The 144,179-nt window shown below is 41.4% G+C and overlaps 1 protein-coding gene across 5 annotated transcripts; it reads left to right on the top strand.

The window, feature by feature from the left end:
* The first annotated feature begins 58,470 nt into the window (after positions 1 to 58,470).
* On the top strand, positions 58,471 to 137,777 carry Scamp1 (secretory carrier membrane protein 1). 5 transcript variants are annotated; one of them, XM_027401716.2, is made up of 9 exons: positions 58,471 to 58,541; positions 92,302 to 92,379; positions 113,756 to 113,854; positions 114,768 to 114,876; positions 116,084 to 116,212; positions 120,480 to 120,639; positions 128,589 to 128,690; positions 131,531 to 131,648; positions 135,018 to 137,777. In XM_027401716.2, the coding sequence occupies exons 3-9, from the start codon at positions 113,777 to 113,779 to the stop codon at positions 135,180 to 135,182; spliced, it is 861 nt and encodes a 286-aa protein (XP_027257517.1). In that variant the 5' UTR covers positions 58,471 to 58,541; positions 92,302 to 92,379; positions 113,756 to 113,776; the 3' UTR covers positions 135,183 to 137,777. The 5 variants fall into 5 exon arrangements, with proteins under 5 accessions (XP_027257517.1, XP_027257516.1, XP_027257515.1 ...); XM_027401713.2 differs by lacking the exon at positions 58,471 to 58,541 and adding an exon at positions 58,941 to 59,096; XM_035440499.1 differs by lacking the exon at positions 58,471 to 58,541 and adding an exon at positions 79,355 to 79,378.
* Positions 137,778 to 144,179: the final 6,402 nt, after the last annotated feature.

The following is a 144,179-nucleotide window of genomic DNA, read 5'->3' as shown; positions in this document are numbered from 1 at the left end:
GACACATGGGCAGGCACATTCTTTAGAGAAAACATGGGGAAAACATTCTTTTGATTGCCTCCAATGACTCCTACTGAAATGAGTGGCAGAAACATTTTAGAATGTGGGTGGAAATGTGCTTGCCACCCCTGGTGGTATCATAAGTTGTAACAGGGCCCCAAACCCAAGTAGGCACCTAAACCTTGGCACATCTGACTCCATGATGGAAGTGTCATTCAGGCCATAAAACTCAGCATGTAGACAGCACCACCTGCCAAAACTAAAGCAAAGACCTAATCCATCAAAGTCCACAGTTGTGGGAAAGTCTCTAAATGTACTAACCTTGCTTTTGGGCTTCTGTAATTCTGCTTCTGGCTAACTGTTCTTGTTAACTGTTGTCAACCCAAGACATGGTTTTTATGCTTAAAAGCTCACTCTGAGAAAGGCTTAGGGCTACACAGGTGTCCTGAACACCCAATGTAGTCACCAGCCAGCTAATAAAAGATTTTCTATTAGCTTGAACCCATGTCTTTCTGGTGTCTGTCTTCTCTGATGGATACCCCACAACATTATGTCACTGGTGACCCCTCCAGTCATCATAATCCATTTAGACAAACCATGAATACAACATTTGCAGTGCTTCTGAATGACATGTGCCTCGTTCTCTACTAGAAAGGAGTTCTAGACATGGCTATCTTCCTCACAAGCAGAAGTCATGAACAATGGCTGTAGAGGTTCTTTAGTTTATTGTTCATTGGTGGACATTTTGTTATTGCTGTTTTATTTTGCTTTGGTTTTGAACTGAGGTCTCCCTGTGTTGCCCAGGCTGACCTCAAGCTTCCAATCTTAAGTGATCCTCCCATCTAAGCCTCCCTACAGCTAGAACTACAGACACATGTGAACATGCCTGGCCAATGAAGAGCTTAAACATGTGAAATGCTGAACTTCTCATGCAATTTTGCTTTTACTCTGTAGTAGTAACTTGATTGCAATTAGGTGACAAAAATGGAAGCTGAACCCACATAGATCTGAGCTAGGTCTTTTTGTATCTGGAGTCAGAGTCTCTCTATGTAGCCCTGTCTGACCAGGAAATCATAGGAAATCCTCTTGTCTCTGCCTTCTGAGGCCTGAAGTTACAGATGTGTGCCATGTACCCAGTTGGTGCTGGGGCTTAAAATACAGAAAAGTTCACTTGTGCTTGTATCTGAGGAACATGTAGTCTTGTAGTCATGAGCAACCAGGAACATCTTCCACAGACATTAGGGCACTGGAGAAATCCTGTATCTGAAGTGAATATACAGGTCTGAAGGCTTCAAATTGAACAACATTATTTTGGAGTTTACTCGATAAAAGAGATCATAAAGCAGGTCCTACAAGAGTTAAGAATAAATCTTCATGGTAACATAAAACATTTCCTGAACCACTGACATAGTACGCTAATGCATTCAAATGTGCCCGTGCAGCTGGGGCAGATGCAGCCACAAGCATGCTATAATCACAGATGGAAGTGTTACAATGGATGTGTAAAAGCAAAACCGGATGGCCTTTTAAAATTAGGCAGTAAATCATCCCATTTTAAATCTTGCACTTCAAAATTCAAACCAAGGGCCCATTTTGAAGAAACTAATGGAAAATTTTGTAGGAGTCATTTAGAAGGCACTGAAAAAGAACACTGCTTTAACGGTAGAAAAAGACTTAAAATCATCTTAAAGTTCAAAGTTGTAAGAACACTTAAGAAAACCACAATGGAAGAAGTCAAGGAAACAGAAGTTAACAGATATGATAAATATGAATGCTATTTTATTAATCAATTCATAGCAAAGGCACCGCAGGCTAGGTGACCTCAGATGGTTGACTCTACAGAGTCAAATGTTACCTCCAGAATTTACTCTGCATCCCTTGGATCTGCATTCTGCTGTGTTGCCTTCATTTTCCTTCACTGGAAACAGAGTTATGACAGGGCTGCAGGGGGTTTAACCTTATGATACTGAATTTAGAAACCTAAATGCAATAGGGACATTTTTTCTAGCAAATTCCAAGGAGAAGGAGCTGGTTGTCCCAGCATGGCTCATGTACCTACCACCCAGAGTAAACATTGTGGCTTTGAAGGCAGCTTTTGAGCCCAGTTAGGCCTGTGTCACTTCCAACAGCATTGACAGAGGGCAATGCCTTCACATTATATTAGAGAAAACTAGACATAGGGGTTCCAAGAACAAAGAGGGTGTTGCTCCTGGAAAGGGGAACAGGGATACTTGGTTGACAAAAATAACAGATGTCTGAGTCTGTGAAGTAAGTCAGCTGGAGCCAGTACAGGCACTTGTTGCCAAGTCTGATGACCTGAGTTCAATCCCCAGGACCCACATGATGGAAGAAGAGAACCAAGTCTCCCAAGTAGTCCTGATCTCCACAGATATACTGTGTTGCTTTATCAAAAAAAGATAAAGAGGGGCATTTCATATACATCACAGGAAAAATCCATCAAGAGGAAATCTCAATTCTGAACTTCTATGCCCCAAATACAAGGGCTACTGCATTTATAAAAGAAACATTACTAGGCTGGGCGTTGGTGGCGCACCCCTTTAATCCCAGCACTCTGGAGGCAGAGGCAGGTGGATCTCTGTGAGTTAGAGACCAGCCTGGTCTACAAGAGCTAGTTCCAGGACAGCCTCCAAAGCCACAGAGAAACCCTGTCTTGAAAAACCAAAAAAAAAAAAAGAAAGAAAGAAACATTACTAAAGCTTAAATCACAAATCAAGCCCCACACATTAATAGTGAGAGACTTCAACACCCAACCCTCACCACTAGACAGATCTGCCAGACAGAAGCTTAACAGAGATACAAGGGAACTACCACAAGTTAAGACTCAATGGACTTAACAGACATCTAAAGAATATTCCACCCAAACACAAAAGAATATACATTCTTCTCAGCACCTGGTAGAACATTCTCAAAAATTGACCACATACTTGGTAACAAAACAAACCTCAACAGATACAAAAGAAAAATTGGAATAAACCCGAGTACCCTATCAGATCACCACAGCTTAAAGCTAGAATTCAACAGCAGCATTAATTTCAGAAAGCCCACAAACACATGGAAATTGAACAATGATCAACTGAACCACCACTGGGTCAAGAAAGAAAGAGAGAAAGAGAGAGAGAGAGAGAGAGAGAGAGAGAGAGAGAGAGAGAGAGAGAGAAGAGGCTTCCTAAAATTTAATGAAAATGACCTCACAACATACCCAAACTTATGGGACATAATGAAAATAGTGCTGAGAGGAAAGTCCATAGCACTAAATACCTGCATAAAAAAGCTGGAAAAATCTCACACTAATGAATTAACAGAACAATTGAAAGCACTAGAACAAAAAGAAGCAAACTCACCCAGAAGGAGTAGACAGCAAGAAATAGTCAAATTGAGAGCTGAAATCAATAAAACAAAAACAAAGAAAGCAGTGTTACATTCTTTCATGTTGCATTTGTTTAACTCTGTAAAGCTGTGTTACTTTCCCTGTCTAAAACACCTGATTAGTCTAACGAAGAGCTGAGCAGCCAATAGCTAGACAGGAGAGAGGGATAGTTGGAACTGCCAGGCAGAGAGAATAAATAGAAGAGAAGAAAGAGAAGGAGAATTGAGAAAAGGAGAAGAAGACCGGGATGCCAGGGGCCAACCATAGAACCACACAGCCAGCCACAGAGTAAGAAGAAAAGAAAGATATATAGAATTAAGAGAGGTAAAAGTCCCAGAGGAAAAGCATAGTTAAAGAGTAATGGGACAATTTAAGTTAGAAAAGCTGGCTAGAAACAAGCCAAGCTAAGGACAGGCATTCATAAGTAAGAAAACAAACAAAAAGAGTGTAAAAACGACCACACCTGATAGATGACTTCATGTACCTGAAACAGTCTCCTGGGCCTGGTTCTTCCTGACCTCACATTCTCCTCTGCCATTTGTATTTGTTGTTGTTGAAGAAATCAAACAACAGCAGAAATGAAAAGGCAAAAACAACAAAAGTGATAGAAAGTTATGGAAGGGAAGAAAAGGATCAGAGCTTTGTTTCTACACTCTCTGCACCAATTAACAGCCATTGTGACAATGACCTCAATAGTTAACTGTGTGACCTCAGCAGTAAACTGTGTGACCTCAGCAGTTAACTGTGTGACCTCAGCAGTAAACTGTGTGACCTCAGCAGTTACCTGTCACTGTGACCTCAGTGGTTAGCTACCAGTGTGACCTCATCAGTTAACTGTGTGACCTCAGCAGCTAACTATGTGACCTCAGCAGTTACTTGTGTGACCTCAGAAATTACATATCTTTGCCAGCTTCTCACTGATAATAAAATAAAAAAATCTTTCACTTAAGTGTTTCATCTTCCCACATTTCACTTTCTGGTGTTATAATTTATATCTCTTATGTATGATGTATGTATTCATAATTATGGCTTTGTTTTTGTTTTTTTGAGACAGGGTTTCTCCATATAGCTTTGGAGCCTGTCCTGTAGCTCTTGTAGACCAAGCTGGTCTCGAACTCACAAAGATCCGCCTGCTTCTGCCTCCTGAGTGCTGGGATCAAAGGCATGCGCCACCAACACTGGGCCATAATTATGGCTTTAACTATTTTATTTTCTAACATTACACAAAAGGTTTAAGTGGTTTATGTGCTACTATTACAGAAGTAGAACATTCTGTATTTACTATTTTTTACTTTTACTGTATTTTTAATGCTTTATTTTTATTTGTAAATTATATTTATATGTGGGGGGTGGTTGCCTTGTGAGTGCAATACCCATGGGATCCAGAAGAAAGCACTGGGTGTCCTAGAATTAGTGTGTATAGGTGGTTGAACTCCTGTCATGGATGCATGGATTCTGGGAACTTATAAGTCAGGTCTTCTGCAAAAAAGTATGGCTTCTTAACTGTGTAACCACTCCAGCCTACTTTTTTTTTTCCTTTCTTGATTTGTTTTGGAAGCCAGCCTGGTCTACAGAGGGAGTTCAGGACAGCCAGGGCTACACAGAAAATCCTTGTCTCAAAAAAATTTTTTTAAAAAAGGACAGAAAAATTCAACTTTTTCACTTGTGAGGCTGATATAAACCTCATCTGTGAGAAATTATTTATTTATTTATTTATTTATTTATTTATTTATTTATTTACAGAGTCTGTCTATATAGTCCTGGTTGTCTGGGGCTCACAATGTACACCAGGATGGCCTTGAACTCACAGAGGACCTCTTGCTTCAGCCTCCTGAGTGCTGGGATTAAAGGTGTACACTACCGCATCTGACTATTCATGAAAATTTCAGCACTATTTATTGTCCCGTTTAGTTGTGAAGGAGGAAGACAAGGCATGTGCTCTAGTGAAATGATATCAACTTTCTAAGTGAGACAGGATGTCTCTCAAGGGCATGGTGAACCTGTGCCTTATAGGAGCTACAGGAATACGTGACAGGTGGTGGAAAGTCCCACCACCTTTTAGTTGAAGACATGACACTTGAACTACTTCCCCACGTCAACCAAATGAAGAACTCAGAGAACTGGTGTTGTCTTCTCATAAGGAATCATATTCTCTCTGAAGGTGGTTAACACCATCTACCTTATCTTTAAAAATATGTGTAGATATCTTGGAAAGAAAGTATAGGTCACCTGAACATATATAACTCTTCATATGGTCACAGGATTGAATAAATTGTTTTGGACCAATTTTCACCAATGTATTTTTTTTTTTTTAATTTTGTGGTCAGATCCAATCTTTTGGTATAGTGAAAAAAGGTTGAAATTTATAAAGTTCCGATTCTAACGCTGCACAATTAAGTTACAAAACATGCAGAAAAAGTAACACTATTTTAAGAAAGTTTACATTTTGTCTTGGGATTCCTTCATAGCTGTTCTTGGCCTCATTTGGTCCATGGGCTATGGGTCAGTGTCTTTGTTACTTTTCTACTGATTTGGTCATGACCAAGACAACTTGAAGAAAAAAGAGTTTATTCAGGGCTCAAAGTTTCAGAGGGTTAGAGTCTGTGACCATCAAGGTTGGGGCCATGGCAACAAGCAGACATGGTGCTGGAGCAGCAACTAAAAGCTCACATCTTAAGACCCAACGGTGAGGCACGGAGAGAGACAATGGGAGTGATGCCAGTCATTTGAAACCTCAAAGGCCACCCTCTGTGACACACCTCCTTCAGCAAAGCCACACCTCCTAATCCTTCCCAAATAGTTCCACCAGCTGGGAACTGGTATTCACCATATGAGTCTACAGGGGCATTCTCATTCAATCCATCACAGTTGGACACACCTAAAACTAACTTAAAAGTCTCCATTTAGATTATAAATTCTCCGAGGGCAAGAACAATATCTTATGCATCTTTGTGCCTTGTATAATATCCTACAGATTTAATAAAAGATATTGTGAACGTATTTGCAATGATGATAATGCTGATGGTAATTTATTGGAATAAAAATATTAGAAACTGCAAGATCTGCCAACTGAACAGAATTTTTGGAAGATAATAAACTTATTTATAGCCTTTTGATATTGTCCAAGTAGATTCTGTTGTTTGAGCAGTTTAGCAGAGGTTATAACATTTAATTAATTCAGAAGGAATGAAGACTAATTGAGAAGATTTTATTTTCCCTTTGTAACTGCCATCAATATGATAAAATTGTCCTAAGGCTGTCATTCTGGCCATGTTAGCATATGCAGTTACAGTGAAGCCCATATAATGTAGTCCCCTATTATTTATGTTTCTTGACTGTTAGGATTAATGGAGAGGGCTTGTGTTCATTAGAATAAAATTGGACAGACCCCATTACTGTAAGAAACATCTCTTGTTGCTCTGTGCAGCAATTCCAGCTGTAGGCAGCAGAGGTAGTCGTTTTCACAGAAAACAGGAGATGCTAATAACTCATATTTTAGTTTCTTTCCTAATTTTAATTTCAAAGGTTGGAATCTTATAAATTATAGCTCTTTTGTATTGTCATTTCTTTCTTCTGTCCTCTCTTGAGTAAGTAAGTTTTTCTAGACAGGCCAACTCTATCAGTTATCTTTGTTTACTCCCTTGGTAACTAATTGATTCCTCTATTACCATGACAAACATAAATATCCCAGAGTTGACAGTATGACAATCACCTCACGTCATGAAATGACTGTTTCCTGTTGCTTCTGTAAGAGTTTAAATTCCATTTGTCAAATACTGAGTTAGCTACTGTGTACTGTGGAAGATGGCATGGGAAAAATGAAGATGGACAAGTATTTAAGAAATTTAAGCCAACGGTCTGTGGATAATGAATACAAATATTCACCCCTGCAGACAAATTGACTACCTAATGTGACTATCTCAGGTCCACAGTGTTCTGAGGTAAGACTCTAGAGTTAACGTACAAAAGGAAAAGCACCAAATCCATATTGACCTATTTGGTCCCTCCTTTCTCCTACCTCAAAGGTGGCTCCTGAAGCTGCTGGCTTTACTGACTGCATAATCAGAGGAATCTTGGGCACTCTACCCTCACTGCTCTCATTCTCAATTGCTCCAATAGGAATATAAAGCTGACCATACAAACTCTAGAATACTGTAGTGATGCCCAAGGGAAATGTGGGATGTGAAAGTGCGTCCACAATGTCTAGCACCTATGGGTGCTCAGTAAGTAGTAGTTCTTTTTCTATTTCGGAGGGTCTCCCAGCAGCATGCTCATTTGGAACAACATCTAGACTTTCTGAACCAAAAGAGAATATGAAAACGATAACTCTAAGTTACTGCCAGATGATTCAGGCTGTTCCTGAAATGCACTGACTTCAAAGCTTATAAAATATGCATTTACAAGTAAATATTATATACCATATGAAATTATTTAGAATATACATATGTACATATATGCACTTATGCATACACATAATTCTTTTTATTTGTATTCTTTTTTTCTTGACATCTCAATTTCTATTAGCTGAAAATCACCATACATGTTGCCCTTTTTCTTTAAGCTTGAGGACAATTTTGCTGGAGTTTAAAAGAAAAATGACGCAGCAGGCAAGTTATAAATCTTGGCAGCTGCCTGAAGGAGGGAGACTGAAGAGAAAGAGAAAAGGTCATGCTGTTCACATTAAGCCAGCAAGGAAGTCAACTACGTGGTGGAAAGGGGAATGTCAGAGGAAGAAGAAGGAAGCCCAGGGAACCAGGAAAAGCACACTTGAGCTCTGGCCAGTGTCTGAAAGGAAAAGACAAAAGAAAAGAAAAAGCTACGCTATGCCTTTTTTGAGTCAGGACTCAGAAAAACAGGCAAACCCAACAAAACCTCATGTGATTCTGAACTATGCTAGGGGTCAAGAATCCTGTGTAGGAAATATACATTATATACTAATCATTCCTCCCATCACTTTAGCAGGGTTTAAAGTGAACCCACCGTACTGAGCAGTATTCCCTTGGCCAAATGATAGGCCAGCCTGCTGGATTGACTTCTAAGGGAGGACACGATGGCATGTCTCCAGCATGGTAGATGCTATTCTTTTAGCTATAGGATTCTAATGGGCCTTCAATGGTACTGTAACATTCCCCCTCTAAAGAGGTAACCCTAAAATCATTTAGTAACTAGACGAGGGATCAGAGGCCCCAAATTCTTGCAGCACTTTAGTTTTGGCTTGTTGCCAAGGACATGGATTGAGGACCCCATGGCCCATTTCTAACTTGGATTCTCATCATTCTCCTCTCTTAAGAGACACAGTTAACTGCCATTTAGACGATGGGGGATGGCTGAATCTTGCTTCTTCCTGATGGGTGGGTTTCCAGGTGTGACAGTTAGAGTATCCCTCCAATAGCACTAGCTAGGAGACTTTGAAAATTCATCAGCAGTTCATTCATGTGACAGCCAGGCATAGGGAGACACGAAGCCTTGCCTAGAACATGAAAAGAGATGTGAGGGAGGAGATACAGCAAGTGCATTAACTTGACAATTCCAAGGCAGGGGACCAGAAACAGCTAGAAGAGGGGATAGTGTTTAAAAGTCCTCTGGAATCTCTTGACACACAACAGCATCCACCCATTATATTCCCCTTCATTGGTTTTCCTTTGGCTGCCAAGCCTGGACTTAAGAGTGATGAACCCAAGAGGGGTTCAGGTGGCTTCTAGAGATGGAGAGAGAAGAAATTTAACTATCATTCAATTTTTTAACCTAAATTTTTTTTTAATTTTTTAAACTAAAAATTGAATCATAGAATCATCACTCTTGGCTGCAAGTAGGCACTGCAGTGTTGAATTGAGCCAAGCTCATGGTGTCCTATATTTGAACAGCATTTTCCTTACAAAAAAGAAAACCATTGGTGAGGAATGATTGTCTAAATAACATCTCATAAGGATGCAATGTCTGAGGAGTGTGTTCCTTGGACAACTAAACAGAGAGATCATTTTCATCTTTGGTTACACTTTCTTGTTGAATTGTTAGGTCCATGCAGGTGACCAAAAATAACAATTTTCTTTTTTACTACCAAGGCCAGCTGAAAATCTGGTCCTCATGGGTCACCCGGGTTTGAGAGAAGTCCCAGGCCCTATTAGTGCTTCTTTTTACCAGCTGTTTCATTTGTAGAAAATACGTCAAAGACCTTGCTTGACCAAGGCTTTGCCTAAAGCATTGAGGACATTTCCCTCTGAGTCTGCCCCCTAGGATATAGTTAACTCAAAGTTTGTTTCCTGCTGAGGACCCTAAACTTATAAAATTCATCTGCTAACTGAACCCACTCAGGAGATATACCAGCTAGGAGCTATGTCACAAGACAAAGGACATAGCAAAACACACAACTATTGATAAAGGGATAATTTAGGTTGCGCCCTGAGAGAAGAGAAGGGAAAATAAATGTCATTTTAATATATTTCATTTTCTGATATACAAGAAATTTCCAAGAGAGAAAGAGTTTTCTCTTTAATCACCTTTATTATAGCCAATGACAGTCAAATAATTTTAAGACATTGCCAAAGAGATGGTGACTGAACTCTACTAAACTAAGAAGTGTTTATTTTTATCACATGCATAATAATCTGTATTGACTTATTATAGTGGAAGAGACACAGCATGTGCAATATATTTCAAAAAAATGATTGGATTACTCCATCATTTTATCCCTGAAATCAGAAGGAATTCGTACATGATTGAACCAAAACCATACCTTTTTTTAAAAATTTATTTATTAATTCTAGTTAGGGAACAAGCTTGTTTCACATGTAAGTCCCTTCTCCCTCTCCCTCCCCTCACCCCATCCCTCCTCCCCCACCCCCAGCCTACCCCCCACTCCATCCACCCACCACTCCCCAGGCAGGGTAGGGCCCTCAACGGGGGCTCTGGAAAGTCCACCGAATCTTCCTGTGCTGGGCCTGGGCCCTTCCCCATGTGTCCAGGGACAGAGTGTAACCCTTCACGTGGGATGGGTTCTCAAAGTCCCTTCTTGCACCAGGGAAAAATACTAACACACCATCAGAGGCTCCCTGGAGTGCAGAGGCCTCCTTATTGACATCCATGTTCAGGGGTCTGGATCACTCTTGTACTGGCCTCCCCGAGCATCTGGGGTCGATGTGCTCTCGCTTGTTCAGGCCAACTGTTCCTGTGGGTTTCTCCAACCTGGTACAGACCCCTTCACTCTTCATTCCTCCCTCTCTTCAACTAAATTCCCGATTGCAGCTCAGTGTATATCTGTGGATGTCTGTCTCTGCTTCCATCAGCCACTGGGTGAGGGCTCTAGGATGGCATAAAGAGAAGTCATCAATCTCATTTTAGGGGAAGAGCTTTTAGGTTATCCTCTCCACCATTGCCTGGATTGTCAGATCGTGTCGTCCTTGTGGTCTTTGGAGATCTCCCTGGTTCCAGATCTCTTCTCGGACCTATAGTGGTTCCCTCTGATATGGTATCTCTCATCCTGCTCTCTCTCCTCTATTCTTCCCCCAACTCAATATTTCTGCCCCTCCATTTCTTCTCCTCTACTCCTCTTCTCTTGCTCTTATTGTAGCAGCTCCCTCCCCCTACCCTCATGCTCCCAATTAGTTCAGGAGTTCATGCCACTTCCATTCCTGGGGACCATTTATCACTTAGAGTCCTTCATGTTTCCTAGTTTCTTTGGTGAAGAGGATTATAGGCTGGTAATCCTTTGCTCTATGTCTAAAATTCATATATGAGTGAGTACATACCATGTTTGTCTTTTTGTGACTGGGTTACCTCACTCAGGATGGTTTCTTCTAGTTCCATCCATTTGCCTGCGAATTTCAAGATTCCATTGCTTTTTTCTGCTGAGTAGTACTCCATTGTATAAATGTACCACATTTTCTCAATCCATTCTTCAGTTGAGGGGCATCTAGGTTGCTTCCAGGTTCTGGCTATTACAAACAATGCTGCTATGAACATGGTTGAACATATGTCCTTGTTGTATGAACATGCACTATTTGGGTATATACCCAAGAGAGGAATGGCTGGATCTTGAGGTAGACTGATTCCCATTTTTCTGAGCAACCGCCATACTGATTTCCAGAGTGGTCTTACAAGTTCGCACTCCCACCAGCAATGGAGGAGTGTTCCTTTTTCTCCACATCCTCTCCAGCATAGATTGTCATTGGTATTTTTGATTTTAGCCATTCTGACAGGTGTGAGGTGGTATCTCAGAGTTGTTTTGAGTTGCATTTCTCTGATGGCCAATGATTTTGAGCACTTTTTTAAGTGTCTTTCAGCCATTTCAGATTCCTCTGTTGAGAATTCTCTATTTAGTTCTGCACCCCACTTTTTAATTTCATTGTTTGGTGTTTTGGTGGCTAGCTTCTTGAGCTCCTTATATATTTTGGAAATCAGTCCTCTGTCAGATGTGGGATCGGTGAAGATCTTTTCCCATTCTGTGGGTGGTCGTTTTGTCCTACTGACTGTTTCCTTTGCCTTGCAGAAGCTTCTCAGTTTCAGGAGGTCCCATTTATTAATTGCAGACCTCAATGTCTGTGCTACTGGCGTAATGTTCAGGAAGCGGTCTCCTGTGCCAATTTGTTCAAGGGTAATTCCCACTTTCTCTTCTAGAAGATTCAGTGTGGCTGGATTTATGCTGAGATCTTTGATCCATTTACACTTAAGTTTTGTGCATGGTGACAGGTATGGATCTGTCTGCAATTTTCTGCATGTCTGAATCCAATTGTACCAGCACCATTTGTTGAAGATGCTATCTTTTTTCCATTGTATAGATTTAGCACCTTTGTCAAAAATAAGGTATTGCTAGGTGCGTGGGTCAATATCAGGGTTTTCAGTTCGATTCCATTGGTTTATCTGTCTATTTTTGTGCCAATACCAAGCTGTTTTCAGAACTATGGCTCTATAGTAGAGCTTGAAGTCGGGGATGGTGATGCCTCCAGAAGATCCTTTTTTGTAAAGAGTTGCTTTGGCTATCCTGGGTTTTTTATTTTTCCATATAAAGTTGAGTATTGTTCTTTCAATGTCTGTGAAAAACTGTGTTGGGATTTTGATGGGGATTGCATTGAATCTGTAGATTGCTTTTGGCAGGATTGCCATTTTTACTATGTTAATTCTACCTATCCAAGAGCATGGGAGATCTTTCCATTTTCTGGTATCTTCTTTAATTTCTTTCTTTAAAGTCTCAAAGTTCTTATTGTACAGACTTTCACTTTTTTGGTTAGTGTTACCCCAAGATATTTTATGTTGCTTGTGGATATTGTGAAAGGTGATGTTTCCCTGATTTCTTTCTCATTGGATTTATCATCTGTATATAGTAGGGCTACTGATTTTTTTGAGTTAATTTTGTATCCTGCTACCTTGCTGAAGGTGTTTATCAGCCGTAGGAGTTCCCTGGTAGAGTTTTTCGGGTCACTAATGTAGATTATCATGTTGTCTGCAAATAGTGAGAGTTTGACTTCATCCTTTCCAATTTGTATCCCTTTGATCCCCTTTTCTCATCTTATTGCTCTAGCCAGAACTTCAAGTACAATATTGAAGAGATATGGAGAGAGTGGACAACCTTGTCTTGTTCCTGATTTTAGAGGAAACGCTTTGAGTTTCTCTCCATTTAGTTTGATGTTGGCTATTGGTTTGGTGTATATTGTATTTATCATGTTTAGATATGTTCCTGTTATTCCTGTTCTCTACAAGATCTTTATCATGAAGGGATGTTGGATTTTGTCAAAGGCTTTTTCAGCGTCTAGTGAGATGATCATGTGGTTTTCTTTTTCAGTTTGTTTATATGGTGGATTACATTGATGGATTTTCATATGTTGAACCATCCTTCCATGCCCGGGATGAAGCCTACTTGATCATGGTGGATGATTTTTCTGATATGTTCTTGGATTTGGTTCGGCAATATTTTATTGAGTATTTTAGCATCGATGTTCATGAGGGATATCGTTCTGTAGTTCTCTTTCTTAGTCATATCTTTGTGTGGCTTGGGTATCAAAGTGATTGTATCCTCGTAGAAAGAGTTTGGCAATATCCCATCTACTTCTATTGTGCGGAACAGTTTGAGGAGTACTGGAATTAGCTCTTTTTGAATTTCTGGTAGAATTCTGCAGTGAAGCCATCTGGCCCTGGGCTTTTTTGGTTGGGAGGCTTTTGATGACTGCTTCTATTTCATTAGGGGTTATAGGTCGATTTAAACTGTTTATCTGATCTTGATTTAATTTTGGTAAGTGATATTTATCCAGAAAACTGTCCATTTACTTTAGATTTTCCAATTTTGTGGAGTACAGGTTTTCAAAGTATGACCTGAAGATTCTCTGGATTTCCTCAGTGTCCTTTGTTATATCCCCCTTTTCATTTCTGATTTTGTTAATTAGCATGCTCTCTCTCTGCCTTTTGGTTAGTTTGGCAGAGGTTTGTCTATCTTATTGAACTTCTCAAAGAACCAACTCTTTGTTTCATTGATTCTTTGTACTGTTTTCCTAGTTTCTACTTTGTTGATTTCAGCTCTCAGGTTGATTATTTCCTGGTGTCTACTCCTCCTTGGTGTGTTTGCTTGTTTTTGCTTTAAAGTTTTCAGTTGTTCTGTCAATTCTCTAATGTGACTTTTCTCCAGTTTCTTCATGTGGGCACTTAGTGCTATGAACTTTCCTCTTAGCACTGCTTTCAGAGTGTCCCATAAGTTTGGATATGTTGTGTCTACATTCTTATTAAATTCTAGGAAGTTGGGTAAGGGCAGAGACGAACTCACCTAGTTCCTGGGTTGGTCGGTGGAAAGGGATGGAAAAGTGGGGTGCTACCAGATTCAGGGAGCAGGGAGCTCCTCTCTGTCTGGGTGTGTCTACCCCAAGCTGGAAGGCGCAGGCGGGGTGGGGGGAGGGGGGGGGTGGTAGGGGTGAGTAATGTTTTGGGTTGGAGTTGGGTAAGGGCAGAGACTCACTCACCTAGTTCCTGGGTCGGTAGGCGGAAAGAGATGGAAGAGTGAGGTGCTACCAGATTCAGGGAGCAGGGAGCTCAAAACCATATCTTTTAGCTATACTGATTATGCATAGTTAAAAATAAATCTAATAGTGGCTGTGGCGGTCAATTTGTGTGTCAATTTGGAGGTCAGCCTGGACTATGGAGTGAGTTCTAGGCCAGTCTCAGAAACAGTGAGACTGTTTTGAAACACCAAACAGTGTACAATAAGGTATCTCAATTACAGTAGAATATCTGGCACACACAACACAAACTTTCTATAGGAGATACATAAAAGAAAACATTTATTTTACTTTTGTTGAAATAAAAGAATACTATAAAAATAAAATAGCAACTATCATCATAATTATACTATTTTGGAATATCTTTACCAAAAGTATAGTTCTCTGGAATGTTTTTATTAGTGAAATTTTGTTTAACAAGATAATATTTTACAGTGAAGATATATGACTTTTTTGGTTGTTCCTGCTGATCTCAATTTCTAGAACACAACAGTGAGTGCTAAAATAGCTAAGCTGAAAGCAATATTTTCACTTGTTCATGAAAATGTAATTTTCATGATAATTTGATTTTTTTGGCTCAGGTCTTACTTTCCTACTTAGGAAGTATCATTCCTAATTAGAACATCTTACCCCAAATACTTTTGTATTCTGATATGCAGTAACAAAAAGATTACTCTGAAGGGGCTGGAGGCAAAAGCTGAGCAACTCTCAGGGCCTAGGGAGATGTAAGATTTCAATCTCCCCTAATGAGAAGGGCAGCTATTCTCCACTGTTTTTGCTGTTTTCCCTGGCACCACAGTGAGGCACAGATATTGGAATATTGAGCACTTCAGGCAAGAGCCAAGTTAATTTAAATTTTTATTGCTACATTTAGTCCTTGGCTTTAAACAAACCAAAAAAGAACCCTCCGAAAAGTAATTTAGTAAATCATGATACCAATCAAATCATGGGCCAAATTGCAGTGCTTGGCTCTTCTTGGCTTCCTTTTGTTGTTGTCAAGACATAAGATAATTGAACTGACACACAATATTTTACAGAGATGGAGTTGAGAATGCTCTCCTGGCAAGGCTGACACTGGAGCAGAGACAGGCTCTCTTCCCACTTTTAGCTGGGATGACTTAGCAATGCTCCCTTCTTGCTCAGGTTGCCTGTGGGTTATTAGCGTTGGTTTGAAGCTCTGGGTCCATGAGCTGATCAATTTGGTGAGGCTCCAGTAAGCTCAGATCAATGGCTGTCAAAAATTCTATGATTCCTTGGATGAGCTATGAGTGAAATGAAATGTTGGTCATAATGAAAGAGAGAAATGAGCAGAGAGAGGGAGAGAGGGAGGGAGGAAAGAGGGGCCACTATTGTTATAAAGACTGAACAGGTTGATGCAAACAAAGAATTTAGCCTATTGTTTGCACTAGATTAACCACTCAGGAATTATTTTGCTATTTCTACTACTGTGAATATTCTCTGTATTCACTAGAGGAACACAGAGTAGAAGGCAAAATATTTTAGATAAATGGAAACGTAGTAGTTTATCTGTTAGATGCTCATTAAAGAGAGCTCAAGTTTAATATTTCATCTTAAGTTTAAAGACGGTTGCATTCTGTTTAAATAAATTGAAAAGTGCTGTTACAGAAGATGAGGTCATTAAAAGCTGTAGAAATAGAATCATGTTGCCCTGTGTTCACAGTGAAGGGCTATCCACTGGTCCATGGGAAACTTACTAGTGGCCCCACCCTTGAGGAAGAACTGACCTTTAGGCTCCTGTGCTGAGAATAGTTGCACCTCCTCCTTTTATGCTTCAGCCAACCTCTAAACTTCCATCAGGACATTCGTTATCTGCATCCACCCACAGGACCTCTCATGCTGCCTCTGCACCACCCCGCTTCACACCCAGATTTCTCACATCCCCCTCCAGGGTCTAGCCTGGCAAATGATCTGACCTCCGAATCCATGCATTTTCTGCCAACTAGATTTAGCTTGGATCCCATAGGCAGCACACCAGCCTAGTCTGGTCTTCCCTGCCTTCATTCCAGAAATGCTCTAGGTTTAAGCTAGTGTTCTTGATACCTATGGGCCAAACCTCAGGACTCCCATATCATATTCAACCTTCCCACTCAGGTTTATCCACCCCCACACTCCTGGCTTGGAACAGGAAGCACACCCTATACACCAGTGCAAATATCCATCTGACTTCATTCCACCCAAACCATTACCTACCTCGAGACCAGTGGCTCTCAACATGTGGTTGCGACCCTTTGACAAACTTCTATCTCCAAAAATATTAACATTACAATTTATAATAGTAGCAAAATTACAGTTATGAAGTAGCAAGAAAAATGATTTTATGGTTGGGGGGTCACCACAACATGAGGAACTATATTTAAGGGCCACAGCATTAGGATGGCTGAGAACCACTGCTCTAGACCCAAACTACCCCCTCATCTTCTCTCCTTCTCATCATGCTCCATCCATAGCATACTCAGAACTAGCAAAGGAAATACATGCAACTGGATCTCGTTGCAAGAATAGCAACAGTATGAAAGATCCAGTCAGTATCGCCTCTCCAAATCCTTCCAGTGCTGCAGAAATGTTTGCCAATGAGAATGACCTAGATGAACTCCAGGGCACAGGAACTAAAAGAATAATCATAAGCCTTCTCCAAGAATTCAAAGAGTTAAAAGAAAACACAAAGAAGCAACTCGGTGAAATCAAGGAGAAAGCTCAAGGAGAACAAACACCTGATGGAAATGACAAAGATGATCCAAGGTGTGAGAATAGAATTCAAGAAGGAGGTAGCAATACTGAAGAGGACTGAAGCTGAAATAAAGATGAGTTCATCTTTCAGCAGCCTAACTGGAAAACTCAAAGGGAAATCGTACAAGAAGAGTGAACCAAACAGAAGACAGAATATCAGTTCTCAAAGATGGAATAGAGGGCCTGGAATAGAGAGCATTCCATTCCAAAGATGGAATAGAGAGCAAGGAACGTGAAAAGAAAATTTAAACACAGGAAAGAAATGCACAGAAAATGTGGGACACCATGAAAAAAATTCGAACATTTGTATTATAGGCATAGATGAGGAAGACGAATCCTAAGTCATTGGCAAATACCATTGCCAGGATAGGGGAGTTGGGGGCAATAGCAAGGGGAATGGCAGGGTACAAGCAATCTGATCAGGGAAAAGGAAGGGATGTGTATCAGGGAGAGGGAGGGAGGTAAATACCAGGAAAAGGAGAGGGTGGGTAAAATAACAATATGGGTGTCTAAAATTTTATAGGTAACTTATTTTTTATAACTAAGGAAACCCGTAACTATTTGTCTTCAACTACATCAAAGACCCTAGAAGGATAATATATAAACTATAGAACTGACAGAGACATCTCAATGCTTGGACTGTCACCCAAAGTCCCTTTGTAATATTGGGGCATCCCTCTTCAGCCTATAAGCCATAGTGTCTGGCAGACGTTTTAATGAAGTAGGAAAACTGAAGATCTGTTCTGGCTTGTGTTGGCAAAGTTTGTCACTTGCTTTCTTCTGTAAAGCAGATACCCTGAAGGACCATCAGCACTTTCCTTTGTAACCTGCTTGACCAGTTTGGACAGCGTGCTTATTATTGTCAGCAGTTGAGGCAAGGGCAGTACTTTGCCGAATAGGCCAGTTTTGCCACATTGAAGGCAAAGTGAGTTTCTTTGATGCCCATCTTCCTCTCTGAAGTAATTGGTGTTTCCAGGAAGAGTTGTGCCTCATTGTCATGAAAAAAAAAAAAAAACTAATAAACCATTATAAATGTCATAGTGTGTAGGTCTTTGAAAGGTTTTGAAGAATACCTATTCATTTGAAAATATATCTCTGTATATCTAGAAAACCTAACTAATGTAAGTTTTTATTATTATAGGTGACTAATATGTGTTTAATTATACATTACATTTTTTAAAATAGCTGTATAAACACAATACCTAAACAAGAGCAGACATTTAGTAAAGGGCCTATGCACAACCACATTAGGGAGAGCAAGAGTGAGCCCATAAGGACAGTTGTACATAAGTATCTAAGAAGTCCCGATAAGAACATCTTAGCAGGGTCACAATAGAAAAAGAATGCACCCCAAAATAAAGCCACCCAGAATGTATTTGCAAAGAGGAGGTTGGGCTATAATCGCAGTATAGTACCACAACCCTGCATTTAGTTTTTCTTAGCCCAAAAGGGTATGAGGAGAAAGAGAAGAGGGGGGTGGAATAAGAACCTAGAAGAATTGAGATGCATGTAGAATAGAGATGAATGGTGATAGACCTAATGCCAGTAAAAATGAAGCAGTCAGCCTCAGACAAACTCAAAAGAGGAAGCCAGGGAAATGAATGTTCTGCCCTCATAGTCCTCTCTTCCTCCTTTTCCTTCCATGACTCCTTGTGTTGGGTAGTGTTATGTCATCTTGACACAAGCTGGAGTAATTTAGAAAGAGGTACTCTCAGTTAAGAAAAGTGCCTCTATAATATTGGCCTGTAGTATATTTTCTTAATTAGTGATTGATGGGGGAGGGTCTAACCCACTGTGGGTGGTTCTACCCTTCAGCTGTTGGGCCGGAATGCTATGAGAAAGCAGACCGGGCAAGCGAGCAGCCTCCATGGGCTCTGTTCCTGTTCTTGATTCCAGGTTCCCACCCTCGATTCCCTCAGGGATGGATTATAAACTATAAGACAAAATAAATCTTTTCCTCCCCAGGTTGCTTATGATCATGGTATTTTCAGCCAAGAAAGATACTCCTTAATAGGCAAACTCTACGGGAAGCCAGAGGGCACAAAAGTCAATACCTACCCTCTTCGGTCAGAGGAGTGATGAAGAGTGGGACTAGAGGCTAGTGGATGATATCACGCAGAATGACCTACACTGGAAAGCTCAGGCCAGTCCCGGGAAGCCCAATGGGTGGCCCGACGGATTGACCAATTAGAGACAGGGTTTTTAGACAGGAAGAGAGAGGGTTAACTATGAAAATCTGGCTGACAAGCAAATAAATTACCCAAATGAAGCTAAGTGTGTGGTTTGAAAGACAGTGGCCCCCAAAGGGAGTGTACTACTAGGAGGTGTGGTCTTGTTGGAGGAAGTGTCACTGTGGGGTCGGGCTTTGAGTTCTCTTTTGCTTAAGCTTCACTCAGTGTTACAGTCAACTTCCAGTTGGCTACAAGATGTAGCACTTTCAACTCCAGCATCACATCTGCCTGCACCGTGCTCCCTATCATGATCATAATGGACTGAACCTCTGAAACTGTAAATGAGCCACCTCAATTAAATGTTTTCTTTATAAGAGTTATCATGGTCATGGTGTCTCTTCACAGTAATAGAAACCCTAACTAAGACAACAAGTAATATAACTGCTCTATGATATGGATACCCAAAGCTCAGTGAGATACTGTATGCTAAGTGAAAGCAGCTAGGGGCCTGGTTATCTGTAAGTTCCTCAGAGAGAAGCTACTTGGAAAGTGAAGGGCTCTAAAGCAAAGGTTAGGAAAACAGGCACTACGCATCTTTAGTCGGGAGGTCTGGAGACCTTGAGTAATGAAACAAACTATCATGTCTTCAAAAATCTCTAAAGGCAGCTGGGTGGTGGTGGTGCATGCCTTTAATCCCAGCACTTGGGAGGAAGAAGCAGGCAGATCTCCATGAGTTCAAGGCCAGCCTGGTCTACAGAGGGAGTTCTCTATCTGGGGGTGGGGTGGGGTGCTAGGGACCAAAACAACAACAACAAAAAGAGATTTTAAAAGGATTCCTGGTAGAAAGGGAGCCTTTTGTGTGTTATACATTAGGGAGCCTTAGATTTAGCAATGAACTTTCTAATCCTCAATGAACAAAAGGCTCATCACAGCAAGTGTCTTAGGGCTTGTGTGGTCCTGAGCAAAGAAAGAGGATGAGCAGGAGCTGGGTGAATAATCACCTGGAGATGGTTTTCTGCTTCAGAAGGACAGCTAGACTTTACAATATCTGAATTTACTTTAGTGTAGAGAATCTAAGATTAATTCTTCCCTTAATAAAAACCACCATGATAGTCATCACAACATGGGAGAGAAAATTAAATCTGGCTTATGATAAGTTAAATCTAATAATAATAAAAAACACAGATTTTGTCATTGCTTTAACATTCCTTTTTTTTCTCCTGTCCCCTTTCATTTTCAGAAATGAATTCATATGATCAAATCTATAAAGGGGAGCTGTGGCAGCACAGACGCCAAGGAAAAGGTGCAGCTTGACTGGTTCACCAAGGGGAGACAGGTGTGAAAACTCATTACAACTGGGATTTCTCACAGGGCCTGGTTTCTCCTCTCCTAAACTTCTAATAGAAAAAGTTGAATGTGCTTTGTTGGCAACCCCACACTTCCATCAAATAAAGAGGTAAATTAGAGAGATGTCTTTCCCTCACATTTATTTTAATCTAAAATGCTGTGATCTCTTGGGATTTATTGTATGGTTTCTCAAAAGATTACATCTTGGAAATCTCATTCTTAAACCCTTGGGTAACAGGAATGTCTACTTGGACAGCTAAGGTGAAAGGGACTAGAGTTTGATTCAAAACCTGTTCATATCTGCAGATTATGTGCTCCACATGTTGCTGAAAAATAAATACTAAAATAAACCGCTCTTCATTTTGTATTGCAAGATAACATTGCAGATGTAAGATCCCCGGAAGCTCAGGCCCCCAGGATCTCAGCCGAGGACCTCGGCCACCCCAATCACCAAGCAGAGGTGAAAGCTTGACACAAACTGCACGAGGCTTTAATGTAGTTGTTTAACGAGCTAACCCCATGTTAGCTCAGGCCTTTCATCCACCCGCTGTGTCGGATGGCTAGAAAGATGGCTAGAAAGATGGCTCGAAGTGTCTGCAAAGAGATCTTATAGGGCAGCGTAAGGGGAGTGTCTAGGGGTACGCACAGGCTCAGGATTGGTGTGCCTCTAGGATTGGAGGGTTTGCCCTGTGTTGATTGGTCAACTGGTTGTTATGGTCCATAGATCCTCCCAGGGTGGTTGCTATGCTCTGTGTGTCATTGCTGTGCACTTGTCCGTAAAGCACATCCAGAGCTGTAAAGTATAGCACCACCAGCTAACTTCTGATTGGTTCCTTGCCACGAGGCAGGCATCTGACCTCCTAGTGACCAAGACAAGGTCAGGCAAGCACGTGTTTGGCTGTTATGGCTGCCAAAATGGGGAGCTGGTCCCTTCACAGACATTTGTGCTAGTTTTATATTAATGAAGTTGAAAGAACAATGAGTTTGTAATTTTGTTAGCTCTTATCAGAGCTATATTTTTCTTTCTCTAATACAATAGGTGTTGTACCCAGATTGCAGAACCCCAAAAGAACCTGCCAGCAAGAACTCACCAAATGCAAGAACAAAAGTTTCTTTATTGACTTGAGGATATGAGCTGCAGCAAGGACCCCATTAGTTCGGGAACAAATGGAGTACCCACTTTCAACTGAGGGGTGTTTTTATAAGGGAAAATTGTAGGGCTGGAAGCCCCAAGATAACAAAACTTCCGTGGTTACACAGGACAGGACAATGATTGTATGCTTCAGGCAAAGTGCAATTAAGCAGGATACTGCAGAGGAAATGAGTTTGTTAATTGTCTCCTAGGCTGGGGACTTTTACAATTGATAACTATCTGATCCTCTTTGGACCAGAGGAATGTGGACACCATTCTAGGGTGTGATATCTGGTCTAAGGGCTTGAGTCCTTTGGACCTTTGTTTAACCTTGTCTTCTGGGCTGCCTTTTGGGAACTCAGAGTTTTCTATTTGGGCTTTGGAGTCTGGGTTTCAGACTTTTATTAATTTTCCTGAAGTCTGGGCACAACATAGGTTAAAAACTCCTTTGAGGGCTAGAAAGATGGCTCAGCAGTTAAGAGCACCCAGGTTCAATTCCCAGCATGGACATGATGGCTCACATCCACCTATAACTCCAGTCCCCAGGGATCTGATATCCTCTTTTGGCCTCTGAGGATACTACACACATGGTATACTGACATACATGCAGGCAATATACCTATACACATAAAAAATGAATTAAAAAAATTCTTTCAAGAAATAGAAAATACTTTTGTTTTTTGTTTTTTTTTAATCACTAAATTCGAGGAGATTGCTTAACCATGAGGACCTGAGTTTGAATCCTCAGCACCAGTGTAAAATGCACACATAGCTGCAAGTGCATGTAACCCCAGCATTCTGCAATGGAGACAGACAAATCTCAGAAGTTTCCTGGCTAGCTAGAATGGCAGTCAGGTTCAGGAAGCTGATTTCTTAACGCAATAAGTCAGAGAGAGGTAGAGGAGAGGGAGGGAGAGAGGAAGAGTAAGAAAGGAGGAGAGAGAAAGACATATGATGTCCTCTGGATTCCATGCATTCTGGTACAAACACATGTACAACACACACACACACACACACACACACACACACACACACACACACACAGAGGAGTTATTAAATAACAAATCACAAGAAAAGTGACAGTGATGCCCTGAAAACCTCTACCATGTTAGGCTCTTTACATACACTTTAACTTATTAATGAAACCTTTTTCTATTTAGATGAATATTGATGCCTAAAAAGTGTTTCAATATTTTCCCAAAGCCTCGTGATTAATAAATTGTAGGACTCAATCCCAAGTCTTGCTTCTGTTGCTACATCCAGTTCTTATACATGTAATACCACACTTCCTAATATGAGAGTTTAACAAAACCTATTTTTTTTCCTATCAAACCCCTATTCTCTCCTTCCTTATTGTAACAGAACGCTGAATTTTAGCTAATTTCACTGCAAGGCTGATGCTACTTTTCAGCTTCTCTTGCAGCTAAGGATGAGCACATGACTAGGAAGTGAGTAATATAATATGAGATGGAAGTAATGTTATAGCTCTACCAGACACTTTGGATAGCAGATGGCCTTGAGGGTAGATGCCAAACAGGAGGTGGAAGGGCACATTTTGATGTTCTCTGTTGACATGACAGAGACACCACATTAATTCTGATCTTCCTATTCCAGGACCTCTGTTATATACGTATGAAACAAACTACCATTTCTTTGAGCCCCCTGTTTGCCAGAGTGTATTATGCTCAATATTTTTGTGTAATTCAAATTGATCCCCACTCTCTAACACTCTAAAGTTTCTTTGATGTCTATTATTTAAATTTTTAGCTTAAATTCTAGCTTGTCTCTACAGCATTCCCTAGCCACAACTTTATCTCACTCCACAGTTAATTTCAAACAAGTTACTGGATATTTATAATTACCTATATAGTTATTTTTTTAAAAGACTTCTAGTTGTGGACTGTCAAGATAGATCAACAAGTAAAGAGACTTGTTGCAGAGCCTGAGGGTCTAAGTTTATTCCTTGGGACCCACATGATGAAAGGGTAGAACTGACTCGCATAAATTGTTCTTTGACCTCACATGAACTGTCTGTCTGTCTGTCTTTCTGTCTGTCTGTGTGTGTGTGTGTCTGTCTGTCTCTCTCTCCCTGTCTCACACACACACACACACACACACACACACACACACACACACACACAAATAAGTAAATAAACATAGTTTAACATTTCTTAAGTTTCTAAGTATAGATGAATTTCAAACACACACAGGAATCACATAATTTTTCAAAGGCTGTTTCTCTGAGTCATAAAGGTTGAAATGATTTTCCAGCATGGTTCCCATGCTCACTCCACCATGCATATACTCATCTCAGTTACTTTTCTATTTCGTGATGAGACAACATAACCAAGACAATTAATAGAAGGAAGAGTTTGTGAGGTGTTTACAGTATAAAGGGCTGGAGTCTATAACCATCATGAGGGGCAACATGGCAGCAGGCAGGAAGGCATGGCTCTAGAGCAGTATCTGAGTGCTTACATCTGGTCCACAAGCAGTGTCAGGGGCAATTGTTATTGACTCTGTTCCATCTTGACTTAAGGTCAAAGAGTTCGAACCTATTCTTGCTCCTCAAGGACAAACTACAGGAGGTTTGGCCTAAGGTGTGGCTACTGGATGTCTTGCTTATCAAGACCAAATCACAGGATGTTTAACTTAGGGTGTGGTGACCAGATGTTTTGGGTATTGGGAAGGTAATTACATTTGTTTGTTTCTTATATCATGGTAAGGGAGTCTTTTGCCCTCCCCTTTTGTTTGTGGTATATAAGGGCTTTGAATAATAAACTTGGGGCATCTGCATTATTCACTGAGAACCCTCCTGACTCTATCTTCTTTCTTTTCTCAATCTTCACTCCCCTTTTCAGTCACATTTGAACTCATTGGCTGAACCCAACAAGCAGAAAGCAGAAAGAAAGTGACTGGGCCTGGAGTAGCGGTTTGAAAACTCAAAGCCCATCCTCAGTGACATACCTCTTTCAACCAGGCCATACCTCTAATCCTTCCCAAGTAGTTCTACCACCTGAAGACCAAGCATTCAAACATATGAGCTTGGGTGGGGGGCAGGGGGCATATTCATTAAACCATCACAATACAGTGGTACATGCTTTTAATTCCAGCACATGGGATGCAGAGGCAGGTGGATCTTTGTGAGTTCAAGGCTAGCCTGGTCTACAGAGCAAGTTCTAGGACAGCCAAGGCTATATACAGAAACCCTGACTCAGAAAAACAAACAAAAACCAAAAACAAACAAAACAACCAAAAAACAAAACAACAAAAAAAATACACCACAGTGTGGTGATAAATTATTCATGATTTATTAAAGCTTGCTTGAGGATTCCAAAAGCAAAATCAACCACAAGCCATAGAAGCCAGGCACACACCTTTACCCCTGCAGCCAGAAGCTCGAAGATGATGTTACACACCTTTAATCCTAGGACTCGGGAATAAGAGGTAGACAGATCTCTGTGAGTCCAAGGCCACCTAGATCTACACAAGATCAATCCAGACCTAAAGAGCTCACTCAAAGATTATCCCAGCACCTGGGATCACATGCCTTTAATCCCAGGATTAGGAAGTCATATAAGATAGGAGCGGTTCATTCTCCAGCTACATTGAGGATAGGAAGACATTCAGTCTCAGGGTTGTACAGCCACCCTGAGAAGAGGCAGCAGGGTCAGCCCATTCAGCCAAAGGTAGTGGTAAGAGCTAGTAGCTTGCAGCTTTGCTTTTCTGATCTTCAGCTTGAATTTTGCACCCCAATATCAGTTTCTAGATCTTTTATTTTTGTGTGCTACATCACAGTATTTCTGCAGCTCTCAACTCAGATTAAGAGGAAGCTTCTAGATGCTTACAAATAGCCAGTTGTAAAATATTTTGGAATTGTTATTTTCAAATACTACATATTGTATACATATATGCTATATAGTTTCTGTTATCTAGAATAATACTACAAAAAGCCCCACATTTGTTTGTTAAGACATAATGAACATTGGTCCCAGTAATATCAGCTGATGGTGGACCAATCAAGTCTGAAGCCTGAGAGGTAATGCTATGGAAAAGCTCCTGTTGATGGCTAACTAGAGGCAGCATGATAGTGTGGAGATCAGGGAGGTCAAAATCAAAAGAAACACTTTCAAGTCTTCACCTGAACAGTCTGTTTTCCTCAATTTTCAGTCAAAGTCATATGCTTAAGAAGAATAATTAGCCATTGGGGTTCTCTCATTGAAGAGTTTCAGATCAACAATTAATAAATGGGACCTCCTGAAACTGAGAAGCAAAGAATATAGTCAACAAGACAAAACGGCAGCCCACAGAATGGGAAAAGAGCTTCATCAACCCCACATCTGACAGAAGGCTGATTTCCAAAATACACAAAGAACTCAAGAAGCTAGTCACCAAAACACCAAATAATCCAATTAAAAGGTGGGGTAGAGAACTAAATAGACAATTCTCAATAGAGGAATCTAAAATGGCTGAAAAACACTTAAGAATGTGTTCAACATCCTTAGTCATCAGGGAAATGCAAACCAAAACAACTCTGAGATACCATCTTGCTCCTGTCAGAATGGCTAAAATCAAAAACACCAATGACAGTTTGTGCTGGAGAGGATGTGGAGAAAGGGGAACACTTCTCCACTGCTGGTGGGAGTGCCAACCCCTACAGTCACTTTGGAAATCAGTATGGCGATTCCTCAGGAAAATGGGAATCAGTCTACCACAAGATCTAGCAATTCCACTCTTAGGCATATACCCAGAACATGCACATTCATACAACAAGGGCATCTGTTCAACTATGTTCATAGCAGCATTATTTATAATAGCCAGAACATGGAAGCAACCTAGATGCCCCTCAACTGAAGAATGGATAATATGGTACATTTACACAATGGAGTACTACTTAGCAGAAAAAAACAATGGAATCCTTAAATTCACAGGCAAATGGATGGAACTAGAAGAAACCATTCTGAGCGAGGTAACCCAGTCACAAAAAGATAAACATGGTATGTACTCATTCATATATGAATATTAGACACAGAGCAAAGGATTACCAGCTTACAATTCACACCTCCAGAGAAGCTAGGAAACAAAGAGGACTCTAAGAGAGACATACAATGTCCCACAGAGAAGGGGAAAGGCTCAAGATCTCCTGAGCAAATTGGGAGCATGGGGTAGGGGGCAGCAGAGAGGAGATGGAGTTAGGAGGAAGAGAAGGAGAGAAGAGGAAGGGAGAGGAGGACATGAGGGAGCAGGAAGATTGAGTCGGGGGAAGAATAGAGGAGAGCAAAAAAAAAGAGATACCATAATATAGGGAGCCATTATAGGTTTAAAGAGAAATCTGGCACTGGGGAAATGTCCAGAGATCTACAAAGTTAACCCCAACTAACAATCTAAGCAATAGTGGAGAGGCTACCTTAAATGCCCTACCCCTATAATCAGATTGATGACTACCTTATATACAATCCTAGAGCCTTCATCCAGTAGCTGATGGAAGCAGAGGCAGACACCCACAGCTAAACACTGAGCTGAACTCCTGGAATCCAGTTGCAGAGAGGGAGGAGTGATAAGCAAAGCGGTCAAGACCAGGCTGGTAAAAACCCACAGAAACAGCTGATCTGAACAAGGGAGAGCTCACAGACCCCAGACTGATAGCTGGGAAACCAGCATAGGACCGACCAGACCCCCTGAATGTGGGTGTCAGTTAGGAGGCCTGGAAAATCTATGGAGCCTCTGATAGCAGATCAGTATTTATCCCTAGTATACGAATGGACTTTGGGAACCCATTCCACATAGAGGGATGCTCTCTCAGCCTAGACACCCTGGGGAGGGCCTAGGCCCTGCTCCAAATGACATGACAGACTTTGAAGATCCCATGTGGAAGGCCTCACCTCCAGGGGAGCAGAAAGGCAATGGGATAGGGGGTCGGCAGGGCAGGCAGGGGAGGAGGGGAGAGTGAGGGAACTGGGATTGACATGTAAAACAAGGTTGTTTCTAATTTAATAAAAAAAAAAAGAAATTAAGAAAAGAAAAGTTTCAGGAAATAAGGCCAGGTGGTGGTTGCACACACCTTTAATCTCAGCACTTAGGAGGCAGAGGCAGTCAGATCTTTGTGAGTTTGAGGCCAACCTACAGAGTGAGTTACAGGACAGCCAGGGCTGTTAAACAGAGAAAAGAGAAGAGATTCAGGAACAATGTAAATTAAGCTCCTTGAGTATTACCTGTTGATTTATTGTTTTAATGTTTTATTAGCATTTATTTGTTTGCTTTTTACAGTGCTAGGGATTGAATTTAGGTCTTAGCATGTTAGGCAAGTGATCTACATCCCCAATCCCATAATATATTAATTATATAAAATAATGGATCTTATTATGATATCTTTATATGAGTATACAATGTATAATGCTTTGGTCATTTTGTCTCTACCCTGCTAGTGGACATCCTATACTTTCATTGTTTTAAAATCTAGATTCCACATAGGAGAGAAAACATTAAGAATCTGCAAGTTTGACTTACTCCACTTAACTGGATGATCTCCAGTTCTTATCCATTTCCCAGAAAAATACATATTTTCATTCTTTTATGGCTGACTAAAGTGTGTGTGTGTGTGTGATGGTTTATTCATCTGGCAATCTGTTGATAGACATCTGGTAGGCTGGCTTTACAACTTGACTGTTATGAATAATGCTTCTGTAAACACGGGAGTGCAGGCATGTCCCTTGTGTGCTTTCTTGGATTCCTTTTGGATATATATATATATATATATATATATATATATATATATATATCTTCAGGATCATATTAACTGCTGCCTTAAAAAATAATCTTTTTACTAGACCAATGCTTTCAAACTTTAGTGAACATAAAACATACCTAGGACCTCTACAGTCTTCAGGGTCTCACCTGAAAATCTAGAGTTTTATTTGGTTGGCCTTCTAGCAAGTACCCCAAGACATGGAGACACCCATGCTCCTCATTCCAAAGTTTTTTGAAATGATTGCTTCTGCTATGACACAGACTTGTCTCATGGTCATTAGTAGATGTGGCCTTCTTGACATGTCACTGGGGGATGGGATTTGAAGCTTCAATAGCCCACACTGGTCTCTGTGTTTTTCCCTTTCTGCTTCCTGATGACCAGCTACTGCTCCAATGCCACTCCTATCTGCTTCCCACCATAATGGTCATGGACTAACCCAATAAAACTGTAAGCAGGGCCCCAGTTAGATGCTTCCTTTTATAAGTGTTGCCTTGGTCATGGTGTCTCTTCATAGCAAGAGAACAATTACTAAGACAATGAACTATGTTTTTACATGACAAATATCATTTAATTGCTCCATTAAATTTGTTCTCTCTTATCATGAAGTGTTTTGGTGTGGTACAAACACACAGACACAAACATATACACACATACATATACATATACATATACATATACATATACATATACATATAGAGAGATGGTAGATAGGTAACAAAAGCAGAAATAAAACAGAAGTAACACACAATTTTCTGCCTTTTTTTCCTAAATTCTCTGATTTTGTGCACATCTTTAGAGCCTTCATGCTCGCCTTATAAAAAGCTAAAACAGGATACAAACCCTTCTTCATCTTTTCTTCTCTATGCTAATATGTCTTAAAAGTCTCTTCGTGGTACAGCCGAATTCCCTGTTTTTAGGTGTATGTAACACTTCATTGCCTGGATGTGGAGTAATTCATTGTTCCGGTCCTATATCAATGAACAAATTGGCCTATACAATAGAGTCTTACAGATGAAATACTGCTGCCAGAAATAAACTTCTAGTTAAGCAAAGAGTTACCATGTGATCCAAAATCCTACTCCTAAGAAAACTGAAGACATAGTCACACAAAAATTAGCATGCGGGGCTGGAGAGATGGCTCAGTGGCTATGGGCACAGGGTGCTCTTGCAGAAGACCAGGGTTTGGTTCCTAGCATTCACATGGTGCCTCACAACCCATCTCTAAGTCTACTTTTGGGGGAATCCAATGCCATCTTCTGACCCTCTACAGGCACCAGGTATACACATGGGACACAGACACGCATGCAAGCAAAGCACCCGTACACATAAAGTAAAACGATAATGATTTTTAAAATTAAAAAGAACAACGTTTGGGTCAGCTCAAGGTTCTGTAACAGAATGTAAAGATAAAGGTAGTGGCGTGCTGGTGCTCAAGATATAAAGATAGTGGCAGTGGTCCACTTTAGAGGGACCAGATTTGGGACCCCAAAATAAGATGCAAAGGATGATCCATCTGACCACCTTTGTCAGATGGATCATATTAGAGCAACTGCCCAGGTGTCAGAAGCCAGCCTTGGCGACCCCCATGCCTAGCTAGCAGCCAGATAGTCTAGCATCCCACCCCTCCGGGACCTGGCCTGAGAAGCAATTAACACCTATTCCTTCCCCCACTTCCTTAACACAGGAGATTCCGGATACCTGCCTGAGAGCAATTAACATTCATTCCTCCCCCACCTCCTTTTTCTCTGCTTCCTCCTTTCTCTTTAAAAATCCCCTTGGTTTCAATAAAGTTGGGCCTTGACAAAACCTGTTTGGTCCTGCTCTTTCTTTCCCGCCCATCATTTTCAGGCGTGATCCACCTCGGACCGGAGCCCCGCGGCTGGGGCACCCAGGGGAGCATGCACAGTGCTGTTTTCTCCCTACTAGTGAACTTCTTCCTTTAGGGCTACTTAAGCCCCACATGCACTCTTGCATTTTTTACGTCTACCTGTAACACCCTGGATTCTGGGTAAAATGGGCTTCTGGGAAAATTATGATCCTTTTCCCAGAAGTGCTCCCCCTGCTGTACAAGAGGCAGAAGAGACATCCTAGCCAGTAGCCTGCCTAGATCCAGGTCTTGGAAAATCATCCCAGTCCATTCTTTTTCTAAATACTGTATCCTCTGTCTCAACTCATAGCTCTCAGTAAACTCTTGATTGATCCTGGATTCTTCTCTCTCAGAAGCTGTCTGGGGTGGAGACCTGTACTGTTGTTCATTTTAGAGTAGTGACTCTTGTTTACTTGTTAGTGTAGACTAAAATTCCAAAAATGAGGTTACTGGGTCAAAGATCATATGGACTTCATTTGTAATTGTGCTAGATTTTGTCTAATTCGTCCGGGTTTTTGTATTGATTGGTATTGCCATTCACAAATATCAGAGGGCATGTTTTTCACAGGCTTTTCAATTTTTTGACTTTTGTCAAACTGACAAAGTAGGATCATGCTGTAGTTTTAATTTGCTGTTCTCATGAGTGAAATTAAGCTTTGTTTTTTCTTTTTCCCATTTCCTATTTAGAAAAAAAACCAACCTAATCCATTGGGAATGATGCTTGGTAACTGCCATGTTTTGCTATGTAGGAATCTATCATTCCTGGGACTAGGAAGGAATTTGCCTTGTTTCCAGCCCTCTCAATCAACCCCAATTTCATTTCTACCCTCCAGTTTAGTGTATAATTATTCAAATTAGCGATGAATCTCTTTGGCAACAAATTGAACCGTTGCAGAAAATGAACCAAGAGCCATAAAAAGAAAATAGAAGCTGAATTTTTAGCCTTTGAATCAATCTGGGCTTTTGAAAAACCAAACAAAAGGCCAGAGCCTCTCCAAATTACTGATTTACACAATAATTTCCTCACATCTGATGGTTTTCCAGCGTTAAGTTAATGGCTTGTAGCTCTTTTCTTCTAGCTCGGAAATAAACCATATGAACTGAGTTCATTCTTTAAATACATTTATTTGGGCAGCTCCTTCCGTCACTGAAGTCCTCCATCTGTATAATAACTCAGATGGAAAACATACCCATTTTTTTTCTGGGTAGAAAGCAGATTCTGATGACAGTCCAAGGCTGATATCAATGACCAGACTGCCTGCCAATAATGTATGGCTAGCCCAGTTTCCAGGAGCAATACTTTAGGCTCTAGACTTTAAAAGTAAACAGTTGAAATGCAATCTCTGACGTACCTCCAATGAAACTCATTTCTGAGCAGATATGTGACATCACAGTTGAGCTGTGTCTCACACCTATGTTCTTCTAGTAGTCTTCTCTCAGCCTAGATCTGAGGTTTTCCATCTCTGAGTGTTAGGGAGGTTGTTCGGGATCATAGAAACCATGGAAGACAGAACTAGGATAGTATTGACAGCAACATTTCTGAGGCAAGACCATTTGCCAGACTCTGTTACAAAGAACATTAAGGACGCCATCTCGTTAATTTTCCCAGCAGCCTGTGGGGTGTGGTTTACAATTACTCCCTTTGAACAAATAAAGAAAGCTAAACTTCGGAGGCTAACACCTTGTCCAAGGTCATACAGCTGATGACAGGAGTCTAACCCCAAATGTCTGAGAATGTTGACTGTACTCCTAAAGCTACTTCTTGTGAAACTTCTGGGATAATCTGATCAAACAATCTATGTTATTATCTATTCACCTATTAAATTTCTATGACCTTGGAATCCAATTACATAAAAGCTTCAAGAGGCTGGAGCGCAGATGGCCCAATGGTTAAGGGCACTGGCTCAACCAGGTGGCTGTGGTGCCCACCTTTAATCCCAGTACTTGTGAGGCAGAGACAGGTGGGCAGAGAGAGAACCGTGAGTTCGAGGCTAGCCAGGTCTACAGAGTGAGTTCTGTGATAGGCTCCAGAGCTACAGAGAAACCCTGTCTCAAAAAATCAAAACAAACAAGCAAAACCCACTGGCTATTAGGTTGGAGGCTTGATGCCCAGCACCCATGTGATGACTCACAACCATCTGTAACTCTGGTCCCAGGTTAGTTGACATCCCCTTCTAGCTTCTAATGTCACTTCACGAAAGAAAACAACCAAATGCATACAATAATTTTTTAAAATGTCTTAAAGTTTTAAACAGGCTTAAAGCATGCTGGACTAGAACCACCACAACCTCCAGCATCCATTTTCAGAAACATCATGCACCTGTTCTTGGTATAACTTAAGAGAGAAAGGAATGAGTGGGGCATGGTAGCCCATGCTTTAACCCTGAGCATTTGGGAGGCAGGGGTAGGCAGATCTCCATGAGTTCAAGGCCAGCCTGGTCCACAATGAGAGAGAGAGAGAGAGAGAGAGAGAGAGAGAGAGAGAGAGAGAGAGAGAGAGAGAGTTCCAAATAGCAAAATCTACAGAGAAACCCTGTCTCCAAAACCAAAGAGAGCAAGAGAAACAAACCTTTACCCTTGCACTAAGTCTTCAATGACTAAGAATCAAACCAATCTGGCTAAGTTCAGAAAAATACCAATACAGTTATTTTACTAACAATATTTTAGTAGATGTTCCATGTAATATGTAGAACCTTTTTATATTAAGACACTTTTCATTGTTAGACTGGGAAACAGCTTGTTAAGTAAATAAAGTGTTGGCCCTGAAGTTTGAGGATCTGAGCTAGATTCCTAGGACTCATTTTTTTTTTTTTTTTTTTTAAGTTAGGTGTACTGGCAATCTCCCACCTGTAATCCCAGTACAGTGGAGGTAGAGACAAGTGGACCTCTGGGACTTAATTGCCAGCTAGCCTAGAGTTCCAGGCCAATGAGAGACCTTGGTGTAAGGATTCAGGCATTATGCTGGCCTGCTCCCTGTCACCAGGCAGAATGCACTCAGACAGTATCCTGGTCAGCCCAGGGTTCTATGGTTGCTATGTCACTATGTAATCTTCATTAGGTGCATGTAGGACCCTTTAAAATGAAAAATTCCACCCACTTCCACTCTCTTTCCCGCTCTTCCTCTGAGGAGCAGACAGGACTTTTCCTGTCTCTTTCTCTTCTGTCTGTCTCTGTCTCTGTCTCTGTCTCTGTCTCTGTCTCTCTCTCTCTCTCTCTCTCTCTCTCTCTCTCTCTCTCTCTGTCTCACTCTCTCTCCCCCCCCCTCTCTCTTCTTTCCTTCACCCTCCCAACCTTCCCTTTCTAATAAAACTTCTCATTTAAGCTCTGTCTGACTGGCATGTTTGTCCCTTGCCTGGCTTAGAATCCGCCAAGGTTCCCCTCGAGCAATATTATAACACTTGATGTCTGACCTTTACTTGCATGTGTGTGAGCATGTATCTGCACAAACAAGAACACACACACACACACACACACACACACACACACAAATATCCATTGCTTATCTTAATTTCCAATTTAATGGAGGGACTTGTATTTTATCTGGAAATTCTAAATCCATTAAAAGGAAGAGATCTGTTGTGTGTGTTGAAGACATTTCTTCTTTTACTTTGTGCTTTTACTGCATCATTTGAATCATTTCCAGTTACCAACATACTTAAAACTTTCCCCTAGATCTACCATAAAATTTAATATATGCCCATAGTCATACCATATCAAGTATAATAGGATTACCATCTATTGTAATTTGAATGTAATTGGCCCCATAGGCTCACAGGGAGTGGCACTATTAGGAGGTGTGACCTTGTTGGAATAGGTGTGGCCTTGTTGGAGGAGGTGTGCCAAGGTGGGAGCAGGCTTTGAGGTCTCCTTTGCTCAAGCTATGCTCAGTGTGGTTCACAGTTCACTTCCTATTGCCTATGGATCAAGATGTAGAACTCTCAGCTCCTTCTCCAGAACCATGTCTGTCTGTATGCTGCCATGTCCCACCTTAATGATAATGGATTAAGCCTCTGAAACTGTAAGCTACCCCAGTTGAATGTTTTCCTTTAAAAGAGTTGGCATGGTCACCGGGTGATGGTGGTGCATGCCTTTAATCCCAGCACTCAAGAGGCAGAGGCTAGTGAGTTTTTGTGAGTTTGAGGCCAGCTTGGTCTACAGAGATAGTGCCAGGAGAGGCTCCAAAACTACAGAGAAATCCTGTCTTGAAAAACCAAAATAAATAAATAAATAAATAAATAAATAAATAAATAAATATGAGTTGCTATGGTCATGGTGTGCCTTCACAGCAATAGAAACCCTAGCCAAGACATCATCATTTACTGAATTTATTCTAGAAGACTGATTATGTGAAAAAGTTGGGTTACATTATTACAATAAGAGTTAAAAGAAAACAGTCATTGTATACCAGGCAATATCATAAGAACTTTATATTAGTTGACTAATTATTATAACAACCCTTGTAGGTATGTGTACCTGTTTCATGCAAATCAAAACCTAAACAAGCAAGATTAAATGACATGCTCTAAACAGTGTATAATCTGTTTGGTGTACACAGTTTGATATGGTAGTCTCTAACAGAATGTGATATTTTAATTAAAACGAGAAAAAAGTTCAGTTCCACAATTACAAGCCATATTTCAAGTTTTCAATACCTAAATATGACTGTTGGTTATGGTTTCTGACATTGCATATAACATGTTCTCATCACTGCTGATAAGAACAGCTTCAGGGGTGTGTGGCCTAAGCTCAGAGGGTTCCATGTTTGATTTAACACTTTGCTGTTTCTGTCTTGAAAATTGTAATAATTTGGGGATTAGGAGTGTAATTCAGTTGGCAGTGTGCTTCTCTGGCATCTCTGGCTAATCCCTGGTTTCAATCCTCAGTGTTTCATTAATGAGTGAGAGTGGTGGTGCTCTGTGGGTGGGAACAGGAGGATCAGTGGTTCTTGATTAGCTACATTAGCAGTTCAAGGCCAGCCAAGATACATGAGACTGCATCAGAAGCAAAAAAAAAAAAAAAAAAAAAAAAAAAAAAAAAAAAAAGAAATGAAATCTAAATAACTTTTGGATGTTTTCGTTTTTCACCGGAATCTTATACTAATGCAGTAGGTCCTCAGGTAAGAAGATTTTATAGGTCAGCAATATTGTATAAAGAAAACATTATAATAGCCCTTATTGAAAAGAAAGAGTTAACTATTCAGTGCTGATAAGGGCTAGCTCCTTCTGCTTGGAGTGATAATATTTTGTCTAGCTTCTCCTCCCCTCAGAATTGGGAGAGGGAGATTCACCCAAGATTTATTTGCAATTCTCAGTTTCCTTGAGGGTGCCCAGAATGTGACCATCAGCTACTGTCCCACTCTACTACCCTGGGACTGGCCTTAATGGAACCTCTGCAAAGTAAATAAACTAACACTAAACTGGGAGGTGGTAGCACATGCCTTTAATCCCAGCATTCCAGAGGCAGAGGCTGTCAGATCTCTGAGTTCAAGGCAAGCTTGGTCTACAGAGTGAGTTCCAGGAAAGAGAAGACTACACAGAGAAACTCTGTTTTGAAAGAAAAAAAAAAAACCCACAACAACAGCATCAACAACAATAACAAAACAAAAATAAAACAAACAAAAAGGAAGAAGAAACTAACCCTGAAGACAGTATTTGAAACCAATCTTCCCATTGCATGACGGCTTCCAGAAAAAGTATGGAGATGAAAGGCTAGCCACTGCCTCAGTTCACGGCTGCCCCACAAATAGCAACAACTAAAACTTGCTAATGCACCTACATAATTTCTTAAACTTTCATCTTCCCACATTATGAAGTTCACACTAAGAAGAAAAGTATGTGCAATCTATATTATCTCCTATTTTTGTTTGTGTGTGTGCATTTATGTTTCCATGTGTGAGCCCACGCATGTGTATGTGTATGTGTGTGCGTGTGTGTAAGAATTGTCAAGTTCAGGTTTCCTTTTTTTGTTTTGTTTTCTTCTGGCTGTCCTGGGAATTGAACCCAGAACCTCACACATGCTACTGAGTTACAGTCCCAGCCTTGTCTCCTAGACAGCAGGTGATGCCTCTGTCAGTTTCTTTACTTACCCAGTTTATTGAAGAAATTTAAGTTGTTATGCTGGCAACAACTTTTATAGAATCCTGAAATAGTGGATAGACTATCAGTCTGAAGATCTCCCTGAACTGTTTTCCTTGAGGTTTAAGAGTTAGGAAAGTGTCTAAAAGTACAGAAGACATTTCAGGCAATAAATAATTTGTGAATTTATCTCAGAGGTTATTGGGAAATAAATAGCAGTTCAGCAAAAACCCTATGCTTGAGAGGAAAAATAACTTGAGAGGACAAGTAGCTACCAAGATAATAATTAGCTCCATTGGTTAAATAATTAAGTGATCCAAAAAATAATAAAATAAAATTTTAGCTGGGTGGTGGTGGTGCATGCCTTTAGTCCTAGCACTTGGGAGGCAGAGCCAGGTGGCTCTCTGTGAGTTTGAGGCCAGCCTGGTTTACAGAAAATGTTATAGGTTATCCAGGGCTATTAAACAGAGAAACCCTGTCTTGAAAAACAAACAAACAAAACAAAAACACCAGAAAGAGAATAAAATTTTAGCTACTTAATAAAGCATTTGTTTTACAAGTTCAGAGTAGCTTTGAGAGCATGAAGGTGCAGATTGGTGCTAGCCATTTGTATGCTAGGTTGGTGGAAGCAGCAATGAATGAATCAAAAGCATACTGAAAGCTACATGCAAACTACTAGCCCATACATCCTGGAGGTTCACTGGAGTGTTGGCCTCTTGAGTTGATGAATTAAATATTACCGTCAACACAGAGTACTTTTTCTTTGTGAATGAGAATTCTTGGAGAATTGCTGCATCTGTGAAGATTGTTTGCCTAATTATAACTGCTGTGATGTGGAGAGCTTGGGATGATGCAGGTCCAGTGGATAAATACCTTATCTCCTCCTAGCTTTAACCCCTGAACAACCATTCCTCTCCCACCTCTGTCAGAACTAACGTTCTAAGGCTAATAGATAGCAGACCACTAAATGATACAGGATAGTGCTCTTGTACACTGTAAAGATTTGACACTCATATTGGTTTAATAAAATGCTGATTGGCCAGTAGCCAGGCAGGAAGTATAGGTGGGGCTAACAAACTAAGAGAATGGTGGGAAGAGGGAGAGAGAGAGTGAGTCACAGCCAGATGCACAGGAAGCACGATGAGAATGCCTCACTGAGAAAAGGTACCAAGCCAAGTGGCTAAACATAGATAAGAATTAGGGGTTAATTTAAGTTGTAAGAGCTTGTTAGTAATAAACCTGAGCAATAGGCCAAATAGTTAATCATCTACATAAGCCTCTGGGACTAAAGGGCTTCAAGACTGCGCAGAACAGAAACTTCCTTCTACAATAAACTTTCACCAACCTCCAAATTAAGAATTCCATCAGATAGCATCGAGGGCTATAGGAGGGGATTCCCACATCTTGCTGTGTCCACCTCTCTAATGTACCCACCAGTGTATTTTAAACTTGCCTTGATTTATGATTTTGCTACTGTAAGACTTGATGAAACTGTTTCCACATGGAAACACACAGCCTGGAGTGACCTTATTTCATGTTTCCTAGACCATAGCCATTCGAATTTGACTCCAAAATAAACTCTCTAATTCCCTCAGAAGTGAGGGCTGTGTCATCAACAGCTCCCTAAGTTATCGAACCTATGGTAGGTATTACTACTCCAACAAAAATGGGGGTGGGAGGATTATGTTTCAATTATCTTGTATTTTCACAATCACACTTTTGTAATGAGAATCTAACTCCCTCTATGCATTAATTTACACTCTCAATCAAATAGGACATGATCTCCATCTTCAAGGAGACTACATTCTGGTGTTAAAAAGTACGTGCCATTAACTGTAATAGTGTCTGTGTTAGAAGTATTGAGGCAGGGCAGTATGGCAGAGAGTAGGGACCAGGACAGTTTCCACAAGGGCCACACAAACAGCATGTGAAATAAACCAGTTGGCAGGGAGGAAGGCTGGAACATCACTGTCCTCTCCCACCATCCCCAGGTCTACTGAGTCTGGCCACTGTCACAAGCGCAGAAGCACTCCAGAGAGACCTGTGATGGTAATATTATATTGACATTGTAATAGTGAAACGTAAGAGTGCTTACTTATCTGAGGGCAGGGGATCTAGCTCAATGACAGAGTGTTTACTTAATATCAAAGTGGATCCTGGGCTTGATTCCCAAAGTACAGGAAAGGTGGAAAATTGTGGATATTTATTTATTTCTGATTATTTTTTACACATATCAACATCATAATCAACAAAATAATATGTTGAATACATAGAATGTTAATGGTTGGAACAATGAATTCTGAGCCATGTGTGTGATAATTTCAAAGTGACAGTTACTAATTATACCCCTTTTCTTAAATAATTACACCCTTGTCTTTGGAACCTGAACTTTGCTGTGCAGTATCTTTTAACCTTCTGATGTTATTTAATCCAGAAAGAAATCATTGTCCCTCTTCTATAGAATAGAGATCTGAGGCGGAAGAGAGGTCATTTGTATGTAATTCCAGTTAATAGTTCATTTTGCTAGTTATTTCTCCTTTTTAATTACTAGAATAATTTTCATGGAAGTCATAAGATTTCCTAATGTTCCATTCTCTTCTCCCTGGGCCATTTGTTTTCTTTCCTCATGTTTTTCTTTTCTTTAGACCCCGTGGTTATTGCTGTAATTTCTTAAAATCTATCTATGCTGCATTTTAGACAAACATGATGCCTTGGTCCATTGTCTTGTTTTTGTGGTATGTGTGTAAAAAGCATCTTTAGTTGATCAGTTGTCCATTTTAATATTTTACTGTTATCGCCAGCATAAAGCTGCCATGGAAGAAACACATAGGAACAAAGAGGGGAGATGCATAATAGTGGGATCTGGCACTTCTAGCAATGTGGATCATGCCTCTTATGCACAGACTTCCTGGAATTAGATATAAGAAGGGGAAATTGCAAAGAACTGAAGGAGTTGTTAAACTTCAAAATACATTTTCTACCACAAGATATATTGTTTTATAAGGAGTTCAAATATACTGAAATGCTAAGAGGCTGGATCCCCTGTGCTGGGGCATGGTGTGTTCACCTGTGTGCATGCAAGTACAAAGAAAACAGGACAATGTTTGCTATCTTTCATATTTGATCTCTGCCTTCCTTTTAGAGATAAGTCTCTCACTGAACCTAGACCTTGTCAATTTAACTAGACTGGCTGACCAGTGAAATTCATGAAATTCTCTACCTCCCTGGTGTTGATCATATGTGTGTACCACTGCTTGGATTTTTACATGGGTGCTAGGGGTGGGTCTGAACTGTTTCCTGTGCATGCACAGCAAGGACTTAACTACTGAGGCCTCTCCTCGTGTTTTTATAAAGAATCCCACATTCTGATCATATTTATTATCAGCACTGGCTGCTTTGAGAGATGAGAGCAGTAGCATCCACATCCTACTCATCTCATTCCCCCTGCCCAGTTTAAAATAGTCCTTTTTGTTCTATCATCATAATTCATATAATTTTCATGGGGCAAAGCTGATATATTAAACAATCCTCCCTCTCTATGGATGCCATCCTCAGTAATTTTTTATATGGAAAGTAACTACTACTGAAATGTCCCTCGGTTCACCATCAACTCCTAACCCCAAATTTCTACCACAGCCCAGTGTTGACAGATGTTGACTTCCTGCCCATCATCCATCTCTCTCATAAGCCCCCCCCAAAAAAAGTTAGTGGGAAAATACCTAAAGAGGGGCAACTCTATATTACTACTGAGGTCATCAGCACAGGAAAAGAAGCTGTGACCACTCATACCAATAATATTCATCCTCTGATTTTTCAAAGCCTGGAATTTTCTAGGATGATAGACATGGACACTGGAGCTCAGATGAAACAGATGACTTGTGAGAACTTACTGAGTGAGAGCAGGAGGTCTGAGGAGAGCAGGGTCAAAGGCAGGAAATGGTGAGCAAGCACTCAGTCTCCAACATTGGAGCACACAGCAGAAGGGCCACCTCAGGGTCCAGCATTCAGGCTGCTCATCTCCCAGCTTCTTGCCCCAGCAAACAGAGAGCTTAATAATCAGAGCTAAACATCTGGCTTGACAGCAGGGAGCGTTCAGTTAATGGTGGTTCAGAGGGAATGCTGTGTTTGCAGCTGTTACAGCTTGATCAAATAATTGCTGTTTCAAATGGTAAATTATTATGTAGGGTTGAAGCGAATGAAAACGTGGTGTCGTATCCCAGTTTGTTTTAGTGGTATATAAATAGGTTTGGGGAAAGAAAGGTATAAGGTTTTAACAATGTAGTCATTATAAATGGTTTCTAAGCACTCTTTCCAAGTAGTCAAAGGAATGATCCCTGAAAGCTATTATCACATAGCACCAAAGGGCATGGGTCATGTGACAAATTGGTGGCTGCTTGTATTTTTTCTATTTCATGGAAAGAACATGCTCTCATAAGATGTGGTATTTGGAAAACTGCTTTGCTCACACAAGAGCATAGTTTCTACTGATAGGCTCAGGACAACAGGCAGGAACATCTCTATATATGATTTTTAAAGATTCCAAAGCCAGTCAGGCTGTAGTTTGTCTGTAGAAGAAAGGAAGAAGGCTATTTATCCATTTCTCTTGCTTGTACCTGTAGAGGACAGTTGCCAGTGCAGATCACCAGTTCGTAAGCAACTCAGGGAGCTTGAGAATCTACAAGGGACAGCAGTTGAAGACAGCATTTGAGGATAGAAGTTTCTGAGGCACAGATTCCAGAACGTGCTGCCTGACCTGATGTCCTCTTCCTGTGACTCGTGGCCATGGTCACTGAAACTTTATATTCTCTGGTCTATGAGGCACTGTGAAATGAAGGGAGCAAGAATTTCAGAGGCAAGAGGGCTCAGACGTGGAGCCTAGGTGACAAAGTTTGTTGAGTTGCAGCCTCGTGGGTTAAGAGGCTTCTGGGCCCTGTTAGGGCTCTGGCATAATTCTGCATAGGTTCCATGAACCTAGAGAACTTCTCCCTGCTGGTGTCTCCACCTTGGCACATCCGGAAGACCATCAGGAGGCAGCCACCTGATGGTATCATTTATGCTGTTTGTCTTCCACTTTCTTTTGCCACAAAAGTTATGATAGAATCACTCACAGCTTGCACTAATATTATTATTCTAGCGCCAACCCCTGTCTTCTCAGACTCAGCCCTAGACCTAAACCTGGCCTTACTTTTCAGTCTGTAGATTTAAATACTGCCTCTTACTGTGTTTCTTAATGATCCTACTTTTCCTTCTCTGCTCCTATTAGTATTGGTATTATCATTTCCTCCTCAGAGCCAATTAATAGAGCCCTAGGCCTTGGCTTTTGAAAACTGGAGACAATTCTCACTGTTCCTGTGGTGGTTTGAATAGGGATGGCCCTCAAGGACTCATGTGTTTGAATGCTTGATCTATAGGTAGTGGCACTATTAGGAGGTGTGGCCTTGTTGGAGGAAGTGTGCCACTGTGAAATCCTTCCCAAACAGTCCCACTAACTGGGGACCAAGCATTCAAATGTATGAACCTACAGTGGCCATTCACACACAAACCACCACAGAGGGTAGGTGGTCATGAAACCCCACCCCTAGCTGAGGACCTGTTGGCATTCGATAGCTGATGAGAGAGGACATTCAATTTCTTTAATGATGTGACCCTGGTAAGTTGATGAAATATCAGTGTGGATGTCATTCCCAAGACTAGTGAACTTGATGGATGAAAAAAAAAAAAGAAAACTCAAAGTTGGGTGGGAAGGTGTGGGGGGGGATGGAGAGAGGGGTTGTGGGAGGGGTTTGAAGAGATGAATATGTTCAATTTTATACACTGTATGAAATTTGCAAAGATTAACAAAATACTTTTTAGACTCTCTAAAAATAATTGTAAAAGAATCTTAGGCTTAGTATAAGCCATAGACACTAATGCAGTAGAAAAGAGATAATTTATAAACCCAAAATATGTTTTAAATTTTTATGTTGTTTTGGTCTTGATCATGGTTTCCTACAGATTAATTAAATACATATATTGTGGCTAAAGTAATTCTTTCATAGATAAAATAGACCATATCTCAGGCCTCACATACTCCATACTGCTGTAATTTTTCTCCTAAGATAACAGTGCTTAATATGCAATAATCTCTACTTTGTGGTATTTTGGCTCCATTCATTTTTTTTATTTGGTATTTCAAGACTGGGTTTCTCTGTGTAACAGCCCTACCTGTCTTGGAACTAGCTCTGTAGACCAGGCTGGTTTCAAACTCACAGAGCTCTGCCTGTCTCTGCCTCCCAAGTGCTGGGATTAAAGATGTGTACCAGCGCTGCCCAGATTTTCATTTTTTATTTTGCATAACTCATGCAATATTGATGTGTTTGTATTTTCAGACAATTCAAGAGTGTAAATATATTTCTACTTCAGAATAAATAAAAATAAAAATATTGCCCAAGAGAGAGAGGGGCATGTGGTATTTGAATAGAAAATAAGACCCTGGTTACAGGGTTTCTGGACTTTGGACCCTGTAGAATTAACTGACTTTCTAAACATGTAAATCAGCAGAGAATCTGCTTAGCCAAGACTTGACAGTGGTACAACACACCAGCACAACCTGCACTTTGGGAACCCACTGAAGTCTGAAGGCTACTAGGGATGGTGGTGAGTAGTATGTCACTCGTGGGAACTGGAATTTGTCCTTCAGCCTAGAGTCATCAGATTTGTTCTAGGCATGGTTACTTTTGACAAATTCTATTTATTTAGTTTTAAGATCTGTTTATTTATTTATTTATTTATTTATTTATTTTGGGTTTTTTTTTTTGAGACAGGATTTCTCTATGTAACAGCCCTGGCAATATTTGTTTATTTTATTTTATGTGTATGACTGTTTTGCCTGCATGTAGGTATGTGCACCTTGTAGATGCTTTAGGGCCCATGGAGACCAGATTCCCTAGAACTAGAGTCCTGCATAGTGGTGAGTTACCATGTGGGTGCTGGGAACAGGTCTCCTCCAAGTGGAGCAAATGCTTTTTGGCTGCTGAGCCATCTCTTCTGCCCTTTGTAAACTTTTTGTTTGTTTGTCTGATACAGGGTTTCTCTGTGTAGCTTTGTTTATAGACCAGGCTGGCCTTGAACTCACAGAGATCCACCTGCCTCTGTCTGCCCTTTGCAAACTTTTAAGTTCATGTTATCAATAATACTTGGCCATTGCATGAACACTGATTTTCTGGTTGAGTTATCAGACTGCATTCCATTGTTCTTTCTGGATGAGGCTGCTACAGAGCAAAACGTGGAACCTTTCTACTGGTTCAAAAAGAATTGTTTCAGAGAGATGCCTTTTTATTCAGTTATTTCCTCACGGGAAATCAGGAAACTGGACCATGCCAGAGGAAACATGTAGATCTGATGCACTGAAAGAAAGACCAAAGGGAAACTGCTACAGCCTACTGTGAGCTGGGTGCTAAAGTCTGCAGTGGGATTCCTGGGGGTAAAAGTGGAGGAATCTTCTCTGAAAAGAGTGACAGAACTGTTATCAATTCCCAGAGGAAAAAAATAGGGAAGGCTGGGCAGTGGTGGCGCATGCCTTTAGTCCCAGCACTCTGAAGACAGAGGCAGGTGGATCTCTCTGAGTTCGAGACCAGCCTGGTCTACAAGAGCTAGTTCCAGGACAGCCTCCAAAATCACAGAGAAACCCTGTCTCAAAAAAACCAAAAAGGGAAGGCTTGGGCTGGGGGACAGAGGACTCTGTTTCTCTTCTGCTCTGCACATGTCTGTGGAAGGTCAGAGGTCCTTGGCCATCTGTGGCCTACTAAGGGGCTAGAGAAGGAAATGAGTGCTAGGAAATTCTCTGTGTAAGGCAAGGGCTGAGTGTCTCTAGAGCAGATATGTACATTTCCACTTTATAGTTCCTTTTTTGATTTTGGTTTTTGTTTTTGTTTTTCAAGACAGGGTTTCTCTTCTCTGTGTAACAGCTCTGGCTGGCCTGGAACGAGCTCTGTAGCCCAGGCTAGCCTCGTATAGTTCTTATTTTTATATGTTTCAGTGCCCCTTTAAATAGTTTCATGCAGGAGACTGAGGATGTAGCTCAATGGTTCATATACTTGCTTCACAAGCATGAGGACTGCTTATATTTCCAGCCACACAAGTCAGGACAGGGGATCCATAGAACAAGGTGGCTAGAGGGAGTAGCTGGAGCTGATGCCCTTTGAGTTTGAATAAGTCTGCCACATTGAATAAATAGAAGAGTAATTGAGGATGATTCCACACACAAACCTCAGGCTTCCACACATGTGCCCCTGCACATAAAAACATGCATATAGTCACATGTATACCACACACACACACACACACACACACACACACACACACACACACACCTGCGCACACTCACTCACACAGACCTACATATATGAAAACTGAAGAAGAAAAAGTATTTTTCAAGCCCTCAGGGAAGCAAATGTCTGCTTTGTGGGGAACAAAGGAATAGGCTCATAGCTGGGGTGGAGTAGGAGTGTTTTCCTGTTCCACCTCTTCCCCTGGGGTCAGGCTAGCAGGAGAGTAGACACCATGGCTGAATGGACTGCATCTGTCCATAGGCAATTGATAGCTGAAATACAAGTGGGCTCTACTGCTGATGTAAAACAATTACCTCATAGTAGTCTAGGAGACGAAACTGGTGAAGGGTTAGGCTATATGGGTATATTTTGGTTTTTATATATACATACACACATACATTGGTTTTATATATATCTAAAATCCCATATATATGGGATTGACTATTGGATTAGCTATGCCCTGAGTGTGTATTGAAATATGTGCCCCACTGTGAGGCAGTATGTGGGGAGTGGATGAAGTCCTGAGTGAATGTATTATTGACACAAGCACAATCCTGTGAAGGAACCCAATGTCTCTGACCCATGGAAATGACAACGCTTCCCATGTCAGGCTCAGGGAAATGGTAAAGCCTCCCTCTGGTCCAAGTACAGATGTCACAAATGATTGACCTTTAGCTAAAACCAGTATATGCAGGAACTATCAACCACACCTTCCTCCGCACAGATGTTCACAGCCTGAGACTTAGCCCCTATTGGGATTGGCTGTATCAAATGCATCAAATAAATGGAGTGAGATTCTGGAGTTTGTGCTGCTGTGTCTCTATAGAGCCCATGTCTCACCTGATCCGGCTTTTCTGTACATGTGTTTGTTCTTCATTCTTTGTCACCCCAGTCAGGTCACCTCTAAGTGCAGGCTGTCTCAGCATTAGAAGAGGATGGAAATTTAGCCCAGCACTGGGGCTCAGAGATGGAGCCTCTGGTAGCCCTTAGGGTTAGCCCTCACAAAGTTTTCTATCCTTAAGGTCTCATTGGTAAGATTGGAAGGATGTGCTACCTGTTAAGACACATAGCAAAATATATGTACATTAAAACAGATGTTGCTTGGAAATTTTTTGTCCATGGGCCAAAGGCACAAATTCCTTCTGTTTCCTAGGAAAATTCTGCAGTATTTTCTGAGAGCTTTTAAATATATTTTAGTGTACCAGGACTCTTATTATGCTATTTAATAGCCCTAATCACATGCTGAGGGGTTATCTGCTTTCTACAATAGCACTGTGGGCTGTGGGAAACTTGAGTCGATTGACAGAGTGTTAGAGCTCTTCAAACACATCAAAAAATATAAATGGAAATGGGCAGCCTAGGAGGGTGCACACACTAATTTCATATGTGTGCTTATCTACATATCCATATATACACATATACTTGTGTGTCTAGCATCAGCTTTGTCCCCAAATGTTCATTGACCCTGATATATATATAATATAATATATATATATATATATATATATCTTTTGATTGATGGACTACAGTAGCTATGAACACATGAATGATTGTTGCATGCACAGGTACTTTAATGAACTAGAACAGATGTTGGCAAACTATGACTGAGGGGCCAGATTTAGCAATACTGTTTGCTCTTGCATTATCTATGTTCTTGAAGTTAGTTCCAAGACTGATCTCACTTCTGACACTACCTGTAAGTTGGGGGTGATTCCCAAGGAATGAGATTTGATAATTTGCTACAATTGATTGAATTTTCTGACAGCTATTATGTTCTGATTGGTATTTATAACAGGGACAAGACATGGGTCTAAATCACCAAAAGAGAACATAAACAGGAAAGTCTTGAAGGGTTCCAATGATGAAGCCTTCAGGATCTTCTTCGTGGAATAACTGACCCACTTACCTGCAGCGCTGGTGTGTGGCCACACTTGTAGGGTATCACTACCTAGGAGATATCGCTTGAGTTTTGATGTTTTACAATGGAGTTTCATTCTGTAGGCCGGATTTAGCAGTTGCTCAATTGCCTGACTCAGTCTCTGAGTTAACTGATACCATGTGATTCAGTCCTACTGTGCCAGCTAAACTGCATTCTTGATCTTTTGGGCTTGGCCATCTTAAAAAAAAAAAAATTTACGCCATCACACACCCCTTCTGTTATAAAGTATTGAAAGTTAAGGCTGGGTGTGATGGCTCAGAAGGATTCCCCAAGTTTGAGCTCTGCCTGAACTAGACAGTGAGTTCCAGGCCATCCTAGGTTACAGAATGACTACCTGTCTCAAATCACCTCACCCCCATACACACATAGAATAATTTAGAATAAATCTAAGTAGAGTAAATTTGTGTAAGTAAATGGAAATCAAAGAAGAAAAAACAATCCTTTGTCTTCTTTATCTTCTTTTCTAACTTAAAAGTGTAAAGTGTAAAAAGATTTATTTTTATTATTTTGTTGTTTTAGTGTGTGTGTGTGTGTGTGTGTGTGGTGTGCGAGCGTGAACATATTCTCATGCTTGTGCTAGGTTCGGGTGTCCTTGGAGGCCAGAGGCATCAGATCTGGATCTGAAGTTGTAGGTGGTTGTGAACTGCCCAATGAGGGTCCTGAGAATAGAACTTGGGCCCTCTAGAAGAGCAGCAATAACTGCTAAACCATCTCTCCAAGCTTTAATTTAGGTTTTAAAAATTAACCTTTACTTCTGTTTTTTATGCTACATAGATTGTCTATCTTCCCCCTTCAGTACTATACATTTTCCATGTTATTTTAAGTCCTATAACATCATTCAAGTTATTATTGGTTTAACCATTTAGCTGTATGCAGTTTTCTGTATTTTTTCCCTCAAAAAAGATTCTAGCTTGTTGGAGTAAGACTCCAGACTGTCAGTCTGATATTTCTCAATTAATAAAACCGATAGCATGCTGCATGGCCATTCATCTTATCGCTGCCTGTCGATTTTATTGTAAAATATCTGCAGTTCATTACATGGGGATGACATTTAATATTCCAGTCAAATAACTTTATAATTGCCTCTACCTTTACAAACACTAAGAAATATTCAATATTGTCTTGTTTTTGTGTATGTGTGTTTCAAAAACTAAATTATTTTCTATTTATTTATCTAGACGGGGTCTCTGACGCTGCCCAGGCTGACTTTGAGCTGCCAAGCTCCAGGAAAACTCTACTTGATGCCTCCAGAAGCACCACCACAGCAGGTTTCATTTGCATGTTTAGAGGAATGAAGTTTCCAGAAACCACTGTGGGTGTTGTTCACTAGAGCAGGTGAGAGCAGCAAGTTTGGTGAATGACTTGCTGTCACATGGTAGAGAAGGACAGAGTGCCTCTTAATGCTGATGACCACAGGGGGTGAAGTGTGGTTTTCTTCTCGGTTCTGCCTCTTGGCCGGATGTCCATCTTTTCAGGCGTTAAGTTCATCTCTGCTGGTTGTCCGATGACCACCGTCTTCTCTTACCTCCCGTGGTCCCCACAGGTGCAGCTGTACCCTTCTATTCTCCCAAGAGTGGTAGAGTTATCTGTTCAGAAGTGAAGACTCTCTCTACCCGAGGAAGTACTCTCTGTTCTCAATTCCTCCCAGGGCTCCCGTCACCACAGCCCTTTCTTTAGCTAACTTCCTCTCTGTTGCACTTTTTTTCTCACTGGGAATTTGGCTTGTGGTTTTGAGGGCCTGACTGGAAGCCTGTCAGCCAGATGCGGATCACGTGGCACTTAGAGCTGTCCTCCCTCTTGGACCTCAGTGCAGTACACAAGAGCAAGCCTGAGCTTTCGATTCTCCCCTTCGACTGAATTATTTCTATCAGCCACGTGCCTGTGTGAGAAGCCAAGAGTTTCTTGTTTCTCGGCGGCTTTAAGTCTAGAACTTTCTTCGAGGCTGTCTGCACTTTCACTATCCCTTCCATGATGCTTCTCGGCTCTCCTAAAGTGGTGTTTTGGTGAGCCTGTCCACAAGCTGCTCTGACCTACCAAAGCTGTCTGAGCTCTCAACTTCAGCTGATGTTCTGAGACTAGCTGGTTCGAAATTATTGAACTGATTTTTTTGTGTGTTAACATCCATTTTAAAGTCGCACATCACTAAATCTCTACTGAGTTTATCTTTCAAATCCATTTGTATATCAAATTACTTTTTAATCAGAAAACCTGCCTAATGCCCTTGTGAAAATGTGATTAATTTCTTTGGAACCTCCTGACAAAATTTTGGCTCTTAATTTACAATTGCTGATCGTCCAGGTGTGTTTTCTGGAGCAAGTCAATAACAAAGCAAGCAAGGGGAAGATAAATTATTTCATAATTTTATTTCCTTTACAGAATTTCATTATTTATAAAAGAAACTCTAAGAAACTTTTACTATAACTTTTATGCAGTCTACAAAGATATAGTGCTATGTGAGGAAATTCAGAATACATGGTTAAAACTACAATTAGTCAGACAGAAATTAGAAAACCTATCAGGCGAGTGGTAATGTGAAAGAAAACTTAATTGTTAAGTTTTCTGGGGAGAGGGCTCAGTGGGTAAAAAGTGCTTGCTGCATGATCATGAAGACCAGAGTTTGGATCTCCAGTGCCTGTGTAAGAAGCTGGGCATTTCTGCATGCCTTGGGGGCAGAGTCAGGCAGATCCCTGAAATCTAATGGCCAGACAGGTTAGCCAAAACAGCTCCTGGCTCACTTTCAAGAAATAAAAAATCAGGAAATAAATAAGACAGGGAGTGTGGTGGTTGGGTTTTGTTTGTTTGTTTTGTTTTTCTAGTGTGACACAAACCTAGACATATCTGGGAAGAGGGAATCTTAATTGAGAAAATGCCTCCACAAGATTGCTTGTAGGAAAGTCTGTAGCAATTGCATCTTAATTAGTGATTGATGTGTGAGGACCCAGCCCAATGCTGATAGTGCCACCCCTGAGCAGGTAGTTATGGACTGTATATGAAAGACCCCGAAGAGGTACTTTTGTAGAGGGAGACTCACACACCCAGGAATCAGCGAGGCCACAAACTGGATGTAAAAAACAAGAGGCTTTATTGGAGACGCGGGTACCCGGGGCGACTTAGCTTTTCTGAGGCCAAGCGCGCCGAGCCAAGGGAAAGGGGTCCTTATATAGGGAAAAAGGCGCAAGCTAGGAGCAGGGATTCTATTTGATGGTTCAAATGAGGCACAGAGCCATTCCAGATCAGCATATTCTCAAGGTCTGGTGTCTGGTACAACAGACTTGATTCCTCCCTCCGCGCCCAGGTGGCTGACCTTGGGGGCGGAGACCTTGGGACGGAGTGTTTCTCAACGGGGGGGGGCGTGGGGGCGAGGGGTGCCCTTTCCCTGCTCGGCCCCAGCCCCGGCGCGGTGCCAGGGCAGCCCCGCCTGGGTGAACCGGCTTGGGAGGGAAAACGGCAGCCGGGGGAAGTGGAGGCCGGCGGGGGCAGGGACGGCAGGATAAAGGGGAAGCAGGGCGGCTCTGCGGCAGCTCGCCCGCGCTGCACTCTCCAGCCCCTGGCGGTATCCTGGCTCTGCCCTGCTCCAGAGAGAACACCCAGCATCAGCATAGGCGGGGGGAGACAGAGAGGCAGCGGGCCTTTCATTCCCCCATTTCTCTTGTGACTGAATGGAATCTTTCATTCAGAGGTCTCTGGTTAAGTCTTTCTATAAGCTTGGCCATGCTGTCTCTAACTATTCCTGTATGGTCTGTATAAAAGCAGCATTCTTCCTTGAGGGCAGCACATAGCCCCCCTTCCTGTAAAAATAATAAATCTAATCCTCGTCTGTTCTGCAGGACTACCTCAGAGAGTGATGTTAAGGATTTCTCGAGTGCACTGACTGACTCTTTTAGGACCTGGATATCTGTGTACATGGCTTGCTGTAGAAGTTTAAAATGATTAATTCCCTGTAAGGCAATGGTTCCGGTCCCTATGCCGGCTGCTATGCCCCCCACTGTTATCCCTCCTAATAATAGGGCCACGGTAAAGGATATTGGCTCCCTCTTATATCGGGTTGATTTCCCTAGTACGCTGTAAACATATTCAGGTTGGTGGTATGTGACTTTGGGCCAAAGTTCTATCAATATACAAAAGTCAATGGTGGTGTTGAGAACAGTGGTAGAGACACAGGGAGTCAACCCAGTACTGCAAGCCCAAAGTCAGATTTGGGAGTATATCTTTTGGGAAATCAGTAGATGAGTTAGGCTTCTTGATAATTTTCTATGTTTTGGAGTTCCCTGAAGAGTTATACCTAATTCACACTTGCAGAATTGTAAGCCATCCTTACTTCAGAGATTTTAAAAATGAAATTGCATATATATTGGGGAATATAAATATGATTATATAATTTCTAGTTCATTAAAAAAAACTCAGAATGTGGTTTCTGAAACTGAAAAAATACTTTGATAAAAATGTCCATAATCCTCATTTCTGACTCTCCATTTATAAGTAAAATGGAGCATGCAATACAGTCTAAATAACAGTCCAAAGACAGTCATATGTGTAAAACTTAAAATATACTTAATAGGATCATTAATCAAATGGCTCCTTAATACTTAGGTGTAAGCGTATGTGATGGCCATTCTTGGTTGTCAACTTGTCTACATCTGGAACTAAAACCCAAGTGACTGGGTGAGGGATTTTTTTAAATTAAATCATTTGAAGGGGGAAGACTCACTTTTTATCTGGATCTTCTGAGGTAGGAAGATCCACCTTTCGTCTGGGCCTCACCTTTTGATGGAAGCCTACACAAACGACGTGGGAAAAGGAAGCTTTTGCTTTTGGTGAGCTTGATCTTGCTCTGGCTGGCAAGTCTATTCCTTCACTGGCATTATAGCTGGTGTATAGTGAAGACCAGTTGGGACACCCATCCTTGTGGACTGAACAACTACTGGATTCTTGGACCTTGTGTTGGTAGACAGCCACTGTTGACTAGCTGACTACAGCCTGTAAGCCACTCTAACAAGCACCTTCTTCCCACATACAGATGTTCTTCCTCTAGAGAACCTTGACCAATACAATACATGCATTTATGTGCACAGATGCCAATAATGTCTGTTTTGAAAGATGAGGATATCTTCACTGGAGAGTAACTCTAATTAATCTTTAAAAAAAAAAAAAACACGATTCAGAAATCGGAATAAAAACCTGCAAGATCCGAGAACTGGGAGCAACCACCAGTTGCTTCCTACCTCTCTCCTTCCTGCATCCAAAAAAGGGCTGAGATCCTCTCTCTGCCTCCCTTATCATGATGTCCTTCTATCGGTCTATAGTCCTCCAAACCTCTATGGTTAATTAGTGGCTAGTTCCACCCTCTGATTCCAAGCAAGCTTTATTTGTCAAAACACAAACAAAATATTACACATTTCACCATAAAATGTTTATGCAACCAGTCTAGAAAATACGAATTCTGTAGTTGGTGCTATGGTATAGGTTCAGTGTCCCTCAAAGTTCATGTGTTGAAAACCACTCTCAATGTATTCACTTTGAGAGATGGAACGTTAGGAGACAAAGAAGTCATGAGAATAGATCTTAAGATTATACCTCTTTAAACAGTGAAATCAAAATTAAAAGTACAGCAATAAATCTCCAAACCAGAAGGATGGGGATGTAGCTCTTATGGTGTAGAATGCTTGCCCCACATGCAGAAAATCCTAAACTGGATCCTTGGCGGACCAAGCTTTACGGAAGTGGAGGTAGGAAGACCACAAGTTTAAGGTCACCCTTGTTTATGTATTAGGTTTGAGGCCAGCCTGGGCTACTTGAGACCCTGGACTGAAAAATCAAAAAGCAAAACAAAGCAACTCCCAAAGCAAAACAAAAAAGAAACAACATCTATGAAGCAGAATGAGCCCTCGACAGAGTCTAAACTCACAAATTCCTTGATCTTAGACTTCTCAACCTCTGAAATTGTGAGCTGGAGGTCTTGTTCATAAATAACCTAATATGAGGTGTTTTGTTTTGACAGCTTGGATAGAGTAAGTGCTGTTTTTGTTCTTATTTATCCATACCATGCTTGGCGTTGATGCCAGATGGTGAAAAGATCAGAGTAGTTGGGCCAGAAAGGTGTCCAGAAGGCCAATAGGAAATAAGATTAGAGAAGTGATAGGGTCCATACCCCACAGACCCTTGCAAGACCCAGTGTAAGGATGCTGAGTCCCATATTTTTGTGTTTGTGTGTGATGTCTGTGTTTTCCATGTGTGGTGTTTGCACATATGTGGGTGCATGTGTGTGTGGAGGCCTAGGGTGGATGATAGGAATTGTCCTTTCTTGCTCTTCTTTGGGGAGCAGATGAAGTCCTGAGTGAATGTGCATTCTTGACATGAACATGTTGACAATGTGTGCAGAAAGTATCAACCATAGTTTCCTCCTCCTGACCGTATTTTATGGAATTCGTTGGTGAAATGGAGTGTTAGTTGAGGAAGCTTCCTGGAACAGAGAAGGAGCTAGACAGACCTCAATAATGGCAAATTCTATTCTTCTTGACTATTGGTTGGCTTTTCTGTGTGAAAAGGGAGGAGCCAAAGATCTGCTTACAAAAAAAAAAAAGGTTCAGATATGGTGGTACATCCCTTTAACCCCATCACTAAGGAGGCAGACAGATCTCTGAGTTTGAAGCCAGCCTGGCCTACATAGGGATTTCCAGGCCAGCCACAGCTTTGTCATGAGACCTTGTCTTAGCAAACAAATCAATAAGGAAGGAAGGAAGGAAGGAAGGAAGGAAGGAAGGAAGGAAGGAAGGAAGAAAGAAAGGAAGTGGAAAGATGGCTCAAGGATTAAGAGCCCTTGCTGCTCTTGCAGAGGACCAGCTTGGTTCCCAACACCCACAGGACAGCTTACAATCATTTCTAACTCCAGTTCCAGGGGACTCAACACTTTTTTCTGGCCTCTATGGGCAGCAAGCACAAACATGTTTGCATATACAAACATACATACATGCTTGCAAACATTCATACACATAAAACAAACAAGCAAAACAAACACTAATTGCAAAGTTGGAGATGGCTTATATATGCTTTTCAAAATAATATCACTCTGGCTTTACAGGCCTTGGGAGAGTTGGGAATAAGGGGTCAGTGAGATGACTCAGCAGGTATATTTGCTTGCCACCAAGGTTGATAACCTGAATTTAATTCTTGTGACCCATATGGTGGAAAAAAGAGGACCAACTCCCAAAGATTGTCCTCCGACCTCCACATGTATATAAGTGCTTTGGTAAAACAATGGTGGACTCTGGGTGGGGGTAATGGAGGATGGGGGGATGGTGATTGGACACCCTCGAGTGGAAAATAAAGAAAGGGGAACTACTGTCACTCTGAGAAATTTCTAAATGGCAGATCTTTCAGCTCTAGGAGAAGAAAATGCAAATAGGGCCAAAGAAGAGAAATGAGTACTCCTTTTGTCCTGAGTGGATATTCTCAGTGATGCCCTACTTAAAAACATTACATTTTTTCTTTATTGTGTGCATGCTATTTATTTATTTATTTATTTATTGTGTGGAGTGGGTGATTTTATTTGATTTTATTATTCTCATTCTCTCTTTGTTTCTCTCATGCCACAGCACCCATGCAGAGGTCAAAGAACAACTCTGAGGATTTGGTCCTCTTCTTTCACCTTTTTGTGGCTTCTGGGGACTGGACTCAGGTTGCCAGGTTTGTGTGGCAAGTACATTTCTCTGCTGAGCCATCTCGCTGGCTTCAACAGGACCTATTCTTCTATCTGGTAAACTGTGTTATACACAGCATAAGGAACATTGCTTGCCTCTTAGTAGTGTTCAAGAAATACTTGTTAAACAGGGTGTGGTGGTGCAAACCAGTAATCCTAGTGCTTGGGGGATGGAGGCAGAAGGCTCAGGAGTTCAAGGACGTTCTTATAAAATGAGTTAGAGACCAAACTGGGCCATAGGAAACTCAAACCACTCCCTTCCCCGCCAAAAGAAAGACTTGTTGACTGGTAGTGAATTGGCCTTGGAAACTCAGATGGGAAAGGTGTACTGTTATGATCAAGGTCACAAATAGCTGATTGATGGTGGAGCTGATACCTAAAACCAATTTTGATTATTTTTCAGCCTGTCCAATTTAGGAGGCAGATCCTAGAGAAAGGAGTGTTTCCCATTTTCCAATTCACTTCCTCCATCACTAAAATTATTAAATGACATCACTAAATTACTAAACTTGTCTAGACTTATTTCCTTCATTGGTCATGAGAAAGGCTAAGGGTCTTCCCGAGTCCTGTAACTCTAAGTTTCATGACAACTAATGAATGAACAAGGTCCCTCACAGCCCACAGCCTACCACCTGTGCTCTTGAAGTGTGGTCAGCAGATCATCACTGTCAGAATCACCTGGGTGGGGGAAGCTAGAAATACGCCAAGTCTTGGAGTTTTAAAAAAAGAATGATCTAGATATATGGATGATTTGGAAGGATTTCTGTTAGGCCATACTTCTGAGCCCCTTCCCCCTCTAACATGACAGTACATAAAGAAAGTGAAGAAAACCTAGGCTGTCTCCTTGACAATACACATCTTGCTTAGAAACCTGGTGCGTGTACCAGTGAGGAAAACAAGGTGGATTAAAATAGGTTTAAAGAGAATTCTGGCCAGGCATTGGTGGTGCATACCTTTAATCTCAGCACTCGGGAGGCAGAAGCAGGCGAATCTCTGTGAGTTCGAGGCCAGCCTAGTCTCCAGAGCGAGTGCCAGGATAGGCTCCAAAGCCACACAGAGAAACCCTGTCTGGAAAAAACGAGAGAGAGAGAGAGAGAGAGAGAGAGAGAGAGAGAGAGAGAGAGAGAGAGAGAGAGAATTCCGGCATTAGGAAAAAGTCCAGAGATCTACAAGGTTGACCCCAACTAAGAATCTAAGCAATAGTTGAGAGGCTACCTTAAATGCCCTTCTCCGGATGAGATTGATGACTACCTTATATGCCATCCTAGAGCCTTCATCCAGTAGCTAATGGAAGCAGAGGCAGAGACCCATAGCTCAACACTGAGCTGAACTCTGGAATCCAGTTGCAGAGAGGGAGGAGTGATGAGCAAAGGGGTCAGAACCAGACTGGAGAAACCCACAGGGACAGCTGACCTGAACAAGGGATTGCTCATGGACCCCAGATTGACAGCTGGGAAACCAGCATAGGACTGTTCCAGACCCCCCTTCTTCCCCCCAATGAGGAGGTCAGTTTGGAGGTCTGGACAATCTATGGGGCCACTGGTAGTGGATCAGTATTTACCCCTAGTACACAAATGGACTTTGGGAGCCCTCTCTACATAGAGAGATACTTTCTCAGCCTAGACACACAGGGGAGGGTCTAGGCCCTGTTCCAAATGATATGACAGACTTTGAAGATCCCCTGTGGAGGGCCTCACCCTCCCTGGGGAAGCAGAAAGGGAATGGGATGGGGGTCAGTGGGGGGAGGCAGAGGAGGAGGGGAGGGAGAGGGAACTGGGATTGACATGTAAAAGAAGCTTGTTTCTAATAAAAAAAAAAGAAAAAATATGGGTATTACCATTTCCACAGTCAAGACAGCATGAGACTATGTATGTGTTGTAGAATATTAATTTAAGGTGTGTTACTTTTGTTTATTTTCTGCAACTTTTGTTTAATGATGCAAAGAGGTATTTGATTAAATAAAAATCACCTGAGGTCAGGAGGCTGGGTCAGCAACTTGCTGACAGGAAGTGGTAAGGAGGAGGCAGGTGGAGAAGAGTTTATAAGGAGGGGTGAGACTGAGCACCAGGACTTCTTGGGAGACTTGAGGAGGTGAGCTGGGTGAGCTTTGTACTATTCAGCCTCTCTGGGAAGCAGGATTCTACCTCAACCTTTGAATTGTGAGTTCTTTAGCTGGAGGAAGGTTTAAATAAGTTTCCATAGTAGCTTTGAAAGAGTTGGTTCCAGAGGGAATAGAATTCCCTCAGGCTTTAGCTCTTGTGGCCTAGCTACTGCATCCGGAACTGCAGTTGCTGAATAGGGTAGCCATAGTATAAAACGCCAAAACAAATAAAGAAAAAAGACAGTATGTTTGCAGGATTATGTCAAAGGCATAACATTTGAATATAGATAATACTATTATAAGAATATTGAGAATACAAGGTTATTAAAAGAAGATATACATTTTTTTAAATTAAAAAAAGAAAAAAAAACAAAGAGCAAGCCCAATCCATGTGAGAGCTTGCTTTATTGATCAGTCTGACATAACATCTGGAAGGAGGGCTATGAGCGGGATTGTCGAGATTAGTGTGGCCTGTGGACACGCTGTGCAGAAGTGGCTTGGTTATGCATGGGTGTGGGAAGCTCCCAGCCCACAGTGAGCATCATGGCTCCCTGCATTTGAGTCACTAGCTACTTCAAGTTCCTGCCTTGACTTCCAGGAAATAATAGACTATAACTTGAAAATGTGAGCCAAATAACCCCCTTTTCCATTAAGATCGCTTTTGCCAAGGTATTTTTTTTATCACAGTATTAGGAAACAAAATTATAACCCCCATATTAATGTTATGAACATGTTTTAGGCATTTAGATACAATAACATTTATATAAAGGCATTTAAAAATTTTTGAAAGCTCAGATGCAGGGCCCCTACCTGAGGACATTTAGGAGTAAAATCTTGGGGATAGCTCTGCAGATGTGGTGACTGCCTAGGTATTCCAAAGGACTGTGGCAGTGAAATCTTAGACTTTTGTACAGAGTACATCTTCAGCTAAAAAGAGCACCGTTGGAAATTTCCATCCTGCAGCGAATGCTCAGCCAATCCTATTGCCTTGGAATATAGAAGATAAGTATAATAGATATGGAATATTTGAGTCATCTGGGGGACAGATGGAAGGATCCAGGGCCCAAACAATGGGAATCAGCTGCAGTAGTAGGGTCAGGTTCAGGAGAGGCCAGGCAAGCCACAGAACAGGGGACTTGCAATCTACACACATCCATCCAGTAGTTGTTTGGCTCTGAAGACATGCAAGACAGGTTTTACATGGTATTTCATGTTTATTCTTTAGCCTTTAACACAGCAGCACAAAGTATCGAAATTGAGCTTGGATTTCAACAGGTGTTGAACACTGAGTCAGGAACCAGGTACGGGGTAGCCGTTGAGGATCTGACGCCCCCCCCCCAATCTAGAGTCTTACCACCTTGTAATCACTGTTGGGTGCCTACTTGCTAACTTGGTACTGTTAGTTGGCTGCCTAGAACCCACTGCTTTGTCATCCCAACCTTGATTCTACCAGACTACAGCAAGGAAGGGTGTGTGTGAGTGTGCACGCGCACGTTTTCATATTGAGGAAACCTTATCATTGTGCAAGGCTCTCAAAAAGCTATGGATAATTAATCTAGAGTCTCCCAGTTCAATAAAAAGAATTCTGGGTACTCATAGCTTCGTCCATGCGCCATTCTGTTAAGAGTGGAAGGAAGGTTAGAGTTGGGAAAGCCATGCCCTCTCAACAAGTTCCGGGGTGGTGCAATGACTGATAAAATATGTCAGTCATTTACAAGTACAGTTTTCGATAGTCATTCCCGGCACCGGGAAGAAAACAGACAAAAACGAAGAGGTGTGTATTCTGCATCCAAATGCCTGAAAATAAAAGTCGACAATTTCTCTCCCACTATTATTAACTCGAGGGCCTTGATTGCTAGACTCTGCCACCTGCTCCGCCTCCGAACGCCCCCAGCGATTCCGAGTAGGGAGGGAGGATTGGAGGCAGGGGCTGGGCGGAGCACTGAATCTTGCTTTTCTTGGAGCAAGTCCGGATCCTCGGCGCGAAGCCACTCTCCGTGACTTCGCAGTAACCTAAGACTGGAGGGACCGGCTGGGCGTCCCAGGTGGGGGCCAGGGTGTTTTAAATTGCTTTAGGACCCCCCTCCCGGCTCTTGGGAGGCTGTAATCTTTGGCACCTGCGGCGGATGATTTTCCACCTCTGCTACTCCCAGTCCAGGTGTTGCCTTCCCCACCTACCACGTGCGACCTGCGCGCACCATCCCCCTCCTCCACAGAACTCGTCCCCTTCCCCAAGCCGCGCTAGGTGCTCCCAGGGACTCCGGGCCTGTAACCTGCCCTCTGCCTGCGCTCGCTCTTTGGTCGGAGGCAGAGCCCGGAGCGCAGATCCAGGCGGGAAGGGACGGCGGGATGGCTGGGCGCCGCGGGCCGCCGCCGCACCGGGCATGCTCAGTGGCAGGGCCGGCTAGGTGGCCCGCGAGCTGCACCCGGATCTGCGCGGCGGCGGCGGCGGCGGCGGCGACGTGAGCGCGCAGGGGGCGGCGGCCTCGCCTCGTCTGTGTCTCGGCGCCGGGCTCGGGTGGGTGACGCGCAGAGCCAGGACGATGTCGGATTTTGACAGCAATCCGTTTGCGGATCCAGATCTCAATAATCCGTTCAAGGTGAGCGCAGGGCCGCGGCCCTAGCCGGTGCCGGGCTTCGCGGTGGCCGCGGAGGCCCTTGCCGGGAGGGTCTCGGGTCGCAGTGTCAACCGGCCCTGCCACCAGCCTGGAGGGTCGCGCCGGTCCGCGGACCCGTGGGACTCGGAGCGGGGCAGGGACGGAGCCGGGCAGGTGTGGCCGCCACTACACCGGCCGGCGTGGCGGGCCGCGGGGCGGGGGCCGGGAGGCCGGGGCGCCTGGGCTGGGGTTGTCATGGGGACCTGGCACCGGTGCTGCGTGCGGTGGTGGCTTAGGTGTACCGGAGAGAGGCGCCGGGTACACGTTCGCTGCGATAAGAAGATAAAGGGGGTGTTTTTGTTATCGAAACTCGGTTGCTCCCAGAGCCACCAGTGGCGCTGCCGGAGGCCCCCTTCCCACCGGGCCCAGTTTAGGGGAACTGGCATCAAACAGAAGTTAAAAATAAACATCTGGAAACAATAGTGCATCTCCCCACCTATCTGCTGTTAGCGAGGTGGACCCTGGGCCATTATCCAAGCTGGGAGTGCGTCACCCCGGCTGTTTGAGGATTCCGTTCCTCACGTGAGTTGCTTTCCTTCTCCGAGCCTGGTCCCCAGCCTCCGTAGGGCTTGGCGCAGGAATGGCCAGGCTGGCCGTTTGGATGTTGATTATCTGCTCTCAAATTAATGCGGTGACCGAACTCTGCCTTTAAAAGTACTTTGGGTCTCTTAATGACTGTGAGGCATAGCAAGGTAATTTCTTCCAACTGTTAGCTTGCTTAGTCGTTTCTTAATCTCCCGACCGTATGCTGTGCAAACTTTAATTTGTAGTCACAAAGGTGAAATAGGAACTAATTTGTGGCCACCCAAGTGCGGCTTCTGGCCTGTTGGGTTTACCTCTTTTTAGTCCTTTTGTGGCTTACAATATTTATTGAAGAAAAAGCACCCCTGTTCTGATGGTTTAACCTCATGACTTCATGAAGGATTATTTTAATGAATCGATCCTGTTTATACTTGGCAGCTGGACACATTTTGCAAAAATACAGAGAAAATTGTCATCCTTCAGTTTGACCGTACCTTTCTACTCTCCTCTTTTCATTCATTTGCTTCGGTTGTTTCTCATTGTTTTGAGGCAGGGTCTCTCTATGTAGTATATAAAGCTGGTCTTGAACTTACTAGCTTCCTACCTCAGCCTCCCAAATGCTTGATTACAGATAAAACAGGTGCATTTTTAAGGGAAGTTCCCATCCTCCCCCACCCCTACCTGGAGTTTTGTTTGATTTAGTATTGGACTTACTTCTGTGTAGTGAAAAATTGGGCTATTCTTAAATTATGGATATCCAAAAGAAATATTTCACAATTTGCCAATTGAGTGTCATTTAAAAATATTTAAAGGTAAAATATGACTAACCCATTTGCCTTTCCTAGCTCTGATCATTCATTGATGCTGTTTATTATGCATCTGATCACGTGGCTGTTGATTTGACATTTGGTCACCCATTTCATGGTTCCTTTCATATTAGTCTCTTGAGAGGGTGAGATCCTCGATTCTTATCACAGACTGCTATTTTGTGATATATAATGTTCCCATGACTCCTTCCTCTTCTGCCAGGCATAAGGTTGCTGTGATAATTCTAAGCACAAAATAGTTTTCAAGATAAGTCATTGTAGGAAATGATTAAGGTTTCTGTTTTCTGTGAGTGGATGCATTCAGGACAATGATCCAAATCTATAAAAGGCTTTAAAGGATGGAGAATATATGTCTAAGGAAGGTTCTGTTTGTTGGCTTCTGTTTTACCAAGTTTCTTCATTTGTGGTGACTGTCACACCACTGTCAGTGACTCTGACTCTTTATCTTTCAATTTGTAGCTAGCTACCCTTCTGTGTCTCAGAGTAACCCTGATATCTGCTTCCTTTGCTTCATTTTATGTAGAAGTGACTTTTGAAATCTTTTTTTCCATACCCTTATTTACAAAGTTCTCAGAATTCTTAACTCTGTTACCTTGTTGTTACTTTTCTTTTTAAATCTTGTTTTGACATTTGTTATCCACTGTCCTTAGTTGTCTCCTACTTGATGTTGGTTTGTGTGTTTGGTTTTTGAAACTCTTGTAGTAAAAACTGGCCTTGAACTCCTGACCACTGGGTTTATAGGCTGTTGTCCTCACATCTCTTGGATGTTGTTTCTCACTGTTTCTTTCCCACACTGTTGGTGTTAGGAACACTTTTTTAAACATCTCCTTTGAGCCATGCCATGAAAAATCATTTCGGGATAGAATCTCCTAGATGATACTAGTACAATGGCTTACTCTATTTTACCGACTGTGGTAAAAATCTTTGCTGAATTCAGTTCATGGGTCCTCTTGGAGCTCCTGCTTTATTCTAGGGCTTAAGGTAGGCCTAGTGAATGGCGTTATGGAAGGTCAGTATCCTTTATGGTACACATAAGAAAGTTGAAGTAATTAAAAATCTATGGTAGTCTAAAACAAAATATTAATTTTGGAAAATTTTTCAAAATCCATTTTGGAGTTGTTAAAATGTGGCTTTAAAGCAAAAAAAAAAAAAAAAAAAAAAAAAGGCTATGCATAGTGATGCATGCCTGAATCCCAGCACTCAAGAGGTAGAGGCAGGAGGATTACCATAAGTTTGAGGCTAGCATGGTCCATGTGTAGTGAGCTGTAGGCCAGCCAGGGCTTACATTGGGAGACCCTGTCCCTAAAAGTAAAATAAAGAAAAAATATTTTCTGCATACTCAACATGTAGTTTTTGAACAGTTGCTAAGTGTCTATTATTCTGTTCAGTTTTCATTTAACCAACAGATATTGAAGCAGCACCTCTAATTTTGTTTATATTAGTTTAATAGAGGACAGACATGCCAGTAAAGTAAAAGGATGGTTTAATAACCAGTAGAGGCCAATAATATAGACTGCTGCAGTCAACCTAAAAAAAACGAATGACTAAACGCTGGAGAGAATGCCATTTGTTCATAGGAGGGTGATATTAATAGGGGGCCAGGGTATCTTTAGGCCTTCTAGTAGGTTTTTGTATCTTAATGTAATTGAATTAGATAAATCAAGGAAATGACACTTAAATTAATTCATTTCAGAAACACAAGGAGAATCAGAATTCAGAGTTTGGATGTATCCGTCCTCAGATCTATATTATTCAGATCTCATCTGTGGATGAAAACACAAGTGGGGGGGGCAGGTTGACTGCTCCCATGTTAGACTGTGTGTGTTCAGGTTCTTAGTTCATTGTTGGTAGCACCCTGTATGCTTGTTTCTTTTTAAAAATGATTATTATTGTGTGTATGGGGGTGGGATACTAGTGTTACAGTGTACATGTGGAGGTCAGAGGAAAAATCTGTGGAGTCAGTTTTCTTCTTCCACCTTTATGTGGATTCCTGGGGATCAAGCTCAGGTCCCTATGTTTGTACAGCAAGCACCTTTGCAGGGTGAGTAATTGTGTCAGCTCTGCTCCTTGTTTCTTATATGGGCCTTAGACTTGAGGCTCTGTGTAGTAGTAGCAGAAGGTTGGGTCTGAGTGTGGGCTTTGTGGAGTGGTAGTGGAAGGTAGGGTGTGAGTGTAGGCTCCTGAGTTTGAAAAGGCCTTGATTTGATCCTTGTTTATCGATCACCAGCTGTGACATTTAGGAAAGCCACTCTGCTTCTTTAAGCCTCAGCCTACTAGTCCATAAAATAGGATCAAATATCCTGTGCTGGCTAATTTTGTGTCATCTTGACACAAGCTAGAGTCATCTGAGAGGAGGGAACTGCAACTGATAAATGCCTTCCAAAGACTGGGCTGTAGAGTAGCAGTTCTCACCATGTGGGTTACAACTCCTTTGGGGGTTGCATATCTGACATCCTGCATATCAGATACTTATGATTCGTAACAGTAAGAAAATTACAGTTATGTAGTAGCAGTGGAATTTATGGTTGGGGTCAGCACAACATGAGGAACTGTATTAAAGGGTTGTAGAGTTAGGAAGGTTGAGAATCACTGCTGTTGAGCATTTTCTTAATTAGTGATTAATGTAGGAGGGCCCAGCCCACTGTGGGCTCATGGTCCTGGGTTCTATAAGAAAGCAGACTGTGCAAGCCATGAGGAGCAAGCCAGTAAGCAGCACTCCTCTGTGGCCTCTGCATCAGCTCCTGCCTCTAGGTTCAGACCTATCTGAGTTCCTGCCCTGGCTTCCCTCAGTGTAAGCTGAAATAAACGCTTCCTCCCCAAGTTGTTTCTTAGGTCATGGCGTTTCGTCACAGCAGTAGTAACCCTAACTAGGATATATCTGCTCCATGGGCACCCTCCTAGGACCTGAGTGCTACATGGAAGCATGTAGAAAGTGTCAGTGCATGTTGGCTTCAATAAGGTGCTCATTCATTACTTGTACAGAGTGCTTTGTCCTTGCTAGACTCTAGAGTATAGGCCAAGGTTAACTGAATTTTAGTGTTTTCCACTAGTGTTGTCCTTTGTCATTCTCTACCTTATTTAAATGTTATTATTTATTACTACTGTGTATGTATGCCTGTGTGCACACGCAACTGTGTATTATGTGTTGGTCAGAGGACAACTCTGGCTTTCTCCTTTCATGTTTGCCAGGGTTACAGGGATCAATTGTCAGGCATGCGTGGTGAGCACCTTTACAGTCTGAGCTGCCTTACCACCTTATGTTTGGAGACATGGTCTCTACTGAACTTAGAACTCCATAATTGGCTAGACTAGCTGGCCACAAGCCCCAGGGATCTTCCTGTCTCTGCCTTTCCCGTATGGCGTCATGCCTGGCTTTTTATGGGAGTGGCCAGAATCTGAATTCAGGTTTTCTTGCTTGTTTGGCAAGCACTTTATTTATCCACTGAGCCATCTTTCTAGTTCCTAGAAATAGTTTGTAAGTTTTTTTATAATTATTTTTATGTGTGTTAGTGGTTTGCCTGCATGTATGTCTGTGTGAGAGTGTCAGATCTTAGAGTTATAGATAGTTGTGAGCCACCATGTGGGTGCTGGGAATTGAACCTGGGTCCTCTGGAAGAGCAGTCAGTGCTCTTAAATACTGAGCCATCTCTCCAGCCCCATATTTTGTAGGTTTCATAGCATGTGTTATGATCTATTTTACTAGTTGTTGATCTTGTATAGTACCCTAATTTATAAATTAAATTTTATTATGGGTAAGTATGTGTAGAAGAAGATATGTAGTTTAGATACAATGTAATTTATAATGCCTTGCAGAATGGCTCAGCTACTCCCGTAATCTTTTTTGGCATTTTTTCTTTTGTTACAATTGAGAGGATGGGCCCAAGGCCTTGAAAAGTTGAGCAAGCACTCCCCTGCAGAGCTAAGGCTCTACCCTTGACTCTGTAATATTTTAAAAATCACCTACGAAGTAGTATTCTCACCTGTCTAACTTCTCAGTATAATTTTAGTGGCATCTTAAGAATTGAGGTGAGCCTGGTGGGGTAGCCAGCAGCTGTCATTCCTTTACTTGGGTAGAGAAGACTGGAGGAACATGACTTTGAGGCCATACTGGGAGTTTTAGAAAGACCCCTGGAAAAGAATTTTGTCCCTGTTTCCCGTAATTCAAGGTTTCGGTCAGTATTCAGGTGTCTGTGATGAAATATATCACACTGGGTTGTTATAAACAACGGGTGTATTGCTCACAGTGCCTGAAGAAGGCTGGGGAGTCCAAGAGGAGGCACTAATAGCCTCAGTGTTTAATCTGAATCAGTGATTCTAGAGATGGCACATTTAGGGCAGTCTCACACGGGAAGGCACCTCCCTGGGCCCTCTCAGCATTAATTCAGTCTGGGAGGCTCCAGCCTTGTTAAAAGATCTTTTAACATTTTTATCTTGGGTGAGTCTGTGGGGAGATACAAATATTCACATTCCAGGACCACTTGTGTTCATTTTGTAACATGAATGGTGTCATCTATCTTGTCTGTTTTTATAGTGCCATCTACACTGAGTTGATCTCTCTCCTCCACCCATCTGGAGACTGGATAGCATTAGGAAAATGTTCCAGTATTTTTTCTGTAATTGTTAAATTTTGAAAAACCTTATCTTTTAGTATATCAAGGGACACAGTGATTCATCCATGTTACCTGCCTGAATCCATGCTCTGTTGTCCTCAGTTAGCATTTTTAAAAAGCACATATTGAGCTATTGATTGTAATTGAGTTAGTTGCTGCCCATTAAAATGTAGTATTATTTACCACCGTCTCAGTGATCCCTTTAGTATGAACAGTGTCCATACACAGTTGCTTGTTGGTGACCCTGACTTTTGAGCTAAAGTTGCTGGCTTGTTTTTTCAATGTGTCTTCAGTTGTCTAACATCTTAAATGTGGGGTTTAAGGTGTCTTCAGTTCACTGCCTGCTTGTTACCTGGAGCTGCCGGTACAGGCAGTAGTTGGGATGTTTTTTCCCCATGTGGTGTCTTTGCTGGGCACAGCTGCCCTTTGCAAGCACAAAGGCAGCAGTGTCGAAGGAGAGCAAGAGCCAAAGCTTTAAGGGTTTTTTTGGGGTCATATGCCACTCCTACTGTTAGTCAAAATAAGCCACAAGCCATCTTAGATTTTTAAAAGGTGAGTTGGGGATCAGACTCCATTTCTTGATAAGAATGGCTGTCTCTCCTGACAGAGACCTGTGAACTGAAAAGCTGTAGCTGGCATAAAATGGTGAGACAGTACTGAGGGAGCTCAGGAGACTGCCATTACAATGGAGGAGGAGTGGGTGGCTCTCAGGGTTGGTGCTTGGTAACATCCCTGTGCAGAGGAGCATTTGCCATTCCTTGCTGCAAACCCAGCTCTACTTTCTTCTGGTTTCCTGTGTGCTTCTCAAGAGGTCCTTTCCCCTATGAACACTGGGAGGCCAGAAGCCTATTCTCATTTTGAAGTGACTCCTCCTTGCAGTTGCTGGCACAAGTCTCTTAACAATTTTCATTAATATTATTGGAGCCCAAACCATGCCCTAAAAACATCTCTAATTGTCATGAGACAAATCTTCTGTACTTGGGTGCTCATTAGTGTTAGGTGTTCAAGACCAGCCCTGTGTAGAAATGCTTCAGTCCAGTTGGGCATTTTCGGGCCATGGACTCACTCACTGGGGTACTGTGTGAAGAAGCTGCTGAGCAATTTAAAACCAGTATTCAGGCAGTTTTACTTAGGGATTAGTCATAGTTAGCTCCGGTTGTCAATCATGCCTTCAAAGAGAGCTTCAGTTGAGGAATTGCTTTTGTTTGATTTCTCTGGGAGCATGTCTTGAGGGCATTTTCTAATTGCCAATTGGTGTAGGAGGGCCCAGGTCCCTGTGGACAGTCATCCCCATCCCCCCCACCCCACCCCAGCAGGAGGTGCTGGGCAGTATAAGAAAGTAGTTGAGGATCTCAGAGGAAGCAAGTCCTTGAGCAGTGTTTTCCTGTGGCCCCTGCTTCATCAGCTCCTGCCTTCAGGTTCCTGCTTGAGTTCCTAGCTCTGTTTTCCTTGATGATGGACTGTAGCATGTAAGCCATTTCATTACTTTCCCCCCTAAGTGTTTTTGGCCAAGATGTTCTATTGCAGGAGCAGGAAAGCAAACTAGAACAGGCTCATAGCTTTAACAACAGTCATGCTTGAGGTGGTGATTGTGGACAAAAATTGAAATTATTCTTCAGCAACCGTATTAAACATGATTAAGTGTGGTTAATATTTTGTAGTACTGAATGTATATTCAATTAATTTAGTGGTTCTGTTCTTTGTACGTTTGTGAGTGTGTGCAAATGATGTCTGTGTGTGAATTGGTGGACAGGATTCATAACATCATTGTTGTGGAGGTCAGAGGACAGCCTTTGGTGTGGTTTTTTGCTCTCCACTTAGTTGGAGACAGAGTTGATTTGTTTGCTACTGTGTACATCGGTGTTCAGGGGTTCTTCTGCATCCTTCTCCACTTGCATCTGACTTTACATGGGTTCTGGACATCTGAAGTCAGGTGCTCCCTCTGGCAAGTGCTGTACCACTGAGATATTTATTGTTCCAGTCCCCCATTATTTCTTATTATGAGAAAGCACCACTTTGATAAAGTTGCTAAAAATATATGTATTGGATTAATGAGATGAGTAAGAAGTTCCAAAAAAGTAATAATTCTACAATCTTTTGCTCTGGTGTAATCACTTAGTTACTGTTCTTATTAGCTGACTATGTAGAGTAGTTTGCACATAGTAGAATATGTCCAGTGAGAGCAGCCAGGAAAGAAGGACCTGGGTCTAGAAGCAAGTTGAAGGCAGCCTGAAAAGTACTCACTGAGCATTTAGTTGACCAAAGGCTAAAGGGAAGTCGGACTGCCATCAGGTACTTGACGTCTCCTTGCTTGCTTAAGTGAACAAACTTATTATCCGTTGCTTTAGATAAAGAATCGAAGGCTTATTGGCTTTCTGCATCAAGGTGGACTTTGTCCCAACAGAGAGATTATTTAATCAATGAGAATAGCCTGGCAATGCTTTTATAGAAGTAGATCCTCCAACACTTGATGGGATTATTCAAGCAGAGGCTGGATGGTGTGTGGAGATGCTAAGGAGAGATTTCTGTGTCTGAGCCTTCTCCATATTGAAACTCTGTAGTTGCTACATGTCTGTAACTGTAGCATTTTGTGAATGCACACATTCTCTGATGTTCTGCTGCAGTGATCATACAGGAAAGAAAGGAGGGAGTCCTCACTTTCTTGGAGACTGCTATGCTCTGAGCGAAGCTCCTGATGGAGGAACTGTCCTCAATAGTTGTTCATAATACAGTTGCTTCATCATGGCCTCTGCTGAGTGATGTGACTGAGCTTGTTAGGGTTCTTGGCCAAGGGAAGCCCTGGAGTAGGAGCCATCTCTCTAGGGCTTCCCAGGGCCATCTAGACTTCTGTTCTGCAGTCTAGCTGCTCCTGGACTACAAGGATGTTGAAGCAGCCAGCGTCTGTGGAAGCTTGTGTCCATTCTGGATGTGTTTTAAATGTACCTCCCTTGGCATATGTTTATTTCAGTGAAAACTGACAAACAGGAAATGCAGTGTGACTCTTTTTTATAACTATAATGAATAAAAGTTGTATTTATATGTAATTTTTATATTATACCATAATAGCACAGATCCAAAGTTTACATTTTTAAGTTACCAGGGGAGTTTTAGTAGTAAGTGTGAAATATAAAGCATGAAGGGGGTGGTGTGACCTTGTAACAAGTGCACTTATAGTTACCACTTGCATTTATTGTTATTGTTCCTGTGGAGGGAGGCTTTCTCTGCTGTTTTGTTGCTTCTGACTTCACATCTGTCCTGGGTTCAAAGCACTGTTCCCTTTCCTGTGTAAGAACTTCCAGGGGAGTCCCCTGTAGGGAACAAGCCCAGGGAAGAAGCCAAAAATTACCTTCTTGGCACTTGGCGTTGGGTCTGTTTAAGGATGAAGACTTTTGAGCTCAGTGGAAGAGCTCCTGCCTAGCATGCACAAGGGCCTGGGTTCACTGTATAGCCCCCCTTGCCTTGCCCCCTAAATAATGTCAGTTCATCAGCTGCTGGACACTGGGCTGTTTCCGCTGTCTTGTCTGTTCTCAATAATGCTGCTGTGCTTGTACAGCCTTTCTTTTTAGATCACTTGGTTATGTACTCAGGTCCTGTGGCAGTTCTCATCAGAGGAACTGTGAAACCATTTCCTCCATGCTGTTGGAGGATGCATGGTTCCCTGTGTGGTGGCAATGCTTGTTACTGCCTTGTTTTGACTCTAGCTGTCTTAGCTATTGATTCTTTTGCTTCAGCCTCTGGAATGCTGGGGATTCCAGGCCTGCACCACTATGGTGACCTTGAGACTTGTGGTTTTGATTTGTATTTGCCTAGTGTTGGGGATGGTTTTCTGTACATATTAGCCATTGTGTCCATTGTGTATGTTTGGAGAAGTGCTTGTTCACACCTTTTGCCTGTTTTGAGATTGGGCTATTTAGCTGTTTTAAAAACTGAGCTAGCTCTTAAGAGATTTAAAATATTTTCTAGATATGAGTCCTTTATCAGTTATTTGTCTTGGGAACATTTTCTCCCATTCTTATTTTCTTGATATCCTTTGAATTTCAAGCATAAACATTGCAGTGGGGCTATATCTGTTGGATCTCTTGATTTAGTCTGGTGTGATGCTCTGGATTTGGTCCTCAGTAACATACATTTTCACATTCATGCACATTCGTGCATATACACACTGGCTTTTAATTTTGATAAATTTTTGTTATTTTCAACTTTTATAGAGTCTTAACTATGTAGCCAAGGCTGGCTTGGACCTCATGATCCTCTTGTCTCCACCTCCCAGGTGGTGTGATTACAGGTATACTGCTTTAGTTGTTTGTGTTTTGTTTCATTTATAAAAATCCTTTGCCAAATCTAAGGTGAAGAGATTTTACCCTTATGTTTTCCCTTAAGAATTTTATAGTTTTATCTAACTCTTGCATTAATTTCAAGATTTACTTTTAGTTAATTTTTATGTATGGTGTGAGGTAAGGGTCAAACTCATCCTTGGCGAATGCATCAATTGTTCTGTTGCCATTTGTTGAAAAGACTATTCTTGGCCGGGTGGTGGTGGTGGCTCCGGAGGCAGAGGCAGGGGGATATCTGAGTTCGAGACTGGCCTGGTCTACAAGAGCTAGTTCCAGGAAGACTATTCTTTCCCCAGTGATCATGGCACGTGGTTGAACATCATAGAACCCTTTCTTAGTGTCTTGTCTTTTTTTTTTTTTTTTCATGCAAAAGTGTTTTGCATCACCTGGTATCTCCAGAGTGCATGTTACCTGCCCAGCTTCTCAGCATGACAACACCAGTGTTGCCACTGCCTCTAACTCACCAAATGTGTCAACACTTAAACCAACACAAAGGGTTTTTACTGCTTCTACATTGAATATTCTACATGAATATTATGCCGACGTTGCCAACTTGATAACCTTTTCCTTAAAAACTGCCTTAAAAGAAAATCTTGCATTTGCTCTGTAAAATATAGATGGATTAAGGAGTACATATTCTCTTAGAAGCTGGAACACTGGAACCCTGGAGCTCATAGAGCGAGAAGCACAGGGTATGGAGTGTCATGCATTTTGAGCATAGTGAGGTGCAGCATTGCGTGTCGGTAAACTCGACCCACAAAGAAGTGTGTGAGATAGTTATGAACTGGTAATTTTAACTTTAAAAATAGGAGACAATTCGATATTTGTGTTTTAAGATTTTTATTAACATAGTTATACCTACAGTGGGTTTTATTAGGACACTTTCACACGGTTTAATGTCTTTTGTTTATATTGACATGCCCCTGTAATCCTTTCTTGTCCTCTCCCTCAACTCCTGCTGCTTCCTTTTTCTTCATGGGGCGGGGTCCCTTTCCATTGTCGTGTCCTGTCTGTCTGTCTCCTCTCCCTCCTCTCCTCTTCCCTTCCCTCTTTCTTTCTTGTGACCTTCTGAGTTTAATAAGTGTTGCTTTAAGAGCATGGGTAAGGATTGTTTATAGGATCATGGACACCTTACCAATGGCTAAGGAGAAAATGTCCTCCTCCAACAACCATTCATTGCATTTATGTCCTCAGGGTCGGGGTGGGGCATGGTCCCCTAACCTGTCTGTCACAGAATGTTGAGTGGGTCTGATCTTGAGCAGGCTTGACAGTTGTGTTGCCACATCATTCTGGGAAGAAAGCCTTCCATCATACTGCACTCTTTCTTTCCTCTGGTGCTTGCTGTTTTTCCATCCTCTCCTCCTTGATGTTCCCGGGCTTGGAGGGAGTGAGATATAGCTGTCCCATTTATGGCTAGTTTTCAGCATTTCTTCTCAGCACTTTGAGACTCAGTTATGGGTCTCTGAAGTCACCAACTGCAAAAATAAGCCCCTCTGGTGAACTCTGGGGTCAGCACTGGTAGATGGGTCTAAACAAAATTGTTTAGAAGGCGATTTGACAGACACATCAGTTAGCAAACAGCAGCAGCTTTCCCATTAGGGCCTATGGCGTCCTTAACCATGGGCTGCTGACTGTATTCATGGTGCCAGGTGTGTTTTCCCTCCTGCACAGCTGGCCTCGGGTCTATTCAGAAAGTGACTGGTTACCACAAACTTCCACTGATGCACCAGTGGACAAGCCTTTCCTGGCTAGTCAGTAGGGTTCATAGCTGCTGCTGCTGCTGCTTTTTTTAAATTTTATTTTATTCAAATAACATCTTTTTTTCACATACCAGACCATTGATGATAGTTGTAAGCTTCCGGCTCAGTTCCAGCTTTTTTTTTTTTTTGTTTGACCTGTGAACTCACCATATGGTCTCTTCAGCACTAGGGTTTTCCTGTCTAGTTCTAGTGGGTAGCCAACAGCTGTGCAAACCCTGTATTGCTTTGGGAGCTTCAGGGACCTACTTGACCAACTGGTTGGGAGGTGGTTCCCCTTCAAATCAGATACTTGAATATAAGTGGTTTTAATATGGACAAGATTACTTCTTGTGTATACTGCTGGCAATCAAAGCCAGGACCATAGGCAGGTTAGTGTTCTACTACTGTGCTACACTCCCGGCTATATGGCTAGTGAAGATTTGTGCATGTCAAACAGTGAAACTGATGCACAGTGTGGAAATGTTGTGCACTAGTAAACACTGGTAGTGCCCCCCCCCCCAAATCGGGCAGTAGAAAGCCGAATATATTCCCGTGGCAGTATTTACCTGTGGGAGTCTTCTTATGATAGTGATAATCCCCATGGAAATTTGGGACAAATGCAAAGTGGTGATAAACTGAAAGTGTTAGGTGACAGGGAGCAAAGCACCAGTGGTTGCCTAGGGGACAGTGTGCTAGGTGCAATTGTATCATTGATAATTTTTTTTTTTCACTGCTTCTTTTAAGCTGATTTAACCTTATGGTTTATATAATCCTAACTTTGGTATCTTAAATAGCCATAGATTTTAGTGAATTGCTTATAAGTGTAGCAATTATAGAATGCAAATTAACAAGTATAATGGATGGCTTTTTACTTTTTTTTTTTTTTGTCTTGGGGGAGTTTGGCTTTTACAATTGATTTTATAAGAGAATGTGCTTTGAACTGTGTGCATTCATAAGCCTGGTGTTAGAGGGAGCTTGAGGGAGGGAATAGATGAAACTTGAAGACATTTGTCTTCTTGGTTTTTACTAAGAACCAAGTTGCTTAGGTACCTTAGACCAAATACTTGAACCTCTACCCTCAGAATGTGTGTTATTTATCTTCTTAAACTTGTTAGGAGTCCTTCTGACTCACACAAAGATGGAGTATCTTAAAGTATCAGATGAAGAAAATAGGGGGCAAGATTGTCTTTGGTTGCAACATGTGATTATTTCTTAACTGCAAATTGCTTATTTTCTAAGGCACACTCTAATTTTTATTAACTTTTAAACTTTTTGGTAGTAAAAGAAACATATAAATTATTGGTTGCCTTCCAAAGCTATAGGAATTTTAGAAGCTATTATGCATCACAACGTGAGCTAAGAGTAAGTAAGGAGAGCTCTTTTTTCTTTGTGACAATTTACCTTGTGATGGAGGTTTTACTGACAGGAGTCAGGATCTTGGCTGTTTATTTTTGCAGGTTTTTGAAAAGAACATTTTGAGCTCTTTTTGTTACATTTTCATGAATAGATTTTTAAAGTTATGATTACTTTTGAAGTCATGAGAGGCCAGCAGGAGATAAATCCTGGTTTCACAATTACAAGCCCCTCCCACCCTTAGATACATTGTGGTAGGGAATGGTCAAGCTAGGTGCTAGGGTTCTCTGTACTGGACTTGGAGCTTAACTATCAGTTAATGTATATGAAAATGTTGCATGAATGATATACTGACATCCAAAAGGAAAATTACAGTTAAAAAGTTGATTGAATGGAATATGAGGAAGCTATATGAGGAAGCTATTAAGAATTTATAAAACCCTTCACATATTTCTGCTTGCCACATTTATTGGGTCCTTAAACACATTATGCTAAGTGAAAGGGCTGAGTGTAAGAGACTGCATATTATATGGTCCCATTGATATAATCAAAACAGTCCAGAAAGCATTCCAGTGGTTCCCCAGTTATGGAGGGTAGGAAGTAAACTGTTTTACAATATTTGGTAGATGAAAAGACAATGACAGAAACACAATTAATCCTGACAGGGAACCATTATGCATGCAAAAACAAATTTCATGGCAAAGAAAACTCTTAACCACAAAGGGTATTTGCATGGGAAAGGCTCTGCTGACCTCCCTCCAAACTGAAGAGTTCAGTGACTCTTAGTAGTGAAAGATGTCACTTGAACAGATAGGTGACTCAGCATTTTCCTGTTCTGTGACCAGCCTTTTACTCTCTGTGGCTTCAGCACATGAATCTGAGTGCACTTAACTGTATTTACTCTCAAAATTTAGAGGGAATTTTGGGGCTTTTATGTAATAGAATGCTGGAATGCTGAAGCTGCAATAATTAAGTGTTCAAATTGGGGTATGGATGTAGTCCCTTTTTGTTAATCCCCCATCCTTACCTCCCTTCACTAGTTTTCTAATGAGCACATTTATTTATTTAATGGGGCGCAGAGTGGTTTACATTATGAAGATCTGTAGCTAGCTGGCTGACTATATTTCTTTCAAGAAATATTGTCTGATATTAATTCCTATTCTCTGTCTCTGTCTCTCTGTGTACCCCCAGCAACAAACTAGAAAAGGAAAACCCATCAAACCAACCTTGAAATGTCATTTCTAAGGTGTTTAAAAGGCACACGTGACTGTTTTACCATACTTGCAGTTGTATAGGGGTCACTTATGTACATTAAAAATTTTCATTACTCCAAAAGGAAACCTATGTTCTGTAACAGTCAGTTTGTATTTCTGCCAAGCCTTCCAGTTCTGATGACCACTGGTACACTCTCTGGACATTTCATATGAGTGGAATCATGAAATATGTAGTCTTCTGTGACTGGTTTCTTTTCCTTAGCATAATTTATTGAAGGTTTATCCATGTTGTGGTATTGATGAAGACTTTTCTCCTTTTCTTTGGTGTGTGTGTGTGTGTGTGTGTGTGTGTTATGTGCAAGAACACAAATGTGTATAATGTGTACAAGTACATGTGTGTAGGTATGCATGCACATGTGTGCATGTGTTTGTGGAAGCCAAAGAACAACCGTAGGTAGTTAATCTTGGGTGCCATTCATTCACCTTGTATTTTGAGACCAGGCTTTGATAGCCCAGACTTGCCAGTTTGCCTAGGCTGGGCTGCTTGGCAAACTCCAGTGATCTCCCTGTGTCCACTTCCACAGCACGGGGATTGCAGGTGTGCACACCACGTCAGCTTTTTAATTTGGGTTCTGAGGGTCAAACTCTCAGGTCCTTGAGTAAGTGCAGCAAATACTCTACTGATGGAGTTATCTCTTCTGCCCAAGGAATGTATCATTTCCTTTTACTGCCAAACAATATTGGATTATGTGGTTTGCTGCTTGTCCATTCACAAATACAATATGCTTTTATGAACAATACTGCTGTGAGCTGTGAATATTTTTCTTCAAATATATGTTTTCATGCTGTTGTAAGTATTCTAGGCCACAGAGTAACTGCCACATTATGTTCTGAAATGGTTGCGTTCTTATTATCTGTGGTAGAGAAGGGGATCCTAGTTTTTTCTGTATCCTTGATGGTACTTATCTTTTTATGTCTAGAAGTTGTGCAGTAGTATCATGACCTTCACATGTATTTTCTTGATGCCTGATGATGCTAGGCATTTTCTCATGTCCTTATTTGCTACTGTTTGTTCACCTTCTTGAAGAATGTCCATTAAGATCCCATGCCTGTGTTCTTTTTTTTTTTTTTTTTGGTTTTTGAGACAGGGTTTCCCTGTGGAGGCTGTCCTGGAACTAGCTCTGTTAGACCCCTTGGAAAACTCAGGTATCCGGGGTCCGAGGCCACAACCTCGGTCACCCCAATCACCAGGCGGATTCCAGAGCTTGCTGCAAACTGCATGAGGCTTTATTGTAATTTAACGAGCTAACCCCATGTTAGCTCAGGTCTTTTGTCCACCCACCCTGGCGGTTGGCTACAAAAGACAGTTTGAACCGGCTGCCGAGAGATCTTGTAGGGCAGTGTAAGGGGAGTGTCTAGGGGTATGCACAGGCTCACGATTGGTGTGCCTCCAGGCTTGGAGGGCTTGTCCTGTGTTGATTGGTCAACTGGTTATTATGGCCCATAGGCCCTCCCAGGGTGGTTGCTATGCTCTGTGTGTCATTGTCATTGCTGTGTGCGATTGTCTGTAAAGTACACCCAGGGTTGTAAAGCATAGTGCCACCAGCTAACTTCTGATTGGTTCCTTGTCACGAGGCAGGCATCTAACCTCTAATGACTAAGACAAGGTCATAGCGAGCACGTGTTACTGTCATGGCTGCCGAAATGGGGGGCTGGTCCTAGCTCTTGTAGACCAGGCTGGTCTCGAAATCTGCCTGCCTCTGCCTCCCGAGTGCTGGGATTAAAGGCATTAAAGGCGTTCACCACCAACGCCCTCACTTGTGTTCTTTTAATTGTGGAGCTCTGTGAGTTCTTTATATATCAGATAAATGATTTTCAACATCTCCCCCCTTTTGTTCGTTCTTTCTTTCTTTCTTTCTTTCTTTCTTTCTTTCTTTCTTTCCTCTCTCTCTCTCTCTCTCTCTCTTCCTTTCTTCCTTTTTTCTTTATTTCTACTGTCTTGATGGTATTTGCAACATGGATTTTAAAAAATTTTGAAGTCCAATGATCTTTCATTTTTTCTTTGTTGTTTGTACTTTGCTGTCATACATAAAAAAAATTATTGCTGACCCCAGTGTAATGAAGGGATGTCTACATTCTCTTCTGTTTTATAGCTTTAATGTGTGCACTGGGGCTTCAGTTCATTCTGAGTTAACTGTTGTGTATTATAGAGATGCTCATTGTGTTTTTAAAATTACTTTGTACAGTGTTTAAGCCAGGGATATGGATCACACCTATAATCCCAGCACTTGGGAGGCCGAGACAGAGAATCACAGGGAGTTCCAGGCAAGCCTGGGCTACATAGTGAGTTCCAGAATAGCTAGCTTGGGCTACAGGGTAAGTAACTGTCTCAAATAGTAGGGCTGGAGAGATGCTCAGTGGTTTAGGACACTTGTTGGCTCTTGCAGAGGGCCTGACTTTGTTTCCCAGATGCCACATAGTGACTCACAACTGTCAGTAACCCTGGTTTCAGGGGATCTGACACTCTCTTCTGACCAGCGAGGGCATGTACAGGTCTTCACCTGGTGCATATACAAACATACATATAGCCACACTTAGTGGCATTTGGTTTTAATCCCAGCACTGTGGAGGTAGAGGCAGGCGGATCTCTGAGTTTGAGGCCAGCCTGGTCTACAGAGTGAGTTCCAGGACAGCCAAGGCTACACAGAGAAACCCTGTCTCAAAAAACAAAAAGCCACTCCTCCCCCCAAAAAAACCCAAACCAAAACAAACATACATATAAAATAAAATAAGCTAAATCTAAGTAAATAAGCACCTTTAAAATACTTCTGAAGGCTTGACTGCATCTGTCAGATATTTTGGTGCTGTCTAAACAGTTACTTGGCCTACTTATTTCCATAAGAAGTAATTGGTTTGGGGTTTGATCTATTTTTAGACATCTTTTCTATTCCCCCCCCCCTTGTGTTTATTTTTGTGATGGGGTGTTGTGGCCTGGGCCATCTCAGCCCTAAGCCACCGCAGCCATGAGGTTCCACCTGAGTGAGGGAACGTGGACTCGAAAGCTCCTAGCAACCCAATGGCGAAAGACCAAACACAGGCATCTTGTCATCTTTAGACAGCTCTCAGTTCCATGTTGTAAAACTAGAGTCTCTTGTTTATTTAGCGTCTTCTTGGCTGTTTCTTAACCATGATTCCATGGCGACGAGGAGGCCATTTCTCTCCTTCAGACCCCTATCTATTCCCTTGCTCCTAACTCTCTGTCCTCACATGTTACACACCTCACCTTGCACCTTCGTCCAGGTGCAGGCCTGTTCAAAATACTTAGTTCTGTAGAGATGCAAACTAGGAGACATTCCCTCTGAGGCTATGCTAAACAAAAGCAGACTTGCTCAAATTAGTAATACAATAGTGGGCCGGGGCTCCCGGGTGCTCCTGTTTAGTGAAACCAGAGGCTAGACCTTAAGACATTCCATAATGGAACTATTTTGGTCCCCGACAATGGGGTTGTACTATGATGTTCAAATTGGCCTTGAAGTCTGGGGCTACTCAGCCTCCTGAGTAGCTGAGACTGCAAGTGCTCTTCTGGCCTGGCTCTAGACTGTACTGTATGTTTTGATAGACGTTCCTGTAGTTTACATACGGTGCTGCAAAATAGGATGTAAAATTTGGAGTGGCAGCTGCTGCACACATCTTTAATCCTAGCACTCACAAAGCAGAAAGTAGGTAGATCTCTGTTCCAAGGCTATCCTGATCTACATAGAGAGTTCCAGGACAGCCAGCAGCACTACATGGGGAAACCCTGTCTAAAAAAAAAAAAAAACACTTATTTTTTGAGTGACAAAATTCCTTTACCTCAGTGACATCTGCTACCATCAGCCAGTGCATCATCATTCAATCCCTTTGTCAGTCTCCTGTTTCAGTCACATAGTTAATGTGACTTGCATGGACTCTGGCAAATCCTCACAATGACAAGTAAAGTATGTGCTCAGTTTAATTAACTACCTAACATGAGATAAAGACTCCTCCTGGCTTCAGTCTTCATAGTTATGCATAGCTGTGGGTGTACACTGCGACTGCCTTAGGGGTAAAAATGGCCACACTTGCTTGTTTCCTCAAGGTTGTTACCACTCAGTTGGAACAGGAGGGGTACTGGGCAAACTTGTATGTAGTCAGATACCTTTATAATCGTTAGATACAAAAAGATGAGAGAGGTCCCTGATATCAGAGCATCCACCCTTCATCTGGGAAATATAATGGTCAAGAAATAAATAACACATTTTTCATTGCAGGACCAATATGTCCTGAGGGTTTCCTAGGCCATCTTAAATGACAGTGAGGAATTGATTACTCTGTAGCATCAGCCACTAAATTTGAAAAGTTAGACCCATGGCCTCTGTGGTCTCATAGTTCACTTTTTCATATACACACAGGGAAATTTAGTGAAACATTTATTTTTCTGAGTTAACTCAGGAGTGACAGGACTTGGAGAAGATATGTTCTGGGGAACAGCTGTAATAAGTGCAGTCTCTGCAGGGAGAATCTGGTGTGTTAGCCCTTTGGCACCTCTCAGTTGGACTAGTTATTCCTCAAGAGCTGCATGTGGCTAATAATCACCCGTGGTACTGCAGAGGTCTGGATGAAAACAGTGCTGTGTTAAAACCAGACTCCAGAGCAGAGATGACTGAAATAAAAGATGCTAGCTAGTGAAGGGCAGGTCTCAGGACAAGTTCCTGCAGTACAAGCAGCCAAGTGCTAGGCTAGGCTTACAGCTGAAAATAAGTCCATGGCTTATGTAAGCCAATGGCATTTTATAGTGAAAAGTTAGAGAAAAAAACTCTACCATCTAGCCCCCCTCTTGATCTTGTGTGTGTGTGTCTGTGTCTGTGGTGTGTGTGTGTGTGTGTGTGTGTGTGCGCGTATGTGTATTGAGGGTAGAACCTCCAAGGCACACCAAGCAAGTACTCTACCACATTGCCACATTGTTTACATTGAGTCTATATTGGCTATGGATAACAAAAGCAGGCTCACAAAGAACAGGGAAAGTTTTGAGACAGTCAAACAGCCCATCAGAAGCAGTAAGTACTGGTTGCTTCTGTTTGGTTGAGTTCATGGTAGTCTGTCTAGTATTTCAGACAAACTTTCAATGTCCAATAATGAATGTGGAACAATTTGATTTTGTTAATTAGGCTCATTATTATTAACTGATCAGCTTCCCCTACCTTTCCTCTCCATCCTTCAGCCCTTAAAATGATTAAATTTGAGATATTTAGAACTTTTGTCAAGTATAACAGCAGATGGTTTTTGCCCACTGTAAGTTATGGTATATGTGATTAAAGAATATTAATGACGGCAATAGAAGTCTCCATTCCTTAGCTGCCATTTGTGTAAATGGTGAAGATTTGCTTATCTTTGTTGCTTCTATCCCCTAAGTAAGTTTTTAGTTCCAATTATTTTAAAATTTTCAGATGCCTGAAGTTTCTCCAACTTGTATCAATCAAATCTCTAGGTGTGGTGTGGACAGGCTTGAGCACTGAGAAGTTCATATGGGCTCATTCTGAAGAACGGATCTGAGGGAAGGGGGCCAAGGGTAGGAGAGGGAAGAGGAAGGAAGCTGTTGGAGTTAACAGTGAGTAGCTTGGTTTGGGGTTTTGGGGATATCATGAGGTGTAGACTAAAAGATGGGGGCATAGTTTCAGGGCCAACATGGTTGAAACAATATTTTTGTTTTTCTCAGCTTATGTCTCTTTTAAGATGATCAGCCCTTGAAATACAGATGTGAGGTGTCCACTGGGAGGAAGCAGTTGAACATATGAGATACTAGAGTAATTAGAGGTGTGTTTTTGAGAAAGGAAGAGAAGAAGCTTAGGATGGGTTTTTCTCAAACAGGCTTTCTCACATTGTTACAAAAATTTGAATTTGAGGGGATATCCACACTGGAGAATGTCAAAGACTATATATTTATATTTGTATCTTCTGCCTTTTTTAGTCTCTAAATTAGGGGGGAAGGGTGAAACTAGCAATGATTAGCAGCAATTGTGGATTAGTAATTATGTTGGAGGATCAGTATATATATTAGGAGTCAATAAAAATTCATGCTTATTAAAGTATATCACAGCAGCTTTTGAGTAAGTATACTCATGGAAGCTAACTTTTTATATAGAGTTTTGATGGGATACAAAATGGTGAAAACATTTTGTGCCATCTGTTTGGTTTTCTGTTAGAGAAACCCCCAGGGGATGAGTTTATTATATTCTCGGTGGAGGGAAGGAAACTCAATAAGCCATGGTGTGTAATTGTAAAGGTACAGTCTCTACTGGAGAGCCAGGTCAGCGCTCAAGAGCACTCACTGCTCTTGAAGAGGCCTGGTTTTGATTCCCAGCACCCACATGGTGGCCTGCAACAGTCTGTAACTCTGGTTCCAGGGGATCTAATGCCCTCTGTAGGCACCAGACACACAGGTGTTGAACATTCTCATACAAACACTCCATACAATAATAACAATAACAACAGCAATAAGGATAGCCTTTTACTAGGGGGACATTTTAAGGTGCTACCGAGTCCCTAACTCCTCCAAATTCCATGCCCTTTCCTGAAGCAGTGTAAGTCATGTTCAGTGAACTCAACATTTATAAAACATAAAAGTAGAGCTGCCCTAATCTGATGGCTTCCTTTCTTTCTCCTCTTGCACTGCTTCCCACCTTTGCCTCCTCCATTCTGAGGCTCTTCTGTGGACTTTGAGAAAGGTGTCATTGCTTGCCCATTGGAAAAGTGGTGTGCTTCTCACTTTCCCTTTCTTTGCTCTGGCGAGTCATTGGCAACTTTATGTAATTGGAATTCCCCTCAGAGACTCTATCTGCTGCTCTTTGCTACTTTTCTGGTCACTTTAAGATTTATTTGTATTAATTTTTAATTGCATGTGCCTATTTGTGAGAAGGTGCATGTGTGTGCAGGTGGAGGCCTAGGGTTTGGAACTCCCTGGAGCTGGAGTTGCAAGTGGTGGTGAGCACTTGATCTGTGTGCTGGGAACCAAATTTCAGTTCTCTGGAAAAGTACTGTGTGCCCTTAACCATGGAACCATTTCTCCAGCCCTATAATAAAAACAAAAACAAAAAAATTCACTTAATATCCAGTTCTAAAGATGGTTACATTTGATTGCCTAGAAGATTTATTTATTTTTATTTTATGTATATGAATGTTTGCATGTATGTAAGTGCTCTTTGTGTGTTCCTGGTGCTCCAGGAGGCCAGAATTGGATTCTCTGGAACTGGAGTTAAAGATGGTTGTGGTTATGAGCTGCCATGTAGTTGCTACCAAACCTGTCTCTAGAAGGGCAGCCAGTTTTCTTGCCCAATGAGCCATCTCTCTAGACCCTGTGGTCACAGTGTTCCAGTAGCATCTCTTCTTTTACTGGCACTGGCTTTTGGTGTTTCTTACAGTGCCTATGGTTCCTAATCAGTCTCCTTAAGAAATGGAATCTGGTTGGATTGGTGAGCAATTACCCAATCTACAGTCTCTTCAGTTGGGCTTGCCAAGTGCCCTCACTTCTGTTTCTAAAGATTGTTTCATTGGGCAAGGAGGAGAGCGCCTTTTTCTCTAGCTAAGGTGATAGGATTGATCACACACCACCAAGGTTGAGCAAAGAACTACTGCTGGTAGTCTGCCTTAGAGGTGGTTGTGGGCGACTTGGCTGACTTCCCTAAGACATGCTATATTGTATTAAATTGTCAGTAAATAAGGGGAGAGCTTTTATTTTGTTACCTTTGTGGTTATGATGATAGCAGTCAAGGTTCTGACAGCCCTTTTCATTTGCAGGAAGTGTATTAGCATGTAGCAGCATCTGAGCAGTATGACTTCTTGCACTGGTGAAAACCAGAGGTATAGTTAAGTATGAAGTGCTCTGTTCCAAGTTCTTGTCTTCTAAGTGGAATCTGAGCACTCAGTCAGCTCACTTTCCGAACAATGACATGCCAGGGCTGCAGCAGGGCAGTGATCAAATTTCCTTAGGTGACATACAGGCGCAGAGATAGGCACTGTCAGGACCAGGTCTGGACTTCTGTCCAGTGCTCTTGCCTGCTAGAGAACAGTACCCAGGTTTTGAAGTGTTGACATGTCCCATGTTGGAGGCACATAGTACACGGCTGTGTATAGTCATCAGTGTCGGCTTTTATGTTAGACTACTTATGACCTGCACAGACCAGAAGCAGTGCATGGCTCTTCAGCCAGGTGGATTGTCTGCTGGGTCAAGTTCACCCTGGCAGCCGAAGGGAAAGAAGTTTGCCAGACTATAGTCTTCCAGGTGATACAGGACACTAAGAAATGCCCCAAACAAATGCCTGGGGTAGAGACTTTTGTAGAAAAGTGAGAGCTTTGCAGAGTGGGAGGGATCCCAATGGAGGAAGGAGCACCCCAGGGAGTACTGAAAATGCAGTGGAGGTCCACTCCCTGAGTAAAGACAACACTAAGCTAATTGTATTAGATATAAAATTCTGTGACTACCAGGAACACTTGTTTGCACATTACATCTTGGTTTTTAAATGAATTCTAACTGAAGTTAAGTGGCAGCAACAAAGGTTTGGTGGTGTAGTCTTGGCTCTACTTCAGTAGTTAAGTGACAGCTCTTAGTGTCCCTGTAGTGCTAGTTCAGCTCTGAAGACCTTGTTATTTGGAAGTTAATAAAGTATAGGAAGCTGGTGTGTTTCTTTTGCTCAAGAAGACAATATTGTCCCAGAGTTCCTTTTTTAGGAATCGGTTCTAAGTCTCCATCTGGGACTGACTGAATCAGAAACAACAGGTGACTCTCAGAGTTGGGCTCACTAGTTTGGATTTTATTAGTAACAACCTTTCTGTGTTTGCTGAAACTTGAGATTCAGTGACACAGATGGAACTGTTATCAATAGAAACAATTTCATTTTCACTATGTTGAAGGGGGAGCATTTTTCTTTCCTAAGTATCAGTGCCAAAATCTAAAGTTGTTTCTAAATCCAAGTTTCTCAGTGGAGCCATCGCTGACCTGAACTGGCTATGTGGACCGGGTGGGCCTTGAACTCAGAAACCATCTGCTTCTGGAGTGCTCTGCTACACCCAGCATCTGTTCTTGATACAGTTTCTGAGCAGATTGTGGGCACTGGGAGTCATATGAGCAGACACTGGCTACACAGCAGGCATTAAAAGAGCAGTGTTATGTAAAGCTCCAGCTTTATGGGGACCTCTCCATGACTCAGTTATTAAAACGAACTTGAAATTGCACTTGGTAGCACATACCTGTAATCAATCCCAGAATTCAGGCAGCTGAGGGCAAGAGGACCTCAGCCCTGAGTTTGAGGGCACCTTAGGTTGAATACTGAGTAAAACCTTGTCTGAGGAAAGAGAAATAAAATTCCCAAACAAAGCTAAAACCAACCAAGCAAGTTGGAAACATGAATTATGTGGTAGTTCAGAGATATGAGTTCTTGATCTTTTAACATGTCTCCTTTCTCACTTCTGCTGTGTCTGACACACATGCTGCTTTGTCATTAATACTGCATAAGGGAAGGATCCAAAGAGACTCGGGTGAGTTTGCTTGATAGTTCTGTCAAACTGTCAGTTAACTTTGACCTGGATCATTGTAGAAGGGAACACATGTTTTGGTTTCAGTAACTGAAAGCAGGTAACTGGAAGGATGTTTATTTTACCCGAGTCTCTTTGGTATAAGTTACACATTTATTTACATGCCTGATTTTTCTTAAGAATTTAAGGTAAATTTTGGAGTAGTTGAAAAAATGGGGCATGTACATTTGAAAACTCTGAGTTGGAAGCCATTGTACTCCTGCAGAAGTGGTGGGTGAGAATACCCAAGCCAAGTGTGGTGGGAGGCAGAGCCAGGCTAATCCATTTAGTGAATTGTATACTAGCCAGGGCTACACAGTGAGACCCTGTCTCCAACCAAAGAATACTTATCTTCCTGAGGTGTATTCTGCCTTTGTCCTTTTGTTTTTCATCTGGCTTTGTTATGTGATAATGATAAGTATTTCATGGCTCAGAATGAAAGCTGCAAAGGAGGCGTGGGCTGTGAAGGGGCCTCTGAGCCTGGGATTCTGAGGGTCCTTTCCTCCTCCTCAGGGATCACGAGTACTAGTTTTTGGATTATTTTTCCTTTAAAAAATACATACTCCTTTTTATTTTGTTTCTCAAAGTCGAGATTTTGCTTATATTGTTCGTTTTTTCACTCATGTCACAGCAGTTTGCATACCCCTGTATAGCATTTAAAGCTGCATATGAGTCAGTGTCCATACGTCATCATGTACATACATGGGCCTTCACCTACTGACAGATGTAAGAAGCCTCCATCTGGTCTTTAGCTACTATGACTAATATTTAGCCAGTGTACCCTTGGGCTGGATTCCTAGAAGTGAAACTGCAGCTCTCAGGATAAATGTAGATGTAATTTGGCCTCATATTGCAGTGGTTACAATTTCTATTCCTATTAACTTCGTCAGAGAGTCCTTGATTCCTTTGTAGCTTGTTGAGGCTGTGTCGGGCATGTGGTTGTTTCCGGCCAAGAGCTGGGAGGTGATTACTCTATCAGTATACTTTTAATTGGTTTTCTCTTGTGAATGGGATGAAATACCCTTTCATCTACATTTTGAATTATCTTCATAGTTTTACCCTTCTGGGGAAGTGGTTTTGATTTTTACTGTTGAGCAATTCCTCTGAGTGTTTCTGTTGAGTTGCAACACTTAAGGAAGTATCACCAGGAATGTCTGATTAAATGCAACAAACCCAGAAGGCCCTCTGGGTTTTTTTTTGTTTTTTTGTTTTTTTGTTTTTCTTTACTGTTTTGAAGTATTTTCTACTACTTTTTAACAATGGTCTATTATGGCATTTTCATACAGAAACTGCAATTTGCTGTGTTTTTGTCCTCCCCATGTCCTCTCCTGCTGGTCCTTCTCCATTTCCCAAATGTTGCTTTGCTTTCATGCCCTGTATCCTGTTCTCTCTTTCCCTCTTGACCCTTCCATGAGTTCTCTTCCCCATCTCCTGGTCCCTTTTCTAGTTTCATGAGCTGTACATGTGCATACACACACAGATGTCTATAAATTTAAATCTAGATTCTGTATATGAGAGAAACGTAAGGTATTTGTTGGTCTTGATTATTTTGATTAACATGTTGCTGCCCAGTTCTGTCTTATTTTCTTGCAGATGTTGTGATTTCATTTTTACTTATGGCTGACTATAACTCCATCACACTTTCCTTATCCTGTCATCTGTTGATGGGTGTGTAGGTTGGTTTTATAGCTGTCACTGTGACTAATACAGCAGTAAAAGAGAACATGCAAATTCATTCATGGCTGTTGACCCAGTCCCTGTGTGCATCTAGGAGTGGTGTGGCCGGCTCTTCTGGTCGTTCTGTGTTCAGTTCTTTTGAGGGACCTGTCCTTAGTGGCTGTGGGGGGTTGCATTTTTACCAGCAGCAAAGTGTGTGGGGGGAGGTGATCCACTTTGCATTTAGCATTTATTATCATTTGGTTTTTCTAATGGTGGTCATTGTGACTCAGGAGTAAGGGGACTCCCAAGCAGTTTTAATTTGCATTTCCCTGGTGGTAAAGGATGCTGAAGACGTCTTAAAATACTTCTTGACCATTTGTATTCCTGCTTTGAAGAAGGTCATTTGTTTATTGGGGCCCCGTTTATTGATTGGATTATTGGGGGGAGGTTATTATTATTAGGGCCCCATTTATTGATTCGATGATTTGCATTTCATTTTTGTTTTAATCCACTGTCTGATGTATGTAGCAAAAGTTTTCTGTGTGGAAAAGCCTTGTCCTCCTTCTGCTGGTTGTTTCTTTTACTGTGTAGAAATCTTTTATTTCATATAATCCCTGGCCAATTCTTGGTGTTATTTTCTGTTCTAATATCTTTTTCAGAGACACCTTGCCTGTGCCTGGATCTTGAAGTGTTTTACATGTGTTTCCCTCCATTTTCAAAGTTTCAGGTCTACATTAATGTCTTTGATCTAATTGAATCAAATCGTCCTCTGCATAAGAGGGCAAGGTGTGGAGGCCATTCAGTTTTCCAGAACATCAGCACTTGAGGAAACAGCTATCTTTTCCCAGATATGTGTCTTTTGTGAAGCACCATAGTTTTTGTTACTGTAGTCCTCTTCAATTTCATTCTTCAGTGTTTTCAGGTTTTCTTTATAGAGATCTTTCCCCTCATTGGTGAGGTCTATTCCTGGGTATTCTATGTTTTTGAAGGCATTGTGAATGAGATTTTTATTAAGATGATTTGCTTAGCAAGTTTGTTTCTGGTAGTAGAAAATCTACTGATTCTTTTATCTTGTTGCATTGCTGAAAGTGTTTATCAGGTCTAAGAAATTTTCTATGCAGCCCTGAGGCTCTTTTAAGTAGAGGATGGTGTCATTTACAGATAGGGTTACTTTTGAGCTCATCTTGTCATACTTTTTGTTCATCTTGTCTTGTTCTTCTAGTTAAGACCAAAATAATTGAATGTTGTTTTATAAACTTTTATTATTTGTGTGTGCGGGTGCATGCCATGGTGTACCTGTGGAGGTCAAAGGATAGCTTTGTGTGATGTTCGTTCTCTCCTTTTACCTCTGTGTGATTTTCAGGGATCAATCACAGGTTGCCAGTGCCTTTATCCACTGAGCCATCTCACCCACCTCCACTTTTAACCAAGTCAGGCTGCCTCTGCATAAATTAAGGTTTCCATTTGAGGTTATCATCAAGGGGAATTTGCTACTTTCTGTGGTTTTGTTGATGGTTTTTCTGGATCACTGTTCCACCTTTTAAATCAGTCCTAGGGCATTGCTGGTTTCCTTGTTGACCATGACTGACACATTCCTATGACCCTTTGTTTCTATTCCTCACTTGAGATCCGATGACTTTCCTGTGCTCTTGTGATAAAGACTGTCTTTGTCTTCTGTATTTCTATACACGGTGGTAGCTTGGTTGTCACAAATTGCTTCAGTTTGTACTGTCTTGAAATGTCCTTTTTTCTCCATCTGTTTTTAAAAGGTGGCTTTGCTATCTAAAGCTATCTTGATTGGCATTTGTTTACTTTCGGTAGGAAGTAACATGCCCGATGCTTTTGTGGTTATTTGGGTTGCTAGTGGAAGACCTGGTGTGCTTGCCTTCGTAGATGTGTTGGTGTTTTTTCCCTCAAAGCTTATTTTATTTTCAGATGCTGGAGACTGAACCAATGTTGTGCATATTAGGCAAGTGCCCTCCCTCTGAGCTGCACACTGGACCCCTTTTCTTTTTTAATACTGTTCTTTGCTTTGAACTTCAACACACCAACTGTGAGATGTCTGTGGGCACTCTTTTCTGGTGGTATCTGTTTGGAGTCTAAATGCCCCTTGTGTTTGGGCGCCCATTTCCTCCTCTAGATTTGGTAAAGTTTTTGGAATGATTTTGTGGAATGACCACTTACCCTTTAGATTTTGTTTTAATCCTCTCCTTGGTTCTTGGGTATGGTTTCTTGGATGATACCAGAGTTCTTGGAGGTTTATCCATGCTCACATTTTTTGTGTGTGTTGAGTGTACTATCTATCACCTTAAGCTTGTCCCTCTGCACCAATAATAGTTCTTCTGTCTTTATCTGTTGATGATGCTTCCTGCTGTGGTTTCTGTTTGGCTGATAGACTCTTATTTCCAGCAATTTTAAGTTGGTTCTCTTTCAGAATCTAGTTTCCTTGCTGATTTTTCCTCCTTGGTTTTGAGTTAATGGCCCCTTTTATCTACCTTACTTGCCTACCCAGACCATGAATTCATTTTCTTCTTATTATTATTTGAGTCCTATGTAGCCATTGATCCTTTTAAAGTAGGACCCTGAGCTCTTTTTAAAATATCTATCTTAGATTACATGTATGTATGTGTGTCTGCGGGAGGGCATGTGCACACATGTGCGGGTGCCCAGAGGCATCAGTTAGTCCTGGTGGTGGAGTACAGGCAGCTGTGATCCACCTGGATACATGCTGACAAAAGAACTCAGGTCTTTTTGAAGGGCTGTATGCACTCTTTTCTTTTTTTAGATTTATTTATTTATTTATTATGAATACAGTGTTCTTCCTGCATGTATCCATGCAAGCCAGAATGGGGCACCTGATCTCATTACAGATGGTTGTGAGCCACCATCTGGTTGCTGGGAATTGAACTCAGTACCTCATGGCAGGCAGTGCTCCTAACCTCTGAGCCATCTCTCCAGCCCTGGCTGTATGTACTCTTAACAACTGAGACATCTCTCCAGTCCCACCCTGAACTCCTCTTTTGGCATTTCATCTGTCTATCTTTGGTTTCAGTTCTGAGTTAAGAACTTGTAGAAGTGTTGTAGTGCCTTTCTTTCTTCCTCCCTTCCTTCCTTCCTTCCTTCCTTCCTTCCTTCCTTCCGTCCTTCCTTCCTTTCTCTCTCTCTCCCTCCCTTCTTTCTTTTTTCTTTCTCTCCCTCTCTTTCTCTGTGTGTATTTGTTGGGTTTTGAGTGCTTTTGGGAGTGGCTGTGTCCTCTATTTTTTATTTTTCTCCATTTTTATTTGTTTTGTGTGAACCCTTCCTGATGAGAGAGTTGTTTTTGCTTGGGTTTATATTTGGAACAATATGAAGTAACTATGGTTGGACAGCAATCCTGGTGTTGAGATGCAGTAAAAGTGCTGTAGACCTCACTGACATTTCCTATTCAGAGACCAAGACACTAGAGGATTTTGCTGAAGGTGCTGTCCTCTCACAAGAACCCTAGCTCCTTTCCTTTCCTTTCCTTTCCTTTCCTTTCCTTTCCTTTCCTTTCCTTTCCTTTCCTTCCCCCCCTTTCTTTTTTTCTGGGCGGCGGGGGGGGGTGTTTTGAGACAGGGTTTCTCTGTGTAGCTTTGGAGCCTATCCTGACACTTGCTCCAACACTTCGAGTTGGTCTCAAACTCACAGAGATCTGCCTGCCTTTGCCTCCCGAGTGCTGGGATTAAAGGTGTGCGCTACCACCCGGCTCCCAGCTCTTTTTCTTTTCTCTCCCTCTGTCTTATTTCTCCCCTAGGTGGCGGCTGGTGTCCTTGAGACTCCTGTGCCTCGCTTCCCTCTGTTACACCCATCCATCCATCTTCCTTCTCTTTCTTCTCCTTCCCATTTCCTTCCCTTTCTCTTCTTCTTCTCCTCTCCTTCCCTTCCTTTTTTCTACATTTCTCCTTCCCTAGCCCTTTCTCTTTTCCTTCTCTTCCCCCTTCTTGCCTCCTTCCCTTTTTCTCTCCTCTGTCTCTTCTCTTTCCCTTTCTCATTCATCTTTTTCTTTGATTTCTTCCCCTCCCCCATTATTCCTTTCCTAGCCCCTGGCCTCCCATTCTTCCCCTAACTCATTTTTGCTTTCTCTTTTCCTTCATTACCTTACAGGGTGTTCCTGTTTAACCCAGGCTAGTCTTGAACTCTGGATTTTTCTTGTCTTGGTTTTGAATTATTGTCATGTGCCACCACACCTGGCTGACCAAAAGACCCAGTGGTTTTTTGTTTTTGTTTTTGTTTTTTTTAAGCAGGGTATTGTTATTTAATCCCACTAACCTGGAATTCATGTAGACCAGGCTGGTCTTGTACTCATAGAGATCTGCCTGCCTTTGGCTTCACAATACTGGGACCAAAGGCTGGTCCACCATGGATGGTAAAACCCAGGTCTTAATTAAAATAGGTCATCTTCATATTTCGGGTCAAGGTTTCGGGAAACAACCCTCATGAGAATCAGCACTAGTCTGTAGAATCAGTGCTGCTGGAGTGCTAGGCTTGGGATGCAGTGATGTGAGGAAGGAAGACTGCTATATGAGATAATACTTAGACTGCCTATTTAATGAGGAGGACAATGATAGGCTGACCCTCGGGAAGAGGATCCAGCTAGAAGAAGCAAGGCAAAGGGGAGTAATGTGTAAGGACTTGGAGGGTGCTGGCTTTGTGGGTGGTGGTGTGGGTGGGTACAGAGATGATAGCTGTAATCTCTGGGTTTTAGGCAAAAGTTCAGCAACAGAAGTTGACAGTTTCAATTAAGATGCATATGTTCTCATTTTCTTACTTTTTTCTGGTGGCATCCCCCTTGGTATTCCCTTCTCACATTTTTGTAGGTAAACATGGCATGGGAGGAAACAGCCCTGCTTTCCCTCCCCAGCTGTTGAGCAGGCCTAAAGGCTTCACAGGTTTTCTTTTGTCCTTGCTATTTGCTGGCTGAGGGTGAGCAAGAGTCAGGCTCAGGCTCTGCAGGGCCTTGCTAAGCCTTCCTGCCCACTGTGCAGGTTCTCTTCTAAGAGAAGAGGATATGCCAAGGTGAGGGTGACTGTGAGAGTTGGCAAGGCTGCAGAAATTGCCAAGGGCTGGGCCACCATGGTTAGAAGCCTTATATATTTTATCTGAGGACTCTGAATCTAGTCTTAAAATTGCTAGGGAGCTTTTAAAAATCTGAAATGGGTAGGGGTAGAGGAAGGAAACCACAAGATCAACTTTGCATTTTCTGTCTCTCTCTTTTTTTTTTTTTCAAACATGGTATGTACTCACTCATTTTAGATTTTTAGACATAGAGCAAAGGATTACCAGTCAACTTTGCATTTTCAAAAGCTGACTTTGTGTTGAGGAAAATGGACTGGAGTTGTACATGAAGGGGCAGTAGATCCCTGTAGGAGCTGAATCACATGAGACTTTGTTAGAAACACGGATTTCCCTTTTCTCTTTTTAAAAATAATTTTTATTTTATGTGCATTGGTGTTTTGCCTGCATGTATGTCTATCTGTGAGAGTATCAGATCCTTGGAACTGGAGTTACAGACAGTTGTGAGCTGTCATGTGGGTGCTGGGAATTGAACCCAGGTCCTCTGGAAGAGTAGTCTATGCTCTTAACTGCTGAGTGCACACCTTTATTCCCAGCACTTGGGAAGCAGAGGTAGGCAGATCTCTGAATTTGAGGCCAGCCTAGTCTATAGAACTAGTTGCAGGACAGCCAGAGATACACAGAGAAACCCTGTCTCGAAACAAAACAAACAAAATATAGATTTTTCAGGCCCAACTCCAGAATTGCTGAATCAGTCTGGGTTTGGAGTGGAGTGGTGTAATACAAGTTCTAATAGGGCTTAATCATAAAAGCCCAGAATATAGGGGAAAATGCTGAGAGACAAGAGAGATGAAGGAGAAAAACCACAGCCACCTTACCTATTCAGCTTTCCATCCCAAAAGAGACCGAGCTCCTCTCTCTTCCCTCCTTATCACCTTCTCTCTCTGCCCAGCCATCTCACTTCCTGTCTGTATGGTTAAGTAATGACTAATTCCGCCCTGTGATTTCAGGCAAGCTTTTATTTAGAGCACAAACAAGATATCCCCACAGAGTAGTCTGTTTTATTTGATTGTTATATACATTGACAGTTGGAAGTGGAAACATTTTTTAATTTGTGATCTGCATTTCTCATCAGATATGTAGTTGATTTTATTTCACATGTTCATTATATTTGTGTTTGACATTCATAATTGAAGGAAATCAAATAGAAATTTGTGATTTAATAAGTGTTACAGGAAAGCCTAATATTCAAAGACTTGAAAGGCTAGGATAGTGTGTTAGTGTATTTGGAAAGGGAGTCTAGGGCCATGTAGAAAAATATCCCAAAGACCAGTAGTAGCAGTAGTGACAGAGAGTAAAGTGAGAAGGACACCATAGCCAATGTCCTAGATGTTGGCTGTGTAGGACATTGACTTCTAATGTATTCAAATCTGAAAGTAGGAAAACTTGCAGATGCAGTTTTAAAAAGGGAATCATCCCACCCATAGGAGGAAGAAAAAGCTATAGGTGGTCAGTGGCTGCTGAGAGAGGGAGAATCAGTTTCCTTCAGGGATGAGCTGCCACAGAGGTTGTCTGATCTTAGGTGGTCAGTCTTGGATACACACGAGCACATGAACTCAGTAGGATGTGTGTGTGTGTGTGTGTGTGTGTGTGTGTGTGTGTGTGTGTACAGAAACATAAACATGTACACATATGTGTGACAATAAAGAAGAGACCATGTATTTGGGAGGTAGAACATGAGAAAACTTGGAGGAAGGGGTAGGAGTGATATAGATAATTACTCATTTATGAAATTCTCAGAATAATAAAACATTACAAAAAATAAAAATGAGACCATGAAGCCAGGTATGGTGGTTTATGAATATAATGGCCAGCATTCAGGAGGCCGAGTCAATAGGACCATCAAGAGTTCAAAGCCAGCCTGGGATATAGAGTGAGACCCTGTGTCATAAAGGGTTGAGGGGTCTTAAAGATGTTGATTCAATCTGAGCAATTTAAGCATCCAGGACCACACAGCAGTAGGAGGGACCTGCTTCAGTCATTATAATCAGACTAGCAGCTGTCTTGTTTCTAACCCAAGTGTCATTTGTTTTTCTCTGAGGGTGTGAGGGCTGTGGATTTAAATATTACCTTTGTTGAAATGTTGATTACATTTGACAGTACTTTGTTTGCTCTGGTTCGCTGAGTGACCAAAGGTTCAGATAAAGCAAATATCCTGTAAATATTAAAACTGTCTTAATAGATAGCTTATATTTTCTTCAAATTTTATTCTAGGACCCATCTGTTACACAGGTGACAAGAAATGTGCCACCAGGACTTGATGAATATAATCCTTTCTCAGATTCTAGAACGGTAAGATTACTTTTTCTTGGACTTCTTTTAAGTGTTTAAATGGAAAGTAAATAGAGGATTATATCTTGATTGTGTTTCTTTTCAGCTGATGGGATAAGTGAATGTAAAACAAGCTGTGTGAATGCATGTGCTATTTAGAATTCAGCAAGTTAGGATTAGTTTTCTTTTATAAGAAGGACATTGGTGGTAATCGAAAATTAACATGATGGTTCTAGAGAAGTTCCTCAGGTTTCCCCTTCCATTCAGTAAAGTGCTAACCCGTGTTCTATGAACCTCCCTACAATGCTTGAGACATTGGGAAGTAGTGTGAACCTCTTGTGGTTGTGTTTGTGTGGTGATGTGGGGAGATGCTTTCTTCTTTTACTATTATTTTTTTGATTTTGTGTGTATTAGTGTTTTGCCATGAGAAGTTTTTGTTCCCCTGAAACTGGAGTTGTAGATAGTTGTGAGCTGCCATGTGGTGCTGGGAGTTCAGCCTGGGTCCTCTGGAAGAGTAGCCAGTGCTCTCAGTCACTGAGCCGTCTCTCCAGGCCTGGGAGACACTTTCTTTTGATAGGGGATTGTGTCTGGAATTTAACTGTAATATCTGTGAGCCCATCATTTGAGTCACAGTGTTTTGAGCAGGACTATAACAGTTTCCTTCTGGAAATCTATTTGCTCTAGGAAAGAATATTCTTCCGCTCAGAATTGTGTTGCTGAGCAGTGTTCTATCTACTACTCTGCATTCACATTAGATGGTATAAAGATTATCTTCTGCCGCCCATTAAAGTCATAACCAGTTACAGTTAAGGCTTTTTATTAAAGTCTTTCTGATAATTTTATTTGACCCGTATTTTAAAACTGTTGAAATCCCTCTCCCCAGCAAATAGTGTTGTCTTCTGAATTTCTGTTAGTATCTTGGGCCTTATTCTCACTAGATCCTAGCTGTGGATGCCTGTGACTCTGGAAACATCAGCCGCTCCATGAACACTTGATTTGCACTTGTAGATTTTAACCACCCTGGAACGATCCCAATCCCTAAGTAGTATAACCTCTTCTGCTGGATATTTTTCTTAGTGCAGAAAATTATTCTGAAAGATGATAAAGGTTTTCTTTGGGAATTTCTTCAGTGTCTATTTTATTGGTTTTGTACAAAGTTGTGATTAAAAAGAAAAATGTATTTGTTTCTTGTCCCCAGTTTCTGGGCACATAGATCCTAAAAGATGTGGGACTTCTAGATGTACTAACGAGGTGACTGGTGGCTTTGGTCCCTAAAGACGTCAGGATGGATGGGGTCACCAGAGAACCTTAGCTTGGCTAGATGGCAGACGTTTAAGTTTGCCTTCAGGAGAGGGTCAGAAGGTGTCACAGTTAGTGTCAGCTGTAAACTTGACATAAGTCACCTGGGAAGAGGGATTGCTTCTGCCAGACTGGCTTCTGGCATGACTATGGGGCATTTTCCTTATTGTTAATTGATATAGGAGGGCCTCGCCCACTGTGGGTGGCACCATTTCTAGTCAGTTGGACCTGGGATGTCTAAAAAAGGGTAGCCCAGCCTGGTGGTGCACACCTTTGAGTCCCAGCACTGGAAAGGCAGAGGCAGATAGATGATCTTCCTGAATTTAAGGCTCCCAAGGCTACATAATGGCACCGTGTCTCAAAATAAATAAACAAACAAAAGAAATGTGAACTTTAGAAGCAGGGTGGTAAACAATCTCCGAGGTCACTGCTCTACTTTCTTTTTCTTTTTTTTTTTTTTCAGATTTTTTTTTATTTGAATTAGAAACAAGATTGTTTTACATGACAATCCCAGTTCCCTTCTCCCTCCCATCCTCCCCTGCTACCCACCAACCCCCTATCCCATTTCCTTTCTGCTCCCCACTGCTTTAGTTTCTGCTCCAGGTTCCTGCCCTGCTCCTGATGGTGTACCAGGAATAAGTAAATAAGTGAGATGGAGTAAGCCCTTTATCCCCGGCTTGCTTTCTGCTCAGTGTTTCATTGTAGCAACAGAGAAGCAAACTACAACAGCGAGGAACTGGGTTGAGTTAATCACTGCAGTGGCCACTGCTTTACCCCATGCTTGTGCAATGGGTCTGTCCATCAAGGTTCCAGAAGGGTGGTCTGTCCAGAAAGAACGTGGGAGTATGGCCCACTTCACTTCTCCATATTCTGACCATGCAGCTCTTCTATTGGTTGGTCCTGAATTGTATCCTTTATAACAAACTAGTAATAGTAACTAAGTTTTTTTTTCAGTTCTGTGATTTTTCTTTCAGAAAATTATGAAATCCAAGGAAGGGAAGTAATGGAAATCCTAGGTAGTCAAAAGTACACTCTCAGCTTGGAACTTAGGAGTAATATCTGAAGTGGGGACAAATATGTATTGAACCCCTGACCTCTGAGATTCATGTTCATCCCTGGCAGGTGGGGTGGGGGTGGGAGGGGAGTAGTACCAGAATTGGACTGAATGGATTGTAGGCAGACATAGGGGAGATTCCTCACATAGTTGATCAGCAAAGGTTGCAAATAAAATGAACATTGTTGCCTGGGTGAGTAGCTCAGTGGTAGTACTAAACAATATGGGAGGCTCTGGGTTCCATTTTCAGTACCACAAAAAGAAAAGAAATAAAGAGCTTTAAAATTTCATTTTATGCTGGGCGTTGGTGCCGCACGTCTTTAATCCCAGCACTTGGGAGGCAGAGGCAGGGGGATCTCTGTGAGTTCGAGGCTAGCCTGGTCTCCACAGCGAGTGCCAGGATAGGCTCCAAAGCTACACTGAGAAACCCTGTCTCGGGAAAAAAAAAATTCATTTTATTATTAGGCAGTGGTGGCGCATACCTTTGATCCTAGCACTCAGCAGGCAGAGGCAATCAGATCTCTGTGAGTTCAAGGCCAGCCTGATCTATAGAGCTAGTTCTAGGACAGCCAAGGCTACACAAAGAAACTCTGTCTAAAAAAAAAAAAAAAAAAAAACTAAAACAAACAAACAAACAAAAAAACACTTCTCCCCAATTCCATCTTATTCCTGAGATTTCCCTTATCAGCCTTTGCTGAAGGTGTAGCATCTGCGTCCAAGGATACTGACAGGCTTATTGGAATGAATGTGATTGGTTGGATCGTGGAAAAGGCCAGTGGTTTCATGTGACACTGTAATTTACCTTATCATAATTAGTGCTGTGAGTGTGAGTAGTTCACTTTACTTGTGACCTGACTTCTGAGGAGGGGAGATGGCTGTAGAGGTCTTCACATTTGTCGATGAAGAATGGAAAATACCATCACTGCAGATAAAAAACTCTTTCTGTTTAGACAATTTTATTAGCAAGACACGTTTACCCTTTTCAAAGAAGTAGCTTTAGATTATCTATAATTTTTTATTATATTTCGTTGTGTGTGTTTTGGTGTGTGCTTGGCACAGCATGTATATGGCAGTCAGAGGAAAACTTGTAGGAATCAGATCCTGGGGATCAAACTTGAATCTTCAGGCTTAGCAGCAAGCACTTTTACCTACTGAGCCATCTTACCTGCCCTAGATTGTTCTTATTGGTAGTATACTCTATCAAGTGTATCAATGTCATGTTATCTGCTTTACCTTATCAAATTCTCACAGCATCTGAGATACAACTTCTAGTTTGAAAGTGGCAGTAACTCATCTGTTTTGTTTTTGTTTTTTTTTTTGTAAAGCTTTTGCCTTTCACCCTGTCTTAGTCAGGGTTTCTATTGCTGTGATAAAACACCATGACCAAATGTTCATTACTGAAGGAAGTCAGGACAGGAACTCAAGGTAGGAACCTGGAGGCAGGAGCTGAAGCAGAGGCCATGGAGGGGTCCTGCTCACAGGCTTCCTCCTCTTGGCTTTCTCAGCCTACTGTCTTAGAGAGCCCAGGACCACCATCTCAGGGATGGCATCACCCACAATGGGCTGGGCCCTCACCTGTCAGTCACTAATTAAGAAAATTCCCTACAGGATTGCCTACAGCCCAGTCTTCTGAAGGTATTTTCTTAATTGTAGCTCCTTTCTTTCAGATGACTTTAGCTTGTGGCAAGTTGATATGAAACTATCCAGCACACACCCTGTTCTCTTTAGAGATGGATGACTAAGGAATAGAAGTTCTGGCCTTTGGAAAATTTGTCACCTAAATGGGATTTTAAGAAATTCCATGTATGTACAAAGAAATATACAGGACAAATGAAACATAAAATTATAAATTATGGCCCTAGATGTTGAGACTCTACAGTCCCAGAAAGGCTATTTAATTTAAAAGAGGGTGTCTTTAAGTAGGGTGGTAGGCTATAATGAGAATGTATTTAAAATTAAGCAAGTCTGGATTTTCTGGTCAGATACTCTGCTTGAGAATCAGGAACATGATTATTATCAAAGAGCCTGGTGAAGCCTGTGCGGCATTTTTATGTTTTTAGATTTGTTTTTATGTATTTGGGTGTTTTGCCGGCATCCATGTCTTGTACCATGTGCATATAGTGCTGGTGAAGAGCAGAAGACGGTCTTAGATTCCCTGGGATGGGAGTGTATTGATAGTAGCCAGCTGTTCTATGGGTGCTGGAAACCAAACCCAGGTCCTGTGCAAGAGCAGCAAGTGCCCTTAACCACTGAGCTCTCCTAGCTCCTGAAATTACAACTTTTAAAAGTGATTCTGTAAAAATGTAAATACCCTTGACTAATTAAATTAAATGATGTGTTTGACTTGACTCCAAACACTGTTTTAGTTGATTGATTGTGTTTACATTTGTTTTAGAAAGATATTTGTGAACTGGAACTTTCTAGATTATTTCATAAGGATGTGATAAGTTATTTGAGGTCAAGTGGGCAGATTCTACAGCAGGGTGGCTGAGTGTATATCCTTGCTAAGATTTAGACACTTTGTGATGATCTTTTATTAAAAATAGGTTTCTCAGGGCTAGGGATCTGGTTCAGCCTTTAGGAATACTGGCTGCTCTTGTAGACGACTTGGGCTCACTTCCCAATACCTGCATGGTAGCTAACAACCATCTGTAACTCCAGTTCCCAGGGATCTGATGCCTCCTTCTGACTTCCATGGGCACCAGGCTCATGGTGTACATGTGCACGTGTGTCACACACACGAGTACACACACACACACACACACAAACACACACACACACCCCACTCATACACATAAACAATAAAAATAAATAATTCTTAAAAGATTTCAAGTAGGGCATGGTGGTGCACACCTTTAGTACTAACGCTCAGTTAGCAGAGGCAGGTGGATCTGTATGAGTTCAAGGCCAGCCTGTCTATATAGCGTGTTCAAACCAGTCCAGGGATACACAGTGAGGCCCTGTTCTGTGGAGCCCAGTTCCAATGGATACATCTACCTAAGGGTCAGGGAACATTTCAGAAGAGGGGTTGGAAAGGGAAGGGAGTATGATGTAATTATTTTATTATATCAAAAGAAGACTTCTTATATATAATTTTTTGTTGAAAGGAAACTTTAAGGAAGTTAAGGCTACAGAATTTAGAAAAGTTGAATATTTAAATTTACATATTGATTTACAGTTATAAGTTTAATAAGAGTTTTCACAAGATTCCTTATGTACACTGAGTACCTGCTGTCATAGAAAACTACTGAGCACTTTGAAATGGGCCTATTCTGACCTGAGATGTGCTATAAATACGGTCATCTTGAGTCATGAAGTTATCTATGTTGCTTGAGTATAAGATGCATTTTCTTAAGGAGATGATGTTGTATCTGGTGGGTAGGTCCCCAGGTCTACCTTCTGAAATCTGAATTGCTGGAGTAACAAGTTGATCCTTGAGAACTGGTGTGTGCAGCAGGAATGCTTTCTTGTAACTGGGTGATGGTTTACATTATAGTAGAGCGATTCTTGCTCATTGTAGCCATTGGCGATTGGTGTTCATGGTTGTGGTAGAAGTCTTTTGGAGACACTTCTGGGCCTCACTTGCTCTCACAGTTCCATTCCTCATGGAGGGTTGGTCCTTTTGTTTTGTTCCTTGTACCATGCGCAGTTTTTCTGACAGATCTATACCTTCAGGAAGAATCATGAGAAGATGATTTCAAGTCCTGGTAGTATTCAGGGACCTTGCCAGGCGGTCATCTCTAACTATAAAGGACATGAATGATTGGCTTGTCTAAGAACTGTCTCTAACATTTACTACATAGACTGTGCAGTCAGAGTGCCTGAAGACCTGCATTTTAGTCCAGTTCTGACTACTAATTAGTGGAGAACTTTCCGCAAACATATGAATTCCTTTGGATTTTATTCCCGTTTTACAAAGAGGCAGGGAGGAAAATGTTGAGTTAGATCGTTTATCCTATGGGTCTCTTTTGAAGTGCAGGATAAAGCTTTTAGCTGCAGGACTGTGATTGCAAACAAGAGCAGTTCTTGTTTCTAGCACTGCTAAAGCCTTTTCTCTGTCTCAACACCCTTTGTCTCTTGCTGTGCATTTCCTTTACTTTGCATCTCCCTGTGTTGGTATTCTGGAAGCTCATTACCTTTCCCTTCTAGACCCAGTCTTTGTTTGCTGTCTCATTTAATGACACTGGTGCTTCTATTCTCCTGGTGTCCTAGAGGCTAGTAAAATGTTCTTGGACTCAAATAGCTTCTTTTCCAATATCTAATCTGTGGCTACATCCTGTCACTTACTTCCTGAAGAGCTTTACCTGTCTGTCCTTTTGACTGAACCAAAGTGTCCTAGTTCAGAAACTTGCAGAGTGGCACAGTAGCCACTTGCATCCAGGGATGCAAGGCCTCCGGTCTGTCTTCAAACTACTATTTTACACTGTTAGGGAATTATTTTCTTAGAGATCAGATTGGCTCATCAACTTTCTTGAGAAGTGACATATATTCTTATATGTAGAGAGGTGTGGTATGTGGGGCCAGCAGACTCGAACTTTGTCTTATGTATCATTTTTGGGCCCATAGAAAAAAAATTGAGAAGGAAGTCCACATGTTCCAAGTTACTTGCTCTAGTCTTGCTTTTTAGTCTTATTCTGGTCTAATATGCTGTTTGCTTTAGCTAAAGCTATCTCCCCACGGGCCAAACCTTAAACCTTACTGAGACCACCCCTTGGCCTCCCATTGTTGTTGAGTGGAGTCAAGAGACTGTGTGATCATAATGCCTGGGTTTCCTAGGTTATCCTCACCTTCCAGTGGGTCAAGACAGCCATGCATACAGATTTTCTATTGTTTGACAAAATATCACAAACTCAGTGGCATGAAGCAATACAAGTTTATTCCACAATTACTGTGGGTCAGAAAGTCTGGGCTCAATAGAGCTAACTCCTTTACTCAGTCTTAATAAGCTGTATTCAAGGTATTGTCCATGTTTTTTTGTTTTTTTTTTAAAGATTTACTTTTAATTATATGTATGTGTTTATGGGTGTGCATATGTGTGCAGGTGCCCACAGGTGCCAGAAGAGGGCAGCAACCTTTGGGGCTAGAGTTACAGGCAGTTGTGAACTGCTGTGTGGATGCTGGGAACTGAATTTGGATCTTTTTGAAGAGTTGCAAGTACTCTAACTGGTCAGCCATCTCTCCAGCCCCCTATGCTATATTCTAATCTGGGGGTTTGACTAGGGAAGAATCTCTGCCAAGTTCTTTACTGGTAAAGATAATATTCAGTGGTATATATGACTGGGAGTCTTAGGAATTTGTAGGCAGTTAATTGGTGCCTTGTCTATGGCTCAGATGTCACCTGCAGTTCCCGGGGCACCTGGGCATCTCACAACACGGCCATTTTGTCAGTCCCTAGAGCCTCTTACTCCAGTCTACAAAGATAAATCTTTAAAAAAATGAGTGGCATCAAGAGGGATATCAGTCTGTCACCATTGGTATATATCAGTATTTTATTGGTTAGAAATGCTTCCCAGGAGGAGGATTCTACTTTAAAGATGTGAACACCAATGTTAGAGAATCATTAGGGTTCTCTTCCGAGTCTGAGTGCCACATGGGGGATAAGACAGTACATTAGGACTAAAACTGCATTCCTCTTATCTGTTAATCTCAATTTTTAAAAGGGTCAAAGTAGAGCCCCTAGGATGTCTGACCCTGCCTGCCCTTAACCATCCACCTGCCTGAGTCTACCAAGACTGATGACATTATGTCAGTCTCAACAAGAAACACAAGATTCCTGGGATATTTCTCATCTGCTGATGTTTAATCTCCACAATGCTTTTGCATTGCCTTTATTCTGCCTCTCTTGTATTTTCTGTAATTCTTTAAACTTAAGTTGTATTCTACAGAAGTTCCAGCCATTTTCAAAGCCTTCATTCTCTTTTGACTGCCTTTTCTCTTTTGTGTCGTGGAAACACACCATACTGTGAGGATAATGTGTTATACTCTGGGCAAGTTTGGCAAAATGCCTTACACTAGACAATTTATAGACAGCAGAATGATGGCTCATAATTCTGGACACTGGAGATTCCATGGTGTGGATCCAGACAGACTCAGTATATAGTGAGGCCCCTTCCTGGTGCCTATTGGCATCTCTTGCTGTGCATTCATGTGTCGGAAGAGGCCAGCCAGCTCCCTGAGCTTTTTTAAAAGGCACTGATCAGATGCTTGAGAGTTTCTCCCTAAGAACCACGTCTCCTTCTAAAAATCTCTACTATCAAGTTAGGATTAGGTTTCAACATACGACTCTCTTGGGGAGACAAGTCATTCAGACCATAGAATTCTGCTTCTCCTGTAGCCTTCTCAAAAAAGTAGCTGCCTTTTCTCTCACAGGTCTAAACCAGGCATGAAGGAGTAGATGTCATCTGTGTTTCCCATGATTCTGAAAATTTCCTATCTTTGTATCTCATTAGATTTTAATTAGGTGCCATGAACCATTGTGACTGACATCTAATGACCTCCCCAACTTACTAGCTTTTATTTCTGTTTTTAACTTTTTTGTATCTTGATTTACCTATTGCACTTTCCAGTGTTAACGCCATTCCTATTTTTCTTTGTTATTGAAAACCTTTCCAAATTCTCAAATCTTCTTTTACATTGACTTCCGACACTCTTTCAGTTGTCATATCCCAGACTTCTTTATTACAGTCACTAGCTATTTCATAACATGTGCATTTAAAAATTTTGTGTGGACATTTATTTGGTACTAGGAACTGAATGTAAGGGCCTCACACAGGTAAGGCAGGCACTCTAGTATTGAGTGATATCCCACCTTCATAAAAGTTTGTTTTGCTTTTTCCGAGAAAGGGTCTCACTAAGTTGCTCTGGCTGTACTGGAACTCACTCTGTAGACCATGCTGGCCTTGAGCTGAGAGATTTCTACCTGCCTTTGCCTCCTGAGTGCTGGGATTAAAGGTGTGAGCCACTACACCCAGCTCATAATAGGATTGTTTCTAACGGCAAATAAAATGCCATACTCTAAGCCAAATAATAAATGACTATGGCCTGGAAACATAAATTCAGAGTACCCCAAATGACATGTTATATATGCAGAATGTTACATGAACTTTTACAGTCATAGACCTGAGAAAGGTATAAACCAGCTATTGCTAGTATTCCTTTCCTGGGGAAGATGGGAATGTTAGCCTTTTCCTAAGGACTTAATGAGGATCCAAAGTTACAATTCCATCACTGGTCACCTGGGGAGCCAGTGAGTTTAATGTGTTTCCTTACAGAGCATAGATGAGGGGTGACTGACAGGAGCCTGAGTGGCCCCGAAGCAGCTGCACTGGAAAGTCTTCAGCCAGCATGGATGATAGCTTCCCATAGCGCTCTTTCTCTGGTCTCCCAGCCTGTATGCCCTCCCCAAGACTCCACTGCCTCATACAATTAAAGCAAAATTATGTGCAGGTGACTGAGGGAATGCCTGGAATATATGGCAGGACCTAATGAGCCTTCCTGCCCCCTTCCCACCTGCTCCATGAGGGAATGCCAGCAGTCCACAGGAGGAGTTGTGACGGATTCTCTTAAGCAGGCACAGAGCATCCCACACAGGTAGTGGCGGTGTTTCTGGGAAGGAAGCCCCTTACAATAATGTATTTATACAGGATAGGTAGACACTGACAGGGCTGTGGACTCTTTTGTGGAATTTGGGTTCTACCCGACTGCTCCCTTAGCTTTAGGATTTCTTCCTCTGTGACTGAAGTTCGTGTACCTATGAGTACTGCCTCCTGTCCTTCAGTCACTTCTGTTGTTAGCACAAGCCTCTGGGACCACCAGTCTGTCAAGCCTACTATTAGCTTTCTGGTTTTTGTTCACTCCCTGTTCTCTCTTCTTGTTACATTCTATACTGTCTTGAGGCTGCATTCAAGGTAGCAGTTAGAAACTGTCTCCCCTTTGCCCTCACTTTGATAGCACCCTTAGCTCACCATCTCTTCTTTTTACTTTTCAGTCTGTTTTCAAGTCAGTACCCAGACTCCCTTAAGAAAAAGGAGTTGATCACATCAGTTTTCCACTCAGGAGCTTTCACTAACTTTACATTTTTAAGGTTATATTTGTGTATGTGTGGCATGAGCACACATGCAGGCCTGTGGAGGCCAGAGTGAGGGTATTGGCTTGGGAACTGAACTGCTCCCTCTGCACTACTCCCTGAGCATCTCCCCAGCTCCGCTTTGCTTCTCCTTTTGCTTGCTCTTCTCTTACACATTATATCCCCACCAGTTTTCTCCTCACCTCACCTCCCTTCTCCCCCAGATCCACTCCTCCTCTGTTTCCCTTCAGAAAAGGGCATGCCAGGGAGATCAAGGAAGCATGGCATATCAGGTTGCAATAAAAATGGACTTATTCCCTCATATTAAGGCTGAACAATGCACCCAGTAGGAGGAAAGGGTCCCAAAAGCAGGTAATAGAGTCAGAGACAGCCCCTGCCCCCACTGTCAGGAGTCCCACAAGAGGGCCAAGCTACACAACTGTAACATATATGCAGAGGGCCTAGGTCAGTCCCATGCAGGTTCACTGGCTATTCAGTCTCTGTGAGCCCCTATGAGCTCAGTAGTTGATTCTGCAGGTTTTCTTGTAATGTTCTGGGTCTCTCTGGCGTCTACAATCCTTCACCCTCTTCTACACGATTCCTTGAGCCCCACCTAATGTTTGGCTTGTGGGTCTCTGCATCTGCTCCCATCAGTTGCTGCATGAAGCCTCTCTGATGACGATTATGCCAGGCTTCTGTCTACAAGTACAGCAAAGTACAATTAGGAATCATTAGGGATCAATTAGTCATTATCATTAGTCAATTTCATTGGCTCCCCTCCACCTTCTGGTTGTGTCTGGTTCTAGCCTAGGTCTCTGGGCTATCCAGCCTCTGGTTGCTGGCCCTCCAGGCAGTGTCAATGCATGTGGGCCCCATCTCTTGGCATGGGTCTCAAGTAGAACCAGTCATTTGGTTTTGAACAGTGTCAGGGTCACAGAGGAAGGTGCCAAGATTCCCACCACCTCCTGTCCACACAGACATAGTCTGCTGGTCCACTTTACCCCTAGATTGACACAGTTTGTTACAGTTAATGAGCCTGCACTGACACATGGTAACTCTGGATGGGCATGTACATACCATGGTTTGAATAAATGTGTACTGTACCCATCATTGTAATCATACTGTAGCTTCACTGTCCTTACCCACCCCATTGCTCCTCCCGGTTAAGGCCTCAGGAGCAATCACTGGTGTTTCAGGTTTTTGCTTTACATTTCTGTAGTTTTGCCTTTCCCACCAGTCACCATACCATTGGAACTGTTCGTTATGCAGCCTTTTCATATTGGCTGCTTCACCTGGTGTGTGTTTAAGGATCCTCCATGTATTCATAGCTTGATGGTTCATTTCTCTTTAGCACTGCATAATATTCTATTCTGGGTCTTCTTGGTGTATGGATCCATCACCTCCTGAAGGAAGGAAGTATGCTTACTTCAAGGATCTACTGTGATGAATAAAGGTGCTATAAATGCCTTTGTCTAGGTTTTACCCTGAGCATAAATTTTCAGCTCATTTGGATAAATACTAAGGGGTGTGATTGCTAGATCTTGCAGTAACTGGATGTTTAATTTTTTGGTGTGTATATTTAAGGTTTACAAAATGATTTAATGAAATATATATATATATATAGTGAAATATATATATATATAGTGAAGTAAATTAAACATCAGTTTATATAATTATTCCTTTTTTGTAGCAACGCAGCTAAAACCTACTCAGCATGCATTCCATATGCAGTTTGCGTTCCTCACCGTAGTTTTCATGTTGCACATCACAACAGTAGACTTGCTTGCCTTATGAAATTACTTCTTAGTATTCTCTGGCCTGCATCTCCCCCTCTGCTGCCCTAGTTCCTATCTTCTGCAATCACCATTTTGTACTCCTTGTGAACTTTCTTTTTAGATTTTGTATGTAAATGAGATCATGCAATAGTTTTCTTCCTGTGTCTGGCTTATTTCACTTAGCATAATGTCTTGTGGGCTCATTAATATGGCAAATGGCAAGATTGCATTGTTTTTGAGAGCCAAATAACTGTCATTTCTTTATCCATTTATGCTGTTGTCAGTAATGTCATACAGGGCCTGGGGTGCAGATACTGTGAAATGATTGCATTTCCTTCTGGTTTACATTTGAAGAGGGATTGCTGATTCATATATTAGCTCTGCTATCTTCCCAAGTTGTGTTATTTACTCAGCAAGAATAAATGTATGTGTCTACTGGATAGAGTATCGTGTTTTGATCTATATATACCCTGTAAGAATCAATTCAGAGCCATTGCTTGTTCTGATGCATTCCCCTAGGAGCACCTGTGCTCTTTCCCAGTCCTCGAATCCCCACCAACAATGGAGAGGGTCCCCTTTTGTCCCTCTGGTTTTTTGGATAACAGTCATCCTAGCAGTTATGAAGGGGGTCTCTTTAGTAGTTTTGCTCTGTATTCCCCTGATGATAAACAGTGTTGAATCTTTCTTTCTTTCTTTCTTTCTTTCTTTCTTTCTTTCTTGATGAAATGTCTATTCAGGTCTTTTACTTATTTTTAAGTTGGATTTTAACCTCTTATCATACTGTATTATACAAATATGTCTTCCCTCATCCGCAAGCTGTCACTTCACCTTGTTGGTTGCTTTTATTAGCTTGATGTAAACCCACGTATTTAATTTTGCCTTTTTGGTCTAAGTTTTTGTTGTGATATGAGTTGTTGCCAAGGCCACTGTCAAAGAACTTTCTCTTGTACCTTCTGCTAGTTCTGTAGTTTCTGACTTCATATTTGCATGTCTTGAGTTGATGTAAGACTTTATATGTGCTATGGGAAAAGTTCCTCCTTTATTCTTTCCCCAGAACCACTTGTTGAAGAGGCTGTCTTATTCCCTCCTTCCTTTCAGTGACCTTGTCCAAAGGTCAGAGAGATGATTCTGCAGGTAATAGTGCTTGCTTGGATTTGAACCTCAGGGTTCATATGGTAGAGAGAACTGACTACTGGAAGTAGTCCTTTGATCTCCACTTCCTACCCTTCCCCCACACACCAGTTGACTATATATGCTTAGTTTTATTTTTGGGATATCGTCTTTTTTTTTGCCTCTATGCCTTTTTTTTTGTGACAGTCATGCTATTTTGATTACTAATAGCTTTGTGATTTAACTGCAAGTCAGGAAGTATGATGGTACCAACTTTTTCATCATTTATTGACTTTTGGGGGACTTAATAGTTCTATGTGAGCATCGGGATTTTTTTTCTCTGCTTCTGTGAAGAATGCCAATGGAATTTTATAGGGCTTATGTTGGACTATTACTGCTTTGGGTAGAATGAACACTAACAATGCCATTATGAAGCATGAGCGTGGGCCCATCTTTTCATTTGTGTTTTCTTCAATTCTTTCCATTGTGTTTTCTTGCATTAGTTTTTTTGTCATTATAACAAATACCCAAGATGATCACTGTATACAGAGAAAAGCTTTCTGTTGGCTCATAGTTTGGAGGGTCCAACTGAAATTGGTTGGCCCTGTTGCTTTGGGCCTATGGCAAGGCAGTATATCATGTTGGGACGTTGGAGTGGAACAAAATCACTCACCTTACAGCTAGGAGGTGACAGAGAGAGGAAGAGGGTTTGTGTCCCATCATCCTCTTCAAGCGCCCCTGTCCTCTGCCACCACGGACAGTAACCTGAGTAGTTGCCACAAAGCCACATCTTCACCATTTAAATTCAGTTTATTCCTAGATACTGTGTTTGCTTAATGCTATCATAAATGGAATCATGTTCTTGGTTTCTTTTCCAGTTAGATTATACAGATGCTACTGGCTTTGTTGGTACTCTGCACACAACCTTACATTAAATGTTCATCTCCTGGTTCTAATGTTTTTATAGTGGCTTCAAAATACAGAATCTTGCTGTCTGTATAAAGAGGTAATTTTACATTTTTGATTTGGATTCCTGCCCCCCACCCCGTCTCTGTCTCTCCCCCTGCCTGCCATGTCCAATGACTCTTTATTATATTTCTAGTACTAAGCTAAATAGAAGTAGCAAGAGTTAGGCCTCTTTGTCTTGTAAAGGGTCTTGATGGAGAAGTGTTTAGCTTTCCCCCATGGATATTGTGAAGATTTTACAAATAGTCTTGTGTATGTTGAGGGAGTTTGCTTCAGTATGAACTATGGAGAGTTTTAGCCAAAAAGTGTGTTAGATTTTGTCAACAGTTTTTTTTTTCCTATGTTAGCTGAAATAATCATGTGATTTTCAGTTTCTGTTCTGTTGATATAGTGTGTCTTGTTGACTATTGTATGTAGTGAATCAGCCTTAATGGGTCAAGGATAAATCCCATTTGGTCATGATGTGTGGTTTTAAAAAATGTGGTGTTGAACTTTTTTTGGCTGGTGTCCTATTGAGGGTTTTGGCATGAATTCTCCTTAGAAAGTTGGCTTGCCGTTTTGTTTTCTTTAGTTTTTTTTTTCCTTTAAAGATTTGTGTGTGTGTTTGTGTGTGTGTGTGTGTGTATGTGTGTGTGTGTAGTGTGTTGTGTTGTATGAGTGTTGAGTGGTAGTGTTTTGTGTGTTGTTCATGGGGTGTGTGTTGTCTGGTGTGTGTGAGATATGTGTGGTGTGTGGTGTGTGTGTGTGTGTTTATGTGTGCAATGTGTGTGTATACACGTGGTGGGTGTATGGTAGGGAGTGGGGTGTGTGTGTGTGTGTAGATAATGCTGACATATTCCTACTGTATCTATTTAGAGGAATTTGCATGGAGGAAAGAGAGCCTGTCATAGGGACTTGCTTCTGCTCAGCTGCCTGGATAAGCTACCCTCTTGCCTCTATGGTACTCAGTGAGGATGCTAGTCATCTTGAGAGTAGGGTTCTGGAGTGTTTCTTTAGATGGGCAGGATGGCTGGAGCAGGATAGGTGCTCCCATCCCTGGTTAAATGTCAGTCAGCTTTTCCCTAGGCTAGTTCCTGTGAGATGACTAGAGCTCTCTAGTGTGTCCCAGAATCATCTCTCTTCCCCTGAGGGAAGGTAGAATAAAAGCATTAAAAAGGAGTCCTGTGATTGTTTTTCTTAAATGTATATGAAGGCCACAGGACAACCTGAGTGTCACTCTTGATTGTCATAATTGTGTCTATCTGTCCTTGTTCTCAGTACCAAGGGAATCCATGTAAGCATAGCCACAGTCAGATGCTGCTGAGATCTAAAAAGTTTCAGAATTCCTTGGGGCAGGTTCATTGGCCAGTTAGAAATGCACATTTCTTCTCTTTCAGTATCTAGGTTGTCTCTGGTGAGGCCTAAAGCCTACATTTTCTAAGTGTCTAAGATTTCTGAAGCCAGAACATATGATGAATGTACAAAAGAACACTCCATAGACCCTGAGCATGAGAAAGCATAGGGGTGGTTTTGGGATTAGCTTAAACTACAGAAGTACATGGGGAAGGAGAACATAAAATTTTAAATGTTTTATTAGCATATATTGACTATTCATTCCATTGGATTTAATTATGACATTTTCAATATGTGTACTTGATGCATTTTACTCATTACTCCATTACTCTCTTTACTCTTCCTCCCATCCCTGATAATCTCCATTCTTTTCCCAACTAGCCCTCTTTTTACTTTTATGCCTCTTGTGTGTGGCCAGTAACTTTCATTAAGGTTGTTTATAGGAACATGAGCAATGAACTGTGCAGGAGCAGGTGTACCTTGCTAGTGGATGTATCATGGATGAGCGTGTCTCTTCTTCCCATCAACTACTGGGAATGATTGAACCTTATGAGCCCTCCCCTTCCATGGCAGGGTGGTGATGGGTCCAGGCTTATACAGAATCACTCCTGAAACTCAGCACACAGAGTCCATAGCCGTAAGACCATTGATGATTTCTCCCCCAGAGTAGCACTTACCAGCACTCTGTCAGCTAGCAGGGAGGAAGCTTTTAGCCCAATTCCATCTTGATTTATGTTCTGTGACCATGTTTGTAGCATCTTCAGCAAGAGGGTCTTGTCACCTAGGAAGATGTAAGTTTTTATGTGACATAGACAATCCCTAGATCTCTCATGCCCAGAAGGAAGGGATTTGAATGTTATCATTGTGTGTGTAATGCCCTTGGGGTTTCCAGTGAGCAGAAAGCTCAATGTATTATAGAATAGTCAAATCTATAATTATGTAACTATGATTATTATAATGTCCTTAAATCTGCTGAGGCAATATAGATAGATCATTCTGTAATATTTACTGACTGGTTCTAGTTGAGTTTCCTAAATCCCCAAAGAGTATGCAAATATAGAGAAGTTACCTAAAGTATTAAAGGGTGATAGCCCCTGACTTTCTCAGAGATGGTCCTATCCCAAGAGATGTGAATTCTCATCCTCCAGCCTCTCCAGATTGTTCTGTGTTGGTCTCTACACTGTGTGATTTTTCCCCTTCCTTCCTTCCTTCCTTCCTTCCTTCCTTCCTTCCTTCCTTCCTTCCATCCTTCCTTCCTTCCTCCTTATTTTTTGAGACAGGATCTCTATGTAGCTCTGGCTGACCTGGATCTCTGTAGACCAGGCTGGTCTTGAACTTACAGAGATCTACCTGCCTCTGCCTCCTGAGTGCTGGGGTTAAAGGCCTGTCCCACCACTGCCTGGCTCTGTGATTTTCTTAGTGCTCGAGGTTTTCCAATATCGCCAGAGTGGTTTGTCCAGGGTAGAACTCACCTTACACTAGTGTACACACTTGTTCTAGAGTGTACACTTTTCCAGGTGGGCTGGTTAGCATTTCTTTGTATCTAGAGTGTGTGGAATACAAAATGAAGATGAGATACTGTGAAGTATCCATGAGAGATCTGTTCTCAACTCTCAGATTTTCCTATTATTTCACTCCTTGTTTCTCAGGCAGGAATTCCTTTAGTGAGAGCTAATGATAGATTGCTGTTAACATTTTGTCTTGGCTTGCGTGCAGTTCTTTTTCTCATGATTGGCACTCCTGAGACAAAGGTTAACAAGAGCAAATCATAGCTGATATATTTAATCAAAACTTGTATCATATGAAGGTTTCAGAAATGTAGACCCCAAACCCCAGGGGAGACCTTTGTGCTCACAAGTGAAACAGAATGGACAGCAGTGTGGAGGCCATTACTTAGTGGAGACCCAGCCAGGTGTGCAGGTGTTTCTTGGTCTTTCTGTGTGCTTTCCTTGAACTTTGGGAGTGAGGCAGGACTTATATACTGGGAGGGAGATGACTTTTCTAGCTTGGCTGCAGGAAGGAGCAGAGAGATGGGAAAGAACAGAGAGGTCATGCTTCTCAGTCCTGCTGATACTCAGTGTTCCGAGATGCAGCACTCTTGACCTGCATGTGATTCTCAGATGCTAACCAGGCTAGCCTCACACCCCTCTACATAAACACTGAATCTCTTTGGCACACTGTAACTGAGCTCCCCTGTTTGCAGCAAGGAAATATTTCATGTTCTCACTGGCATTCTTTTCTTTAGGATTTGTCTCCCCCACCCCTTGGATGCTTTTACTACCCCTTATTTTTAGGTTTGTTCTTTTGATGTGATGTCTCCATTAACTTTCTTAACAATCAGGTTTGTGTTTGGGAGTTTTCAGTATAAGGTCCATCCCTTCCCATCCTACTTGGACACCGACTCTTCTTCTCTCATCTCCCCCCCTGGGTCTTAGTTGTAGGTCCCTGGACCCCATCATAAAGCTCATAACTGCTCCTGTATTCTGTGTTTTGTTTCTCTGCACTATGTTCTGTGTCTTCTCTAGACACACTTCCATTCCCTTTTTATCCCTTTGTCTTTATCTTGTCTGTAGTTAACTGTCGGTCATACTTAATATTTTTCACTGAAGAAGTTATAGAGGTTCCACTTGTATCATTTTGCCAGGTCTAGCACAGCTCCTGGAAACCTTACTGGGACAATGAGAGGTTGAAGAAAGAATAGACACCCAGACAAATGAACAGAAAAGCTGGGGTCATGTGGGCCATGCTCATACTGATGGACTGAAACAGCCTTCAACCTCAGCTAGTTTACTGAGTGCAGAACAGGGAGGAGTCAGTCTTCAGGGAGGAGGTCAGAAGGATGGAGGGAGGAGGCACTGAAGTTGCTACTTCTTGTACACATTGGTCAGTCTTCTGAAACACTCAACACCAGAGGAAGGCTTTCCATCCCAAGCCTCATCCAGGGAAGGCTTTGCACTTCCTATGGGCTGATGCATTGTGTCCTTAACATTGCCATGCCCAAGTCATCAGCACTCCTTCATGGGGACTTCACCTACCCTGTACACATCCATTTCCCAAATCATTTGAAGACCAGTTTGATAAGTTTTGACCATCATTATCCTAGTTAAGCTTTTACTAACCTCACATTTATTAAGCATCCTTATTTTGTATTTGATTATTTCTAGGTATCCAGGTCTTAAACAGTTGTTTTGAGCCGGGCATTGGTGGCATACGCCTTTAATCCCAGCACTCAGAGGCAGAGGCGGGCGGATCTCTGTGAGTTTGAGGCCAGCCTGGTCTCCAGAGCAAGTGCCAGGATAGGTTCCAAAGCTACAGAGAAACCCTGTCTCGAAAAAACAAAAACAAAAACAAAAAAACAGTTATTTTGATCTTGGCCCTGGCCAAGGGTGGTTTGTTTCATTATATTCTTAAGCCATGACCATATTACTTCTTAAAACTATGAGAATTCTGGGAAGCCTCATTTTACTTTGACTAGGGCAGCATAGGATCCCCTGTAGTGAAAATTTAATCATAGAATATTTTGTTTGTATGAACAATATGAATTCTGGCCACAAATTTTTACCTCGGTAGCTTTATGATCAGGGGTTTTAGGGAGGTTTTCTTTTCTCCCTCCTTCTGTATTGAGGAATCAGGACAGTATGTGTAAATATCTCCACCATTTATGTGTGATTTATTTTTATTTTTCTTCTTCTCCCATATTCACTGAGTGTATTGTTTTCAGGCTGTGCTGGCTCTCTGCAAGGTTACTGTCTTACTTTGTATCAGTGCCACCCTCTGTCTTTAAACCCCATCAGGCTGGAGAATAGCTTTTCTTCCTTTCTGCCCTTCAGGATGTCTTAGCTATGTATTTGGCATATTATTTAAGTGAACCTTGAACTAGCCTTTTAGATACTGTATACTATAGTTCTCTACAAATGTGTGGTCTGCTGCGTGACTGAAATGGCAGTCTTGGTTTGGAAAGGGGTTCAGTGGTTAAGACCACTTGCTGCTCAGTCAGGAGAACAAGATTTTGCATCCTAGCACCTATATGGGTAGCTTCCAAATGCCTGTAACTGCATTTTGAGAGATTTGACACACATATACACACACCCTCTTCTGGCCTCTGTGGGCACTCACATGTGTGTATGTACTTACACACACACATGTAAGAGTGGCTCATTGTTTACTGTTCTTGTGTCAGAGGTGAAGACATAGGAGAATTAGGAACCATTGTTATAGCAATTAAGCAAAAGGTCTTTCTCTGGAGTTGCACTTACCTTGAGGTGACCACGTGTCCTGTAGTTGAAGACACTGAGTCTGAAGCTGGGTTGAGAGTTAGCTAACATCTGCAAATGGGAAGAAGCAGTAAGTGTGAAGGTGTGAGGGTGGCTTGCACATCCTAGTGTTTGTGAGTAGGGCCTATCTGTGCAACTCTGACTCAGATGTGTCAGCATTCTGGCTGTCTCACCATCTCACCCTTACTCCCGACTTCTTACACCAGGCTGCCTGGTATTTAAGGCAGCAGGGTGCTGATGAAGGTTTTCACTGATTGTCAGGGTGATTTTGTGCTTTCCTGAAGTCTGTAGTGTGCTGCCAGGCTGCTTGGTCTCATGTCCCTGTCCTCTCGCTCGCTAGCTTGTATGTCGTATTATGTGTTTAGCCCAGGTTAGCCTCAATCTTGTGTCCTTCTGAGTGCTGGGATCCCACACTGTTTTGTTCTGTTCTCTTTTGAGAGAATGTCTCACTGTCTAGCCTGGACCTCACTCTGTAGATCAGGCCATTTTTGAATTTGCAGTTATTCTTCTGTTCCCTAAGAGTTGAGAATACAGGCATGTGCCATGATACCTGGTCCCAGATTGCTTTTTAACTTTTAGAAGTAATATTTCAGGGTATGGTAGAATATACCTTTATGGTGGTGCATAACCTGGGAGGTAGAGGAGGGCAGATCTCTGAGTTTAAAGCCAATTCCAGCCCAGTTAGGGCTTCATAGGAGATCTTGCCTCAAAAACAAAGAAAAACCCAAAATGTGCTGTATGATGTATGTGTTAGGGGAGACAAATAATAGAGAAGTAAATAAAATTCCTTTGATAATGGTTTGCTGTATAGATCTATGTTCATCTTGAAAATCATTCTGATCTATGCTTAATTTAGCATTTTATAATTTCTGCTACAATATTGACTCACTTTCTTTGAAATCCACACTAGGTACGTATGTACTATTTTACTAATGCCTCATAAGTGGACTTACAGATGTCTATCTCCTCTTTGGTGCTGCAGCCACCTTTGGGTATGGCTGGTGTTCACTGGCAAAGTGGAGCTGTTAGTGACGTTTTGCAGCAGGTCTCTAGTATAATGTTGTCAGGCCTTTGCGGTCCCTTCTTAAGAGGGAAACGTTGACTCAACTTCCATATATCCCCTTTCCCCCTCTCCTGCCCTCCTTCTTTCTCACTCCCCTTCCCATCTTTGATTTCATGATGTGCTCAGGCTCCTGGGCCTTTGGGCTCCTGCCTTAGCATCCCAAGTACAAGCAGATGCATGCCCTATATCCCACTATTCTGTGTGGTTCTTTAGTCTGATGGTGTCTATGCTTTACTGTAAAGAAACAGTTGTGTTCTGCATCTTATGTGGTGTACTGCTGAGCATTGTAAAACTGGTAAGTATGTTACAAAATGGAGATGTGGAGGCTAAGCAGTGTTTTACAACTGACTGTGAGAGGGCATGGAACAGGCAGGTATTGGGATTTTTCTTTCTATGGTACTTTTGAAGGAGGTTAAGGTTGGATTTTTGAGTTACATAATTTGTCTTTCACCTTTGTAGCCTCCACCAGGCAGTGTGAAAATGCCTAATGTACCCAACACTCAGCCAGCAATAATGAAGCCAACAGAGGAACATCCAGCTTACCCACAGATCACAAAGGTTAGTGCATGTTAACTGTGTAAATTGATGCTGGAAGTTCATATATTGTCTCGGTGTACAGTTTATATAGCAAATTTTATTGCCTTTGGTTTCAATGCCTAATACCACTACAGTAACAATAATAGAATAATAAAAATGACTGGGAGGGAGCTTAATGACTACTCAGGGGGCTGTATGAGGAAGTAGGAGATGGCAAATGTCCAGGATAACCAACAAATGCCTGGCAGCTCTAACAGAGTTAGAGGGCAGAGTGTCGTAAGCACATACCTGTCCCCTAGCATCTTAGGACATTTATGATGTTTTGAACTATTCTTATGTTTCCAGAGCCTACTGCACCATTTGACTTGTTTATCAAGCTAATTCAGTTGTCCTTTATTCTGTTCATCTTTCCTCAACTGTCCCCTCACCTCCACACACTCTTTCTCATCTAGGCTCAGGGTTACCTAGACTTTTGCTACTGTTTGTAAAAGATTGATTTTATTGTTTTCAATGACATGTACTGTGTGTCTGTGTGTAGATGTGTGTACATGAGTGCAGGTACCTTTTGAGGCTAGAGTTACAGAGCCACATGAAGTGGGTGCTGGGAACTGAAACTGGGTCCTCTGCAGGAACAGCCCACATGCTCTTAATTGCTGAGCCATCTCTCTATTCCCCAGTCTCTGGCTGTTCTTACAAAAGGCAGGTTTTTGTTTGTTTTCCTGTCCTGTGGATTCAGCATTGTCTCTGAGGGCTTACATAACTAAAAGAGCAAAATGAATCAAAAATTTCTCAAAACTATAGCCTTCAATGAATTCCTGTATTTTGAAAGTGCATTTAACTGAGGTTTCTCTTATGGTAAAGATGAGAGTGGGCATGTAAATGTTAGACTGTTTTGGCTGTCTGATAACCTGTGTGTGTTGGTCATTTTGTTTAGGAACATGCCTTGGCTCAAGCTGAACTTCTCAAGCGCCAAGAAGAGCTAGAGAGAAAAGCTGCAGAGTTAGACCGCCGAGAACGGGAGATGCAGAGCCTGAGTCAGCATGGTAGTATCCAAAGCGTCGACATGAAAATGTCTGTCCTTGCTCTGAGCCACTAGGTCTGGTGATAACCCTCTGCCCTGTCTTCTGATTCTAGCAAGGAGGTCAGACACAGCAGATTGCACACTTGATACCTGCAGCTTGGTGATCTTGGCGGATAGCACAGGCCTTTTGATAAATTAGACGAGTGTTGGCTTCCTCACAGAGAAAGTGAGACTCAGATTTGATACAGTTGTTTCCTTCCAAACCAGGGGCCTTTGATTCTTCTGTACTTGGCTCTCGAACCTTTCTTTCTTTCTTTCTTTGAAAAAGAGCTGGGACATAAAAGAAAGATCTCAGTGTAGCCTTAAGCCTGAGGGATAAGCGAAAGAGAGGCCCTCAGAAGAAAGGAAGGTCACCTCAGAGCATGGGTGTGGGCTTCTCAATAGTTCCATTGAACATTGAGTGTATTGAGTGTGCCCCACCTTGGACTCTGAGGAGACAGGTTGAAGATAAACAGCAGGTCACCCTTCTCTTTATGAAAAAATATCCAGATAGGTAAAAATATGTATAATTGAATGTTAAAAGTTACATGATATTTTTAGTATTAGGAAGTGACTTAGTTGTTATTTTTTTTTATTTGTATTTTTGTCTGAATTTGTGCTTTATGCTCAAATTTTGTTCCTGCCTCCATTTCCCAGGTCTTGTTGTCAGTCTTTGTTTATGCAGACACATTACCTCTTCACACCTCAGTTTTCTCTGGTTTCCAGGATGCTGGAGTCCCCATTCATTCACACAAACCTGATTCTTTGGTCTGTATTGTTGAGAACCCTGCCTACTCTCTGCATGTCAGTTAGGAACTTAGCAGAATTCTACTGATAGACTGGTGACACTGAGGAGAAAACAAGCTTAAGAATCAGATGGCCTTCCTGCAATAGCCAGGCCCTGGGACTTTGAAATAAATCTGTTTTAGACAACTCTTAAGGTTTGCCACTGGGTTCTTCTGTACATAGACATGCTAAACATGGTATAATTTGACATTGGAAAATTATTTTATCATTTATTGTTTCTAAAACGCTAGTCCGAAAAAAAATTTAAAATGTAAGCTTGGCTTTCAAAGTTTTAAGAGTGTAGAGAAGGGGAGCATTTAGTGTTAGTGTTTGTATGACGTCTACCACCACAACCAAAATAAGAATATGATGTATTTGTTGCAATAACTTTTTTTAACTTGCAGGGAGAAAAAATAATTGGCCACCTCTTCCTAGCAATTTTCCTGTGGGACCTTGTTTCTATCAAGATTTTTCTGTAGACATTCCTGTAGAATTCCAAAAGACAGTAAAGCTTATGTACTACTTATGGATGTGTGAGTATAGAACAAATTATATTTATATTTATGTTTATATATATGCATTTTGAGTTCATATTTTCTTTATAGATATCTTTTTGAAAGTGATATACTTTATGCATGCTAAATGTCTTTTCATATAGATCTTAATAGTCATGGCTTCAGAGTTGAACGTCATACTTAGATAGAAAAATTGTGTAATAGATAGCAGTTTAAGTCTTTGGCTGAAGGAAGCTAGCACTGACTGACTGAAAAGGTGTTCTGTCTGTCACATGGGTAGGACTTTGTAAAAACTCCTCCTTAGAAGAATGTTATCTGGACATGACTTGTTTTGGCAAAATTATGCATACTATTTTTATGCTAAGGAGTATCACTTAGATTCTGTTAAATGTAGCACTATGGCTGTTTTTAGAAAGAGGAAATACTGCAATGAGAACTTTAAAAATCACTTGAGGCACAATGTACTTTTCATCTCCAAGTGGCTGTGAACACTTTATTCTTGAAATTGCCGAATATAGGAAAGTTTCATTAAACAACATTAGAGTGCATTTTCAGTTGGGATACACATGATGTTTTAAGTATAATCCCAACTCTGAAATACTAAATGAATGTCAAGCTACTAAAGGTTCTTTGTGTGTCCACAGACTTCCCCTCACTCTCTGATTTGTATTCCATATAGTCTCAGCCCTGTTTGTTACCATGCTGTCAGGAGGGAGGGTTGGGCAGATGCGTCAGTAGGTAATTTGTAGACACATTTTCCCAAGAGTTGTTTCCCATACAGTATAATATTATAAAGTATTATAAAGAGTTGTGTGAGTTCATTCTTCATATCGGCATATGAGAAGCAGGTCTTTATGGACATTACTTTTGTCATAGTTAAAGGAGAACATTTGCTCTCATAGTCAAAAAATTATAGTAGTAAATTATAGTGGTAATTTTTTTTAGACAGGGTCTCTTTATATAGGCCTGGCTATCCAGGAGTTCACTTCATAGATCACACTGGCCTTGAATTCAGAGATCCACCTGTGTCTGCCTCCCGAGTTGCAGGATTAAAGGTGTGTGCCACCACACCTAGCTGGCTATTACTTTCAGACTCTTAGTTTCTTGTTGAGATTTGGCCTTGCTGTCAGTAATATTATATATGTTTGATGCTTAAGGTATAATTCTATATTTGTGCATGTTAGTCAATTTCTGTGTTTTAACTAATATATTTCTGTCATATATGTATTTGTATTTATATATGAATTTTAAAAATAGACAGTATTTTAGGCATAAGTTATTTAACTTAAATCTTTTTATGGCAAAGTGATAGAAAGAATTTAGTAAATGGAGGTTGGATAGGAAAGATGATTAATTTTAACTTGTTAACTACTAATGCTGATGATTTCAAAATTGATTTGGTTTAAAGAGTCTCTCAGAAGTAATGCAGTTAATTACAGTTCTTCTCAATCTTGTCTAGTTTGCGGATCTGTTTAGAAAAAGGACTCAAGACCCTAGTTGGGGTTCTCTTTGGAGGCAGCATTGCTTGCAGTGACATGCGAGCAGTTCAGGGATTTGCCCATGCTTAGAGTAGATACTGCTTTAGTCGGGCACTTTCCAAAGTGTGGACCTGGTGTGGATTTCAGGGCTGACTGCAGGTTTGTGCTCAGTCATAGTGAGAGCTCACATTTGTTAGAGATTGACTTTGTGACTTTGTGTCAGGCAGTCGATAGTCCCAAGTACATCTTCAAAATCAGGTACTACATTCCTTAGTCCTAGAGAAACTAAACCTTTGTCTAACTTGTCCAGCATTATACAGGAAGTCATTATGTGGCAAGCTATTCCGGTAACTTGGCTCTCAAACCCAGGTTAGATTCCATGGTATGCCATCTACAAGATACCAAGATGAAAAAGTGATTAATGTTTTAACGAATATGATGAAGATGTGTTTTCAAAGGTCACTAAATGGAAGCAGGAAGCAGGTAGTATAACTTGCAAATGAACCAAAGCAATTAGAATTATTACTTGTGAAGTGAATTTTGCCTTTTTTTTTTTTTTTTTCAAGACAGGGTTCCTCTGTGTAGCCCTGGCTATCCTGGAACTCTCTTTGTAGACCAGGCTGGCCCCTAACTCACAGGAGATCTGCCTGCCTCTGCCTCCCATGTGCTGGGATTAAAGGTGTGCACCACCGCCGCCCATCGAACCTTGACCCTTTTGAAAGTCCTTTTCGAATTAAAAAAAAAAAAAAAAGGCATGGGCACCAGGTAGCAGAGGAGATGTGTGCACCTGTAGCCATCTGTTTTGGGAATCACATGGCACCGGCAGCTGCAAATTCAGGCCAGCTGATAACAAGCAGATAAAGCTTTCATACAAAAAGGTGTTAACTCATCTTGCAAATCGTGTGAACAAAGTGGCTTAAAAGTCTGTTCAGTGTTTGTCCTGTTTTCAGCATCCACCAACATAGACACTGAATTAAGAGCACAGAGGGCGGCACACATAGCCCTTGCCTGCATTCTGGCCCCTGCACAGGTGGACAGCTTCATCACCAGGTACCCTAGACAGGCTGCTTTTTATTGAGTGTGAGATGAGGACTCACTGATCATAGTTACTCTAATAAAAACATCTAGAAAAAGAAATCTAACACATAAAGTTAGATTGATATTTTCTGTACTCTGAAGAATTTTTACGGATTTTAAAACATTTATATCTACATATAAATGATCTTTGTTTTCTTGTGAAGATTGAAATTTAAGTTAGAATGTGCTGACATTAACACACACACACACACACACACACACACACACACACACACACAGAGCAAATTTAAGACAACCAGACGTTCTAAAGGAATAAAATAATTTCCCATTTCATAGGAGTTTTTGTTCTGTTTTTAAGTCCTTAGATCTTTATTTTGAGGAAAAGGGTTTTGAGTCATTTCACTATTCAGCCAGCTTTCCTGAGGATTAATCCCCAGTAGTAATTGAGCAATTAGTAGTTTCTCTTCTGTGATAGAGATGGATTTAAAAATAAAAGCCCTTTAAGGCTACTACAGATTTCCTTTCAGGCACTGGAGCTGTTTCTTCATAGTTGATTGATTTAATGTTTAGTCGTGGACACATCAGGCCACCCAGAAGGAGTGGTTTTATCCTGCTCCATAAATTTTTTATTTTGATTTGTAAAGAGATTTTAAAATTAGTTTTTAATGTATATTGAGTTTGTAGTAGATTTAATAATCTTTTAATTAATTTTTTAAATCTAAGTCATAGTTGGTTGACATTTTTATTGATAATATACATTTTGCAGTATTTTAATTTTATGGTATTTCTCATAATGAAATTCTACCCATGAATAAATTTTTACAGAATCACTTTAAAAAGTTGAAACTGTAGGGGGTCTGGAGAGACGGCTCAGGGGTTAGGAGCCTTGCTGCTCTTGTAGAGGACCCAGGACTGGTTCTCAGCACCCACATGTTGGCTCACAACATCTCCATCTCCAGTTCAGTGTCCTCTGTGGCTTCCAGAGGCCCTGCACACACGGTGCATATATATGCATGCATGCAGACGTCCAAATGCCTAAAATAAAAATAAATGTAAACGAAAGTTAGAATGGTAAGCATGGTTCTTTCTGATCATAGAATTGTTACTCAGATCTGGGATTTTCGATTTGTTAGGGGAGGGCATCATGCCATAGCATACAGAAGTCCGGCTGGTGTGAGGTCATCGTGTTGACGGGTTTGTTGACGGAGGTGGGGGGGTTGGGGAGATGGCAGTGTTGGGGAGGACAGGGGACAACTCAACCTGAATCTACCAAAATATTTCTCCCCATTAGAAAGTGGCTCAGTCTTGATGATGAAGTCATCCTCACAGACCCCCACAGTCACAAGCCTTGCTACTGTATTTTAATGTACTCCAGGTCTAATCTGTAGTCCCCTCCTTACAAATAGTGTTCTGAGGATCCCATGTTTGTGTTTCGTTTGTTTGCTTTTATCTTTAATAAGTGCTGCTTCTCTTCTTGGGCCCTGGTGAAGAAATTCACCGCCCCTTTTCTTCTCAGGAAAGCAAACCTAAGAGTTGGGCTTGGCTGAGTAGCTGCCTAGGAGGAGGAGATAGCCAGCGGGAGTTTTGCCTAAAAATGCTCTACTGTGTGTGCTCTGCTTTCAAATCCTGTGTAAGAAGTAGCAGTGTTTGAAGAACATGCCCTGGAAAACACGGGAAGAATACATGCTCTTAGGAAGTGTTTTTCATTTGTAACTCGAGTTGGATGGTGACTTGAAGTAAACAGCCCGTTTTGTCTTCTGATCCCACAGTCCACGCTGTAACTCTGTTTCTAAACATCTTCGGATGCCTGGCTTGGTTTTGTGTTGATGCTTCAAGAGCAGTGGACTTTGGACTGAGTATCCTGTGGTTCTTGCTTTTTACCCCCTGTTCATTTGTCTGTTGGTACAGACCGCTATACGGAGCTTTCAGGTAAAGTATGCATTTTTGATATATGCTATAAAACCTGTGAAGCGTGTGGGTGGTGGCTCACTCCTGGAATCTCAGCACCCAGGAGGCTGAAGTAGGACGATTGCCATAGGCCAGCCTGGGCAACGTAGTTAGACCCTGCCACAAACAAATAACCCATGAAATGAATAATCTATATTATACCCCAAAGGGAAAGTTGGTATATTTTCATTAAATTTTTAAAAAATAAGGGCCAGTGAGATGGCTCAATGGATAAAAGTGCTTGCTGTCAAATATGGTGACCTAAGTTTGATCCCCAGGTCCTGTATGGCCGAAGGAGGGGACTGACTCATGCAGGCTGCTCTCTGACCTGCAGGTTGTCCTCCGACCTCCACATGAACACCATGGCAAGCACACCTCTTTCCCCAGTAAAATAAATATAAGCATAATATAAAATTAAAATTTTTATTATACATACTTTCAGAAAAGTTGCTTGCATTAAATCAAAACTTGAAAAATCAATAAAGGAGAATTAACATTCTTAGATTTTAACATGTAACATTTTATGCCGTACATCATACCTGACTTTAGGAAAACCTATTTACTCCTTTTTTCCTCACATGCCTAATTTCAGAATTGTAACTGGTGTTTACAGCCTTCATTTTAAGATAAATCCAAGTAAGGCAAACACATATGAAACACTTTAACTCAGCAGCTTGATAAATACTTCCTGTGTATATTAATCTTTAGTTTCTCCAAAAACAGTGACATTTAAAACATACTTAAGCTATAAAATAAAGAAAACTATTTTACATAGAATTAACCACTATTTAAATATCCTGGGTAATGAATGTTAATTGGTTCATTAGCTTAGTTTTAGCATAGCTAGTTAATAAAGTTAGGCAAACTCCTTCATTTCCTAATCTCTTAGACTCTAAGTGCTTAGTGTGCCTTGTGATGTGACCATGAAAACATTCTTTGCTGTGGAGCCCCTTGTGACCCCATATGGCTTTAAGAAGAGAATGCTGGACCAGGGCAGATGCTACATGTTTCATCCTAGCTTCTTGGGGTGGGGGTGGAGTAGGAAGCAACATCCCTTGAGCCCCGAGTTCCCATTACCCTGTGCAGTTTCTCTCATTTCCTACAAATGGGTTATTCTTAACCATCTGCCTTGCTTCTTTCTTCCTGTTGACAGCCTTAGTAACTGGCTGCAGTTTCTGGAGAGTGAAGGTGGGGTGGTGGCCATGTCTTGTTCCAGGTGTTAGAGGAAGGAATCAGCATCATCTGTGATGTAAGCTGCAGACTTCTGTTTAGACACCCTTTGTTGGTTTGAGGCCTCTCTCCTCTATTTTTAGCTTATGGAAATTTTTATCCTGAATGGTACTAGAGCTTCCTGGGTGCTTTTCTGTGTCTGTTGACATGATCATGTGATTGTTTCCCCTTTATTCTAAACTGATGAGTCATCACTGCCTTTTGTATGGGAAACCAGCTTTCCATTTCCCCCATTTATCTCCTTTGGCCATAATAGTCTCTTTAGGAGTTGTAGCCAGGAGCTTATCTTCCTGATATATCTTACTTGAAATGCCCTGCCCAGGTGTAGCCTTAGGTCCTTAGGTTCTGAGAAAGGTAATTGTACCAATCTTTGGTTGTTTCTTTCTGCTTTGTTTCTAATCTTTTTAATGAAACTCTTGCTAATATAATAAGAGAAAAATCTATTTTTCCTCTGTTTTTCTATCCCTTTGCTTTTTCCCTTTATAAAGTAGAAAACTTCCCAAACTTATTTTCAAATCATCAGGATGACATCAGTTTTGAATAGCAGCACAGGATACTAGAAGACAGTGGAGCAGTGCATTCTGTGTGGGCTGGTACCCTGCATTCTGGCTCCAGAAGTTCAAATATAAGCTGGAGTGGTAGTTTGAATGTAACTGGCCCCCACAAGTTCATAGTGAGTGGCAGTGTGTCACTGTGGGGAAAGGGTTGAGGTCTCTTGCTTAAGCTTTGCTCAGTGTCACGGACTACTTCTGATCAAGGTGTAGCTGGCAACATGTCTACCTGCACACGGCCATGCTCCCCTCCATGATGATAATGGACTAAACCCCTGAAACTGTAAGAGAGCTACCTCAATTAAATGTCTGTCTTATAAGAGTTGCCATGGTCATGGTTTCTCTTCACAGCAATAGAAACCCTAAGACAACTGGTTAGGTTTTAAGAGAAACAGTTCCTTGGAGATACAATTGGCAGAATTAATTTGAATAGGTTAAAAAGGATTTTATACAGATTAAGAGAATTAGTGGTCAAGTACTAATAGGAATATGTAAAAATCATCCACAAAAGGTAATTTCTAACTCCAGGGAAACAGAAATGTAAGCTAGGAATCCCATTAACAGCACATTACTATGCCTCAGCTGTGAATATTCGGTCGTATTCGGGAACCTCACAGGCCTAATAAGTGAGCAGTACTACTGATAACCCCAAGGTTATGTGTAGTAGACTGCTGGGAAGACTTGGGAGGAAAACAGGGTCTCCATTTACTGGAATGGTAACCCTCTTCACAGTTTGATAATGTTAGGAAGCATCAGGGTAAGCTAAGCAAGATGTGGCCACCAAAGTGACCCAATCAAAGCTTAGTGGTGCCTGGGACTGCATTTGTGATGAAGCCATGAGACTACTGATTTTGCAGAATTCCCATGCACTATTATCTTACTTGCAGCTAGTGTACATAACTTTACAAAGAATAAAGCTAGTTTTAAAGTATGGACTGAAAAGCACATTTGTGGGTAGAACAGGACCTGCAATAAGGAAGTCATGTCGCAGGGCCACCTCATTGCTGTGTTTTCTGGCTCAGTACCAGCACCTCTACCTTCCTCCTTCCCTTTGAAGACAGAGTCAAAGAGCCATTTCTCACTTGGTTCCTCTACCTCCTGCCTCTCATTGGCTTCTCTACACAACTCTTAAATCCTAAGAAATCTTTGAATTTCTAAGCTAAATTTCTGCCTTCATTTTCCCCCTTGTTTCTGACTTTGAAGAGCCTTTTTTGGGGAGTCTGGGTGGGGGTTAAAACAGGGTTTCACTGTGTAGCCTTGGCTGTCGTGGAAGTTCTATAGCCAGGCTGGCCTCGAACTCAGAGATTTGCCTGCCTCTGCCCCCTTGAAGATCCCTTTTTAAACACTCCTTGCTCCTAGCTGCCACAGTGGTAGTCACTTCATTTCTGTCATATCTCTGGCTTAGACTACTTCTCAGTTCCTTTTTTTATTATTTCCTATATTCTGTCTCCATTGCTACTGTAAAGCTTCTGTATAGGATAAGACCCAATATGATCGTCTAAAGTTTGAAAGTTACCTACCTCAGGAAAAAGTCCCAATCTCTCCATGGACTTCATCCTCCATGGAGGATGGGCTGGAGGACTACTCTTGTATCCCCACCCTCTGCTTTAGCTGCTCTAAACTATAAGCTGTCTTGTTACTGTCATGCCCTAATATATACTCTGACAAGAAGTCCTAACACAGTCCTCTGTTCCTGGCTAATGTGTTGCCTTTGTGAAATAGTCACCAAGCAACAGGATCCATTTTTCCCACCCTTAGCTGGCACAGGACTTTGTAATAACACCAAATGCATTGCTTATACAGCTATTCAAGAGATAAACACCACTAGTAAATATTCCAGTGTGCGTTAACACTGGGGGGAGGGGTGTCTACCCGAATCAATTGCAAAATAGCAACATTGTAATAAGGTAGGAACCTACAGAACCTCTATTCTAAAGGATGGTGTTGACACACTGGTACAAATGACCTTTAAAAAGATTGTAGAGCCTTAAGAATGTCAAGGATTAGTGACTTGTACTGCATAGCATACTCCACCCACATGTGGTAGAGGACGTATTTATTCCTGTTGGGAGGTCAGGTATAAACCCACAGGGTCAGCCTGCCATACATTAGGTCTTGGCTCCATCTATAGAGCAACAAATGAGGAAACCAGCCATGGGCAGGGAGCAGTAACTGATCTAATGGAAACTGAAACTCAAGTTAGCAATGGAAAAAGTAAAGGTCAAACTATGTTGCTCCTCAGTGAGTATCCTTACAGGCTCCCCAGACTGAGCCATAGCAGGAGATACAGATGCAAGGCAATGCAGGCAGAGCTGAAGATGAGAAATGACTTCAAAGTCTTCCTGAAGCTTATGGAGCACCCAGATCCTCCCAGCTTTCTGAACAAGCTGAGAATCTGAAGCCAGGGCACTCTTATGAAAACAGGAAATCTCGTTCTTTGATAAAGTCTTGCTCAGTCTCTTGTCTTGACACTATTGGCTGAGAACACCTGCAGGTGTTAAATCCATCCATGGTGCAGGAAAGAAAACACTAACCCTAAGCATTCTTTCTGAGGAATGTAAGAGAAGAGGAATGTGTGGTATAAGTGTGTACACAAGTGAGGCGCTTGCTTTGATCGTGAAAACTCAGGGCAGAGGATGAGGAAGCTCTCAAGTGGGTGGGCGGAGGACAGACACTGCCTCTTCAGCGAGAGGTGGGTGGGAAGGCTGGTGGATCCCATGAAGAAGGAAAGGCGCTATAGAAGTTGAAGGGATTTACTCCCATCACTTTTCCTTTCTGCTGAACAGTTTGGGATTAAGTTTTAGCAAATAGAACAATTCGGTCCTTGGAAAATGTGTTGAACAGAACTGTGATAAATTGAGGCTAATTAAAACATGGTGCCAAGTGGATGGAGCTTCTTCCAAAAACTTCTTCCAAAAGTTTGGCTTTTTGCAAGAGAGTCACTGTGTGGCCCCAGGCTGGCCTTGAACTTGGCATCCTCTTGCTTCAGCCTTCCTGAGTACTGGTTTACAGACATGTGCCTCAACATGTGGTTGCCTTACGTGGTTGGTTTTATATTAGAAAGTTAGGGGTAGTTCACTAAATCATAACCTAAGATTTATTAATAGCATGACTGACTGTCTTAACTAATACAGTAAAAAACATTTGACAAAATTCAATGTCTTTTTATGTTAGAAACAGGGAATTAAGTTGGAGAAGAAGAGAGACTTTTTTAGGCAGAAAAGGAACTGTAAGGCTGAGAACTTTAATTCACAGCTGACACACGTGTTGTGCTGTGAGGCTGAGAGTTTGCTTTCTCTGAGGTCAGGAATGCTCAAAGACATTCATTCTCAACATTCCTGTTCAGAGTTGTGTAGAGTTCTGACCACTAGAATTAGGTAAGGAAAAGAAACAAAGGGCATCCAAGTCTGAAAAGAAGCAAAACTATACTTATAGATCCATAATCATCTCTATAGAAAATATAAATGGAGATACATATCTTTTTAATGGATTAGAAGACTCACTAGTACTAAGGTATGGATTTCTCAAAACAATTCTGCAGGTCTGCAACATAACCCCATTCAAAATGCCAGCAGGCTGTTCTCTAGAAATGTGAAATGATTCTTCCAGAAATGAATAGAAGGATCAAGGCCTTAAAGTAGTGAAAGCAAGTCTGCAAAAGAACAACAGAGTTGGCAGACCGATACAGACTGCCACCCAACTGGAAGACTTACACAAAAGCTCCCGTAACCATAGCATGATATCTTTATGTCATCAGTGCTCCTTTATCATAAACAAATGAACAGTCTACAAGCTAAAATGAACCCTCCCATATGTAAAAACCAATTTTAAAAAGTTTTTTCCTTTTACCATTTATCTATTTTATGTGTATGATGCTGTATTTGCATGTATGGTTTCATGCCAGAAGAGGGCATCAGATCCCACTATAGATGGTTGTGAGCCACCATGTGGTTGCTGGGAATTGAACTCAGGACCTCTAAAAAAGCAGCCAGTGCTCTTAACCTCTGAGCCATCTCTCTAGCCCTGTAAAAATGAATGTTCAAAAATCAAAAGTTACTTTTATTTGTGTGTGTGTGTGTGTGTGTGTGTGTGTGTGTGTGTGTATGTATTTGTGTATGTGGGGGGCGCACCATGTGCCTGCAGTGCTTGCAGAGGCCAGAAGAGGGCATTTGATCCCTTGGAAAGGGAATTTTAGATGGTTGTGAGCTATCATGTGAGTGCTGGGAACTGAATCTCTACAAGGGCAGTGACTAGCATCTGATGTTTGAGAAAGATCCAAAGTCTGTGCAGCCCAGACAAGGCTGTTTAAGAGCCCTGACTGGGATGCTTGGCTATCCCAGTCCTTATGCTGTGTTTTCAGAAAGTTGGTTCAAAGAGTATGCATGGAGGTGCAAGAGCTGCAAGCCACAGACCTTATGGAGGAGACAGGGAAGGTCTTCATCTTTTTGGCCTTGGTGGTTTGTTTTAACTCAATACTAAAATAAACATAAATGAATATACAAACTGGAATTCATAAAAAGGCCAAGCTTTTTCCCAGAAGATACTCTTAAGATGCTCCCCCCACACACATGCTTCCATAAACAGATATGCACAGATTGTATTGCCACTCTAGGATGCCTGAGCACACATGTATTTCCATATACATATATGCACAGATTGAGAAGACATGATGCTCTGAGCTCGCATGCTTTTATACATAAATATGCACAGAGTGGAAAGACAAGCCCCAGACTGCAAGATCTTTGCCAAACATGCATCTAAGTAAGGACTTATCCAAAATATATATTTTCTAAATTCTCAAAAATCAAGAATAAGAGAGGAAATCTAATTAAGGCACAAGAACAAGATTTTCACAGTCAAAGATCTATGGATAAAATAACAAGTCTCTGAACAGACATTCCTTACTGAGAATGTGTAAAGTAAGACACTAGTGTTGTTAGCTTTCTTGTTGCTATAACAAAATGCCAGCAGCTGAAGAAAAAGGTTGGTTTTGTTTGTGATTTCAGCTGTTTGGGTTTGTGATGGTGGGCCTATGAGGGAGCAGTCCCCATCATGGTAGCCAGGGAGCAGAGTGGAATGAAAACAGGAAAGACAGGGTAAAGCCCTCACCATGACCTACTTCCTCCAACCAAGCTTCACCTTCCACAGTTCTGCCATCCCCCAACAGCCCACTCAAATTTTGAATCCAGCATCAGTTTAAACTGTTCACTAGGTCAGAGCCCTCATGATTAATTTCTCTAGAAATGCCTCAGAGGTCTGCTTTATTAATTTCTCCTAGATTCCATGAGCCCAGCCCAGTTGGCAATCAAGGTAACTGTTACAAGCACAACCATACATGTTAATTAGAATGGCTAGGATTGTAAACATGACCACAGAAAGTGTTAATGAGACGCAGAGGACCCAAAAGACCCACTGTAATAGGAGTGTAAAACGAGCAACCTTGTGAAACAGTTCAGCAGTTTCTTCAACACTTTAAATGCATATTTACCACATGCACTAGCCATTCCATGTATTGGTGTCTAACCAAGTTTAAAGGAAGTCTGTGTCCTTATGAAGACCCACAGCAGCATGATTTGTAATAGCAAAAGGCCGGGAACAACACCCCTCCCTGCCACCAATGAATGACACCAACAGTGGGAGGAGCGGAAGTTCTGCATGCACACACAGGTGACTGAATAACTGCTGAATGAAGGAAGCAGGGCAGGAAAGAGAACAGACTGCATATATCCCATTCATTATAATTCTCAAAGCGGCCACTCAGGAGGACCGGAAACTGGGTGGAAGGAGGGAGGAGGAAAGAGGAAGCTTCAGTTCTCAGTATCAAAGGGGTAAAGTCCAAATACATATCTGATCCTCTCTTCTGGCTTCCAAGGTTACTGCACACACATGGTGCACAGACATACATGCAGGCAAAACAGCCATACACAAAAACCAAGGAAAACTTTTTTTTTTTTTAATGGAACACTGAATTTTCTGTCAAGGTGAATTCTGGTGTAGCCGGAAGTTAGCCAGGATAGTGACAACTGTCTGCAGAGTGATGCTGAAGTGGCAGTGTGGGTCTTCAGGGCTCGGCCCCTGAAGGTTTGGTGTCAGTCTGCTTTCAGAGAGGAAGGTGATGTGAAGAGTGACATTCTCCCCTTTTCTTTTAAGGAGTGACAGTTCCTTCAGGTTCTTTGTGTTCTTCTTCGTGTATATTTGTCAGTTCGCCGTGCATGTGCTCCAGGCTGCAGGGTTTCATAACTGGGGAAACTGGTGAGTTCTTTACTATTTTTAAGTTGTTAATTTAATATTTGTGTGACAAATTTGGTATCTTAGTGAATTAAACACAGCAAAAGTCAGATTGGCAAAAGCAAACACAGAAAACAAAAGTATTTAAAAAAAACAATTTGAAAACATTTTAAATCATAACTTTGGAAAAGCTATTCTCTTCAAAGATTATGCTCCCATTTTAAAAGCCAGCATATTGGACACATATTTTAAATAAAACGTTCACAAAGGGCAGTGGAAGGAGTTGTGTAAAGGAGACCAAAGAGATCAGAGAGAGGGCAGGATCAGTGTCTGGAGAGAAGATCTTCAAGAATATAAAGGAAAAGGGTTCCAGTTTTACACACACACACACACACACACACACACACACACACACACACACACACACGTGTTTGGAAATGTACACATACCTTTCAACAATAAAATTCTCACCATGGTGGGATGCTCACTTAGTGGAGTAGGCAATATCTGGGGTTCAGAGGTTAGAATTGGTTGTTTTCAGTTAGTTCTTGGAAAAGCTATTTTCATCATTATTTTAGATAGTGGTTAGTCTAGCATGTGCATGACAGGAAATGCTTTACATGTTTTAAAAATGCACTGTTATACTGATACATACACACACACACACACATATATATATATATATTATATCTTTAGAAGTTGAAATAATTTCATCAGCTTTTTAATATAAACAAATATTACGCAGTTGAACATAGCAGTCTGTGCCCATGTACCACAGAGTCTGCTAATGGAGACAAATACTGTTTTCAGTTGTACCTTATATAATTTGGGTGCCTTTTTTTTTTTTTTTTTTGGTTTTTTTGAGACAGGGTTTCTCTGTGGCTTTGGAGGCTGTCCTGGAACTAGCTCTTGTAGACCAGGTTGGTCTCGAACTCACAGAGATCCACCTGTCTCTGCCTCCCGAGTGCTGGGATTAAAGGCATATGCCACCAACGCCCAGCTTAATTTGGGTGTTTTTTAATCATAATTAAAATGAAGGTAATTGTTATACACATAACAATTGACATGTTATAAGACCGTAGAGAGTTCCTAGGCATCCTTCAACCAGTGTCCCCAATAGTATAAAATACAGTAAAATAATAAAGAAAAGGACCTTGACATTGACAGAACATTTCTATCACTGAAAGATTCATGTTGCTTTTTGCATGGCTACACTTCCTGCTCTCCTGTCCCCACCCTCCCTTCGCATCTACTAAGCTACTTGTCATTTCTATTATTCTGTCACTGTAAGATGGTTATATAAATGGAATCTATATAGTCTTTAAATACTGGCTTTCCCCCCTCAGCTACATGTAGCTCTAATTTCTTTTATTATTATTTTTTAGATTTTATATTTTATGTGTATAAATGTTTGCTTGAGTCTGTGCATCATGTGCATGCAGTGCCCTTGAGAGGCCAGAAGAGGGCATCAGGCCCCGAGGCTGGAGTTAACAGAGGTTGTGAGCATCAATGTAGGTGCTAGGAATTGAACCCAGGTCCTCTGGAAGAACTCAGTGCTTTTGATCACTGCACTGTCTGCCCAGCCCCATCTTTTCATTCTTGAATAGTATTCTGGGGTATGGACCACATATTAATTGGTCCTGAATTGTTTCTGGTTGGGAGCTATTAGAAACAGAACCACCATGAACATTTGGGACCAGGTTTTCATGGGCATGTAGTTTTCATTTCTATGATTAACAGTATATTTACAATTTGTTAATTCATTTAGAAATCATGTATTAGGCTTTTCAAAGAAATTGACAAACTTTCTAGGCTGTGCTATTTTATATTCCGTCTTTTATCTTAGCCATTTTGGTGTGTGTGTGTGTGTGTGTGTGTGTGTGTGTGTGTGTGTGTGTGTGTACGTGCCCGTGTGCTCGTGCTCACCCACTCACACACATGTGTATTCTAATCTTTCCTTGAGGTTTGAATTTATATTTACCTAATGACTAATATTTTGATGTCTTTTTATGGCTTATTTGCCTAATTTTTATGTCCTCTTGTTGAAATGTCTCACATGGTTACTAAATGAGTTGTGTTGGCTTGTATTTTTGTTGTTATTTTGTTTTTTGATGTGGCTGAATGTATTAATTTTCTCATTAATGTGGAAAAAAGCCCAAAAGCATGTTTCAGGAGGGAGGATTTCTTTGGGGTCATGGGTCATGGTTTCAGGGGCTTTCGGGTCCATCCGTCAGTGACAGCAGAGAAGGGAGCACACAGCCCCTCCGTCTGTCAGTCCCAGAGCGGGAAGCATGGTTCCCATGGGCAGATGAGAGGAGGTAGAGATAATGAACCTACAGCACCCAGGACCTGGATCTGCTTCCTCCTAATAGGTCCCTCCTCCTAAAATGTCTGCAACCTTCCAAAACAGTGTTGCCTGCTGGGCCTCAGTGCTCAAACAAATGAGTCTTGTTGGGGACATTTCACATTTGAGCCTTAAAGCTGAGCTATAAAAGTTCAGTCTCTGTTCTAAAAGTGAATCATTTGTTGGATATGTGGTCTGCATATTATTTTCTTCCATAATTGAAAATAAGCATTTAAAAATGTAATAAAGAACCCACACATTTAATATGCATTATATTAAAAACCACAATAATCTGGTGAACTCTTGGGGATCTGGAGTGTGTTTTGCTGGTGGATTCAGATTATGCTTCTCAGCTGTTTGACCTGGACACTGAAGGTCTGAGTTAGTCCCTTATATGTAGAATAAGCAGCGTCCTACGGGAGCCTGAGAAAATGGTCCAGGTGCTGAGGTGCCTTCCCTATTGTTGTTTTTGAGAGGTGCATTGACTTACCTGCCTAATTGCACTTTTGCTATTCTTCAGTGGTTGGATTTCATCCCTTACCGGCCTCAATAAAAACATCCCAGTTGGAATCATGATGATAATGATCGCAGCACTTTTCACAGCATCAGCAGTTATCTCACTCGTCATGTTTAAAAAAGTAAGTGAGAACTGGTCTCCAGACATGTTACCGTGACCCCGAGGTCAGGTCCCATCAGCCCGCACTGCTGGTAGACTAGTGGGACCCGAGCACATTTCTGGGGTTCTGCATGCTTGTTCTTCAAGGATTAGGGTTTATGGTTATATCTAGACACATGTAAAAATGATACCATATTTTAAGATTGATATAAAAAGTGAAAACATCCCTGATCTGAAAATCTAGAACCCAAAATGCTCAACAATAAGAAACTTTTTGAGCATGGACTTGGGTACCATAAGAGGAAAATTCCCCTCCTGACCTCACAGGAGAGATTATATAGATTATAGTTACGGAAAGCAAACATATTAAAATGTTGTGTAAACTCCATATGAATATATGTATACAAATGGAGCTTCATGTTTAGATTTGAGTCCCATTCAAGGGCATCTGGTGATATGTGTGCAGTATTCAGAAATCAGAAACCTCCTTGCTGCCAAGCATTTCAGATGAAGCTCCTGCACCTGTACTTTTAGGTACAGTCAATGAAATCTTCATTGTAAATTAGAGCCTCAAAAGTCAGTTTTGAAATCACACCTTTATGTGCTTTTTTTTCAATATGAAGCTTATTAGCTTGATGAATAAATACAAATAAAATTATTGTACCAGGTAGATTTTTTTCCATATTAGAATTTAAAGACACTGAATTATTTAAGCATTAAATTTCTTTCACCATCATTTTCATACTGCCTGGAAGTTCAGATCATGTACAAGTAACACATATAGAAACAACTTTGGGCCAGGTGGTGGTGTACGTCTTTAATCCCAGCTCTCAGGAGTCAGAGGCAGAAGGATCTCTGTGAGTTTGAGGTCAGCCTGGTTTACAGAGGTAGTTCCAGGACAGCCAAGGCTATACAGAGAAACCCTGTCTTGAACAACAACAACAAAAAGAAAGAAAGAAAGAAAGAAAGAAAGAAAGAAAGAAAGAAAGAAAGAAAGAAAGAAAGAGAAAGAAAGAAAGAAAGAAAGAAAGAAAGAAAGAAAGAAAGAAAGAAAGAAAGAAAGAAAGAAAAGAGAAAAAGGGAGTCTGAAGTCCCAGTAGAGCAGGCATATGGATAAGCCTGGTCGCCGTCTAGACAGACAAGTAGAAGCAGCAAAGGAATTCAGGCTGGGACCTTTTGGCTTTCTGAGGTCAGCGAAGCCTGATAAAACACAAAGAAGCACAGAGCCAGAAGTGGGCCAAGGGCAGAACTCTCCAGAACACTCCAGCATGAGAAGGGAGTAGCAGGCAGGGTGTGGAGGGAGCGCTCATTCTGCAGTGGCTATGTCAGTCCTGTGCAGGGTCTGAAATCCAGTCAGGAATTCCTTTCCCCCTCTGCTTTTACTGTTTTCCATGAAAGAGATAGTTGCATATTGGAGCTCATGTTCACTTGCCAGGCACTCAAAATAAATAAGTTTATTTCCCAAATAGGATAAAAGTACTTACTAGCATTATGTGAAGACTTTGATATTTGAGTTAATTTTTAAACTCATAATTTAAAGTTACTAGATGATTCTTTTATGTGTTTACCATCAGTCGGTGCTATCTCATTCTTACCTATGAAATGAGGAGCTCGGATGAATGATTTTCTGTATGATGTCCTGAAGTGTAATAAATGGCAATATAAACTAAATTATAATTTGAAGCAATCAGCAATCCTCATATCGTCTCTAACCCTGATGTAAACTGAGATCCGAGAACAACTGATTCTTCAACACTGACTCAAAAACTAGTAACAAATTTATCAAAAATAACCAGAAAACAAACAAAAACCCTTGTTGGAATATGCAGCCCTAGTTTATCACCACTAGGGGTCAGGCTCTTCATGGACCGTACATGCCCTCTGGAAGGTCTGTGCATATAGTTCCTACCTAGACTAGTGGTTTGCCAGCCTTGTCCTCCCTTCACCCCTTGCTAAATCTGCTATGCAGTATTTGTTTTGATGAAAATGAATGTATTGTTGAGAACTCATTATCATTCTGAAATCTTACACAATTAGAGCTGGTTATTGTGTTTGGATGCTCAGTGTGCCTTGGTTTCTGCCATGGTGGTGTTTCTTAGCCCAGATTTGGAGTGTTGAAAATTTTCTATCTCCCAAGCTGCTTTACAGGCAGAAATCCTTAGCTTTCACTGATGGGTTTGATTTTCCCTCAACTGTTTCATTGTTTTCTTTTTAAAACAAGGTTTCTCTGTATAGTTCTGGCTGTCTAGGAACTCACTTTGTAGACCAGGATAGCCCTGAACTCAGAGATCCATCTGCCTCTGCCTCCCAAGTGCTGGGGTCAAAGTGTTTGCCACCACCACCTGGCCCTGCCAATTGTTTCTAATTGTGTTAAATATTCTGTTTCTACAGTGAAATATTAGAAAGCACTGGGTGGTGTTTCAAGAATACAAAGATGTTCTAAAGGAGTCTGTTAGCTATACACACATATGAACTGCAGAAAGCTGTCAGAACCTTTAGACGTTGCCCTTCCTTAACCGCTGAATTAGGTGGAATTACTTAATATTGAAGTGACAAATAGACAATATACAATTTGTATTTTGGGAACCTGGTTTTCATTTTTTCCTATGGAATTTGGGAACTTGTTCATAAATATTCATGTCAACATTAATATAGTAGTTACTAATGAGTTTTTGCATTTCAAAAGAATTTTTGAAGTTTTTTCACTTTAAAAAACCAAGTTTACTTAAAAAATAAAGTTTAAGTGCTTTAATTAAAAAAAGAAACGACTTACTGAAATGTAAAAAAAAAAAACACACAACTTATTGAAATGTCTGATCTTCAGATGTCCTTTTCATTTGAGGGGAGTATGGAGTTGGAAGCATGTGATTCAGAATAGTGACTAATAAAGCCCACTAACTCGTTAAATTGGTGTTTTACAGTAAATACTGCGTGAAGATGTTCTATTGTATATGAAGGGTGGTCTATTTATACTAAAGATGGCAGGTTTGTTTGGGTTTTTTGTTTTGTTTTGAGACAGGGTTTCTTTGTGTAGCTTGGTTGTCCTGGAACTCACTCTGTAGACCAGGCTGGCCCTGAACTCAGAGATCCACCTGCCTCTTCCTCTCAAGAGCTGGGATCAAAGGTGTGTGCCCCCACCACCCAGCAGCAGGATTTACTTTCTTTGAAAGCACTATGTCATTGTTAACCCCACTCTGTTCATGTCTCTCACTTTATTTTGGACCTAGGGAAGAAAGCTGATTTCATGGTTTTTCTTTTTTTCTTCTCCCATTTCTCTCCCACTCTCCCTGTAGTCCTCATACTCTGTGAAATGAAGTTAACTTCAACTAGCTGGCAGCGCATGCACAGATTACCACTGACCTCCCGCATTGATTTATTTCTGCTTCTGCAGGTACATGGACTGTATCGCACAACAGGTGCTAGCTTTGAGAAGGCCCAGCAAGAGTTTGCAACAGGAGTGATGTCCAACAAAACTGTCCAGACTGCAGCTGCAAATGCAGCTTCAACTGCAGCGACCAGTGCGGCGCAGAATGCCTTCAAGGGTAACCAGATATAGAGGGCCTCGCAGCAGTGCACTGTTACTTTTGACTGTATTTTTTTCTCCAGTTACTGTATTCTACGGATATTTTTATGTTGGAAACACACAGTACACACAGCATGGGTATTTCCTATTCACATGTGCATGGTCTAAAACCATTATTTCACCTAATAGTTTCTTAATATGTCCATGCCCCTCACAGAAGAAAACTACCATCTGCTAAATAAATATTCTCCATATTTTTGGGGGATGGTGTTCCTCAGATTATTTCAGTGGTGACACACTGAAATGAGTATGTGACAAAGATTTAAAAAGCACTCGATACTAACCACAGCGGTTCTTCCAGGAGTCAGTACAGATAAGGGTTGTACATTGGAAATGAAACTATATCTGTTTCTTTTCTTTCTCTGTTAATATTGCAGGAACGAGGACAGAAAGATTTGGGTGTTTTTAGATCGGCTTGCTTTCTAGGAGGCTCAGTCACCAGTGAAGAGCCTGTGTGCTTTGTAGTAGATAATGTATATTTTACCTTCTTTTATTTTATTTTTAGACTAGTTGATATTTTGATAACAATCTCTGACCTTGCATGGGTACCATGTCTCTTAAGTGAAACGAATTAGTATTCTGGGTTCTGTACTGCTTATAGTGGTAGGAGCTGGGGCTCTTTATAGAATCAGAAATGATTTTCTGTAATAGTTTCTTTTAAGTAAAAATTTACTGGAGTATAAAGACTTTAATATAATGTGCAGTGCATTATCCAAAAGAGAAGGTAGTGAATTGATGCAATAGAATATAGTGATAATTCCTTTTTTCTCCCTCTTAATTTTCAGTATTCATATAGTAAAATTTTACTGTATGGAAACTTTGGTATATTCCTCTGACTAATCTTTTTAATTGAACTGGGATTGTATTTGGCAGCTTCGTGTGTGTGTGTGTGTGTGTGTGTGTGTGTGTGTGTGTGAGAGAGAGAGAGAGAGAGAGAGAGAGAGAGAGAGAGAGAGAGAGAGAGAGAGAGATTTTGGCACAGGTATTAAAGGCTAGCCTAACCCTTGAATAAAAAGAACACACAGTATTTAAGGGATTTTTCTTTTAGCCTCTCACTTTTAGTTGCATTAAAAATAAAAGCCCCTAGCATTTCTAATATACTTGATTTCTTAATGTACCTGTCATTTACTTTTTGAGACAGACTAAATACATGTAAAACATCGACCAAGCAAGAAAGTACAAGTACAGTTAAATGTGTTATTAATATAATCATATTGACATTGTTCCTATGCAGCACAGGCCGATGTGGGTTCAGACTTTTAATCATTTTTAATAATAATTAAATGTCTCAAGAACATTTGTAAATCAGACTGTTTTATTTTGAAAGTCTTACTAGTTTTAGATGGCAGAATGATAGGTTGTGATTTATTCAAGTTGATTTTAAACAAGAATGGTTGCTGAGACAGGATAACTTTTAAAAATGGGCTTAAATGGTTGAGACACTTTAGTCTTTTTCCTAAATCTGGAGTCGGGGAATTTGGTGCTGGGCTGGGGCACAGTTCTTAGTCTTCATGAAGAAGGTCTGTGGGCTACCGGATCACATGTCCACCCACATGGGCTGTGTTAGATTTGCTTGGGAATTCACTGAGTATTGAAATACTTATTTTATTTAGAAGAAAGTAAGATTCAGGATGTGACTTTGAAGTTGTATTTATGAACACTTCTGATTAGTGATGATCTTCTCTTCATTTTCACCCAGCTTAGTAGTACTTGAGAGCCTGAGGCCTTAGTGAGACCTGGTGATGCTTGTACTTCATTGAGTATGGGTTTTATAGACATACACCAATGTCACCAAGACCGTGAAAGTACACATATAGACCATGTACTTATATTCCAAATCCATGCTTATTTGTCTCTGAAGTACAAATGAAAGATACATCAGAGATTTAAAAAATAATTTCCTTCAAAAATGAGAATGCTCCCTCTCCATTATGTAGAGGTCCTTGGAGGTAGCATTATTAAATGGCAAAGAATAGTTAAGGCACATTATGTTTTTATGTATGAGCAGGAAAATGCTGTTGTTCAATCCAGTTGTTTGGGTTCATACAAGTTTGAAAGAGATTATGTTTGAAAACACAAAGGAGCATTAAAATGATGGTAGTGTCTGTGGCTGGGTCAGGTGTGAAAACATCTTGAAATTGCTGGTTTACCATTCTCTTAACAGTTGGTCATAGGGCATTTTCATTTGGTGAAAGATAACTAGTCTTTCCTACTTATACCAATGTCACCTGGCGTCACAGCCATGAAATGAGCTTCATGTAGAACAGGCATCCATGTCACTTTTCAGTTTTCGATATCAAATAGTGGCTATTTTATTTAAATATAGGGTCTGAACACTGGAAAATAATTGCTTGGTGATTTGTGATTTGGGGCTTGGTTTATTTCTCTAGGGATTTTTGTATATTTTGTTGGTGCATAATATTGCGCTGCCCTTATGGCAACTGTCATGGTTCTGTGTAAATGCCCTCCATTTGTCCCTCTCATGTTGCATGTTTTCAGTGGTTTGGAAGTTTTGTATATTTATTGTATTAATGCAGAGTGTCATAAAATAAAATAATGTTTACTGGATGTTGTTTGCATAATTTTAAGCACGGTATTAGCAATGGAGAGGCAGAAATTATACTCGTAGCTTTAATATAGATAGCTCACATTTTTTTTAAAGGTGATTTATTTTATTTGTATTGTGTGAATAGGTAGGTGTTCTGCCTGCATGCATGTCTGTTTAAGGGTGTCAGATCTCTTGGAATTGGAGTTACGGAGGCGGAGGATGAGGGATTGTCTCAGGTCTAAGGCAAACCCTATGGGAGCTGCCATGTGGGTGCTGGGAATTGAACCTAGGTCCTCTGGAAGAGGAGCTGGTGCTCTTAACTGCTGAGCCAGCTGTTCAGCCCCCTCACATTTGATTTTTAAAACCAATCTTTGTACCATTTTATTATGTGCTAAACACAGCATAAAAGATTTAGTTTAAAACCCTCAGCAACACAAATTGGCAATTTTTTGCATTAGGCCTTTATAGGTTGTTGAATGTGAGCTCTACCACATTAAATATGATGACTATTTTGAGGTAGGCAAGATCACCCAGAAGTTCATTAGCTTTTTGGCCTAGGTTTTCTTCCTGGGTTCAGATGGATGCCTCTGTACCAGGACTGGATTGATTTGCTAAAATCTGTGCTGTTCCCTGACCACGCTTACTGCTGCTGTTTTATGCACAGATGAACCTCCTGTTTTGTGTACTGGAGTTCTCACCTGATGACTAAAGACAATGTAAAGTTGAACCTAAAGTCATGTTCACAGTGAATCTTATTTTGAGAAATACACGCTGAATTAAAGTAAGAAAAACTATTTTCCATTTTAAAAAGTGAGTTTGCATTTTCACAGTTTACTAGGAACTCATTTCTGTGATCTGTGTGGAGGTGATTTACACTTCATGGGGATACTAAGTCCATTTGGAAAACACTGATTTTAATGTCTGATTCTTGGTCGTCTTAGTCACATTAGTGCCAATATTACACAGTTTATCACATTTGGGGCCCACTTTTTCTGTGTTCCCTTCCATTTTCCCTTAAGGAAAAGTCCTTAAAGGGACCTGAGGTCCCATGTGACTAAGCCCTTTGGAGATGAGTGGATGATTAATTTAAAATAACTGAGGATGGTTCAAGTTAGTCAGACCTTACTTTGGTAGGTTTTTCAAACATTGTATTATAAATTATGGTAGAATAATATGTTTTAAAATATTGGAGCTACTTTAAATGTTATTCATTTTATGTTAGCATATAAATGATTTTATTTTTACAAATATACTTTATTAGACTTAGTAAATTGTACTTCCATGATTAGGAAAATTAAAATAGCTCTATAAGAAGTTTGGGGTACATTTTGCAAAACAATATGCATGTTGTGTTGGTGGGTTTTAAAAACCTTATTTCAGACTTTTTCAGTTTCTAGGGAGCTAGAGGCCTTCTGTGAAAGCCTTCTAGGCCAGGTGTCACCACTAATTCTGTCTAGTGCTAGGATAGGTACATACAGCCAATTCAGAGATTCTTGGAAGATAGGGAATGGCTCTTCTCTAGTTTCTCCCCCTCCTGTGGACTTTGTATTTACCACTTAGCTCTGTGGTCTGGATAGGACAAGCCTGCAAAGTTTCCACCAGAGTGGTGGATATTTTCAGATGGGAATGTGGGGGCCACCAGGGGACAATGCAGGGAACGTTATACTTTGTGCTTCTCCCAGTTGTGCTTTTTTAGCTCGATGTTTCTGGGATTGGCATGACTTCCTGGTATAGTGAAACCTACCTCCACCCAGGAGAGTTAGAAAAGAGTTCATTTTCTTGTAATGCAAGTAATAAATATTTCTATAAGGTTATTCTGAGTATTACCTTGTCTACAAAATGTGTTTGTTTTGTTTTTGTTTTTTTAAAGTATTCTACCATGCAGGTGTTATTTTTGAGCCCTAGTTATTTGAATATAAACCTGGGATTCCTCCTTAAATGTTATTTTGTTGTTGTTGTTGCTAGGTGTTGGATCCAGGTGTTTGGGTCCAAGAGAAAAGCAATTAAAACTATTGCCCCTTATCTCATCATGGTATTTTTTCCAGCAGTATCCCAGCCTCCTACACAGAGTCCGGACTGTGTGGGCATGCACATCTTAAAATAATTTCCCTAGTGTGAGAGCCATACATGCATCCTGGCTATAGCCAGGAACGTTTGGGAAATGGAGAAAGTGATAAATTGGGAGATAAATAAGCCCTTACTTCAATCCCCTGGGGATACCTCTGTTAGTGTGTTATTGTGCTTTCTTCCATTCTTATTCTGTATGTATATATTTCATGTAGTTAAGCAGTGCAATGAATACACATTCTCAAAATTCTATTTTCCTCTCATTTAGTATTATAACATACTGACCCAATAATTCTAAAAGTAACATTCAAAGTTTATTACATTATTTCAGTGTAAGTTACAATATGAGAAAAAGGAAATAATGAAAAATTCTCAGTTTTTAAGGTCTGGCTTGTATTTTTTTCTATTAAATTTTCTAGGAAAATAAGTTTCTTCCTAGAACTAGTTGGTGAGATTGCTTTGCACACCCTGTAGCCATGCCCTGCATACTTCTTCATGGCTGCTTCTCTTGCTGTAACCATGCCCTGCACACCTCTTCATGGCTGCTTCTCTTGCTGTACCAAGCCCCACTTCTTTGGGCTGCTGACATTGGTACCGGATATCATCAAGCCAGGGTGCATGTACACTGTGGTGAGTCCATCTCATCACATCTTAATTCTTGATGTAGATGTATTAGAAAGACTCTACCACTGCAGAACTGAATGTGTGAGTGACCATACTGTGCCATGGAGAAGAAACCAGCAACCAATGTAGCTGATGATAGGCCTTCAGAGCTTTCGTTTCACCGAAGAGGCCTCGATGCTTGTCTTGGCTCATGTCATTCATCATATTCTTACTTTTAGGCCCCTATCTACCTTGAACTATTTTCCTTTCACTTGAAGCAAATAGTCTTAACTCACACAATGGTTTGTTGCCTTTTCCAGGTTACTATATAAATACATGTATCATCAAGTCTTGCTATAATCTTAGATTCTGATTTTTGAGGGTTTTTTTTTTAATTAGAAATGATTTGTCAACAAATGTATTGTTGCTAATTCTTGGAGCCCAAGTTTTTGTTCTTAGGAAAAATTGCTGAGCTGAAAGTTCTTTTAAATGTTTTTTAAAAAATGATGTTAATTGCCAAATGGCTCTCCAGAAAGAACTTATCAATTTATTCTTCCATCAGTTGGAATCCTAGTCAACACTAGGTGTTTTTCCTTTTCCAAAAATCTTTTATTCCGATAAGATTGGAAGTAACCAAGAGGTCTGTTGACTAAACATTCTGGTTTCCCATGCTTGTGGACTTGCTCACCTGATTTGTTGTTGGTGTGGTGTTTCTCTATGTAAGAAGAGTGTGTTCTGTATCCATAGAGGAACCTCCCCTACCTGAAAGCTGTAAGATAAAGATGATTAGCTCTATTATAACAAGATGCAAAGAATCAGTGGCCTTGATAGAGTGGTGGTGGCACAAGCCTTTGATCCCATAATCCCAGCACCAGGAAAGCAGCAAGCAGCTGATCTCTTGAGTTTGAGGCCAGCCTGGTCTACAGAGTGAGTTCCAGGACAGCCAGGCTACACAGAGAAACCCTGTCTTGAAAGATAGAAAGAAAGAAAATGCAGGCCTCAAGTAGCCAGTATAATTCTATAGTAAGTAAAATTTGATCATTTTTGACAACAGGTTATACTACCCTTCACAAAGTGTGACTTCTAAAATCCCAGCATTGAGGAGCCAGAGGCAGGAGGATCTCTGTGAGTTCAAGGCCAGACTGGTCTACATAGCAAGTTCCAGAACATCCAGGGCTACACAGAGACCCTGTCCAAAAAAGGTAAACAAAACAAAATAAACTCCAAGTATTTGCAAAGACGGGATTCTCTTGGTTTTCTTACCATATTGAGACTTAGAAGAGATTACATGAAGTGCTCTCTGTAAATTTCTTAATCCTTGCACCAAATCTATGATGTAATTGCTAATTGTCACCATTTTCTATGCAGGGTTAGGAAATTCCCACAAGGTAACTGAATAAAGGTAGTGAAGGTCTGAGGAAGGGCAGACACCAGGTCCTTGAACCTCTGTCCAGCCAGGGATTTGCTTCTCTCCAGTCTGAGTTCCCTCTGACCCTTCCACATTTCTGGTAACATGTGTCCATCTTTAGAAACAATGGTCCTTAGGAAAAGGATTATTACCCAAGACAAAAAATAATACCGTTTTTCACATCCCTTGACCAAAGCTCCCACTTCAATTAGCAGACAAATTCCTGCCTCCTGTTCTTAGCAGTTGGGGTAAGTGGTTTTTGGTGTTTGTGTTTTGAACAAAGTTAAGGAAGAATCTGTAAGTATTAGGTTACTTATGCTTATGTGATCTTAATGGTCTCTTTCCTTGGCTCTGAGATAATCCATGACTTAGGTCTCCCTCACTAAAATATGATGGAAGCAGAATTGCTGATGTCTATCTTCAGGAGTGCGCTGAATTAAAATATGTTATCTTCAAGATTTGCTAGATTCCTAAGAGGGCAGAGGGATCAGATGCAACCCTTGTGGAGATATGGCTATGTCACTCATGTTTGCCACAGTGAGACAGTGCACCCAGCTGACCCTTTCCCTTGTCCCTTAGGAAGGATATGTAGCATAGACATTTGGTGTCAGACCTGTATTTGATCCTTGGGTTTGCACTTCTTAGATGTCTAACCCGGGCAAAGAATTTCACTAATGTTTCATCAATGGCAGGTAATTATATAAGGCTTCTACCTCCTGGCCTACGATGAAGTGCTAGCCACAGAACGTGCACAGTAATCAAAGCTGGCTCTCCTCTCTCCAGTCTGTCTCTGACCTTGTCTTTTGTTGGGTCTGTTCCCAGCTGTATAAAGTAGCCTCCAGTGGTAGCTTTTGTCCCCAACTCTTCTGGCCTCCATCTTGGTGGCTTTATCATTTCCTATCCAGAATCCACACTAAATGCTGCAGCTATCCTAGATTCCTCTCCATCCCCTCCTGCTTCTGGCTGGTCCCCCTGCTGTCCCCTTTCCTTTTAATGCTCTGAATTCATCCCAACATCTCTCCTCTCCCTGCTGTAATTTGTCCTTGCTTTTCTCTAAGAAATGAGTAAATTGGAGGTTTCTTCCAAATAGTAGCACTTCAGGGATTGCTTGCCTATAGATGTTGGCACTTTTAGGCTGTTTGACTGTCAAAATGGAAAAAGCTGCTAATGGCTGCATGTTATTTGACTGATTCTCCTTGCCACGTGGCTTGAATGTTCCTACTTCCTCTATTAGTGTTTTTATCTATATCCTGTGTGCATACCTAAGCAAAATTAGCAATTCATGTCTTGCACAGACTGTGCAGCAGCCTTTGGGTTAAGGAGAGGAAGTTGAAAGGAAGAAGATAGTAGGGGCAGAAGGGGACAGCCAGCCAGACCAAATGACTAAACTGCTGAGTCCAGGTTCTGCCCTGTTGCTCTCTGGAGTCCTGTTTGCTGCAATGCTCATATCATTCCTGCTCAATGTCCCAAAGGAGCCAGCCAAGTTATTTAAAACAATGTCCACATTGGAATGTCCAGGGTAAAGTCAAGACTTTATGGGGCTCTAACAGAGGAAGCTGAGTATGTTTTCCAGATCTAGTGGCAACACTTCCCTGTAAAAACTACAGAGTGGGGTAAGAAGGCTCAGTGGGTAAGAGTGCTTCCTATGCAAGCATGGAGGACCTATGTTTGAATCCCCATATAAAAACAGGGCATAACTGCATGGGCTTCTAACCTGCATTAGGGGATGGAGACAGGCAGATACTGGGAGCTAGCCAGCACACCTACCCAAAAACTTAATAAGATAGAGTGTACTAGAGGAAGATAGCCGATGTCCTTGTCTGGCCTCTGCATGTGAACATATCATCCCCTACCCCCATACACAGACTTAGGATGGCAAACACATGGGAACATGTCCCAGCCTCCGCTCAAACTGAAGTCCAATGCTTTCTCTGCATGTTTACTTTTGAGTACAATGTAGTATTGCCCGAAAAGTAATGAGCCAGCAAAGCTCATTTTTCTGGGAGCATCTAGACGATTTGTCTCAAAACTGTTTCCTCCAGTGGCTGGGGCCCTAACTTTGACTTCAGTTGGAAACCTGGTGGCAGTCATTTCTGCTCAGTAACCAAAGCGTGCAGATGCCTTCTGTGTATCGGCAGGGTCAGGGCAATAGCCACACTGGCTTATTCTGACAGTATGTATTCCTGGGAAGGTGCAAAGGTGAATGGGTTTCTGGAAATGATGTTTAATTATCAAGTTTATAGATCAAAAGCCCAGGTGTCCTGACTTCTAGGGGCTGTGGGTGTAGAAGGCTCCATAGGACTGGCTTTTCTTCTGGGTATTTTTTTAAGAGTGGGGACATACC

The sequence above is a fragment of the Cricetulus griseus genome, chromosome 2, assembly GCF_003668045.3.
Source record: "Cricetulus griseus strain 17A/GY chromosome 2, alternate assembly CriGri-PICRH-1.0, whole genome shotgun sequence".
In the NCBI taxonomy this organism is placed as follows: Eukaryota; Metazoa; Chordata; class Mammalia; order Rodentia; family Cricetidae; genus Cricetulus; species Cricetulus griseus.
The sequence above is the reverse complement of the archived record's forward strand: the minus strand, read 5'-3'. Positions and strand labels throughout refer to the sequence as shown.

Coding starts and splice junctions, on each gene's coding strand:
- Scamp1 (XM_027401713.2), top strand. CDS start 59,040: ATGTCGGATTTTGACAGCAATCCGTTTGCGGATCCAGATCTCAATAAT. Junction 113,855..114,767: donor CTTACCCACAGATCACAAAG/GTTAGTGCATGT, acceptor CATTTTGTTTAG/GAACATGCCTTGGCTCAAGC. Junction 120,640..128,588: donor CCGCTATACGGAGCTTTCAG/GTAAAGTATGCA, acceptor TTTTCTTTTAAG/GAGTGACAGTTCCTTCAGGT.